Source organism: Lithobates pipiens, unplaced genomic scaffold (genome assembly GCF_037356315.1).
Source record: "Lithobates pipiens isolate NorthernLeopardFrog02 unplaced genomic scaffold, aLitPip1_a1.2 Scaffold_25, whole genome shotgun sequence".
Taxonomy (NCBI): Eukaryota; Metazoa; Chordata; class Amphibia; order Anura; family Ranidae; genus Lithobates; species Lithobates pipiens.
In genome coordinates this window covers 110,467,828-110,587,632 of record NW_027507787.1, presented here as the reverse complement: position 1 = coordinate 110,587,632, position 119,805 = coordinate 110,467,828, and the positions used below count along the sequence as shown (strand labels likewise).

The following is a 119,805-nucleotide window of genomic DNA, read 5'->3' as shown; positions in this document are numbered from 1 at the left end:
TCACCCAGCGGCCCGGGCGGAGCGTTGATTCTCCCGCACGGAGGCCGAATTTAGGCAAGTCCCTGGCTTCGGCCTATGCAAGGAGGTCTGCGGCCATCTTGGGACACCCTGCCTCCAATTCATTGCTGGGCCCGGTGCCTGATACATTCCTCTAATCCTGCCTGACCCCCAGTCGCCCAGCAGCCTATGTGAAGTCGTGGGCCTCCCACATGGCAGCCGCACTCAGACAGGTCCGTGGATTCGGCCTGCACGCGGAGGTCTGCGGCCATTTTGGTACACCCGTTTCTCAAACCAGCACTGGGCCCTGGACCTGTCATCCTTTTCCAGTTTTGTCTAGCCTATTCTGACTGTCTCAGCTTGCTATCTTTATGTCCAATATTATGTCCCCTCCAAAGAGCCAAAAATCCGCCGCGGCAAAGCTCTCACAGTACCGCCGGAATGAGGGAGAGGAGGCTGAGGGGGATGGCGGCACTGAGAAGATGGGGGGAGAGCGCGGGCAGGGAGACACGGCTAAACTTCTAGAAGCGATCACACTTTGCAGGACATCCCTCACTGCCCAGATTGAGGAGGTCAAGATGGACATATCTTTGATTAGGCAGGATTTCCAGAAAATCCGCGAACGGCTCACAGAGACAGAAACCCGCATCAGCACGGTGAAGGACATCCTGCCGCCACTACAAGCTAGATCTGAACACATGCAGAGGCAGATTAACCAGTTGCTCGCCAAGCAAGACGACATGGAAAATCGCCTGAGAAGGTGCAACCTCCGCTTCATCGGTCTCCCGGAGGGAGCGGAAGGTAAAGACCTGACAGCATTCCTGGAACAACTACTGATAACCACATACGGTCGGGAGTCCTTCTCCCCCATGCTGGTGGTGGAGAGGGCTCATAGGATGCCGGCTAAACCTCCTCCACAGGGGGCTCCCCCCCGTACCTTTATTGCAAAACTTTTAAACTATAAAGATCGGGATGCTGCACTGAGGCTGGCAAGAGAGAAGGGTAACATCCCAGTAGGAAACATCAAAGTGGCAATATTTCCTGACTTCTCGGCCGAGATACAGAAACGCCGGCAGAGCTTCATGGAGGCCAAACGCAGACTGCGCGACTGTCATCTGAAGTACTGAATGCTTTTCCCTGCACGCCTGAGGGTGGAACATGATGGCCGCGTCTCATTCTTTGAGGATCCCGGAGAGGTCATCTCCTGGCTGGATCGCAGATCTGCACATGGCAGGAGAGACTGACTTCGCACCAGGTGAGCCATGCGGCGTGATGTTCTTGTCTCATGTCTTCACCACTACTTGATCTATCTTAGCTACCCTTGCTGGGTTACCACCCGGACCCACACCACATAGACTATCAGTCCCATGTGGATATTCCGGGCCGGGGAGGCAGTTGGAACTCTATACTTCCGCGGACCCTTACCATCACATCTGCTGTTATACAATCCTATCTGCAACATCAAGGGTACTGGATTAAAAATCACCCCCCTTATTTTATTATGTCCCCCCTCCTTTTTTTTTTTTTCCTAACTTTTTCATCCTGGATATTTGGAGTGGACTCACTACATCTCATTGCCCCTCTCATGGGGGTCTTTTTCATACCCCTGCACTTATCTGCCACACGGAGCTGCGGAGGTGTGCTGGTCCTACAGGTCGCCTGCATAGTGCAGCGAATTTACGCCCCGCTATCCAGTGGGAATCATGACTATGCAGATGAACGGAGGAACTGGGTCTTACTGCCTTTTTTTTACACTAACCTACGGGGGCGCATAACTAGGCCCCATCCCTTTCCTTCTCGGTGGTGGCTGGCTCGGAGCCACTACTTGACCCAGTGGCTGAAATTGTTCCTCATTTTCTCCTTACATGTGAAGTTACTGTTTGTCCCAGATGGTAGTTCAGAATTGTTCAGGGATCATGCCTACACAAGTTGGGGTGGGTGTAAGGCGGGGAGGGGGGAGGGGATTGTTAAGCTGTTATATTTACAATTTTCAAGTGTGCATACAAGCTATCAGAAACCGATTATGGGAACATGTATATATGCTGCAAGGGGGCCTTATACGGTGTTTAGAGTACCTCAGTTTTATTACAAACTATATTCTTCGCTAGACCTCAGGATGTATGTTTCACTGAGGCGAGGTGGTGTCCCCTGTACAGCACCATGGCAACTATAAAATTTCTAACTTGGAATGTGAGGGGCCTGCGTGAGAAAATTAAGCGCTCGGCCGCCCTTACATTCCTCAAAAAGCAACGTGCAGACGTTGTGGCGCTGGTCGAGACACATGTCGAGGGCAGACTCCAAATGGCCCTTCGCCGCCCTTGGGTTGGATGGGCATACCACTCCACCCACACGACTCACGCTCGGGGTGTCTCAGTATTGATCGCCAAATCTGTACATTTTGAACTCTGTGAGCTTGTAACTGACCCCAGCGGCCAGTATGTATTTCTCCATGCCAAGCTATACGGTGAATCGTTTCTCCTTATGGCTTTCTACATACCTCCTCCCTTTAGTGTAACAGTGATCCTGGAAGACTTTACTTTTATGTCCCGTAACCCCACAGTACCGGTGATATGGTTAGGTGACTTTAACACTACACTATGTCTGGCCCTTGATAAACTCCAGACGACACAGGCGACAGGCGCTAGGGCCAACACAACTAAATTCTCTAAACTCATCTCCACCTTTCATCTTATAGACACATGGAGGCACAACTTCCCGCACACTCGTGCCTACTCCTGTTTCTCCTCTACCCATAACTCTATGTCCTGCATAGATTTTATACTTGTGTCCCACACCCTGGCACCGCGGATTCTCGAAACTGCATTCTGCCCCAGATTACTGTCGGACCACAGCCCATATTGGATCACCCTCAGTATCCCTTTTGATAAACCACGAGACCATGGCGTCTAAACCCGTTCTGGCTCTCACTGCTCCCGGGGGATGATGAACTCATCGCCCAATGGAAGCAGTACTTCTTGGAAAATGATCACACTGCATCTGTTGCCGCAATATGGGAATCATTTAAAATATACGCACGTACAACCCTGATCACACACATAAATAAAATCAAAACAGACTCCGCTGGGGCGTTTGACAGGGCAGTGACGGAGCTAGTCTCCACTGAACGTGAATATGCTGCTAATCCCACCATAGCAACGGCGACTCAGCTTAAAATGCAGAGTAGAGTGGTTAATCAACTCCAGTATACGAAGGCTCGTCAAAAGCTTTTCTTTACTAAACAGAAACTCTTTGAGTATGGGGAAAAGGCAGGCAGGCTCCTCGCATACCTAGTGCATAGCGAAGACAGGCCCCCAGTTGTCATCACCCTTCATGGCCCAGGGGGTGGATGGATTACAGACCCCCGCAGTGTCACCTCCAAATTCAGGGAATTTTTTGCAGATCTATACAAAACAACAGTGACAGACCCGACGGACATGCAGACCAATTTCCTTCACAGCATCACCCTCCCTCAGTTGACGAAGGATCAAGTAGATTTTGAAAGAAAATGATATTTTCTACTTTTTGTTATTAGAAAAATCCAATAAACTCAATTTTAGTCATACATTTAGGCCAAAATGTATTCAGCCACATGTCTTTGGTAAAAAAAAAGTCAATGATTGTATATTTATTGGTTTGCGCAAAAGTTGTCACATCTACAAACTAAGGTACGTTTTCTGGAATTTACGCAGCTTTTAGTTTACGACTGCCTATCTCATTTCTTAAGGTGCTAAAATGGCAGGGCAGTACAAAACCCCCCCAAATGACCCCATTTTGGAAAATAGACCCCCTAAGGAAATTGATAAGTGGCATGTTGAGCCCATTGAATATTTTATTTTTTTGCCTCAAGCGATTGAATAATGACAAAAAAAAATTTTTTTTTTTTACACAAAGTTGTCACTAAATGATATATTGCTCACGCATGCCATGGGCATATGTGAAATGACACCCCAAAATAAATTCTGCTGCTTCTCCTGAGTACGGGGATACCACATGTGTGGGATTTTTTGGGAGCCTAGCCGCGTACGGGGCCCCCGAAAACCAAGAACCGCCTTCAGGTTTTCTAAGGGCGTAAATATTTGACTTCACTCCTCACAACCTATTACAGTTTTGAAGGCCATAAAATGCCAAGATGGCACAAAACCCCCACAAATGACCCCATTTTAGAAAGTAGACACCCCAAGCTATGTGCTGAGAGGCATGTTGAGTCCATGGAATATTTTATATTTTGCCACAAGTTGCGGGAACATTACAAACTTTTTTTTTTTTTTCACAAAGTTGTCACTAAATGATATATTGCTCACGCATGCCATGGGCATATGTGAAATGACACCCCAAAATAAATTCTGCTGCTTCTCCTGAGTACGGGGATACCACATATGTGGGACTTTTTGGGAGCCTAGCCGCGTACGGGGCCCCGAAAACCAAGCACCGCCTTCAGGCTTTCTAAGGGCGTTACAGTTTTGAAGGTCATAAAATGCCAAGATGGCACAAACCCCCCCCAAATGACCCCATTTTGGAAAGTAGACACCCCTAAATTTAGGGGTACACTAGTGAGACTAGGTAATAAATGGCGGGTGCCCTGAAACTATAAAAAAATAACTAACCAACCAGCGTCACCTGTAACAGTTATATGGTGATCACTGGTGAAAGGGTTAACTAGGGGGCAATCAGGGGGCTTTATGCGGTAGTATATGTGGGTCTCTGGCGCTATAAAAAGCTGCGGCGAACCTAAATACCTACCTGCCTAACTAGCGTCACCTGTGACACTAATACAGCGATCAGAAAAATGATCGCTTATTAGGCTGGGTTCACACTGGAGCGATGTGGGAACGCCACGAATGCGCGGCGGGTTCCCGCATCGCATGCCTCCCGGCGGCAGTTCACACTGCCCTATGCGAACTGCTGGGAGGGTCAGTGAAATGTTAATGACACCCCCAGATCAGTTCGCATATCGCAGTGCGATCTGCAAACTCGGATCGCATGGTGTGAACACCCATGCGATCCGATTCTGCTGCGGACCAAAAAAAGTGTCCCGTGCGAGTTTGCGGCGGGTGCGGCGGGTGCGACACGAATTCAGCCATACTATCTGTATGGCTGAACTCGAATCGCACAGAGATCGGATGTGATTTGCACTTCAGTGCGGTGCGAATCACATCCGTTCTCATAAACCGCTGCAATGTGAACCCAGCCTTAGTGACACTGGCGACGGGGGGTGATCACGGGGTTAAACCTTTATTGGGGGGGTTAGGGGGGTACCTTAGAACTAAAGGGGGCTAACTAAAGGGGGCTAACCGCTGGGTGATCAGGGGGTTAAACCTTTATTAGGTAATAAATGGCGGGTGCCCTGAAACTATAAAAAAATAACTAACCAACCAGCGTCACCTGTAACAGTTATATGGTGATCAATGGTGAAAGGGTTAACTAAGGGGCAATCAGGGGGCTTTATGCGGTAGTATATGGGGGTCCCTGGTGCTATAAAAAGCTGCGGCGAACCTAAATACCTACCTGCCTAACTAGCGTCACCTGTGACACTAATACAGCGATCAGAAAAACGATCGCTTATTAGGCTGGGTTCACACTGGAGTGATGCGGGAACGCCACGAATCCGCGGCGGGTTCCCGCATTGCATGCCTCCCGGCGGCAGTTCACACTGCCCTATGCGAACTGCTGGGAGTGTCAGTGAAATGTTAATGACACCCCCAGATCAGTTCGCATATTGCAGTGCGATCTGCAAACTCGGATCGCATGGTGTGAACACCCATGCGATCCGATTCTGCTGCGGACCAAAAAAAGGGTCCCGTGCGAATTTGCAGCGGGTGCGGCGAATGGCTGAACTCGAATCGCACAGAGATCGGATGTGATTTGCACTGCAGTGCGGTGCGAATCACATTCGTTCTCATAAACCGCTGCAATGTGAACCCAGCCTTAGTGACACTGGCGACGGGGGGTGATCACGGGGTTAAACCTTTATTGGGGGGGTTAGGGGGGTACATTAGAACTAAAGGGGGCTAACCCTAACTGCCCTAACAGTTATTACAGTCACAAATGACACCAATGCAAAAAAAAAAAAAAAAATGACATTGGTGTCACTGTGACTGGGGGGCAGGGGTACTTGGGGGGGTGATCGGGGGGGTGTGAGTGTGCCTGGCATGTTCTACTGTGTAGTGTCGTGTTGGTGCAACTCACCGATCCTCTCTCCTCGGTGTCGGAACGAAAAATACCGACACGGAGGAGAGATTACATCACTTCCTCTCCTGTGTTTACATTACAGGAGAGGAAGTGATGTCACGGAGCATTTTCATTAGTCGGGAGCGATCGCGAGGGGGTGGCCATGAATGAATGGCCGTCCCCTCGTCCGGGATCGCTCCCGAACGAATACCGACCGCCGCGGGCACCGGGCGGGGGCCCGATCGGGCCCCCGACCCGCGGGAAGGCAGGGACGTACATGTACGCCAATATGCCTGCCCGTCGGCAAGTGGTTAATCTACGCAAACTTTACATTAACCTACAGGCTACACACGCAGAAGTTGGGTCACGGGTGGTGGTGACATTAGATACAGCAAAGGCGTTCGATTCAGGGGAGTGGGGCTATCTCTGGAGCTGCTTGGAGGGATATGGATTTGGACCACGGTTCATTAAATGGGTGCAACTGTTGTACCAGGCGCCCACGGCCAAGGTGGTGGCTAATGGCTGGCCATCTCGAATGTTCGACCTCAGTAGAGGCACGAGACAAGGCTGCCCTCTATCTCCACTATTATATGCCTTGGCCGCGGAACCCTTGGCCGTGTCCATCCGAGCTGACCCAGAGATTAGGGGATTGAGCCATGGCGCCCTAACTGAAAAGATCAGCATGTATGCTGATGACACACTGTTATACCTGGCAGACTCGGGCCCCTCTCTACATGCGGCTCTCCAAACAATTGAACGGTTCGGGACTTTCTCCGGGCTAAAGATCAACTGGGGGAAATCCCAAATTCTTCCACTTGACAGCTTCCCACCGACCGAATTTCAGGGCAGTTTGCCATTACAACGAGTCAGCATTATCAAGTACCTAGGGATATACGTATCCAGATCACCAACGGATTATATACATTTAAATTTAAGCCCTCTAATTTCCCACGTTAAATCAAAACTACGGGCCTGGGCCCGTCTACCACTGGGGGTTTGGGGCCGGGTAAACCTCATAAAAATGGTTCTGCTACCCAAGATCCTCTATGTTCTCTGGCACTCCCCGACTTACTTACCCTTGAAGCATTTTAAATCCCTTGAGGCCCTTCTTAAACCCTTTGTATGGGGTAACAACAGACATAAATTAGCTTGGCAGGTGCTTAAAAACCCCACGGACCTGGGGGGCATGGCCCTTCCCGATTTTAATCTTTATTACATTGCGGCACAATTATCCCAACTGTACCATATAGACAAAACGGACAGAGGGCGGTTTCTCCAACTGCTATGCCCGGGGTGGGCTCGACGCACCGAAGATTCAATTTACCCGCTGGCGATGGGCCTTGGTGGGGCGGGCCTGGGGGACAACAGACAGACTTTGTTATACCATTACAGACGCATATGGGACTTGGCTTCTGTCAAGCTGGGGATACCACTCTATAATGATTACACTCCATTATGGCATAATAAAACTCTGTCAGAATTCTTACAACTTCCCGATGCAGACCTTTGGTCTACTCATGGTATTCTCTATATGCATCAATTGTTTGTTGACGGAACCCTTAAAACCTTTTGCCACGCTCAGAGAAGAATTCTCACTCCCCAGCTACATGCTCTTCCGATTTTCACAGGTGAGACATGCGGCCCGGGCTCAGTTTTCAGAATCCATCCCGCAGTCAGCCACCAATGCACTAATGGCCATAATCAAGAGTACTGACCCCCGCAAATTAACTTCGTCCTTCTATGACATGCTCACTACCCCTGCTTCCACCAAACTGGCACATACTCTCAGGCCCCGGTGGGAGAGAGAGATGGGCCCTTTGGAGGATGGGGAATGGGAGGAGGCTTTGGAATCCTGCAAGGCTGTCTCACCCAAACTTGCTGACAGACTGACCCAAATTTATATTATCCACCGGGCGTATCTCACCCCCCTTCGGGTTGCCAGATACAGAAGCACTCAATCTACCCTTTGTCAGATGTGTGGGAGTGAGGTGGGTACGTTCTTTCACTTAATCTGGTCATGTCCTAAAATACAAGGCCTGTGGGCGCAAGTTATAACATTCCTGCACGATCACATGGGCTCTCCGGTCACTTTGGACCCGAAACAATGCCTACTCGGGGTACTTCCAGATACTATAGACAAATACGCTAAGACGTTCCTGCATGAGACCTTGTTTTCGGTGCGGAAGGTCATTGCCCGGAGGTGGATGCGGCCCGCACCCCCCGGGCTGGCGGAGTGGAAGGCGGAGGTCAATAATAATTTACCATATAAAAAGGTTGTGTATATTAACAGGGGATGCCCGGCCAAATATGAAAAATATGGGATCGTTGGTTACAAGACTCCGATACTTGTACGTAAGGCACTTTGAATCTATGTTGCCAGTTAGATGGTTTGCCCCTAACTGTGTGTTCTGGTTTGGGTCTGGCTGACCCACATGGTCGGGACCAGCTACCACTCTCTCCCTGGTTTTTGTTCCCTCTTACAAATGTTTGTTATTCATGACACCGGTTTTGAACCGGCTGTACTCTACTTACTGTACACCCTTCTGATACCAGTGACACCTTGGCTGTATGTAATAATTTGTATGCACTTTTTCTTGTTTTAATAAACTTGGTTATGCAAAAAATAGGTATGATGGTTTTAAAAATGTGAGCCACCATCACCATGTGCATTGCTGCTGGAAATGACAAAGGGCCATGTAACTTTGTTTAAAAAAAAAATAGCCCACTTTCACATTGAGTCGATTTGACTATTGTCGGCAATGGCACCGTCCAAATTGGTGAAACGCTGACTTTGTGGCAATGCACTGATTACCAAAAGTAATGCCTGTACTACTTTTGGCGACTTCAAGGGTGATTTCAAGGGATTTATTTGTATGAACCCACATAAATGTCTGTAAAATCAGCCCAAAGTCTGACTGCATGCAGTTCCGTGCGCTTTTTTATGCATTATATGCATACACAGTGTTTTCCATGTATTCCAATGGCTCTAGTTCACACCAGTGCAGTCAGTTCCAGTCAGTTTACCATGCAGAAACTGACTGCATTGGTGTGAACTAGAGCCATTGGAATACAAGGAAAATGTATTAGATAAATATGCTTTTTTAGCGCAGAGAAAATCACACGAAACGGCATCTGGAGTGAACTGGCCCTAAGCCTAGGTTCACACTGCTGCAATGTAGGAACAAGTGCAATTCCACATCGCTCCTCTCCCACAGGCAGTTCACACTGGCTTCTGCAAACCCCCGGCAGATGTCATTACATTGTTATTGACACCACCAGATTGGTTCACAGATCGCAGTGTGAACTGTGAACTTGCATAGGTAAGAACACCTATGCCATCCGATTTTCAGTGTGAGAGGGGGTCCCATTACTTTTGTTTTTCCCTGTGAATTTAATGTGAGTTCAGACATACAACTGTGTGCCTGTACTGGCATTACATAGAAATCGCATGTGATCGACACCTGCAGTGCTGGTGCGAATCACATGGTATGTCTGAGATCGCAGCAGTGTGAAACTGGGCTAAAACTTAAAATTACAGGTACTAAGGCAGAAAACTAAAACGACATCTATTAAAATGAGTTCTATGATTTGCATATTTGGGGAGAATTGTTTTTGCGCGTAAAGAGATTAGACTTTTATAACGTGACAATTATGAAGCAATTTGAGACTCAGATGTCTGTTTCAGTAGAACGTATACATCAACATTGAAGAGCAATACTGAACAGGTGTGATATTATTATTTATTTTTTTAATGCTAATGAGGCTTGTCTCAGACAAAGGTGTAGACGAGAAATCAAAAAAAGATAGACTCAGACCTTAAGGCTCCTCATTTTTAGACATCAGTGTAAAAAGGGCTTAGTCAATCATTGGTAGTATATAAAAAAAGAAAAAGTCCTATTAGTTGTCCACAATTCCAAACCTCTATAAATTCTACAGACACAGCCATTTCAAGCAGAACTCCTGATCCTGAGATCGCTTGCGATATTGGATTGCCATTTTGCAGATTGCCTCTTTTGAAAATCTTTGATTTTTATCCTTTTAATATTCATATTTGCATAGATTTATCTTGTCTTTGTCTATCCCTTTTTATAGTTATAGATATTGTGTAGTTTATTATTACTGTTTATTATTGCCAGTTACTGTGTACTGCATTAATACTGGTTAATATTTTTTATTTCCGTTTGAACTTCTGTTTGTACTATAGCCTGTTTTTGTATTTTAGGATTTCTAAAAAATCTACCATGGCATCAGAAGGGTAAGTGCATTTGATTTTATACTGTTCTTTGAATCTTCATTTAAGCCATTTATCTTCTATGCTAGCCATCATTGTTTTGTCCATGACATTTGATTGAGGAACATTCTCTGCACTATTGAGCTGCAGCCACACATACATGGACATGATTTGTGGGTCCCATAATTTAATTTTTTTTTATATATATATCTTGTTTCATGTGTATTTTATATTGGGTTAGATACACTTATGTTAGATACACTTATGCGGTGGTGGGTATTTGTATGTTATATTTGGTATATTTTTAATTGGGCCATATTTACATATTGAGCAACTTGTGGATTATGTGTTTTTTTTTTCCCTTTCCTTGTTCCCCCATAGACATATCTGTATTGATGGGGAATTCCACCCACATCGCTATTGCGGTCTGCCGGCTGCCAACAGAGCACAATTGGGTTGATTTATTAAAACTGGAGAGTGCAAAATACAGTAGACAATCTGCTTTATAACTTTTGCTTGTTCAATCAAACTGACAAACCTAGAAGCAGATTGATTTCTGTACAGAGCTCCACCAGTTTTTGTGCTCTCCAGTTTCAGTAAATAAACCCCAATGATTACTGCTAGCTGCTATAGTCGCAGTAGAAATTGCATGTAAAAACTCTGAAAGGCTAATTGCCCCAAGTTGATCAATGGATAGGCTTGGGTACAACCAGCCTGCCCATAGATGAATTGAATTTCAACTGGTCTCTGCTGAACCGTTAACTTATGTGCTATGGATGGATTTTGATTTGAGTGTTTGTTTTTTTTTTTTGTTTTTTTATTCTCATTGATGGGTTGAAAGGAGGAAAGTGGACGGTTCAGCAGGGACCAGCTGAGATTTTAATGAATTCAACGCACTCTGGCTGCACTATTGTATTCTGAAAGTGGGGGGTTCCCTGTCACTAATATAATCACTGCAGTGACCATAAATGCTGTCTGTACCAAAGTTGATTGACAACTGGTTGTACTGAAATCAATCGCTTTCATTACAAATGGCTGAGTTGCAATAGTCTGTGGATAGCTTTAACATATTGATCCCCAGCTGCTCAAATGTTCCACTGGGATAAATTATACCCCACCTTACCAGCCCCTTAACTCTAGGAATTGCAAACGATTTTACTCAATCTGATTCAAGGGTGGATTTGATTTGAAGAGCAACTGTCTTCTCTATCCTACAGCAGCTCCTCCTCTGATCCGCTGTTGAATCACCGACAGTCCCATTCACTTCAATGGGATGGCTGGTGATGCAGCAGACACGGGACACGGTGGCAGGATCTAAATGACAGGTTCTCTTTAAATGTCTTGTTCTTGCTGGTAGTTAAAATCTTTAATATCTGCAAAAAAATTTAAAGGTGTTGTAAACCCTTGTGTGTTTGTTATTTAAAAAAACAAAAAAATCATGCTTGCCTCCACTGTGCAGTTTGTTTTGCACAGTGTGGCCCCAATCCTCATCTTCTGGGGTCCCCGGCAGTACTCACGGCTGCTTTTTCGCATCGGTAAATCTCCTGGGAGAAGCACTCTCCCTGGGGGTTACCTTGCGGGCATGCTCCCAAGTGCAGCATTTGCGTGCATAGACAAAATTCCAGACTCGGCACCAGCGCCTGCATCATTGGATTTGATTGACAGCAAAGGGAGATGATGGCTACGCTGCTATCAATCTATCCAATCAAGAGCCAAGAACCCCAGGCAGAGAGGTACAGCGCATCTCCACCGAGGGTATGAATGGGCTTAGGTGAGTAAAACAGGAGTCTAGGGGGCCGGTCAGTGTCCCTTTTTTTATTTTTTATTTTTTTTGGCTGCATTAAGGTGAAAAAACAGGAGGGGTTACACCCCCTTTAAGGTTTCTAATCAGGTCCGCCTGTCAGTTTTTCAGATGGACCTCATTGGAGCCTCCATTCACTACTATGGAGCAACAGATTTCAGTGGTGCTTAAACATATTGTAGAAAATATCTCATATCAATATCATTAATACTCCATCAATCCCTTATATACATAAAATGAAAAATGGCACTTCCTCGTAAACTATGTGCTATGATTCAAACTTGTGTCAGTGTTTAGGGCCCTTCACTTTTAAAAACAATGTGCTTCACTGCGAAAAGCTTCCAAATAGTATTAAATTAGTATAACGCCTATTTGGAAGCTTTTCGCAGTGAAGCGCATAGTTTTTAAGGGTGAAGGTACCTAAACACTGACCCTTGTTTAAACCTGTAGAACATTTAAGAGGGAGTGCTACTTTCAATCTATTGATGATTTTCGTGTTTTGGAAGCACCTGTGTGGTGGTGGAACACATCGTTTGTAAGGGTGAAGAGCCCTCAATACTTGCACCTTCCTTTTTTTTTCTTTTTTTTTTTTCAACTTGCTGTCATGTTTTTTGGATTTTTTTTTATGTCATCAAGTGTAGGGCTTGATGTCCCATGAATATGATTTTGATATAAAAGATTTTCTGTAATATGTTTAAGCACCAATGATTATACCAGAGGTTGGTCATACAATTAGGCAATCTGTTTTAGGCTGGGTTCACACTGGAGCGGCTACGAGAACCGTATGTGATTCGCACCGCACTGCAGTGCAAATCACATCCCATCTCTGTGCAATGCGAGTTCAGTCATACTGATAGTATGGCTGAATTCGCATCGCACCTGCCGCAAACTCGCACAGGACCCTTTTTTTGGTCCGCAGCAGAATTGGATCGCATGGGTGTTCACACCATGCGATCCGATTCCTGTCCGAGTTTGCAGATCGCACTGCGATATGCGAACTGATCTGGGGGTGTCATTAAGGTTTCACTGACCGGCGGGAGGCATGCGATGCGGGAAAACGCCGCGGATTTGCGGCGTTCCTGCATCGCTTCAGTGTGAACCCAGCCTAAAGCAGCGCAAAATACACTTTTTTTTTTTTTTTTTCAATCAGCACTTACCATTGTGGGAACGGAACAAAATTTGTATTTGTAGCAGCTTAGAGGTCAATTTTAAATAAGGTTACTGCATTTTATGTATCGTTTTGGCAGCATGCAGCTCCAATTTTCTTTTATGTGACATGTCCGCTAACACCCGCTGCTGTCCAATCCTGTCCATGAAATCCAGAGGGATCGTGACCTATTTTCGATCCATCCATCTGGCGGATCAGCTGAAAACAGACGGGTGATCCATTTTCATATGATCTCCCCATAGAGTAGAGCAGGGCTCTGACAGGTCCATCTCTGTACAGTGAGCCGAGATGGACCTTTTCATCCACCTGCTCAGCGGAGCGATTCTCCCGCTAAGCAAAGTGGAGTCTGCCGGGTGGAGTGGCTGTCTGAAAGGGCCCTTTTTAGAATGAGTTGTCAGGTTAGTAAAACCACAATATTGGAACCAATTCAACCATACAGTTTGTAGTGCACATAGACTTGCAGAACAATAGGATAAAGGAATGTTCCCGAGGTTTTATCTCATGGTTGCTTTTAAATTGTGTGAGTGCATGTCATCTCAGCTTGCATAGCTTTTATTTATTGAATGATTTTACCAAAAATGTAAATATTGAAGAATATACAGCCTCATGCTACATAACTAAGCTTCATTACATGCTGAATAAACTCAATTATTAATGTATCTAAAATAATCTTTACATAGCTTTTTTTTTTCTTCAAAAATATTCAACTTTTATGAAAATAAAAGCTACTTTTTTAAATTAAAACTTTTTTAATATTGTGTATATATATATATATATATATATATATATATATATATATATATATATATATATATATATATATATATATATATATATACATACAGTGGTGTGAAAAAGTGTTTGCCCCCTTCCTCATTTCCTGTTCCTTTGCATGTTTGTCACACTTAAGTGTTTCGGAACATCAAACCAATTTAAACAATAGTCAAGGACAACACAAGTAAACACAAAATGCAATTTGTAAATGAAGGTGTTTATTATTAAAGGTGAAAAAAAATCCAAACCATCATGGCCCTGTGTGAAAAAGTGATTGCCCCCTAAACCTAATAACTGGTTGGGCCACCCTTAGCAGCAACAACTGCAACCAAGCGTTTGCGATAACGTGCAATGAGGCTTTTACAGCGTCCTGGAGGAATTTTGGCCCACTCATCTTTTCAGAATTGTCCTAATTCAGTTACATTAGAGGGTTTTCGAGCATGAACGGCCTTTTTAAGGTCATACCACAACATCTCAATAGGATTCAGGTCAGGACTTTGGCTAGGCCACTCCAAAGTCTTCATTTTGTTTTTCTTCAGCCATTCGGTGGTGGACTTGCTGGTGTGTTTAGGATCATTGTCCTGCTGCAGAACCCAAGTTCGTTTCAGCTTGAGTACACGAACAGATGGTCGGACATTCTCCTTCAGGATCTCTTGGTAGACAGCAGAATTCATAGTTCCTTTTATCACGGCAAGTCTTCCAGGTCCTGAAGCAGCAAAACAGCCCCAGACCATCACACTACCACCACCATATTTTACTGTTGGTATAATGTTCTTTTTATGAAATGCAGTGTTCCTTCTACGCCAGATATACTTGGACACACACCTTCCAAAGAGTTCCACTTTTGTCTCATCGGGCCACAGAATGTTGTCCCAAAAGTCTTGGGGATCATCAAGATGTGTTGTGGAGAAATTGAGACGAGCTTTGATGTTCTTTTTGCTCAGCAGTGGTTTTCTCCTTGGAACTCTGCCATGCAGGCCATTTTTTCCCAGTCTTTTCCTGATGGTGGAGGCATGAACGCTGACCTTAACTGAGGCAAGTGAGGCCTGCAGTTCCTTGGACGTTGTTGTGGGGTCTTTTGTGACCTCTTGGATGAGTCGTCGCTGCGCTCTTGGGGTAATTTTGGGCGGCCGGCCACTCCTGGGAAGGTTCACCACTGTTCCATGTCTTCGCCATTTGTGGATAATGGCTCTCACTGTGGTTCGCTGGATTCCCAAAGCTTTGGAAATGGCTTTATAACCCTTTCCAGACTGATAGATCTCAATTACTTTCTTTCTCAATTGTTCCTGAATTTCTTTGGGTCTCGGCATGATGTGTAGCTTTTAAGGATCTTCTGGTGGACCTTACTGTGTCAAGCAGCTCCTATTTAAGTGATGCCTTGATTGTGAACAGGTGTGGCAATAATCAGGCCTGGGTGTGGCTAGAGAAATTGAACTCAGGTGTGGTAAACCACAGTTATAGTATGTTTTAACAAGGGGGGCAATCACTTTTTCACACAGGGCCATGATGGTTTGGATTTTTTTTCACCTTTAATAATAAAAACCTTCATTTACAAATTGCATTTTGTGTTTACTTGTGTTGTCCTTGACTATTGTTTAACCACTTGGGTACCGCGCTATTGCAAAATGACGGCAATAGCGCGGACCCACATAGTCCCGGTTACGAGCGGCCTGCGCGCCCCCTGAGGGGCGCGCGCGGCGCGCTCTGTGATCGGCGAGTCCGTGAGACTCGCCTGATCACCGATCCGTGTAAGGGGTTGATCCCGACCCCTTATCACGTGATCAGCTGTCAGCCAATGACAGCTGATCATGTGATAAAACGGAGCCGGTAATCGGCTAGTATTCCTCCTCGCGCTGACAGCGCGAGGAGAAAAAAAAAAAGCCGATCGCCGGCGGCCGTGTTCGGGACATCAGTCCCGATCACGGCCAGCAATTTAAACGGACACCTGCCCCCTGCCAGTGCCCACCTGCCACCCGCAGTGCCATCCTGAAATAAAGTAAGTGCCCCCCTGTCAGTGCCACCCAGCAGTGCCCATAGTGCCCACAGTGCCACCCAGCAGTGCCCACAGTGCCACCCAGCAGTGCCCACAGTGCCACCCACAGTGCCACCCAGCAGTGCCACCCACAGTGCCACCCAAAATCTGCCTCAAAGGTGCTGCACCCCAGTGCCGCCCATCAGTGCCCAGCAGTGCCGCCCATCAGTGCCCAGCAGTGCCGCCCATCAGTGCCCAGCAGTGCCACCTATCAGAGCCACCTATCAGTGCCACCTATCAGTGCCCATCAGTCCCATCTATCTGTGGTACCTATCAGTGCCCATCCGTGCCACCCATCCGTGCCACTTATCCGTGCCACCCATCCGTGCCATCTTATCTGTGCCCATCTTTGCCCATCAGTGCCGCCTTATCTGTGCCCATCGGTGCCGCCTTATCTGTGCCTATTAGTGCCGCCTTAACTATGCCTATCAGTGCCCACCAGTGCAGCCTATCAGTGCCCACCAATGCAGCCCATCAGTGCCCACCAATGCAGCCCATCAGTGCCCACCAATGCAGCCTATCAGTGCCGCCTAATCAGCGCACTTCAATGAAGGAGAAAAATGACCCGTTTGCAAAATTTTATAACAAACTATTAAAACATGATTTTTTATTTTTATTTTTTTGCATCTTTTTTTGTTTGTTTAGCAAAAAATAAAACTCCGAGCTGTAACTAAATACCACCAAAAGAAAGCTCTATTTGTGGGAAAAAAATGATAAAAATTTCATTTGGGTACAGTGTTGTATGCCCGCGCAATTGTCATTCAAAGTGCATCAGCGCTGAAAGCTGAAAATTGGTCTGGGACTGAGGGGGGTTTAAGTGCCCAGTAAGCAAGTGGTTAAATTGGTTTGATGTTCCGAAACACTTAAGTGTGACAAACATGCAAAGGAACAGGAAATGAGGAAGGGGGCAAACACTTTTTCACACCACTGTATATATGTGTGTGTGTGTGTGTGTATATATATATATATATATATGTGTATATATATTATATAAAAATTTATTCATTCATGTAATTTCTCCCCCCCCCCCCCCAGGAGTACCAGAATTCCATTGGTCTGCAAGTTTTGCTCAAAACTGCAGGATGTGCTCTCGGTGCATCTTCGGCAAGTGTGTAGGAAAAATGATAGTGAGGACGAGATCAAGAGGCTTGTGGAGGAGGCGTGGTCCAACATGCGGCACCTGGTTGGGAACCTCGGTGTTGTCCAGTGTGCTGTTCTCGACCATGTTAGCAGTTCTAGCACACCGCAGGATTTTTTGGCACACTTTCTTGAGTCCAAGGGAAGTGTCGTTATACGTCAACCTGCAGGAAGACAGCGGTAAGTGGTCAACATTTTAAATGGTTATAACGTTATTTTAACCTGTGACCCTATAATGGCATTAAAAAGTAAACCTCAAGCCTCTGTTTTTGACACCAATATCTTCAACTTTGGTGAAAAGTGCCCCGATCTGGAGCTATGCTAAAGCTATACATGAAGTTATAATTATTCCGTTCAGACCCAAATGGGCTATAGCCTACCTCAACTGTAATTACTGTTAGAATTGTTTTTACATTACAGCTATATTTATCAGACATTTTCTAACCTTTTGCGAGTTCATGGCTCTTTCTGTACTGATACAATTTTTATCACAAGAAATTTGTAAAACTTTGCAATAAAAAAAGTTTGCAAACAAGTTAAACCTCTCCTAAACTATATTCTAGATCTCAAGTTCCAGTGGAGGAAGTCCAGGACGATCCCATCGGAGGGGATGAAGCTCTGGAAGGAAGAAGACATCCAGGGTAAACTTGCTGTGGTTTAACCACCTCGCGCCCGCCCTATAGCCGAATGACGGCCGTAGAGCAGGCGCGTTCGTCCGGGAGGCCGTCTCTGGATGTCCTAATGTTTACTTCCGCAATGCGCGACGCCGCGGGCGCGCATCGTTGAAGTTCTGTGTTCGCCGTGTCCCCCGGGGACAGGCAAACACAGATCGCTGTAAACGGCCAATCACAGCAGCCGTTTACAGCGCGATCGGCGTGTCCAATGGGAGATGATCTCATATGTAAACATATGAGATCATCTCTCAGCGCCGCTCTCCCTCCTCACACAGACAGAGTGTGAGAGGGGAAGAGATGAACGGCTGCAGCGGCAGCCGTTCTGCTTTGCTTTGTTTTGAAAAACAAAAAAAAGTAAAAAAAAAGTGCCATCCTCCCCCAGCAGTGCCATCCATCCTCCCCCAGCAGTGCCATCCTCCCCCAGCAGTGCCATCCGCCCCAGTGCCATCCGCCCCAGTGCCATCCACCCCAGTGCTACCTGCCCCCAGTGCCACCTGTCCCCAGTGCCACCTGTTGTCAGTGCCATTTGTCCCCAGTGCCATCTGTCATCAGTGCCACGTATAAGTGCCATCTGTCATCAGTGCCACATAGTGCCATCTATCATCAGTGCCACGTATTAGTGCCATCTGTCATCAGTGCCACGTATCAGTGCCATTTGTCATCAGTGCCACCTGTCAGTGTCACGTGCCATCTGTTGTCAGTGTCACGTGTCATCAATGCCACTTATCAGTGCCACCTGTCATCAGTGTCACGCGTCATCGGTGCCATGTATTAGTGCCATCTGTCATCGGTGGCACGTATTAGTGCCACGTATTAGTGCCATCTTTCATCAGTGCCACGTATTAGTGCCACGTGTCTTCAGTGCTATGTATAAGTGCCACGTGTCATCAGTGCCACATATTAGTGCCATCTGTCATCAGTGCCACATATTAGTGCCATCTGTCATCAGTGCCACGTGTCATCAGTGCCACGTATAAGTGCCATCTGTCATCATTGCCACGTATCAGTGCCATCTGTCATCAGTGTCACGTGTCATTGTCCTGGTGCTTCAAAAGTGTAATAAATAGTCAACAAGTTAGATGTATAATTTATGTTCCTAGAACACATGATGGCACTACCTGCATGTTGGGCCTCTCTATGTGGCCAGGCTGTGAAAAAGTCCCACACATGTGGTATTGTAATACTCAGGAGGAGTAGCAGAATTTTTTGGGGGGTGTCATTTGTGCTATACACATGCCATGTGAGAGAAATAACCTATTACAATGACAATTTTGTGGAGAAAAAAAATGAAAAATCTTAATTTTCCAAAGAATTGTGGGAAAAAAATGACAACATCAAAAAGCTCACTATGCCTCTTACTAAATACCTTGGAATGTCTACTTTCCAAAAAGGGGTCATTTGGGGGGTATTTGTACTTTCCTGACTTGTTCGGGTCACAAGAAGCGAGATAGTCCACCAGTACATCAGATGTGATCAATTTTGTGCGATTCGCACCACAGCTTGTAGACTCTCTAACTTTCACAAAGACCAAATAATATCCACTAATTTGGGTTATTTTTTATCAAAGATATGTAGCAGTATAAATTGTGGCCAAAATTTATGAAGAAAAATTTATAATTTGCATAATTCTGTCACAGAAACAAAGAAATATGCTTTTTTTTCAAAATTTTCGGTCTTTTTTCATTTATAGCGCAAAAAATAAAAACCCCAGAGGTGATCAAATACCACCAAAAGAAAGCTCTATTTGTGGGAAAAAAAGGACAAAAAATTCATTTGGGTGCAGTGTTGCATGACTGAGTAATTGTCATTCAAAGTGTGAGAGCACCGAAAGTTGAAAATTGGTCTGGGCAGGAAGGGTGTTTAAGTGGCCAGTAAGCAAGTGGTTAAATAGGAAGTTCTAGTTGTGCAAATAAAAAATAAAATTCAGAAGCTACAAATGTAGCTGCTGACTTTTGATAGCACACTTGCTTGTTCAGGGATCCAGCATCATCCTCACCCTGGCTAGTTCTTCACTAGCCTACAGGTTCCTGGCACCCTAACTGTGGGCAGGCACTTATGCAGCTTTTGGCTTCAAAGCTAACTGTACACTGCACTCTGTGAATGGTCCTGCAGTCTTCGGTAATGTGTCCCAGAAGTCTGCAGGGCGGGTGGAGAGGAAGGAGCACTTCTTCATTGTCAATACTGGGTACCTGTAATTCCCCCCCCCCCCCCCCAAAAAAATAAGATGCCAAATATGGGAGAGGAGGGCTCCAAAGCAAAATTTCCCCTTGGGTGCCATTTCCACTTTAAGGAATGATGAATATAAACTAGCTTGTTTTTGATTGGATTACAGAGCTCAAGGTCTGGCAGATGTAGTCAATTTTTTTTCCTATATTTTGTAGCCTGCCCATTTGGGTGGCATCCCGTTTGCTGGGACCTCAGTAAATTTCAATCTGTCTACGAGTCCGGATATTATAAAATCAAAAGATGGCAAAAATGTCAATATCCAAAAAGGAGGACTCCACTCAAATCCAATTGAGGTTTTGTCCAAAAAATACAGCACTGGACTCCATGGAGTAAGGGATTTCTTAAATGTCAGTAGCTACTGTACATGTAGCCAATTTGATTTTAATTTTCAAACCTTGGGTGAAGGTATATTTATAGGGCTGGCCATACATTATAATTTTTTTTTTTCTGTCAATCAAACCGGAATCTACCTAATTGCTAAAATGTTTTCTCCCCAGAAAAACAAGGATCCCCTTGGTTTGCAAGGTGTGCTTGAAGATTCAAACCACGCTTTCAACACACCTGAGAAGAGTTTGCGTGAAGAATGCGGATGAGGCTGAGATCAAGCAACTTGTCGAGGGGGCCCGGTCGAAGATGCGACACGTGACCAGAGTATGGTCACATACGAAGACCTGGAGCATCCAAGTGTGGTCAGGCCTTGCGGGTTTTGCGTAGGTTTTCTCAAGGCCAGGGGAAGCATCGTCCTTACGGAGTCAGGAAGACAGTGGTACATATTAAACCAAGCTTTATTTAAAGAACATTTTATAATGCCATAAAACTACATAGACTCATACATGGCTCTATTAGCAGACCTGAAGAAGCACAGGAAATGGAGATAGAAGAGGAGCAGCCAAGGTAAAAAAAAAATATATATATATACAGTAATGCATCTTCTCATTTCATATGCCTGATGTACAAACCTTTATTGTACGTCCTCTTTCCCATCCCCTAGCACATCCACTCGTTGGAGCTTAGAAGAGGCAGGACTCTACAAGCAACATTCGGTGGATTCTCCCTTGATCCGAGGATTTCCGAAGTATTTGGAGACATCAGGATCAAAGGAATTCATCAGACGGCAGGTAAAAATGTCAAACGTTACACACTGCAAGGTTAGTTAAAGCGGAGCTCCACCCTAAAGTGGAGCTTCTGCTCATTGGAACCCTCCCCCCCTTCAGCGCCACAATTGGCACCTTTCAGGGGGGAGGTAGGTGCAGGTACCTGTACAGTACAGGTATCTGCACCCACTTCCGGCATAGATATCTGCAGAATCGACGGATATTTATGCCCCTTTCCACAGGTCCCCCGCTGTCTGCTGGGAAACACACGGATCCCAGAGACAGCGGGGACCATCCTTATTGCGCTGCGCGACTCGCGCATGCGCAGTAAGGAACCGGGAAATGAAGCCGCAAGGCTCCACTTCCTGATTCCCATACCCAAGATGGCGGCGGCAGCACCCGAGAGACGATCGAGAGATCGGCTTCGGGTGCCGACATCGTGGGCGCTCTGGGCGGGTAAGTGTCCTTATTTTAAAAGTCAGCAGCTGCAGTATTTGTAGCTGCTGGCTTTTAAAAAAAAAAAACAGCGGAACTCCCGCCTTAATCTAGATACTTTATTAAGACTGACAATTTTAAGTTTCTGATCTTAATCAATTTTAACCCCCATTTGTAATAACAAACATGTCATACTTGCCTGCTCTGTGCAATGGTTTTGCACAGAGCAGTCTTGATGCACTTCTCAGGTTCCCCTGACGCTTGTGGCTCCCTCCTTCACCGACTGCCCATCATGGCAAGCTGCTTGCTGTGGGGACGCTCCTGCAGACTCTATTCCAAGCCAGCTCTGTGTGTCTATAGCTACAGCACATGGCTGGGCACCATCCCACTCCTCAGTGGCTTTGATTGACTGTAGCCTTAGCCAAAAGGTTCTCACTTCTGTCACTGAGCCTAAAAGAAGGAAGAGAGCCAATGTGCACAGCACTGGATCTAGATGGGGCTCATGTAATTTTAGGAGTGGCTGGGGAGAGCTACACTTGTTGTTTACTTCAATGCAGAGAAAGCCTTATGATAAAAACAAAATTCAGCCTTTGGAAGCACTTTAAGATGTTTTTATTATCCATTTTTAGGTGAACTTTGTGACCAGGTACCTGTACTTCGTGGACAGCCAGGAGGTTTCGTTGAAGTGTCTTGACCAGCCAGAAAGGACCGTTGATTTCTTCAATCAACTGGAAGCCTCCGGAGTCAGCCAATCCACTGCGATCAACCATCTGGATAGCAACCAGAAGTTTGCAAGGTATATCTCCATGGAACCAAGATGCCTGGACGATCCTTCTGCCAATCAAGCCGTATCAAGATTTGTAGAACTTCTGAACGACATCCGTAAGAAGATCAACAAGAAAGCTGCCAAGGGCAGAAAGGAAATGGGGTAGGCAATATTGATGGCAGTAAATATTGTATTGCCTTTTATCCATTTTATTTATTTTTTAATGCATTTGATTTTGCTAAATATGCATGCAATCATTTTTTTTCTCTTCCCCACAGTTGTGATTAGCAGACTGTACCTCACTCAACCCTATGTACTGTAGTGCACTATACCTTACCAGTCCTTAGAAGGACCTTTGTGGAACTAGTAGGTGGTGATTAGCAGACTGTACCTCACTCAACCCTATATATCATACTACGCTATACCTTACCAGTCCTTAGAAGGACCTTTGTGGAACTAGTAGGTTGTGATTAGCAGACTGTACCTCAGTCCCTATACTGATAAAGGACTACTGCAGCAGAAGGGCAGCAGTCAGCAGTAGTGCACCTCAACCCTATATACTGTGGACCTATACCAGTCCTTAAGGATTAGCAGATTGTACCTTACTCAACCCTATATACTCTAGTACGCTATACCTTACCAGTCCTTAGAAGGACCTTTGTGGATCTAGTTGGTTGTGATTAGCAGACTGTACCTCAGTCCCTATACTGATAAAGGACTGCTGCAGAATAGGGCATCAGTCAGCAGTAGTGCACCTCAACCCTATATATTGTGGACCTATACCAGTCCTTAAGGATTAGCAGACTGTACCTCGCTCAACCCTATATACTGTAGTATGCTATACCTTACCAGTCCTTATAAGGACCTTTGTGGAACTAGTAGGTTGTGATTAGCAGACTACCTCACTCAACCCTATATACTGTAGTACGCTATACCTTACCAGTCCTTATAAGGACCTTTGTGGAACTAGTAGGTTGTGATTAGCAGACTGTACCTCAGTCCCTATACTGATAAAGGACTACTGCAGCAGAAGGGCAGCTGTCAAGTATAATATTCTTTCTATATTTGGAAGAAAGAATATTATACGTGTACAACCCTATTACCATACCAGTCCTGAAAGGGACCTTTGTGGACCTAATAGTAACAGCTAATGATTAAACTGACTGTCCCTCACTGCTACACACAGCGTCCTGTCTGTCCCTATTTACACTGACAAAACACAGGCTGCTGCAACAATAACTTGAATAGCACTGCACTCAAAACTTTATACTGTACCATTACACCATACCAGTCCTGAAAAGGACTTTTGTGGACCTAATAGTAACAGCTAATGATTAAACTGACTGTCCCTCTCTGCTACACACAGCGTCCTGTCTGTCCCTCTCTGCAGTCTGCACTGACAAAAGACAATCTGCTGCAACAATGACTTGAATAGCAGTGCCTCAAACCTATATCCTGAACTACACCTATACCATACCAGTCCTTAAAAGGACTTTTGTGGTCCTAATAGCTAGCGATTTGGGTCACTGCAGTCTCTGCCTGCTCCACACAGCAACCTCTCCCTATAGTGACAGTAGAAAGAATGTAAAATGGCCGCCGGATCGGGTCTATTTATAAGTTAGGGGGAATGTCCAATTGTCCATGTGCTGTAATGTCTCAATTGGCTGTCCTGTACCCCATGATGGATGTGTCATCATAGGTCAAAGTTCTTTTACACAGTAAACACATAAGTCCGCCGGGCGAACAGCGGCAATAGTCCGCCGATCGGACGAATTGCGAACAGCCGAAATTCGCCGCGAACCGACTGCCGGGCGAACCATTCGAGCATCCCTATTGATAGATGCTGGTAAGGCTGCTTTTGATGGACGCTCGTGATGTAGTGTTTATGGGTACTGGTAAGGCTGCATTTGATGGGCACGGGTGAGGCTGGATTCGATTGGCGCTTCATTAAAAAGGTGGGGTTTACGTGGGCAGGGGAAAGGGGGTGGAGCCAGGGGGTGGCAAAAGGACTTTTTGCCTAGGATGTCAAAAGTCCTTGCACCAGCCCTGCCACCACCAAATCTGCTGTGGAAGGGTCAGTTACTTCAAGAGTTCTTTTTACAATGAGAATGACCTCCTCAGAGCAGTCTTTTGGGTGGGTGAATAACCCTTTGCTATTGCTGTTCTTTAGGTTCTGGGGTTACAGGCACACTGGTCTCTTCTTCTTCCTGCATATCAGCTTCAGTTTCCTCAATGAAGGATGGAAAGTCTTAGGGGTCTGTTGTCAGCAGGTAAGATTGAGGGTCTTCCAACTCTTCAAAAGGTGGACTTTAAGGTCCAAACTCAGGATCCTCTGGCCTGAGAGTCACTTCAGTCACCTTGGGAGGAGCAGAAAAGGGGAGGTGGCAGGCCCTGACATTTGAGATGGCCATAGACAATCTTTCTCTTTATCCTCACTTTTTTCATCTTCAGAAACGGGTAGAGAGTGAGATCTAGTCACTGGCTGGGATCTTTGTGAGTCCATGGGTGTGGACTGTAAATCTGGCTCTGGTGGCACGTTGTGGAAAATGTTAGATGTATTTTTATATGTATTATCATAAGAGTCCCCCTGTGTTCATTCTCCCCTAGCCCGCTCTAAAGAGCTGACTGGGGCAGACTGACGCTGGTTGAGATCCATTAGGTAACGTTAACACCGCTTGATCTTACCGGATTTAACAAATATCTATTAGCCTGAATGATTTTTGGCCAGAAAATTTGATAAGGGGGGCTAACCCTTCCTTATGTACCACCTAATATCTCTATTTTGATGTGGAATATCTCTGAAATTATGTGAGATCAAACATTAAAACCACTTGCTCTTCCCGGATCTAATGAATATCTATTTGTCAGTGCTGGTTTAGCCCTTACTTCTCTGGGTTAGCTGCTCAGCTGTCGGCTAATTGCCAGCTCTCATCTCTCTCCACAGTTACCAGCTGTTCCTGATCATGCTCGTCTGACCTGCCTACTTAAAGCTGTCCAGCTGACTTCATCTCTACCTTCACCTTGGTCAAATCACAAGAAACCATCTCCTGCGGTTCTGTTTAAGGACTGGCTTGCTGACATCCCTTCTGGCTCCTTTTCCTGCTTGCTGCTGTTTCACTTGGATCCCTGACTTCTGGCCTGGCTGATTACCCGATCTGGTTATTGAACTCTGGCCTGGCTGACTACTTGATCCGTTTGCTGGAGTCTGGCTATGCTTTGACTACGCTTTCTCTACTTACCTTTTTATTTTTATTTAATAAACAAGTGTGATTTAATTGTACTTCTGTCTCGGTCTGATTCATGGTTTCTGACACTATTAGCCTGAATGATTTTTGGGCAGAAAATTGCATGTGGGGGGGACTAGCCCGTCCATATGTACCTCCTAATATCTGTATTTTGATGTGTAATATCTCTGAAATGATGGGAGAGCTAACATTAAAACTACTTGATCTTACCGGATCTAACAAATATTTATCAGCCTGAATGATTTTTGAGCAGAAAATTTGATACGGAGAGGCAAACATGTCCTTATGTACCACCTAATATCTCTATTTTGATGTGGAATATCTCTGAAATTATGTGAGATCAAATGTCAAAACCACTTGATCTTACCAGATCTAATGAATATCTATTAGCCTGAATGATTTTTGACCAGAAAATTGAATATGGGGGGGGGGGGGGGGGGCTAACTCGTCCATATGTACCACCTAATATCTTTTTTTTTATGTGTAATATCTCTGAAATTATGTGAGATCTAACGTTAAAACCACTTGATCTTACCGAATCTAAGGAATATTTATTAGCCTGAATGGTTTCTGGCCATAAAATATGATAAGAGGGGGCTAACCCGTCCATATGTACCACCTAATATCTCTATTTTGATGTGTAACATGTCTGAAATGATGTCGGATCTAACGATAACACCACTTGATGTTACCGGATCTAATGAATATCTATAAGCCTGAATGGTTTTTGGCCAGAAAATTTAAAAAGGAGGGGCAACCCCCCTTATTAGTCACTTAATAAGTCTCTAATTATGTGAGATCTAATGTCAAAACCACTTGATCTTTCTGGATCTAACGAATATTTATCAGCCTGAATGATTTTTGGCCAGAAAATTTGATGGGGGGGGGACTAGCCCGTCCTTATGTACCACCTAAAATATCTATTTTGATGTGGAATATCTCTGAAATGATGTGAGATCTAAAGTTAAAACCACGTGATCTTACCCGATCTAACGATTATCTATAAGCCTGAATGATTTTTGGGCAGAAAATTGCATGTGGATGGACTAACCCTTCCATATGTACCACCTAATATCTCTATTTTGATGTGGAATATCTCTAAAATAATGTGAGGTCTAACGTTAAAACCACTTGATCTTACCAGATTGAAGGGATATTTATGAGCCTGAATGGTTTTTGGCCAGAAAATTTAATAAGGGGGTGCAACGCCCCTCATTAGTCACTTAATAAGTCTCTATTTATGTGAGGTCTAACATCAAAACCACTTGATCTTATCGGATCTAAGGAATATCTATTAGCCTGTATGGTTTTTGGCAGAAAATTTGATAAATGGGGGCTAACCTGTCCTTATGTACCACCTAATATCGCTATTTTGATGTGGAATATCTCTGAAATTATGTGAGATCAAACGTTAAAACCACTTGATCTTACCGGATCTAAGGAATATTTATTAGCCTGAATGATTTTTGGCCAGAAAAATTGCATGTGGGGGGGCTAACCCATCCATATGTACAACCTAATATCTCTATTTCGATGTGTAATATCTCTGAAATTATGTGAGATCTAACGTTAAAACCACTTGATCTTACCGGATCTAAGGAATATTTTTTAGCCTGAATGGTTTTTGGCCAGAAATTTTGATAAGGGGGGGCTAACCTGTCCATATGTATCACCTAATATCTCTATTTTGATGTGTAATATCTCTGAAATGATGTGGGATCACCCTGCATGGGTTTCCTCCAGGTACTCCTGTTTCCTCCCACACTCCAAAGAGATGCAGGTAGGTTAATTGGCTTCTGTCCAAAACTGACCCTAGTATATGAATGGGGACCTTGGATTGTGGGCTCCTTGAGGGTAAGGACCGAAGTGAGTGTGCGATGTACAGGGATAGGGACAATTGTAGACACTAACTCAGGATGGACTGGTGTCTTTATTCAACCACTTGATGTTACCGGATCTATCGGCTATCTATAAGCCTGAATGATTTTTGGCCAGAAAATTGCATGTGGAGGGGCTAACTCATCCATAAGTACCACCTAATATGTCTATTTTGATGGAATATCTCTGAAATTATGTATTATCTAATATTAAACCCACTTGATCTTACCGGATCTAAGGAATATCTATTAGCCTGAATGGTTTTTGGCCAGAAAATTAAATAAGGGGGGGGCAACCCCCCTCATTATTCACTTAATAAATCTCTAATTATGTGAGATCCAATGTCAAAACCACTTGATCTGTCCGGATCTAACGAATATTTTTTTCTGGCCAAAATTGCATGTGGCGGGCTAACCACCTAATATCTCTATTTTGATGGGTGAGGAGATAAGGGGAGGGGGCAGCCCCCCTCATTAATCTCTTAATAAGTCTCTAATTATGTGAGATCTAACATTAAAACCACTTGATCTTACCGGATCTAACAAATATTTATCAGCCTGAATGATTTTTGGCCAGAAAATTTGATAAGGTGAGCTGATGACGGGTTAGCCCCCCTGCAAATAACTGTTAATATTGCTTCTTCTGTGTGAGATCTAACGCAAACATCGGTTGATCTAACCTGATCTAACTAACAAACTGAATAAGATTTTTTTTAAATATTGATATGGGGGGCTAACCCGGCAGAGGTACTTTTACCTACTGTACATTGTAATAAATCACAGCAGAAGGAGGCTAGAGGTTACAGAAAGGTCACTGTGCAATACAAACAACCAAACATTGAATACCAAAAATGGTCCTCAGTGACCAAAAAAAGCCCAGCCCTTCTAGGCTAAATATTATCCTTGGTGACCAAAAACAGCGCTCCTGGTCCTTGGAGGCCAAAAATGGGTCCCAATGAAAAAAAAAACAGCACACCCAGTTGTTTTTGGTCACCGACAGGGACAGACTGACCAGTCGGTCACTCGGGCGCCACCCGAGGTCATTAGGGGCCCGGCCCGGTCTCGGCCACATGAGAGGCCACTTGAAGCGGCTGTGCCCGTATCACATGCCGCGATCATGCCGATTACAATACTGCTAACGGTACTGCTAACGGCGCGCTGCTCCCCGCCTGCCCCCCTCCTTCCCTTCCGTCCGTCCCAGGTGATGTCACAATGCATACAGTACAAGCACCTGGGACAGACGGGAGGGAAGGAGGGGCCGGCGGGGAGCAGCGCGCCGTTAGCAGTATTGTAATTGGCATGATCGTGGCATGTGATATGGGCACAGCAGAAGAGTGGAGGGGCCGGCTGGGAGCTGTGCCGTTATTATCGGCATCCGGTAAGTGAAGCCTGGGCTTGCCACAAGTGATGGGGAGCGGCGGTACAGAATGCATGGGGCCTCGGATCCCCCCAACCCACAGTGTCCCCCTGTGTGAGTGCCCCCCATGTGTGAGTGTCCCCCTGTGTGTTTGTCCCCCTGTGCCCCCCGTGTGTGAGTGCCCCCCATGTGAGTGTTTCCCCCTGTGTGTGTGTGTGTGTGTGTGTGTCCCCCTGTGTTTGTGTCCCCATGTGTGTGTGTGTGTGTGTGTGTGTCCCTGTGTGAGTGTCCCCCTGTGTGAGTCTCCCCATGTGTGTGAGTCTCCTCGTGTGTGTGTGTGTCTCCCCAGGTGTGAGTGTCTCCCTGTGTGTGTGTCCCTTGTGTGGTGTGAGTGTGTGTGTCCCCCTGTGTGCGCGCGTGTGTGTGTGAGTGTGTATCCCCCTGTGTGTGTGTGTGTGTGAGTGTGAGAGTGTATCCCCCTGTGTGTGTTCAGTGTATGTATGTTGGGTAGGTCAGTGTGTGTCGGGTAGGTCAGTGTATGTATGTCAGGTAGGTCAGTGTATGTATGTCGGGTAGGTCAGTGTGGGTCACGTAGGTCATCCTTTTTTTCCCACAAATAGAGCTTTATTTTGAAGGTATTTGATTGCCTCTGAAATTTTTTATTTTTTTTGCGATATAAATGGAAAAATCTAAAATATTGAAAGAAAATAATATTTTCTGCTTTTTGTTATAAGAAAAATCCAATAGACTCAATTTTATTCATACTTTTAGGTCAAAATTTATTCAGCCACATGTCTTTGGTAATGTTAATTACCAATACCATTACCAATATTTATTGGTTTGCGCAAATGTTATAGCGTCTGAAAACGATGGTACAGTTTCTGGAATTTACGCATCTTTTAGTTTATGACTGCCTATCTCATTTCTTGAGGTGCTAATATGGCAGAGTTGACTTCTTTTTTTCCCTTGTTTCCCAAGGTGAGGGTTGAGGGTGTCAAAAGTGAGTGCCTATGGCAACACCACCCTGAAAGCATCTGATCTTGGAGGCTAAGCAGGGACGGGCCTGGTTCATCTTGGGAAACCAGAAATAAAAAAACAGGTCAACTCCAGCCTACAGCACCTGGTATTCCCAAACGGTCTCCCATGCAGGTACTAACCAGGCCCGACTCTGCTTAGCCTCCAAGACCAGGTGCTTTCAGGGTGATGTGGCTGTAGGCAATCTCTTTGGGCACCCTCAACCCTCTTGACAAACGCCAAGATGGTCACCTTGAGAAACAAGGGAAAAAAACAAGTCAACGGCCAAAAAAAAAAAATTACGGCACCTTGTATTCCCAGGCGGTCTCCCACTCAGGTACTAACCAGGCCCGACCCTGCTTAGCCTCTGAGATCAAACGAGATCGGTTGCTTTCAGGGTGTCATGGCCATAAGCAATACCTTTGGGCACCCTCAACCCTCTTGACAAGCGCCAAGATGGTCACCTAGGGAAAGTAGGGAAAAAAAACAAGTCAAAGCCCAAAAAAAAGAAGCCCATGGGACTGGTTATTGCCAGGAGGTCTCACATTTGTTACTAACCAGGGCAGACGCTCTCAGCCTCCAAGATCAGGCACTTTCAGGGTGATGTGGCCGTATTAAATCTCTTTCGACACCCTCAACCCTCTTGAGAAACGCCAAGATGGTCACCTCTACAAACAAGCAGAAAAATAAAACAGGTCGTCGACGCCAACAAGATATAAAAAAAAAGCCTACGGCACCTGGTATTCCCAGGGGGTCTCCCATCCAGGTTCTAACCAGGCCCGACCCTGCTAAGCATCCGAGATCAGATGAGATTGGTTGCTTTTAGGGAGATGTGGCCGTATTCAATCGCTTTGAGCACTCTCAACCCTCTTGAAAAACGCCAAGATGGTCACCTTGGTAAACAAGGGAAAATAACAAGTCAATACCCAAAAAGAAAGAAACCTATGCCACCTGGTATTCCCAGGCAGTCTCCCATCCAGGTACTATCCAGGCCTGACCCTGCTTATCCTCCGAGATTAGACGAGATTGGTCGTTTCAAGGTGATGTGGCCATAGGAAATTTCTTTGGGCGCCCTCAACCGTCTTGACAAACGCCAAGATAATCACTTTGGGAAACAAGGGAAAAAACAAGTCAACGCCAAAAAAAAAAGAAAAAAAGAAGCCCGTGGCACTGGGTGTTGAGAAACACCAAGATGGTCACCTTGGGAAACAAGTGAAAAAAACAAGTCGACGCCAAAAAAAAAGAAACCTACGGCACTTGATATTCCCAGGGGGTCTCCCATGCAGGTTCTAACCAAGCCCGACCCTGCTAAGCCTCCGAGATCAGGCGCTTTCAGGGTCATGTGCCCATAGGCAATCTCTTTCGGCACACTCAACCCTCTTGACAAACGCCAAGATAGTCACCTTGGGAAACGAGGGAAAAAAAAGTCAACACCAAAAAAAAAAATTTACGGCACCTGGTATTCCCAGGCGGTCTCCCATCTACCGGTAGGTACGAATCAGGCCCGATGCTGCTTAGCCTCCGAGATAAGACAAGATTTGTCGCTGTCAGGGTGATGTGGCCTTAGGCAACCACTTTGCGCATGCTCAACCCTCTTGACAAAATGCCAAGATGGTCACCTTGGGAAACAAGGGAAATAACAACAAGTCAGCGCCCCCCAAAAAAAAGGAAACCTTGCAGGGTCGGGGCTTAGGGTCTGTTCTAGTTTGCGCCACGGAATGTCCGCTCCACATAGGAACCATGTTCTAAGTTGAGTGAGCAGAGATGCACGGTAGTAGTCCAGCAGGACTGGGAACCCCATACCCTCTGCCCCTCTTTGTTTAGCTAATATGACTCTGGTACATCTCATTTTTCTTGAGTTCCAGATATATTTTGTCAGTATGGAATCTAGTGCTTTTAAATGGGTGGTCTTGAGGGGTATTGGGAGGGTGCAGAAGATATATAAGATTTGGGGAAGAAGTAACATCTTAAAAGACGCTAGGCGTCCAGACCATGTTAATTCGGATTTGGCAAGTCGAGCGGTTTGTAAGGTTAATTTCTGTATAAGGGCATGATGGTTAGTATCTGCTAATTTAGAGGGGTCTTTGGTAATTTGGAGGCCAAGATAAGTTATTTGTTCTGCGGTCCATGAGTAGGGGAATTGGAGTTGTAGTCGATTTTGAAGAGCAGGTGGGACATGTATAGGGAGAATTTGTGATTTGGTGAAATTTAACTTTACAATAGGAGATTTTACTAAATTCTTTAAGGACTGTGTGGGCATTGATTAAGGAATGTGACGGGAAGGTTAGGAATTAAATAACATCGTTGGCAAATACGTTTATTTTATGAGTATGATTGGGGAAAGAGAAACCTGTGATATTTGAGTGGGATCTAATTTTTTCCGCTAGGGGCTCCATAAGAAGATTGAAAATAAAAGGGGAGAGGGGGCACCCCTGTCTAGTCCCGTTGGAGATTGTAAAGGATCGCGATAGTGTATTGGATGTGTATACTTGTGCGGAAGGTGAGGAGTATAAGGCTAATATGGCTGACAATATAGGTCCCCCAAGGCCAAACTTTTTAAGGGTATGGCCCATGTATTTCCAGTGTATCCTGTCAAACGCCTTCTCCGCATCCAAAGAGGAGCAGAGAAGGCGTCTGACAGGAATTTGCACAGTGGAGGATATCCACCACCCTGCGAGTTGCGTCCGATGGCTGCCTACCAGGTGTGAAACCCGATTGGTCAGGATTAATAAAAAGAGGAATAAACTGGGCTAGTCTCTGGGCAATTATTTTAGCGTATAATTTAACATCTGTATATAAAAGAGAAATCAGACGGAAATTGGCGGGTTCATCAGGGCTTTTCTCCGGTTGAGAGTGGATTGCTTTCTGTATTTCTAGTGGTGAGATTGGTGCATTTAAAGATTGTAGTTGTTCCCGGGAAAGGGCCGGGAGAGCTATCTCCTCCAAAAAACCTTGTATGTCTGATTCTGAGGGTTGCAGTGGTGTAACTAGAACCTTCAGGGCCCCGATGCAGGAAACCTAGGAGGGCCCCCCCCCCCGACCTCCGGACAGGGCTCTTTTCTCCGAGCCCGATGGTGGAACACCAGGGCCCAGTCCCAAGTGGGTGGCCGCATATAAAGGAACCAATTTTAAAAACATCAATTAAAGCCACTGTGCCCATCAAACGCCACTACTGTACCATCAAGCGCCACCACTGTACCATCAAATGTCACCGCTGTGCCCATCAAACTCTGCCGCTGTGCCCATCAAACTCTGTCGCTGTGCCCATCGTCAAATGCCACCGCTGTGCCCATCAAATGCTGCCAGTGTACCCAACAAATGCTGCCACTGTGCCCATCAAATGCTGTTGGTGTGCCCATCAAATGCTGCCACTGTGAATCCCCACCACCCGCTCACTGTCTGCCTGCCACTTACCCTGTCTGGGTGGGGCAGCGGGTAACGGCCATGAGCGGGGTCCTCCATGCATCTCCTGCCATCCTCATCTCCTGTCCTCTCCTCCTGATAGACGTCCAGTAGCTGCGCCTATCGTTTCAGCCAATCAGGTGATGGGTAACAGACCCGCACACCTGATTGGTGGAGAGGTGGTTCAGTGTTAGGAAAGTGAATATTAATTCACTTTTCTAACACACCTGGGTAGACTGTGAGCGTCAAGCATGGCGCTCGCAGTTCACCTATTTTGAAGCCTATTAGAGCCCATGGCTCTAATCAGGTGCTGCAAAAACACCCCCCGCCGCTGTAATTCAGGCGCCCGACACCCCAAAAGGGACCAGACACCTAAATATAGGGGTGCCAGCGGTGGCTATGGATAGATTCATGCTATGCTATGCATGAATCTATCCATTGGTCATAGAGGGTGTGGCTGGAGAGAGGGGGTGGCACCTGTGCACCCTTTTGGATGCACCGCCACCGATAAACACATGCACATTCACATACATACATATGCATACATGTACACTCACATACATGCGCACACACACATGCATACATACACATGCATACATACACATACATATATGAACACACACACACACACACACACACACACACACATACACATACATGCTCACACACATACATGCTTACACACACACACACACACATACATGCATGCTCCCACACATGCATGCTCACACACACATACATGCATGCTCACACACGCATGCTCTCACACACACACACACACACACATACAAGCATGCTCACACACACACACACACATACAAGCATGCTCACACACACACACACACACATACAAGCATGCTCACACACACACACACACACACACACACACATACAAGCATGCTCACACACACACACACACACACACACACATACAAGCTCACACACGCACATACAAGCATGCTCACACACACACATACACACATACAAGCATGCTCACACACGCACATACATGCATGCTCACACACGCACATACAAGCATGCTCACACACTCGCATACAAGCATGCTCACACGCACATACAAGCATGCTTGCTCACACGCACATACATACAAGCATGCTCACACACACACACGCACATACATACAAGCATGCTCACACACACACGCACATACAAGCATGCTCACACACGCACATACATGCATGCTCACACACGCACATACATGCATGCTCACACACACATACATACAAGCATGCTCACACACGCACATACAAGCATGCTCACACACACATACATACAAGCATGCTCACACACGCACATACAAGCATGCTCACACACACATACATACGAACATGGTCACACACACACATACAAGCATGCTCACACACACATACAAGCATGCTCACACACACACATATAAACACAAATGCAGTAGCTAGTCTTATAAAAAAAAAATGGCAGGCATTTACAGTACCTTGGCTCTTCCTGCCGGCTACTGCACTGTAGGGGGAGACAAAGAGCACACACTTTACCCTAATGTAAGGAGCTTCCGCACAGAGCCGATTTCAGTTTGGCTGATGATAGAGGAGCTCCTCTCAGCCTCCCCTCCTACGGAAGAGTACAGGGGGCCTGAGGGCCCCCTGCAGCAAGGGGCCCGGTCGCCATGGCGATCTTGGCGACCCCTATAATTCCGCCACTGGAGGGTTGATAGGTGTTTCCATCCTGCTGGAGGTTGTACAGGGTAGAATAATGATTAGCAAAAGCATCAGCAATACCCTTAGGATCAATGATCTTGCCGTTGCCCACAGAGCATTTAATATAAGGGATTCTGGTACGGGCTCTGTGTTCTTTTAATCTATAGGCCAGTAATTTACTTGCTCTATTGCCCAGAGCATAATGATTAACCTTAATAGCTGTGATATATTTATCATAGCGTTCTAAAAGCATACGTCTAAGATCACAACGGAGTTTGGTCAATTTATCTGCCAGAGCAACCATGGGTGCAACCTTATTCTGGATTTCAAGTGATTTAATCTCTTGTAATAGGACATCTAGTTGTTTAGTTTTTTGTTTATTAATTCTTGAATTTAGTTGTATCATTATGCCCCTTATGTATGCATTATGGGCACACTACAGAACTGACGGGTCAGAGACTGAGGATGAATTAATTTCAAAATATTCCTTTAATTTGTTTGATATGAAGGTCGCATGTTCGGGTACTCTGAGCAGATTAGAATTGGCCCTCCACACAAAATCTCCCAAATAAGCGTTCCCCTCCACCACCACGACTGACACTGGAGCGTGGTATCTACTAAAATCATGTCAATACGAGAGTAGGAATTATATCTGGCAGAGTGGAATGAAAAGTCCCTTTCTCCTGGGTGCTGACACCTCCAGGCGTCGTAGAGCTCTTCCGAATGAAAGAGCGTTTGTAGGGAAGACAAAGGGCGTCTGGACTTAGTGGTAGTGTCGATTGCATAGTCGGCGGTAAGATTGAAATCTCCACAAACCACCAAGGCCCCTTTCTTAACAGTGGATATCCTCTATAGCCGTTTTTGGAAACACATCTGGTGGGAGTTTGGAGCATAGAGACAAACGATCGTGTAGGTTTTGTTGTTTATATGTCCTATTAACCACTTTCAGACCGGACCAATTTGCTGGTCAAAGACCAGACCACTTTTTGCGATTCGGCACTGCGTTGCTTTAACTGACAATTGCGCTTTCTTTTGGTGGTATTTGATCACCCCTGCGGTTTTTATTTTTTGCGCAATAAACAAAAATAGAGCGACAATTTTGAAAATAACGCATTATTTTTTACTTTTTGTTATAATAAATATCCCCCAAAAAGATATAAAAAAACATTTTTTTCCCTCAGTTTAGGCCGATACGTATTCTCCTACATATTTTTGGTAAAAAAATCGCAATAAGCGATTATTGATTGGTTTGCGCAAAAGTTATAGCGTTTACAAAATAGGGATAGTTTTATAGCATTTTCATTAATAATTTTTTATTATTTTTTTTTTAACTAGTAATGGCGGCGATCAGCGATTTTTATTGTGACTGCGACATTGTGGGGGACCCATCGGACATTTTTGACACATTTTTGGGACCATTGTCATTTATACAGTAATCACTGCTATATAAATGCAGTGATTCCTGTGTAAATGACACTGGCAGTGAAGGGGTTAACCAGTGGGTGGCAGTGTAGGGGTTAAGTTTTCCTAGGGGTGTGTTACTAACTGTGGGGGGGTTGGGCTTTCATTTAGTGAACACTGATCTCTGCTCCAATCACATGGAGCAGAGATCAGCGTCACTAGTTGCTAGGCAGAATGGAGAAATGCTGTTTACAACGGCATTTCTTCATTTGGCCGCTCCGTGAGACGATCGCGGGTATGCCCGCCGCGATCGAGTCCGCGGGTCCCGCGAACGGACTCACGGGGGTCCCGACCAGCACGGGAGCGCACCGCCAGCGGCGCGCTCCCAAAGGCAGGGCGGCAAATTTAAAGGGACGTACATGTACGCCCATTTGCCTGCCCATGCCATTCTGTCGACGTACATCGGCGTGCGCTGGTCGGCAAGTGGTTAAGATCAAATACCTCCCTTCCTTATCCAGGATTGTCTCCAGTACTTTAAAAGAAACAGTATCTCTAAGGGTTATGGCAACTCCTCTGGTTTTTTGTACAGCAGAAGCAAAAAAGATTTGGAGATATCTGGGATGTTTTAATCGAAACTGATCAGATGGTATCAGATGGGACTCCTGGATGCATAAAATATCAGCCTGCAGTTTCAGAGCTTCCTTCCATAGAGCAGTTCTTTTCACAGGGTGATTTAAGCCGTGAGTGTTAAAAGAGATTATGTTCAACATTTTACCTTACTATCGGATGATAGGTAGTTGCGTTCGTATTGGACGTGATTACATCTATAAAAGATCCACGAGTCCATATTTGAGGGTTCAGTTCCGCAGAGTGACAAGAAGTAAACATGCTTGGTACTGAGGTCCATCCTGGAGAGAGTAGAGGAGTAAAAACAAAAAAGCAAACCAAAACTAGCAAAAATAAACATAGTAGAAACAGGTAAAGGTCTGTATCCTAAACAGTAGGAGTAAAAAGAGGGATTACGAATTGAATCCTGAGGCAGTAGGACTGCCCAACAATATTTGGGGTGAAGTATAATGTCTTAGCCATCTAAGTGGCCATGGGAACTAAAACGTTGCATTAAAATGGTAGCGTAGGGTGTTCAACCAGTGTATTTTCATTTCTTAGCTTTGTGCTTGTGGGAAACCGTTTGCCAGGAGTTATCGGTGTAGCAGTGGAAGCTGGGGTAACTGTTGAAGATTCTGGAATGATGTCCCATGTCCCTAATAGAGCCAGCCCTTCTTCTAATGTAGTCACTACTTCAGTGTGATCATCTCTTGAAATAGTTAGCTTTGAAGGGTATCCCCATATACAATGGCATGATTACGTAATGCCTTAGTGATGGGAAGGAGAGTTTTGCGCCTTTGCATAGTATGCTGTGATAAGTCAGCAAAGAGTTGTATAGACATGTATTTTTCAGGTGGTTATCTGTTTTTCCTGAATGCTGACGTAAAGCGTTCTTTTACATGATAGAAATGTATTCTCATAAGCACATGTTTTCAAGCAAGTGAGAGGGCTTGGGGAGCCTATGTATTCTGTCTATCACCACATCAGACTCTTCCAGTTCTGGTAAATAGGCCATCATCAGTTCTTGTGCATACTGAAGCAGCTGCCCGGGTAGGACTGATTCAGGGACCCCTCTAATTTTTAAGTTGTTTCTTCTAGGCCTATCCTCAAGGTCTGCGACCTTAGCCTTAAGCCAGGTCACCTCCTCGGATTGTTCGTTGTGTGCGTCAACTAGGGAGTTATATGAGGAAGCAAATTCCCCCATCTTTTGCTCCACGTGTTCCACCCTCTCCCCCAGTTCACCCATGTCTGCTTTAAAGACTCTCATACAGTCCATGATGTCTGCATGCAGTGAGCTGCGGAGCGATACAAGCATGTCCCGTAATGTGGTGTCTGATACTGGCTGGTCAGTTGTGGGGAACGTTGTTAGAGACTCCACCAGCTCCCTTGTGTCGTCTAGGCCTTCCCGGTCATCGCTCACCTGCTCACCGTCGTTGTGGATGGACAATCACGGCTTTGACTTCACTGGGCTCCCAGATAGCGGCGTGGAAATACCATCCTTCTGCCGGTCCAGCGCTCTGCGGGCTAGGTGTCGTGGCGTTGGCCGCTGGGTGAGGTTGGCGAGGCCTCGCCATCACCATCTTTGCTCTGGCCGCGTTCCTTCCGCGAGAAGAATTGAGGGAGCTTTTGGAGCTGCGAAGCTCCTTTCCTCTTCCTGGCCATGCCGGAGCGTTGAGGGGTCTTGTATCCGTGTGGCAGGGTGAGATCGGTTCGGTTGAACACCTCCGTTGTGGCTTGTTCCCTGATCTGGCGCGGAGCTATCTGACTATGCGACCATGCAGTAGCTCGGTAGCCATGCCCCCACCTTCAACCCTCTTGACAATGCCAAGATGGTCTCCATGGGTAAAAAGAGAAAAGAACAAGTCAACGCCCAAAAAAAAAAGAACCGTACAGCACCTGGTATTCCTAGGCGGTCTCCAATCTACGTACTAACCAGGCCCGCCCCTACTTAGCCTCAGAGATGCGACGAGATGGGGCACTTTCAGGGTGATGTGGCCGTAGGCAATTGCTTTGGGCACCCTCAACTCTCTTGACAAACACCAAGATCGTCACCTTGGGAAACAAGGGGAAAAAAAAGTCAACGCCCAAAAAAAAATATTTATGGCACCTGATAATCCCAGGCGGTCTCCCATCCAGGTACGAATCAGGCCAGACGCTGCTTAGCCTCCGAGATAAGATGAGATTTGTTGCTTTCAGGGTGATGTAGCTGTAGACAATCTCTTTGCGCACGCTCAACCCTCTTGACAATTGCCAAGATGGTCACCTTGGGAAACAAGGGAAAGTCAACGCCAAAAAAAAGAAGCCTGTAGCACTGGGTATTTCCAGGCGGTCTCCCATTCAGGTAGTAAACAGACCCAACCCTGCTTAGCCTCCGAGATTAGACGCTTTCAGGGTGATGTGGAAATAGGCAATCACTTTGGCAACCCTCTTGACAAACGCCAAGATGGTCACCTTGGGAAAAAAGGGGAAAAAAATAGGTCAATGCCCAAAAAAAAGGAGCCTATGATGTCCCATCCAGGTACTAACCAGGCCCGACCCTGCTTAGGCTTGGAGATCAGACAAGATTGGTTGTTTTCAGGGTGATGTGGCCATAGGCAATCTCTTTGGGCACCCTCAACCCTCTTGACAAAAGCCAAGATGGTCACCTTGGGAAACAAGAGAAAAAAAAAACAAGTCAATGGCAAAAAAAAAAAAAGAAGCCTGTGGCACTGGGTATTCCCAGGCGGTCTCCCACCCAGGTACTAACCAGGCCCGACCCTGCCTAGTCTTTGAGATGAGGCGCTTTCAGGGTTATGTGCTCATAGGCAATCTTTTTGGGCAGCCTCAGCCCTCTTGACAAACGCCAAGATAGTCACCTTTGGAAACAAGGGAAACCGTGGCACCCCAGATTTTTGGAACTACATTTCCCATGATGCTGAACTACACTGCAGAGTGCATGAGCATCATAAGAAATGTAATTCCAAAACATCTGGGGTGCCAATGTTCACCATCACTGTCCTAGGGCAAGGATAGATGAAGACTTCGCACTATGCGGTCTTCCAGAGAGGCCTGCGGCTCTCACCTTGTCCATCCCTGCACCACGCTGATCTACTCACTGTCTCTCCTTGCTCCTTCCCTTTGCCTGTCCGGCATGGATGGTTTCACTGCCTTCTGAGTCAGAATCCTTCCAAGCCAGCTTTCCTGAGCCCCTGGCCTGAGCTGCCACCCCTTCCCGGCAGGGGTTTCCTCAAGGGCCACCAACAGCCTCTCCTCAGAACTGCCTCTCCATCTTCCACTCAACTCCCCTGCTGGTATGGCCCATGTCTATTTATGGGGTTGTCTCAGTCTTTTGCCAACCCACTTCTGGGGACCCCATAAACATTCATGTCAGCCCTTCCTAACCCCTACCCTCTAGTTCTAGTAGATTCTTCAACCTTCTAGACACCATGGGGAGGCACCAGAGAGCTGCCAAGAGGAGTCATCCAGCCCTGGCCTCTAGTAACCCAGACCCAATTTTATGATTCAGGTTATTCCTGGCCAGAAATATGCTTTTTTTCTACTCTCACACTAGAGGGTGCTATACTCTCCTCCCTCTTAAAAGCAGCCGTGTCCCCATCGTCTAGAAAAACAAAAATTGGTCCTGCACCCAGAAACAAGGGCATCCCATAAGCAAAAATGGGAAGGGGAAAAAGGGAATACAGCTGGAAAGGGGCTTTGTACAAATAAATATGTGGTATCAAAAAAAATTGGATTTTTATATACAGCTTACCTGTAAAATCCTTTTCTTGAGAGTACATCACGGGACACAGGAGCTTCATTACATAGTGGGTTGGTTATATAGGCACCTCTGGCGATTGGACACTGGTTAACCCCCAATTAAGGAGAATTCCTCCCCTATATAACCCCTCCCATATGGGAGGAACCTCAGTTTTGTAGCAAGCAATAGGAAACCACGTAAAACCCAAGAGGGGTGGGAGCCCTGTGTCCCGTGGTGTACTCTCAAGAAAAGGATTTTACAGGTAAGCTGTATATAAAAATCCTATTTTCTTGATCATACATCACGGGACACAGGAGCTTCATTACATAGTGGGATGTCCCATAGCAATGCTCAGATTGAGGGGAGGGAGACACAGATCATAATAATAGACCGCCATGGACCGGAGGACCTAAACTGCAGCCTGCAGTACACTGCGCCCAAAGGCGATATCCTCTTGCCCTCTGACATCCACCTGATAGAATCTGGTGAATGTGTGGACTGATGACCAAGTTGCAGCCTTACAGATCTGAGCCAGGGAGGCCTGGTGATGAACTGCCCAAGAAGCACTTACAGCCCTAGTTGAGTGCGCTTTCACTTGAAAAGGAGGAATCTTCCCTTTAACACTATAGGCTTGAGAAATAATCTGTCTAATCTACCTTGAGAGAGTGGATTTTGATGCCGCCCTGCCCTTCCTAGGGCCTTCCGGCAAAATAAATAAGCAATCAGTTTTCCTTATCTGAGCAGTTGCCAAAAGATGGATACTGATTGCCCTTACCACATCCAAAGTGTGCAAAGACTCCTCTTCTGCGGACTGTGGGTCTGGAAAAAAGGATGGTAGGATTACATCTTGATTCAAATGGAATCCCGAAACCACCTTAGGCAGAAAGGACCTGTTGGAACGCATTACCACCCGGTCCTTATGAATAATTAGATACGGTTCCTTGCTGGAGAGAGTTGCTAGCTCTGACACTCTCCTAGCCGAGGAAATGGCTACCAAGAAAACCAATTTTTTTGTCAAAAAGAACTAATGAAGCCAGATGCAAAGGTTCAAATAGTTGCCCCTGCAAAGCTGAGAGAACCAAATTCAGATCCCATGGGCATACCGGAGGTTTGACTGGCGGTCTTATCCGCATGGCCCCCTGGATGAAAGCCCGCACCAAGGAATGTGATGCAAGTGGCTTCTGAAAAAACACTGACAAGGCCGAAAACTGCACCTTTATAGTGCTTACAGCCAAATTCATTTCTAGGCCTGACTGGAGAAAGGCCAAGATCCTGCTAATGACATACTTTCTAGGATGCCATTCCCTGAGTTCACACCAGGAAACATATGCCTTCCAGATCTTGTAGTAAATAAGCCTGGAGGCCGGCTTTCTGGCATTGACCAGAGTAGAAAGGATTGGCCCCAAAAGCCCACGATCCCTCAGAATGTGGGTCTCAGCAGCCAAACCGTCAAATTCAGACTGCGTAAAGCAGGATGGTAAATTGGACCCTGTGAGAGCAGATCTGGCCAGAGAGGAAGGATCCATGGCCTGCCTACTGCCAACTTAATGATCTCTGCGTACCAAGGTCGCCTGGGCCAAGCCGGGGCTACCAAAAGCACCGACTTTGTTTCTCTCTTGATTCTTCCCAGGAACCGTGACAGAAGCGGGCACGGGGGAAGGCATAAATTAGATTGTACTGATCCCAGGGAACTGTCAGAGCATCCGACCACTGAGCAAGAACATCTCTTGTCCTTGACACGAATTTGTCCAGCTTTCTGTTGAATCTGGACGCAAACAGATCTACGTCTGGAGTACCCCACCTGGGACATATGTTCTGAAAACACGTCGGGGTGCAGAGCCCATTCTCCTGGGCACAACTGCTGGCGGCTCAGAAAATCTGCCTGCCAATTTTCCACTCCTGGAATGAGGACTGCAGAAAGGGATGGAACATGCCTTTCTGCCCAGGCAAGTATGCGATTCACCTCTTTTTGTGCAACCAGCCTCCTGGTACCACCCTGGTGATTGATATAGGCCACTGCTGTGGCATTGTCGGACTGAACCCGAACAGGGAGACCCCGTAGTCTGTAAGACCACTTTATGAGAGCCATATAAACTGCCCGGATTTCCAAGACATTTATGGGCAATAGCTTCTCGATCGCAGACCATTTCCCCTGCGAGCACGTCTCCTCCAACACTGCTCCCCAGCCCGTCAGGCTGGCATCTGTTGTAATAATCTTCCTTGGAAGAGGAAGAAAAGTTTTGCCTTTCAGCAAATTCTTGGTTTGTAACCACCAAACGAGACTCTTGCGTGTCACTGGGGACAGACACATAGGAAGATCCAAGGCCTGGGGCTTCCTGTTCCACGCCACAAGGATGCATCTTTGCAGAGGCCTTGAGTGGAACTGAGCAAATGGAATGGCCTCGAAGGAGGCGACCATTTTCCCTAATAGTCTCATGCACAACCAAATGGGGAAGATCTTCTGCCCAGAATTAGGCGCACCAGACCCCCAATGGCCAAGGCCTTTGGCCTTGGTAAAAACACCCCGCCTTGAGCGGTGTCGATGACCATACCCAGGTACTCCAACCTGGTAGCATGCTGTAGGGACGATTTTTCTAGGTTTATAATCCAACCTAGGCGTTCCAGGAGGTCTAGTGTTCTGGTTACACTGTAGTTCAGGAGCGCTACTGTTTTCTCTATGAGAAGCAAATCGTCTAGATATGCCATGATGGCTAAACCCTGAACTCTTAGGTTTGCCAAGAGAGGGTCTAGAATTTTTGTGAAGACTCGAGGAGCCGTAGCGAGCCCAAATGGCAAAGCCACAAATTGAAAATGGCGCAGCTCTACCGCAAACCTTAGATACTTTTGGTGTACGGAAAATATTGGCACATGAAGATATGCATCCTTGATATCTATTGATGCCATAAACTCTCTCCCTTGCAGGGAGGAGACCAAAGCGCGTATTGACTGCATTCGGAAGGACCAAATGCGTAAAAACCGGTTCAGATCCTTCAGATCCAGGATAGGTCTGACACCTCCATTTGGCTTTAGAACGGTGAAGAGATTCGAGTAAAAGCCTGAACCCTGTTATTTTGGGTCTACTTCCACTATCACCCCCTGGGATAGTAAGTGATCTAAGGCCAGGAATAGCGGTCTTTGCTTTACTTGATCCCTGGGGATCCTTGAACTTAGAAAGCGAGAAGGTGGAATCTCCTGAAACTCTAGCTTGTAGCCCAGAGATACAGAGGAGATCACCCACTTGTCCCAGATCTCTTCCCGCCAGGCTTCTGCAAACTGCAGGAGCCTTCCCCCCACTCGGCCGAGCGGGGGCACCCCTTCACAAGGAAGCTTTTGGGCTCTGCTTGGCAGGCTTTCGCCCCCAAGTCTTTTCCTGCCCCTGGGCCCAGCCTTGAGCCTTTCCTGTAGGGGGAGGTTGGGAAGGCCGTCGCCACTGCTTAGAGCTTGATGCTCCGGGAGAGAGATAACGCCTAAATTGATGGACCTTTGCTCCTTTTGATTGGAAGGAGAGTAGATTTACCCCCTGAAATTCTTTGGACGAACTTGTCTAATTCTTCTCCAAATAAAGGTTCCCCCATAAACGGGAACCCAATCAAATGCTTCTTGCATGATAGCTCAGCTACCCAATTTTTTAGCCATAGGGCCCTTCGCATGTGTACCAAAAGGAGAGACAAACGAGATGCTTGTTGGACAGAATCCAAAATCGCATCAATCATGAAACACAGAATTTGAGGTATTTCTGCATAATTCTCCACTTCCTCATTGGGAAGGAGGCCAAGCATCCGCTTAACTTATTCCTTGAGGAACTGACACAACCCCACGGCTGCGACTGTAGGTTGCACTACAGCGCCAGTCACGGAAAAGGAGGCTTATAATGTTTCCAACCTCTTATCAGTTGGATCATTAAACACCTGAGCATTATCCAATGGACAGGTCAGGTTTTATTCACACAAGAAACAGCCGCATCGACAGATGGGACCCCCCATTTCTTGGTGAAACTTTCCTCCAGAGGATAAAGCATAGAAAACCTTTTAACAGTTTATCGGGATGTCCCCAATCCTCATACATCAATTTATCCATTAAGGGATGAATTGGGAAGGAAAAAGCAGTCTGTGGGATTTTCCTGACTCCTAGGGAGGAAACAGAGGACATAGCGACTTCAGCAGCAGGCATTCTGAATGTGGTACGCACCAATTCAGTATAATACTGCACCTGTTTTCTGAGCGCCTGGGAGGAGGGGACTCTCTCCTCTTCCTCTGATTCCTCCGACTGCTCAAGATCTCTGTCCCAAGATAGGGATCTCTCCTCATTGTCAGAAGCATCATCTGAGAGAGGAATCTCAGCAGAGGGAGGGGATCTACCCCTTTTCCTGCTATTTTTCAGGGAAGCAGACATACAATCCATGATTCTCCTTTCAAAACCCTCCAATGTAGCCCTAAGGGAGTCCTCAGTGACATATACTGGGGCTGGGACATTAGGAGAGGCTGCAAAACCTGACAGAGGCACTGACTCATCCTGTGAGGCTGGCTCCAGTCTTGCAGGGGGGGGGGGTGGTAACTTACAGGCATTTTTAGAACCCCTGGACCTAGGCGGTGATTTACCAGTGCCTTTGTTACCTCCCCCTGAGACCCTCTTACGAGGAGACATAGTCCTAAGCTACAAAGCAGAGGTACTAGTACAAAGTGCAATCACTGTTGTGCTAAAAGTCTCACAATAACATATATATGCTTAATACTGCACAACCTGATGCTGAGTAGGTGTCTTAGGTTTGCCTGGATCCAATCCCCTGGGATGCTTATTGCCCACAGCTCCTGTGTCTCTCACTTATAGTCCCCTGACACTCTGGGCTTTTAAAACTGCCGCCTAGCGCCTGCGCAGTACAGCGCCAAGCACACCAACGTGCGCGGCTCACAACCAAACCCCCCCCATTAGCCCGGGAGCGCGTGCACGAGGACCGCCAGAATCCAGGGGGGGAAAAGGAGTCTCATCAGAGCTGCGTGGGACCCCCAGACTATGAGGGGGACCCCTGTATTACCTTGTTGTGGCAGGGACTGCAGTGGAGACGTGAGACCTCTGGAGAACCAGGCTTCACTGAGCATGTGTACTGAAAGGCATGTAAGTATGCATCAGGCTGCTCTTACTCCCTCTAGTGGTGGAAACCAGGTAAGACATACAACTACTCACAATGAAGAAATCCATCATATAATTATATATATAGGATTAACTTCCCTTACCTGTCCTCGCTGCAGAAATTGCTGAAAAAGACCAATTCCAGCCTTCACCCATCACGGCGAGCAGTATTAGCCAACCTTCAGGTTTATCTGGGGCTCTTTCTCAGAGGAGCCTCCTACCTGGACCTTGTAAAAGACTCTGCCAGAAACTTTCGTGCGCTCTGTGTAAACAGTACACCAAGTCTGGTTTTCCCAGAGCCCAGTCTTCCAACAGGAGAGGACTTACAGGCCAAACCTCATTTCTTCGGCTGACGAGGCCCGGGTACCATACCATCTTGGGAGTCAAATATCGGCCCGAGATATGGATCCGGTTTGTTGCAGCCCTTAGGCCTCCGCAGGGACCTGCACAGAGCACATGTTTTACGTGACCAACCACCATAGACATTGGCGAAAAAACTGAGGTGCCTCCCATATGGGAGGGGTTATATAGGGGAGGAATTCTCCTTAATTGGGGGTTAACCAGTGTTCAATCACCAAAGGTGACTATATAACCCACTATGGGCAGCACAGTGGTGTAGTGGTTGGCACTCTCACCTAGCAGTAAGAAGGGTCGCTGGTTCAAATCCCAACCACGACACTACCTGCCTGGAGTTTGCTTGTTCTCCCTGTGCCTGCGTGGGTTTCCTCCGGGTGCTCCGGTTTCCTCCCACAATCCAAAGACATGCAGGTAGGTTAATTGGCTTCTGTCCAAAATTGGCCCTAGTATAGGAATTGGGACCTAGGATAGTAGGCTCCTTGAGGGTAGAGACCGATGTGAGTGTGCAATGTACAGGGATAGGGACAATTGTAGACACTCACTCAGGTTGAACCGGATGGACTGGTGTCTTTATTCAGCCTTACTAACTATGAAACTATGTAATGAGCTCCTGTGTCCCGTGATGTATGATCAAGAAAAAGAGGTTACTTTAGGCAGCAAAAAATTCTTTACCTCCAAAGATTTTTTAATAATGGTATTTGAAATTTAAAATAAATTATATATTTTCAATTAACCTTATCTTTGGAGGTAAAGACTTTTTTGCTGCCTAAAGTAACCTCTTTTTTGCAGTCCGTGCTAATCGAACTGCGTTTTTTGTTTGTATATGCTATTGGGTTCTGGCACTAATACCTTAATAAGGACTCAATAAGGGCAGTATTGACTTAACCCTTTATTAGTGGACATATCTGCTTTTCCTTACTTTTTTCTTTTTCTCCTCTTTTTTCCTCCTTTCTTCTTCAATTAAAACTGATTAAAAGTGGAGGGACTTAAAGGGGCATGATTAAATAAAACAAAAGCATTTAGTGTACCCATAAAATATGATTAGATTAATAAAAGAAATGTCAGTGAAAATAGCCTACCTTAAAAGTGGACACTGTCAGCCAGTAGAGCAGTGGACGGTGTCAGGGCAGTAAATCGTGTCAGTAGGGCAGTGTACAGTGTCAGTAGAGCAGTAAATGGTGTCAGTAGGGCAGTGGACAGTGTCAGTAGAACAGTAAATGGTGTCAGTAGGGCAGTAAATGGTGTCAGTAGAGCAGTGGACAGTGTCAGTAAGGCAGTAAATGGTGTCAGTAGGGCAGAAAATGGTGTCAGTAGAGCAGTGGACAGTGTCAGTAGAGCAGTAAATTGTGTCAGTAGAGCAGTAAATTGTGTCAGTAGGGCAGTGGACAGTGTCAGTAGGGCAGTGGACAGTGTCAGTAGGGCAGTAAATGGTGTCAGTAGGGCAGTGGACAGTGTCAGTAGGGCAGTGGACAGTGTCAGTAGGGCAGTAAGTAGTGTCAGTATAGCAGTAAATAGTGTCAGTAGGGCAGGCAGTAGACAGTGTCAGTAGAGCAGTGGTTGGTGTCAGTAGAGCAGTGGACGGTGTCAGTAGAGCAATGGACGGTGTCAATAGAGCAGTAAATGGTGTCAGTAGAGCAGTGGACGATGTCAGTAGAGCAGCGGACAGTGTCAGTAGAGCAGGCAGTAGACAGTGTCAGTAGGGCAGTAAATGGTGCCAGTAGAGCAGAGGACGGTGCCAGTAGAGCAGCGGAAGGTGCCAGTAGAGCAGCGGACGGTGCCAGTAGAGCAGCGGACGGTGTCAGTAGAGCAGCGGACAGTGTCAGTAGGGCGGGCAATAGACAGTGTCAGTAGGGCAGTAAATGGTGTCAGTAGAGCAGTGGACGGTGTTAGTAGAGCAGTGGAAGGTGTCAATAGAGCAGTGGACGTGTCAGTAGAGCAGCAGACAGTGTCAGTAGGGCAGCGGACAGTGTCAGTAGGGCAGCGGACAGTGTCAGTAGGGCAGTACATGGTGTCAGTAGGGCAGTAAATGGTGTCAGTAGAGCAGTGGATGGTGTCAGTAGAGCAGTAAATGGTGTCAGTAGAGCAGTGGACGGTGTCAGTAGAGCAGTAAATGGTGTCAGTAGAGCAGTAAACGGTGTCAGTAGGGCAGTAAATGGTGTCAGTAGAGCAGTGTACGGTGTCAGTAGAGCAGGAAACGATGTCAGTAGACCAGAGGACGGTGTCAGTAGAGCAGCGGACGGTGTCAGTAGAGCAGCGGAGGGTGTCAGTAGAGCAGTGGACAGTGTCAGTAGAGCAGCGGACAGTGTCAGTAGAGCAGCGGACAGTGTCAGTAGGGCAGGCAGTAGACAGTGTCAGTAGGGCAGTACATGGTGTCAGTAGGGCAGTACATGGTGTCAGTAGAGCAGTAAATGGTGTCAGTAGAGCAGTAAATGGTGTCAGTAGAGCAGTGGATGGTGTCAATAGAGCAGTGGAGCAGTAAATGGTGTAAGTATAGCAGAGGACGGTGTCAGTAGAGCAGTGGACGGTGACAGTAGAGCAGTGGACGGTGTCAGTAGAGAAGTAAATGGTGTCAGTAGAGCAGTAAACGGTGTCAGTAGAGCAGTAAACGGTGTCAGTAGGGCAGTAAATGGTGTCAGTAGACCAGAGGACGGTGTCAGTAGAGCAGCGGACGGTGTCAGTAGAGCAGCGGACGGTGTCAGTAGAGCAGTAAATGGTGTCAGTAAAGCAGTAAACGGTGTCAGTAGACCAGAGGACGGTGTCAGTAGAGCAGCGGACAGTGTCAGTAGAGCAGCGGACAGTGTAAGTAGAGCAGCGGACAGTGTCAGTAGGGCAGGCAATAGACAGTGTCAGTAGGGCAGTAAATGGTGTCAGTAGAGCAGTGGACGGTGTCAGTAGAGCAGTAAATGGTGTCAATAGAGCAGTGGACGGTGTCAGTAGAGCAGCGGACACTGTCAGTAGGGCAGGCAGTATACAGTGTCAGTAGGGCAGTAAATGGTGTCAGTAGAGCAGTGGACGGTGTCAGTAGAGCAGTGGACGGTGTCAGTAGAGCAGCGGACAGTGTCAGTAGGGAAAGCAGTAGACAGTGTCAGTAGGGCAGTAAATGGTGTCAGTAGAGCAGTGGACGGTGTCAAAAGAGCAGTAAATGGTGTCAGTAGGGCAGTGGACAGTGTCAGTAGGGCAGGCAGTAGACAATGTCAGTAGGGCAGTAAATGGTGTCAGTAGAGCAGTGGACAGTGTCAGTAGAGCAGTGGAGCAGTAAATGGTGTCAGTGGAGCAGTAAATGGTGCCAGTAGAGCAGTGGACAGTGTCAGTAGAGCAGTGGAGCAGTAAATGGTGTCAGTAGAGCAGTGGACGGTGTCAGTAGAGCAGTGGACGGTGTCAGTAGAGCAGTAAATGGTGTCAGTAGGGCAGTAAATGGTGTCAGTAGGGCAGAGGTCGGTGTCAGTAGGGAAGAGGACAGTGTCACCCGGAGAGAACTGTATATATGGATGCTGTCTGGGGAGTGGAGAACAGTATATATGGGGGGACTGTATATATGGATAGTGTATGGAGGGGGGTGTATGTATAGTGTATGGTGGGGGGAGGGGGGTGTATGGTGGGGGAGGAGTGTGTGTAAATGGTGTCAGTAGAGCAGTGGACAGTGTCAGTAGAGCAGTAAACGGTGTCAGTAGGGCAGTAAACTGTGTCAGTAGGGCAGTAAATGGTGTCAGTAAAGCAGTAAATGGTGTCAGTAGGACAGTGGATGGTGTCAGTAGAGCAGAGGACGGTGTCAGTAGAGCAGAGGACGGTGTCAGTAGGGCAGAGGACGGTGTCAGTAGGGCAGAGGACGGTGTCAGTAGAGCAGTGGAGCAGTAAATGGTGTCAGTAGAGCAGAGGACGGTGTCAGTAGAGCAGAGGACGGTGTCAGTAGAGAAGTAAATGGTATCAGTAGACCAGAGGATGGTGTCAGTAGAGCAGTAAATGGTGTCAGTAGAGCAGTGGAAGGTGTCAGTAGAGCAGTGGACGGTGTCAGTAGAGCAGTAAATGGTGTCAGTAGGGCAGAGGACGGTGTCAGTAGAGCAGTAAATGGTGTCAGTAGGGCAGAGGTCGGTGTCAGTAGGGCAGAGGACGGTGTCAGTAGGGCAGAGGACGGTGTCAGTAGGGCAGTAAATGGTGTCAGTAGAGCAGTAAATGGTGTCAGTAGGACAGTGGACGGTGTCAGTAGGGCAGTGGACGGTGTCAGTAGGGCAGTGGACGGTGTCAGTAGGGCAGAGGACGGTGTCAGTAGGGCAGAGGGCGGTGTCAGTAGAGCAGTGGACGGTGTCAGTAGGGCAGAGGACGGTGTCAATAGGGCAGAGGACGGTGTCAGTAGGGCAGTGGACGGTGTCAGTAGGGCAGTGGACGGTGTCAGTAGGGCAGTGGACGGTGTCAGTAGGGCAGTGGACGGTGTCAGTAGGGCAGAGGGGTGTATGTATAGAGTATGGTGGGGGGAGGGGGGCGTATGTATAATATATGGTGGGGGAGGGAGGTGTATATTGGGGGAGGGGGGTGTATGTATAATGTATGGTGGGGGAGGGGTGTATGTATAGTGTATGGTGGGGGGAGGGGGGTTATGGTGGGGGGAAGAGAGGTGAGAGTACTTTGAAAACCTGACAATAAAAAATCTTACCTTACAAGCTTGGCTGCAGTCCCAGCGCGATCTCTGCACACATTCCAGAGCAGCAGGGAATGGGGAGGCTCCGCCCACCTCCTTGTTCCTTCTACAGCCAGCCAGGGGATTGGAGGAGAGCACCATGGAGGCTCCGCCTCTGCCTCTGTGTCCCGACTCCCGTCCTGTACTCAGAGTCTCACACAGCTAAACAGGAGCATAAATGAATAAGCGCTACGCCGCTGCGGACCCCGAAATGGAGGAGACGCGGCCGCGCAGGAAGGGAGTCACTGACGGGTCTGAAATGAATAATGTGCCCGGGTCTCAGGTGGTCAGAGACCCGGGCCCATGTTTCAAAACCCGTACTGTCCAGGTGAATCCCGGACAGGTGGCAACCCTAGGCCTCACCCAAGGATCTTCTTCAGGACAACATCACTGGAAGCAGATTAGGGAATTAGTCCACAAGAAAGGAATTTAAGGGGTAGCAGACCCTTGTTTGCAGCTAGAGTTTGGTGAACAGTTGAGTCAAGCAAAAGTTCGGCCCGAACATCAACTGTTTGGCGAACACCTGAATTTGTGGGGCTCTCTGTGGGATGTTCGCCCGCCAAGCACCCTACAATGCACAGTGCATAGTAGGGCCCTGATTGGCTGAAGCAATGCATCTGACCACTGGTCAGGTGCAAAGCTTCACCTAAGCAGTGCACAGAACACTGTCAGAGCCATGATTGGACAAAGTCATGAAGACTTTGCTCAATGATTTCTCAGTGATCATAGTCCCAACCCACACTATAAAAGGTTCCTTCCCACAGGAAGCTTTTGCAGTGTATTGTTGAAGTGGCGATAGATAGAGCAGGGCTCAGTTTGCTACTAGAGAGTTAGTGTGTTATTGTGGCTCAGGGGAAAGTGTTAGTATAGTGTGAGTATAATTTGAGTACAGTATGTCAATATTGTGTAGTTTCAGTGTAGGGTTTCAGTATGGTGGGAGTATAGTGTACTGTGTCAGTATAGTGGGATTATAGTGTAGTGTGTCCTTCCTAAGTCCACAAACACAAGACCAATATTTTGGTTATAGTGCGGTCAGCATGTGGTTAACCCCTTCCCACCCGCCATATAACAAAATTACATCTGAGAAGTGGTTTCATTATCCTGACTGGGCAACATATGGCGTCCAACAGGATAAGACGCTATTGTGTGCCCGTGAGGCCATGCATCGCAGTGATTGGTGGTGTGGTGTGTCACTTTGACATACCGCATCTTCGATCAAGCTAAAGAGCCTCTGACATAGGTTCTTTACCACGTGATCAGCTGTGTCCAATCACAACAAATGTTATATGACATGCTAGTAAATTTTTGGCAGACAACGGTCTGTTGTCAGATTTTTGCATCGTATGTACACAAGCTCGTCGCACAAAAGTCCAAAGTACAAACACGCATGAGCGGAATCAATGCTCACCAAACACGACATTAGCAGAAGGTGCCCAAAGGGTGGCGCTCAAGAGCTGAAATTCCATGTAGTACATCACTGCATTCGTGTTTGTTGGCCGACAATTGTGTACAATCTTGTATGCAGGACAAGTTCACGGGACACTCCTGTCGGACAAAAGTCTGACGTTTTGTTGGCCAACAATTCGATCATGTGTATGAGGCTTAAGGCTTGGTAGACAGATGTGGCTCGCAGCAGGGGTCCAGTTATAGTCCATTCACACAGGGGCAACATGACTTCGAGCAAGACTTTGGGAGGCAACTTGGACACGACTTGAGTATGAATCACAGCACGACTTGAGGCAACTTGAAGTTGCTTCCAGGACAGGGGACTTTACCAGTGGTCAATCACATACTAATCAGCTCTGTGGGAGGGAGGGGTTTGCCTATTTTTACTTCCTGGAAAGTTGCTTCAGTTAAGACAGGGGATCAGACTTGGAGGCAAATTCTATTGAAATCAATGGGTACAAGTAGCCTAGAAGTCGGATTGATGTAGTACAGGAACCTATTCTGAAGTCGGAGCGACTTCAGTAGTGTACATTAAGACAGCTCTCATTCACTTACATTGATTTTATCATGTTGCGCGACTTGAGGCAACTTGGGGCGACTTCAAGTCGGATCCAAAGTTGCTCCTTTATGAATGGACTGTTAGCCCTTGTACACACGATCGGAGATTCCGATGGAATGTGTCCGATCGTAGCATTTTGTAGGATATTCCGACTGTGTGTGGTCTGTATCGGACTGTTTCCGTTGGAATATCCGTTGGACCAAATTTTCCAACTTGCCGGAAATATTTTCCGACAAAATGCTCCGATCGGACATATTCCGATCATGTGTAGAGAATTCCGATCGGAGACAAAGTGCCACGCATGCTCAGATCAAATTCCTACATCAAAGCTATTGGCTACTAGCCTGAACGTAGTCCCGTCGTAACGAAATAACGTCATCACGTTCTGAACGATCGGATTTTCCGACAACTTAGTCTGACCGTGTGTGTGTGTACAACAGTTTCGGACAAAATCCGACGGACAAATTCCGACGGATTTGGTTGTCGGAATGTCCGACCGTGTGTACAAGGGCTTAGAGTTGCCCTCTCATCCCTTTAAAGCCAAACACATGTGAATTTCACGGGTTCTGTGGCTGATTCAGGTGGTAATTAAACTCACTTGGTGCCTTATCTGCATTAAATTGGTTTCAGAACCTGTGTAATTCATATGTGTTTGGGTTTAAAGGGATGAGGTGGCAACTCTAGGTCCAGTGAGGCCAAATTTTTACCTGAATTCTTCCCTGAAATGGAGCCAAAGACGCACAGGACCCCTGTGCAAGCCGCTCCACAGCCACCGGAGATACGTGAACAGGCTCCATAGTAGAGTTGCCACCTCATCCCTTTAAACCTGAACACATATGAATTACATAGGTTCTGAGGCTAATTTCATGCAGATAAGGCACCAAGTGAGTTTAATTATCACCTTAATCAGCCACAGAAACTGTGCAATTAATATGTATTCGGTTTTAAAGGCATGAGGTGGCAACCCTATTCCATAGAGAGCCAGTCACAATCTCCTGATATGCAAATTGGCAGTGGGGAAACCCGTTTCCAGTTCACACTAGTGTGAACCAAGTTTTATAGCTGTAAAGGGTGGGCCAACTCAATACTGAACCCTACAGACTAAGAATGGAATGCCATTAAAGTTCATGTGCATGTAAAGGCAGGTGTCCCAATACTTTTGTCAAAATAGTATTTATATTATAAGACCTAGAAACAAATCTGGCAGAACATTGTGCTGGGTTATAGGGTTAACCTTAGCAACAGCAACACCAGTAATGAATCAGATACTCACTCACTGATTCAGGGATGTGTTGGAGAAGGTGGATCCTCACATTCAGTTTGTCTAAGGGTACAATGGCTACCTGACATCAAGAAGGTAAGACAATGTTAGATTTGGATCACAAACTGTATTTCCATGTACTATGGCTCACGCCTTTCAATAAAGTCTGCTTACCCTCCATCCAGCCACCACCATGGAACCAAACCAAGCTTTGTATATTATATCAAGTTATACCACTGCAGCATATAGTAAAAGTTCAAAGCTTTGGCTTGCAACCTTGTCCCTGTATCACCCTCTCCACTAGGGATGAGCTCAGGCGCGTTCGCATGGTCCAGCTGCAGAGCCCGCCAGGAACAGGTCGTCGACGCCACCAACTTATTGAAAAAAAGCCTACGGCACCTGGTATCCTCATGCAATCTCCCATCCAGGTACTAACCAGGCCCGACCCTGCTTAGCATCCGAGATCAGACGAGATCGGGCGAATTCAGGGTGATGTGACCGTAGGTGATCTTGCTGGCCACTCTCTACCCTCTTGACAAATGCCAAGATGGTCACCTCAGCAAACAAGCAGAAAAATAAAACAGGTCTTTGACGCCTACAACATATTGAAAAAAAACGCACGCCACCTGGTATTCCCAGGCGGTCTCCCATCCAGGTTCTAACCAACCCCGACCCTTCTAAGCATCCGAGATCACTAAAGATCGGGAACATTCAGGGTGATGTGGCCGTAGGCGATCTTGGTGGCAACTCTCAACCCACTTGACAAACGCCAAATGGACACCTGGGCAAACAAGCAGAAAAATAAAATAGGTCGTTGACGCTAACAACATATTAAAAAAAAGCCAATGGCACCTGGTATTCCCAGGGGGTCTCCCATCCAGGTACTAACCAGGAAGGACCCTGCTTAGCATCCGCGATCAGACTAGATCAGGAACATTCAGGGTGATCTGGCCATAGGGGACCTTGTTGGCCACTCTCAATCCTCTTGACAAACGCCAAGATGGTCACCTCGGCAAACAAGCAGAAAAATAAAATAGGTCGTCGACGTCAACAACATATTTAAAAAAAGCCTGCGGCACCTGATATTCCCAGGTTGTCTCCCATCCAGGTACTAACCAGGCCCGACCCTGCTTAGTATCCGAGATCAACCGAGATAGGGCGCATTCAGGGTGAAATGGCCTTAGGCAATCTTGCTGGCCACTCTCAATCCTCTTGAAAAACGCCAAGATGGTCACCCTGGCAAACAAGCAGAAAAATAAAACAGGTTGTTGACGCCAACAACATATAAAAAAAAAAGCCTACTGCACCTGGTATCCCCAGGCGGTCTCCCATCCAGGTACTAACCAGGCCCGACCCTGCTTAGCATCCAAGATCAGACGAGATTGGGCGCATTCAGGGCTATGTAGCCATAGGCGATCTTGCTGGCCACTCTCAACCCTCTTGACAAACGGCAAGATAGTCACCTTAGCAAACAAGCGGAAAAATAAATCAGGTCGTTGACGCCAACAACATATAAAAAAAAAAAAAAGCATACGGCACCTGGTATTTCCAGGTGGTCTACCATCCAGGTACTAACCAAGCCCGACCCTGCTTAGCATCAAAGATTGGAAGCATTCAGGGGGATGTGGCCGTAGGCAATCTTGCTGGCCACTCTCAACCCTCTTGACAAATGCCAAGATGGTCACCTCGGCAAATAAGCAGAAAAATAAAACAGGTCGTCGACGTCAACAACATATTAAAAAAAGCCTACGGCACCTGGTATTCCCAGGCGGTCTCCTATCCAGGCACTAACCATGCCCGACCCTACTTAGCATCCGAGATCAGATGAGATCGGGCGCATTCTAGGTGATGTGGCTGTAGGCAATCTTGCTGGCCACTCTTGCTTGTTTGCCCAGGTGTCCATTTGGCGTTTGTCAAGTGGGTTGAGAGTAGACCGCAAGATCCCCTTCGGCCACATCACCCTGAATGTTCCTGATCTCGTCTGATCTCGGATGCTAAGCAGGGTCAGGCCTGGTTAGTTCCTAGATGGGAGACCGTCTAGGATAACCAGGTGCCGTTTTTTTTTTTAAATATGTTGTTGGCGTCGACGACCTGTTTTATTTTTCTGCTTGATTGCCGATGTGACCGTCTTGGCGTTTGTCAAGAGGGTTGAGAGTGGCCAGCAAGATGGCCTTACGGCCACATCACCCTGAATGCGCCCGATCTCCGATGCTAAGCAGGGTCAGGCCTGGTTAGTACCTGGATGGGACACGGCCTGGGAATACTAGGTGCCGTAGGCTTTTTTTAATATATTGTTGGCGTCGACGACCTGTTTTATTTTTCTGCTTGATTGCTGAGGTGACCATCTTAGCGTTTGTCAAGAGGGTTGAGAGTGGCCAGCAAGAACCCCTATGGCCACATCACCCTGAATGTTCCCGATCTCATCTGATCTCAGATGCTAAGCAGCGTCGGGCCTGCTTAGTACCTGAATGGAAGACCACCTGGGAATACCAGGTGCCGTAGGCTTTTTTTAATATGTTGTTGACGTCGACGACCTATTTTATTTTTCTGCTTGTTTTGCCGAGGTGACCATCTTGGCGTTTGTCAAGATGGTTGAGAGTGGCCAGCAAGTTCCCCTACTGCCACATCACCCTGAATGTTCTCGATCTCATCTGATTTTGGATGCTAAGCAGGGTTGGGCCTGGTTAGTACCTGGATGAGAGACCGCCTGGGAATACCAGGGGCCGTAATCTTTTTTTTAATATGTTGTTGGTGTCAACGAACTGTTTTATTTTTCTGCTTGTTTGCTGAGGTAACCATCTTGGCGTTTGTCAAGAGGGTTGAGAGTGGCCATAAAAATGGCCTACAGCTACATCACCCTGAATGTTCCCAATCTCGTCTGATCTTGCATGCTAAGCAGGGTCGGGCTTGGTTAGTACCTGGATGGGAGACCGCCTGGGGATACCAGGTGCCATAGGCTTTTTTTTTATAAGTTGGTGGCGTCGACGACCTGTTTTATTTTTTTGCTTGTTTGCCGAGGTGACCATCTTGGCGTTTGTCAAGAGGGTTGAGAGTGGCCAACAAGATCGCCTATGGCCACATCACCCTGAATGTTCCTGATCTCGGATACTAAGCAGGGTCGGGCCTGGTTAGTACCTGGATAGGAGACCGCCTAAGAATACTAGGTGCAGTAGGCTTTTTTTTTAATATGTTGTTAGCGTCAACGACCTATTTTATTTTTCTGCTTGTTTGCCCAGGTGTCCATTTGGCGTTTGTCAAGTGGGTTGAGAGTAGCCAGCAAGATCCCCTTTGGCCACATCACCCTGAATGTTCCTGATCTCTTCTGATCTCTGATGCCAAGCAGGGTTGGGCCTGGTTAGTTCCTAGATGGGAGACCATCTAGGAATACCAGGTGCCGTTTCTTTTTAATATGTTGGTGTTGACGACCTGTTTTATTTTTCTGCTTGTTTGCCGAGGTGACCATCTTGGCGTTTGTCAAGACGGTTGAGAGTGGCCAGCAAGATGGCCTTACGGCCACATCACCCTGAATGCGCCCGATCTCCTCTGATCTCGGATGCTAATCAGGGTCGGGCCTGGTTAGTCCCTGGATGGGAGACCGCCTGGGAAAAACAGGCGATGTAGGTTTTTTTTAATATGTTGTTGGTATCGATGACCTGTTTTATTTTTCTGCTTGTTTGCCGAGGTGACCATTTTGGCGTTTGTCAAGAGGGTTGAGAGTGGCCAGCAAGATCGCCTACACCCACATCACCCTGAATGTGCCAGATCTCGTCTGATCTTGGATGCTAAGCAGGGTCGGGCCTGGTTAGTACCGGGATGGGAGACCGCCTGCGATTACCAGGTGCCGTAGGGTTTTTTAATATGTTGTTGGCGTCAACGACCTGTTTTATTTTTCTGCTTGTTTGCCGAGGTGACCATCTTGGCGTTTGTCAAGAGGGTTGAGAGTGGGCAACAAGATCGCCTGTGGCCACATCACTCTGAATGCACCCGATGTCGCCTGATCTCAGATGCTGGTTAGTGCCAGGAAGGGAGACAGCCTTGGAGTACCAGGTGCCGTAGGCTTTTTTAATATGTTGTTGGCGTCGGTGACCTGTTTTATTTTTCTGCTTGTTGCCGAGGTGACCATCTTAGCGTTTGTCAAGAGGGTTGAGAGTGGTCAGCAAGATTGCCTATGGCCACATCACCCTGAATGCGCTCGATCTCACCCGATCTCATCTCATCTTGGATGCTAATCAGGGTCGGGCGTGCTTAATACCTGGATGGGAGACCACCTGGGAATATCGGGTGCCATAGGCTTTTTTTTAATATGCTGTTGCCGTGGACGACCTGTTTTATTTCTCTGCTTGTTTGCCAAGGTGACCATCTTGGCGTTTGTCAAGAGGGTTGAGAGTGGCTAATAAGATCGCCTACGGCCACATCACCCTGAATGTGCCCGATCTTGTCTGATCTTAGATACCAAGCAGAGTCGTGCCTGGTTAGTACCTGGATGGGAGACCGCCTGGGAATACCAGGTTCCGTAGGCTTTTTTTTTTAATATGTTGTTGGCGTCGACGACCTGTTTTATTTTTCGACTTGTTTGCGAGGTGACCATCTTGGCGTTTGTTAAGAGGGTTGAGAGTGGCCAAGAAGATTGCCTATGGCCACATCCCCCTGAATGCGCCTGATCTTGTCTGATCTCAGATGCTAAGCAAGGTCGGGCCTGGTTAGTACCTGGATGGGAGACGGCCTGGGAATACTAGGTACCTTAGGCTTTTTTTTAATATGTTGGCGTCGACGACCTGTTTTATTTTTCTGCTTGTTTGCAAGGTGACCATCTTGGCGTTTGTCAAGAGGGTTTAGAGTGGCTAGCAAGATCGGCTATGCCCACATCACCCTGTATGCACTCGATCTCGTCTGATCTTGGATGCTAAGCAGGGTCGGGCTTGGTTAGTACCTGGATGGGAGACAGCCTGGGAATATCGTGTGGCGTAGACTTTTTTTAATATGTTGTTGGCCTCGACGACCTGTTTTATTATTCTGCTTGTTTGCAGAGGTTACCATCTTGGCGTTTGTCAAGAGGTTTGAAAGTGGCCAGCAAGATCACCTGTGGCCAATTCACCCTGAATGCACCGATCTCGTCTGATGTCCAATGCTAAGCAGGGTCGGGCCTGATTAGTGCCTGGATGGGAGACCGCCTGGAAATACCAGGTGCTGTAGGCTTTTTTTAATATGTTGGCATCGATGACCTGTTTTATTATTCTGCTTGTTTGCAGAGGTTACCATCTTGGCGTTTGTCAAGAGGGTTGAGAGTGGCAAGCAAGATCCCCTACGGCCACATCACCCTGAATGCAAGCGATCTCGTCTCATCTCGGATGCTAAGTAGGGTCAGGCCTGGTTAGTACCTGGATGGGAGACCGCTTGGGAATACCAGATGCTGCAGGCTTTTTTTTAATATGTTGTTGGCGTCGACGACCTGTTTTATTTTTCTGCTTATTTGCCGAGGTTATCATCTTGGCGTTTGTCAAGAGAGTTGAGATTGGCCAGCAAGAGCGCCTACGGCCACATCACCCTGAATAAGCCCGATCTCGTCTGATTTTGGATGCTAAGCAGGGACGGGCCTGGTTAGTACTTGGATGGGAGACCGCCTGCAAATGCCAGGTTCCATAGGCTTTTTTTAAAATTTATTGTTGGAGTCGACGACGTTTTATTTTCTGCTTCTTTGCCGAGGTGACCATCTTGGCGTCGGTTGAGAGGGGCCAGCAAGATCTCCTATGGCCACATCACCCTGAGTGTGCCTGATCTCATCTAATCTCAGATGCTAAGCAGGGTCAAGCCTGGATAGTACCTGGATGGGAGACCTCCTGGGAATACCATGTGCTGTTGGCTTTTTTTTAATATGTTGTTGGTGTTGACGACTTTTTTTTTTTTTCTGCTTGTTTGCCGAGGTGACCATCTTGGCGTTTGATCAGAGGGTTGAGAGTGGCCAGCAAGATCACCTACGGCCACATCACCCTGCATGTGCCCGATCTCGTTTGAGCTCGAATGCTAAGCATGGTCGGGCCTGGTTAGTACCTGGATGGGAGACGGCCTGGGAATAGCAGGTGCCGTAGGCTTTTTTTTAAATATGTTGTTGGCGTCGATGACCTGTTATATTTTCTGCTTGTTTGCCGTGGTGACCATCTTGGCGTTTGTCAAGAGGGTTGAGAGTGGCAAGTAAGAGTGCCTACAGCCACCTCACCCAGAATGCGCCCGATCTTGTCTGATCTGGGATGCTAAGCAGGGTCGGGCCTGGATAGTACTTGGATGGCAGACCGCCTGGGAATACCAGGTGCCGTAGGCTTTTTTTAAATATGTTGTTGGTGTCGACGACTTGTTTTATTTTTCTGCTGGCTTGCCGAGGTGACCATCTTGGCGTTTGTCAAGAAGGTTGAGAGTGGCAAGTAAGTTCGCCTACATCCACATCACCCTGAATGCGCCTGATCTTGTCTCATCTGGGATGCTAAGCAGGGTCGGGCCTGATTAGTGCCTGGATGGGAGACCGCCTGGGAATACCAGGTGACGCAGGCTTTCTTTTAATATGTTGTTGGCGTCGATGACCTGTTTTAATTTTCTGCCTGTTTGCCGAAATGACCATCTTAGTGTTTTGTCAAGAGGGTTGAAAGTGGCCAGCAAGATTGCCTACGGCCACATCACCCTGAATCAGCCCGATCTCGTTTGATCTCAGATGCTAAGCAGGGTCAGGCCTAGTAATTACTTGGATGGGAGACAGCCTGGGAATACCAGGTACCGTGGGCTTTTTTTTTTAAATAAGAGGGAGGCTAGAGGTTTCAGAAAGGTCACTGTGCAATACAAACAACCAATCATTGAATACCAAAAATGGTCTTCAGTGACCAAAAAAAGCCCGGCCCTCCTAAGCTAAATATTATCCTTGGTGACCAAAAACAGCGCTTCTGGTCCTTGGAGGCCAAAAATGGGCCCCAGTGAAAAAAAAACAGCACACCCAGCTGTTTTTGGTCACCGAGGACCTTTTTGGCATTCAAAGGTCAGGAGTGGGCCTTTTTTAGTCACCAAGGACCATTTTGGGCATTTAATTACTTCAGCGCCGGCCAAAGACCAGAACACTTTTTGCGATTCAGCACTGCGTCGCTTTAACCACTTGCCGACCATTGCACTCTGTTCTATGTCCCTACTTTGGGGGTGAACAGAGGCGTCTTTAGGGGTGGCCTGAGTCTGGGACCAATAGCCCAGAGTCTCTCGTCTCAGTCCATAATGCAGGGAACAGGGGCAGACTGAGCCATGGTCAGGCTGGCTCCGGCTCCAGCTCCAGCTTTAGCTCTGCACCGCTTCCACCTGACTTTACACTGGTTGCTATAGCTGCCTGGCGGCTAGCAACCATTAACGTCACTGCCCACTGTGTCCACACTGCCCAACATTCAAAGCAGAGGAGGATTGCACTTCCTCCTCCTCCGCGCTAGTGCTCGTGGGGCCTTGCCAACGACTTCTGGTCTGGATTGTCCCGCCGCTGTTATGGCAACGTGGAGTGTAGAGCCCAGGAGGGAGAGAAAGGGATGACGCCACCACCCTGAGCTGCATTCGCAGCGGCTCCCTTAGCCTACACTCCTCCAATCTTAGTCCTCTCCGAGCTCGCTGTTCTGGAGCAGGAAGACGGCAGAAATGACAATATGGTGGCCGCACCACATCAATACCCACTTGGGCGGGTGGCTCTCCTCTTCTCCTCTGGCTGCCTTGCACACCAGCACCACGGATGAGCTGCTGCTGCAGTACCTGCACACATGAAGTTTTTCTCCTCCTGGTCAGGTCAGTCAATCAGAGTTTATATGTCAGGTACCAGGTCAGTGTGTGTCAGGTAGGTCAGTGTGTGTCGTGTAGGTCAGTGTATGTCACGTACGTCAGTGTGGGTCACGTAGGACAGTGTATGTATGTCTGGTAGGTCAGTGTGGGTCACGTAGGTCATCGTTTTTTTCCCACAAATAGAGCTTTGTTTTGAAGGTATTTGATTGCCTCTGCAATTTATTTTTTATTTTTTTTGCGATATAAACGCAAAAATCTAAAATATTGAAAGAAAATGATATTTTCTGCTTTTTGTTATAAGAAAAATCCAATAAACTCAATTTTATTCATACTTTTAGGTCAAAATTTATTCAGCCACATGCCTTTGGTAATGTTAATAAGCGTATATTTATTGGTTTGCGCAAATGTTATAGCGTCTGAAAACGATGGTACATTTTCTGGAATTTACGCATCTTTTAGTTTATGACTGCCTATCTCATTTCTTGAGGTGCTAATATGGCAGAGTTGACTTCTTTTCTTCCCTTGTTTCCCAAGGTGACCATCTTGGTGTTTGTCAAGAGGGTTGAGGGTGCCAAAAGTGAGTGCCTATGGCAACATCGCCCTGAAAGCATCTGATCTTGGAGGCTAAGCAGGGACAGGCCTGGTTAGTACCTAGATGGGAGACCACCTGGGAATACCCTCTTGAGAAATGCCAAGATGGTCACCTTGGGGAACCACAAAAAAGGTGGTCTCCCATCCAGGTACTAAGCAGGGCCATCTCTGCTTAGCCTTCAAGACCAGATGAGATTGGGTGCTTTCAGAGTGGTGTGGCCATAGGCAATCTCTTCTGGCACCCAAAACCCTCTTGAGAAATGCCAAGAAGGTCATCTTGGGAAACCAGAGATAAAAAAAAGCCTACAGCACCTGGTATTCCCAGATGGTCTCCCATGCAGGTACTAACCAGGCCCAACCCTGCTTAGCCTCCAAGATCCAGTGCTTTCAGGGTTATGTGGCTGTAGGCAATCTCTTTGGGCACCATCAACCCTCTTGACAAACGCCAAGATGGTCACCTTGGGAAATAAGGGAAAAAAAACAAGTCAACGACAAAAACAAAAAAAGAAGCCTACGGCACCTGGAATTCCCAGGCAGTCTTCCATCCAGGTACTATCCAGGCCCGACCCTGCTTAGCCTCCAAGATCAGGTGCTTTCAGGGTGATGTGGCTGTAGGCAATCTTTTTGGGCAGCCTCCACCCGTTTGACAAACGCCAAGATGGTCACCTTGGGAAACAAGGGAAAAAAACAAGTCGACGCAAAAAAAAAAAAAGAATAAGACTGCAGCTCCTGGTAATCCCAGGCGGTCTACCCTCCAGATGCTAATCAGGCCCGACCCTGCTTAGCCTCCGAGATAACACGAGATTTGGAGCTTTCAGGGTGATGAGGCCATAGACAATCTCAGGCGGTCTCCCATCTATGTACTAACCAGGCCAGCCCCTGCTTAGCCTCAGAGATGCGATGAGATGGGGCGCTTTCAGGTTGATGTGGCCATAGGCAATTGCTTTGGGCACCCTCAACTCTCTTGACAAACACCAAGATCATCACCTTGGGAAACAAGGGGAAAAAAAAGTCAACGCCCAAAAAAAATATTTATGGCACCTGATAATCCCAGGCAGTCTCCCATCCAGGTACGAATCAGGCCCGACGCTGCTTAGCCTCCGAGATAAGACGAGATTTGTTGCTTTCAGGGTGATGTGGCTGTATGCAATCTCTTTATGCACCCTAAACGTCCTTCACAAATGCCAAGCTAGTCACCATGGAAAACAAGGGAAAATAAAACGCCAAAAAAACTAAAATAAAAAAAAAGAAGCCTATGCTACCTGGTATTCCCAGGCAGTCTCCCATCCATGTACTAACCAGGCCTGAGCCTGCTTAGCCTCCGAGATTAGACGAGATTGGTCGCTTTCAAGGTGATGTGGCCATAGGAAATCTCTTTGGGTGTCCTCAACCGTCTTGACAAATGCCAAGATAATCACCTTGGGAAACAGGGGAAAAAAAATAAGTCAATGCCCCCCCCCCCCCAAAAAAAGGAAGCCTACAGCACCTTGTATTCCCAGGCGGTCTCCCATCCATGTACTAACCAGGCCCGACCCTGCCCATAGGCAATCTTTTTGGGCACCCTCATCCCTCTTGACAAACCCTGCTTAGCCTCCGAGATCAGACGAGATTGGGCGCTTTCACGGTGATATGGCCGTAGGCAATCTCTTTGGGTATCCCCAACCCTCTTTGACAAAAGCCAAGATGGTCACCTTAAGAAACAAGGGAAAAAAACAAGTCAATGGCAAAAAAAAAAAAATTACGGCACCTTGTATTCCCAGGCGGTCTCCCACTCAGGTACTAACCAGGCCCGACCCTGCTTACCCTCTGAGATCAAACTAGATTGGTTGCTTTCAGGGTGTCGAGACCATAAGCAATACCTTTGGGCACCCTCAACTCTCTTGACAAGCGCCAAGATGGTCACCTAGGGAAAGTAGGGAAAAAAACAAGTCAACGCCAAAAAAAAAAAGAAGCTCGTGGCACTGGTTATTGCCAGGAGGTCTCACATTTGTTACTAACCAGGGCAGACGCTGCTCAGCCTCCGAGATCAGACAAGATCAGGCACTTTCAGGCTGATGTGGCCGTATTAAATCTCTTTCGGCACCCTCAACTCTCTTGAGAAATGCCAAGATGGTCACCTTGGGAAACAAGTGAAAAAAACAAGTCGACGCCAAAGAAAAAAAAAAAGAAACCTACGGCACTTGATATTCCCAGGGGGTTTCCCATCCAGGTTCTAACCAAGCCGACCCTGCTATGCCTCCGAGATCAGGCACTTTCGGGGTCATGTGCCCATAGGCAATCTCTTTCGGCACCCTAAACCCTCTTGGGAAACGCCAAGATGGTCAACTTGGGAAACAAGGGGAAAAAAACAAGTCAACACCAAAAAAAAAAGAAACCTACGGCACTTGGTATTCCCAGGGGGTCTCCCATCCAGGTTCTAACCAGGCCCAACTCTGCTAAGCCTCCGAGATCAGATGAGATTGGTTGCTTTCAGGGAGATGTGGTTGTAGGCAATCGCTTTGGGCACTCTCAACCCTCTTGAAAAACGCCAAGATTGTCACCTTGGTAAACAAGGGAAATTAACAAGTCAACGCCCAAAAAAAAAATAAAGAAGTCTATGCCACCTGGTATTCCCAGGCAGTCTCCCATCCAGGTACGAACCAGGCCACACCCTGCTTAGCATCCGAGATCAGACGAGATAAGGCACATTCAGGGTGATGTAGCCGTAGGCCATCTTGCTGGTCAGTCTAAACCCTCTTGACAAATGCCAAGATGGTCACGTCGGCAAACAAGCAGAAAAATAAAACAGGTCATCGACGCCAACAACATATTAAAAAAAAGCCTACTGCACCTGGTATTGCCAGGGGGTCTCCCATCCAGGTTCAAACCAGGCCCAACCTTGCTAAGCCTCAGAGATCAGATGAGATTGGTTGCTTTCAGGGAGATGTGTCCATATTCAATCACTTTGGGCACTCTCAACCGTCTTGAAAAACGCCAAGATGGTCACCTTGGGAAACAAGGGAAAAAAACAAGTCAACGCCAAAAAAAAAAAAAATAGAAGCCTACGGCACTTGGTATTCCTAGGCGTTCTCCCATCCAGGTACTAACGAGGCCCGACCCTACCTAGCCTCTGAGATCTGGCGCTTTCAGGGGGATGTGGCCATAGGTAATCTTTTTGGCCATCCTCAACCCTCTTGATAAACTCCAAGATAGTCACCTTGTGAAACCTACGGCACCTGGTATTCCCAGGCGGTCTCCCATTCAGGTAGTAAACAGACCCGACCCTGCTTAGCCTCCGAGATTAGACGCTTTCAGGGTGATGTGGAAATAGGCAATCACTTTGGCAACCCTCTTGACAAACGCCAAGATGGTCACCTTGGGAAAAAAGGGAAAAAAAACAGGTCAATGCCCCAAAAAAAAGAAGCCTATGGTGTCCCATCCAGGTACTAACCAGGCCCGACCCTGCTTAGGCTCGGAGATCAGACGAGATCGGTTGCTTTCAGGGTGATGTGGCCATAGGCAATCTCTTTGGGCACCCTCAACCCTCTTGACAGATGGTCACCTTGGGAAACAAGAGAAAAAAAAACAAGTCAACGCAAAAAAAAAAAAAAAGAAGAAGCCTGTGGCGGTCTCCCACCCAGGTACTAACCAGGCCCGACCCTGCCTAGCCTTTGAGATGAGACGCTTTCAGGGTTATGTGCCCATAGGCAATCTTTTTGGGCAGCCTCAGCCCTCTTGACAAACGCCAAGATGGTCACATTGGGAAACAAGGGAAACCTTCTCACCCCAGATTTTTGGAACTACATTTCCCATGATGCTCAACTACACTGCAGAGTGCATGAGCATCACGGGAAATGTAGTTCCAAAACATCTGGGGTGCCAATGTTCACCATCACTGTCCTAGAGCAAGGATAGATGAAGACTTCGCACTATGCGGTCTTCCAGAGAGGCCTGCTGCAGATGGCAGGCTCTCACCTTGTCCATCCCTGCACCGCACTGATCTACTCACTGTCTCTCCTTGCTCCTTCCCTCTGCCTCTCCGGCATGGATTCTTTCACTGCCTTCTGAGTCAGGATCCTTCTAAGCCAGCTTTCCTGAGCCCCTGGCCTGAGCTACCACCCCTTCCCGGTAGGGGTTTCATCAAGGGCCACCAACAGCCTCTCCTCAGCACTGCCTCTCCATCTTCCACCCAACTCCCTTGCTGGTATGGCCCATGTCTATTTATGGGGTTGTCTCAGTCCTTTGTCAACCCACTTCTGGGAACCCCATAAACATTCATGTCAGCCCTTCCTAACCCCTACCTTCTAGTTCTAGAAGATTCTTCAACCTTCTAGACACCATGGGGAGGCACCAGAGAGCTGCCAAGAGGAGTCATCCAGCCCTGGCCTCTAGTAGCCCAGACCCAATTTCATGATTCAGGTTATTCCTGGCCAGAAATATGCTTTTTTTCTACTCTCACACTAGAGGGTGCTATACTCACCTCCCTCTTAAAAGCAGCCGTGTCCCCATCGTCTAGAAAAACAAAAATTGGTCCTGCACCCAGGAGCAAGGGCATCCCATAAGCAAAAATGGGAAGGGGAAAAAGCAAATACAGCTGGAAAAGGGCTTTGTACAAATAAATATGTGGTATCAAAAAAAGATGATTTATATATTTTCTTTCACAAACAGAAACCATATACATAATGTGTACATCCTGACTACAGGTCCCTGTAGCTAGAAAGATCTGTCAATGTCAACATATGTACATTAGGGATGAGCTTGGTGTTCGAGTCGAACACATGTTGGACTTGAACACCGGCTGTTCGCCCGTTCGGCGAAGCCAGAACTCTGTGGGCCGTTCGTGCCAAATTTGTGTGGCGCTCACGGCCCACAATGCACTGCGTCATCGCAGTGCATTGCTGGCTCATGATTGGCCAAGCATGCATTGTGACCCCATATGCTTGGCCAATCACAGCGCCGGCAACGAGGAGAGCCATGAACCAATCATAGCTCAGGCTGTGTAGTACACTCCCCACACTATATAAGGCCGCCAGCGCGGCGGCCTTGTGTAGTGTGTTGGTGTCTGCAGGAGTTAGTGGGTGTTCTCTGTGTACCTTCAACGCAGTATACACCGTCCATTATCCACCTATTTAGCTTTATTGCTCTTCTGTAATTGAGCTATCAGCCATCTGCAGGAGTTTCTCTGTGTTGTCTGTGTGCCCTGAGCGCAGTATACACCTTTATCCACCTATTTTGCTCTTCTCTAATTGAGCCATCTGCCATCTGCAGGAGTTAGTTGGTGTTGTGTGCCTCCGGCACAGCACAGTATACACCGGTATCCATGGGCATCCGCAGCAGGGGGCAAGGGGGGTCAAGTGCCCCCCTGGAATCCTCAAGGTGTTGCAGCTGCATTTTAATTACTGAGTCCGCTCTCTCCTCTGGATCACAGCGCTGGCTGGCTCTGTGTTCGGCGGCCGCTCTGTAACACAGTCCCGCCCCCCAGACCTGCTCGTGTGATAGTAGAGAGAATCAACGTTACGCCTATCACATAAGCCGGTCTGGGGGGGCGGGCCAGCCAGCGCTGTGATCCAGAGGAGTAGATGTCCATCTGTACAGCCTGCCCTGTGTGCCACAGTGCCTGGATAGGAGGATCTGGGGGGGGTACAGTGCTCTCCTCCACCACCAGACTTTCCTGCCCCCCCAGTGCTCTCCTCCACCACCACACTCTCCTGCCCCCCAGTGCTCTCCTCCACCACCACACTCTCCTGCCCCCCCCCCAGTGCTCTCCTCCACCACCACACTCTCCTGCCCCCCCAGTGCTCTCCTCCACCACCACACTCTCCTGCCCCCAGTGCTCTCCTCCATCACCACACTCTCCTGCCCCCGACCCCCCAAGTGCTCTCCTCCACCACCACACTCTCCTGACCCCTCCAGTGCTCTCCTCCACCACCACACTCTCCTGCCCCCCCACCCCAGTGCTCTCCTCCACCACCACACTCTCCTGCCCCCCCACCCCAGTGCTCTCCTCCACCACCACACTCTCCTGCCCCCCCCAGTGCTCTCCTCCACCACCACACTCTCCTGCCCCCCCAGTGCTCTCCTCCACCACCACACTCTCCTGTCCCCCCCCCTTGTGCTCTCCTCCACCACCACACTCTCCTGCCCCCCCCCATGCTCTCCTCCACCACCACACTCTCCTGCCCCCCGTGCTCTCCTCCACCACCACACTCTCCTGCCCCCCCCCCACAGTTTTCTCCTCCCCTGTTCTTGCTGCCCCCCTGCTCTCCAGCTCTCCCCATCCTTCTCTAGCCACCATCCCAGTGCTCTCCCCCCCTGTTCCCCCCCAGTGCTCTCCACTCCCCCCAGTCCTCTCCCCCCAGTGCTCTCCCCCCTGTTCTTTCCCCCCTAGTGCTCTCCATTCCCTCCTGTGCTCTCCCCCCATTGCTCTCCCCCCTGTCCCCCCAGTTCCCTCCACTCCCCCCAGTGCTCTCCCCCTGTTCTTTCTCCCCCCCGTGCTCTCCCCTCCCCCCAGTGCTCTTCCCCCTGTTATTTCTCCCCCCAAGTGCTCTTCAGCTCTCCCCATCACTCTCCAGCCCCCACCCCAGTGCTCTCCAGCCCCCCATTCTCCCCACCCCTGTTCTTTCTACCCCCCTGGTGCTCTCCAGCCCCCCCCCCCAGTGCTCTCTACCCTCCGTGCTCTCCACCCTTGTTCTTTTTGGCTCCCCCCCGGAACTCTCCACTCCTCACCCCTGTGCTCTCCACTACCCCTGCATTTTGCCCCCACCCATGTGCTCTCCACCTCCCATAGTGCTCTCCAGTCCCCCGTGCTTTCCACCCCTGTTCTTTCTGGCCCCCACTGGTGCTCTCAAGCTCCCCCATTGCTCTCCACTCCCCCCTGCTCTTTGTACCCCCCCAGTATTCTGCAGCCCCTGTGCTCTCCACCCCTGTTTTTCTGCCCCCCAGTGCTCTTCACCACCCCACACTCTTAGCCCCCCTACCGTGCTCTCTACCCCTGTTCTTATTGCCCCCCCAGTGCTCTCAAGTTCTACCCCCAGCGCTCTCCGCTCCCCGCCCCTGTGATCTCCACTCTCTCTCGCTCTTTGCCCCCACCCATGTGTTCTCCAACCCCGCCAGCACTCTTTGCTCCCCCTTCTCTCCAACTCCCACCCAGTTCTCTCCACTTCCCCAGGACCAGAGGACAGGCTGACTGGGGCCGAAAAATGAGGACGGCTGAAGGTGCATTTGGCCAGGGACCACTCCATCTCACAGCAAACAGATCCTCTGGAAGGAGCACCGTCCCCATCCAAAAAGAGAACAGACCCTGCCTGCTGCTGGCCGTCATGGATATCCTGCTGGCATGCAAGGTACCGTACCAAGCATCAACAACACACCTTCCCACAGACAGGGACTGCAGACTGAGACATGGGGCACAGGAGAGGCTGCAATGGTGGACACAGTGAGACTGCATTCACGGCACAGTAAAGCTGCATTTGATGGGCACAGTGAGGCTGCATTTGGTGGGCACAGTGAGGCTGCATTTGGTGGGCACAGTGAGGCTGCATTTGGTGGGCACAGTGAGGCTGCATTTGGTGGGCACAGTGAGGCTGCATTGGTGGGCACAGTGAGGCTGCATTGGTGGGCACAGTGAGGCTGCATTTGATGGGCACTGGTGAGGTTGCATTGAGCTCTTGCATCAAGTCTGTAGTCTCTGACCATCTCCTGTAGCATGTCTGCAGTCTCTGAGGGAGTCTGGAGAGGAGTCAAGAGTGGGAGCACCACTGGGATGGGGGTCATGGGAGAAGTCAGACTTGTATGGACTGTGGACAGGAGACTATAGGATAAAACCAGAGCCACCAAGCTGGAGCCGACTGACTGAGCCCTGCACAGTGCACCTGAGAGGAGGTCAGTGAAAGCACCACTAGGTCATTCGGTGGGGGGGTCACTGATGTAAGGGGGGAGTGAATATGATAATGTAAGGGGCACTGATATAAAGGGTTTCCTCCTTATATTAGTAACCCACCCCCCTTACCTTAGAGTATTCTTTCTGCAGAAGGTGGTCCCTCCCCACGTTCTGAATTTCTGGGGTCCCCTTAATGATTGATCACTTACCACTATTAACTGGAATTTGAATATATATATATATATATATATATATATATATATATATATATATATATATTTATTTAAAGCCCTATGTGATTTCATATCTATATCTAATACTCTCTTCATCAAATGTGCTTTAAAATGTATGGTTTTCCCTTTCATGAACAAGAAAATAATGACGTTATGCTGTTGGGCTAGTATAATAATGCTGTGAGGCTGGTATGAAATTTTTTCCAGGGCTGGTTTTTGAAAGCATGGGCATCCGCAAGGTTACTCAGGTGGCTGCGTACCATGCCCATATAGCCTAGGGAATGTACATCTTTTTACATTGCAATACATCTGTTGTTGCCATATTTTTATCTTGATGAAAACCTATACAGTGACAGTATGAGATCAAAATATGGCCACAACAGATGTTTTGCAATGTAAAAAGATGTACATTCTCTAGGCTATATGGGCATGGAACACAGCTGCCAGAGTAACTTCCAATACAAAGTAAAGATGAATTATCTGTTATATAACACATATGTATTACCAGTGGAAAGATTTTCATGAGATTGTCGAAAGGGGCGGAGCATGAGTGGCCTTAAAATTATGCCCCCCCCTGCAAAAAGTTCTGCGGATGCCCATGCCGGTATCTACCCTTTAATTCCTGTTCTATAATAAAGGCATCTGCAGGAGTTAGTGGGTGTTGTGTGCCTCCAGCACAATATACACTACCCAATTGCTGGTTTTCCCATCTCCCTTCAGGCCATTACCATGTCTGGAAGGCCAACAAGGAGAGGCAGACAGGCACGAGCCGATAAAAGAGGGCAAGCAGGCTCTGTGTTTAGAGACAACAGTGCTGGCCGTAGATGCGGTGCATCGTCATCAGCATGTGGCCATATTTTCGGCAGCTGGATGTGTTGAGCCGCATCATGCCGAAGACTTGGTAGAGTGGATGACCAAGCCCTCTTCATCCTCTCTCACCCAGGCTCAGGGTACTAGCAAAGCAGCTGCCAACGCATCCTCTTCCCTCGTCTCAATGTCATCATCAGTGACTCCTTCCCTAGACCCACCACGTCCTCCTGAGGAGTCCCCTGAACTCTTTGAGCACAGTGTTGGGTACATGCTTCAGGAGGATGCCCAGTGTTTTGTAGGCTCTGATGATGATACTCAGCTAGAGGAAGGCAGTAGCATGAGCGCAGAGAGAGGGGATGCTCAAGAAGGACAGCAATCTAGCACTTATGTTCCACAAGCTGCAGCATACTGCCAGGTTTGATCCAGCGATGAAGAGGTAGGGGATGATGAGGGCACTGATTCCACATGGGTGCCTGGTAGGAGAGAGGAGGAGGAGGAAGAGGATGAGGAGGCACATCTCCAATGAGGCAGGATGCCCTCCGGGGCCAGCTTAGGGGCAGCACACCAACTGAATCACACCGCAGAGCTCCGCCTGTGCAGGGCGCTGCCTCTGCGCATTATTTTAAAGTTCTTTGGTGTGGGCCTTTTTTGAGACAAGTGCATCAGATCACACCGCTGCTATTTGCTACATATGTCTCAAGCGTATCTCACGTGGCCAAAACATCAGCCGCTTGGGCACCACATGCTTGACCAGACATATGTTGACCTGCCATGTAGCTCGTTGGCAAGCATACCTCAAAGACCCACGCCGAAGAACAAAGCAGACCTCTCCTTGCTCCTCATCAGCTGGGATCTCCAACCCCACTAGACCTTCAGTCCTCTCTGAAACCTGCGCTGAGAGGAATGAAGGTCTAGAATTAGTTGTGTCACAGCCAAGTGCTTGCAGGCACTCTGCTAACAGTACAGCCACGTCCGATTGTAGCAGGCAAATTTCCCTGCCCCAGCTGCTGGACCGTAGAAAGAAGTTCACTCCCAGCCATCCACATGTCCAGCGGTTGAATGCTCGCTTGGCTAAATTGCTAGCACTTCAACTGCTACCTTTTCAGTTGGTAGACTCGGCCCCCTTCCGTGAGTTTGTGCAATGTGCGGTTCCTCAGTGGCAGGTCCCCAAACGCCACTTTTTCTCACGGAAGGCGATTCCAGCTCTCTACCAGCATGTGGAAGGCAATGTCCTTGCCTCGCTGGACAGGGTGGTCAGTGGTAAGGTGCATATTTCCGCTGACTCATGGTCCAGCAGGCATGGACAGGGAAGTTACCTGTCTTTCACGGCCCATTGGGTCACTCTTCTGGCAGCTGGGAAGGATGCAGGACAAGGTGCAGTAGTGTTGGAGGTTGTTCCGCCACCACACCTCCAAAATGCTACTACTGGTTGTGACACACCTCTCTCCCCCACCCCCTCCTCTTCTTCTTCCTCCATGGCCTCTTCCAGTGCTCTGTCCTTGGAACCAGTGGTGCTCCGTAGGCGTTCAAGGGGCTATGCAAGTACGCAGGCAAAAGGATGCCATGCCGTGCTTGCGCTGGTTTGTTTGGGGGACAGGAGCCACACTGGGGCAGACATTTTGTCAGCTCTGCAGGGGCAGGCCGAGAGGTGGTTGATGCCATGCCAGCTTAAGCCAGGATTTGTGGTTTGCGACAATGGCACCAACCTCCTCTCCACCCTCCGACAGGAACAACTGACCCATGTGCCCTGTGTGGCTCACGTCCTTAATCTGGTGGTTCAGCGGTTCTTGGGCAGGTACCCGGGCTTACAGGATGTCCTGAAGCAGGCCAGGAAAGTCTGTGTGCATTTCCGCCGATCATTTAATGCCTGTGATCGGCTGGCTGAGCTCCAAAAGGAGTTGAATTTGCCCAAGAACCGCCTTATATGTGACATGCCCACAATGTCAAACTCAACGTTGGCCATGCTGCAGCGGCTGCACACATAGCAGAGGGCCATCAATGAGTGCCTGTGTGACTACGGCACCAGGACAGGGTCAGGGAAGCTCGGTTTTTTCTCACCACGGCCGTGGGGCATGATCAGGGATGCATGCACTGTCATGTCACAGTTTGAGGAGGCCACAAGGATGGTGAGCAGTGACAGTGCATGCATCAGTGACACTGTATCTCTCATCCACCTGTTGGAGCATACACTGCGTGGAATAATGGACAGGGCACTTGAGGCAGAACAGAGGCAGGAAGAGGAGGACTTCCTTGCCTCTCAAGGCCCCCTTTATCCAGACAGTGTTCCTGCTGTCCCAACCATCGCAGAGGAAGAAGACAAGGAGGAGGAGGAGGAGGAGGATGATTGTGTCAGCATGGAGGTGGAGACTGGCACTCAGCATCAGCAGCAGCAGTCTTGTAGGGATAATTTACAGTCCCAAGAAACCCGTGGACTTGTACATAGCTGGGAGGAGGTAGCTGCGGATCATATTGTCCCTAGTGACCCAGAGGACTCCGGACCGAATGCCTCAGCTAACCTACGCTGCATGGCCTCCCTGATCCTACAAAGCCTGTGGAAGGATCCTCATATTCTTCGGATCAAGGAGAGGGACCATTACTGGCTGGCCACTCTCCTTGATCCACGGTACAAGGGTAAGGTTGCAGAGCTTATCTTTCCGTCGCAGAGGGAGCAGAGGATGAGACATCTCCGGGAGGCCTTGCAGAAAGGTCTGTGCAACTCGTTCCCAGAGACTGGGAGGTTACAAACTCCTGGTCCTGGACAACTTGTTGCTGAGGCATCGGTCAGAAGGAGCGGTGGAGAAGGTGGCCGTCTGACCGATGCGTTCAGACAATATTTTAGTTCGCAGCCCCAAGGTATGATCGGTTCCAGCAACCATCGCCAGCGTCTGATTTACATGGTGCAGAAATACCTAGGGGCAAGGTCAGACTTGGACACCTTTCCCACCGAAAATCATCTGGCTTATTGGGTCTTGAGGATGGATCACTGGCCAGAGCTTGCACAGTATGCAGTCGAGCTACTGGCCTGTCCTGCATCCAGCGTTCTTTCGGAACGCACCTTCAGTGCTGCTGGTGCTTTGTTACCGATCACAGGGTGTGCCTGTCCACCGACTCGGTTGATCGACTGACCTTCATAAAGATGAATCAGTCTTGGATCACCCACAGCTACCAAGCACCTGAAGCTGATATAACCGAATAATTTTTTTTGAAATATCACATCCCTTCAAGACTACCTATGCTGATGCTGAGTGACTGTCCTGTTATGTTGACTGCCTATCCTCTTCCTCCTCCGCTGATATCTTGGAAGAACATTTTTGGTTCTGGGTGATGCCACAAGCCCAATATTTCAGCCCCTGTTTAACAGGGGCATGTAATTACAATTTTTGATGCAATGCTTTGCAGCAGGGCTCATTCCTGCACTACAACTAGAGTATATGAATGAATGAATGAATGAAATACTTGTATAGCGCACAATGCGAACTGAATCGCCTCTAGATATGGGAGAGGTTGCAGTGTCATGGCACCAGCACCAGTGCCTAAGGCCCAATTTTTCAGCCCCTGTTGAACAGGGGCATTTAATTACAATTTTTGATGCAATGCTTTGCAGCAGGGCTCATTCCTGCACTACAACTAGAGTATATGGGAGAGGTTGCAGTGCCTAAGGCCCAGAGAGGTTGCAGTGTCATGGCACCAGCACCAGTGCCTAAGGCCCAATTTTTCAGCCCCTGTTTAACAGGGGCATATAATTACAATTCTTGATATATTTCATAGCAGGGCCATTCCTGTGCCCACCGAGACTAACTGTGAGGACATATAGGGTTGTGGCACCAGCACCACCACAACCACCAAAGGCCCAATTTTTCTACCACTGTTCATCAATGGCATGTAATTACAATTCTTGATATAATCGTTCACAGCAGGGCGCTCCAGCACCCACCAAGAGTCACTTTGAGGGCTTACAATGTTGTGGCAACACCAACACCTTGTTCTGCCATTTCTGCAGAGCATATAGGGCAGGCTCCTACTTTCAAACATCCAACTTACAAATGTCTCCTACTTGCAAACGGAAGGAGACAACAGGAAGTGAGATGAAAAAAGACGTACGGAAAAAAAAATTATACAGGGGTGATAACCCTTCCCTATGTTTTCCAAAAAGCTTAAAAATAGATTTTTTGACTGGAGCTACAATTTAAAAATGTACCAGTTCAAAATTACAAACAGATTCTACTTAATACAACAAACCTACACAGTCCCTGTCTTGTTTGCCTGTATACTGCTGTTCTGAGTATATAGGGCCTGGGGGCCCCACATCTTTCCTTTTTTTAATATGGGTACGGGGTTCCCCTTAATATCCGTACAAGACCCAAAGGGGCTGGTAATGGGCAGGGGGGGCTACCCATGCTATTTTTCTCAATGATTTTAATCTATATTGTCAGAACCAGATATTACATTAAAACCGCAAGCAGTTTTAAATGACTTTTTTTCCAGGTAAATGTCATTTTGTGCAGGGACTGTTCTAAACACGGAAACACGTGGCACTTCACAGGCATACTATAGACACCCCCCAGGCACGATATTTAAATGAATATTTCACTTTTTTTTTCACTTTAATTGTCATTAAAATCAGTGCTCCTGAAAAAACTGCCGTTTTTAAAAACATTTTAGGCATTGACCCATGTCCCCTGCGGCAGGAGCCAGGTCCCCAAACCCTTTTTAGGACAATATCTTGCATATTAGCCATTAAAATTAGCACTTTTTATTTCGAATGTTCGAGTCCCATAGACTTCAATGGGGTTCTAAAGTGCGCACGAATTTGCAATCTGTTCGAAAGTTCTGGTTCGAACCGAACCGGGGGGTGTTCAGCTCATCCCTAATGTACATGTTTTCTGGAGCACCTCCCCAAAAGAGAAGCCCTCCCAGCATGACTGTAAGAATAGCAGGAACAGTCCTAAAAGTCCAGAACTAGAGGACAGCTGTTCATGATGGTACTGCAAGAAACAGAAGAAAGTACATCCTCAGACTAAACAAATTATCTGTACATTCTGCTAACAGGAGGTTATAATCCTGCTGGCAAAAAAAAAAACGTTGTACATAAAAGTTTGTGAAGGAGGAGCCCCTCTACAGTAGTGATGCCACATGACACTAGGCCTCACCCAAGGATCTTCTTCAGGAGAATATTACTGGAAGCAGATTAGGGAACTAGTCCACAAGAAAGGAATTTAAGACCCTTGTTTGCAGCTAGAGTTTGGTGAACAGTTTGAGCCAAGCAAAAGTTCGGCCCGAACATCGCCTGTTTGGCGAACACCTGAATTTGCGGGGCTCTCTCAGGGATTTTTCCCCCTGCCAAGAACCCTACAATGCACAGTGCATAGTAGGGCCCTGATTGGCTGAAGCAATGCATCTGACCGCTGGTCAGGTGCAAAGCTTCACCTAATTGGTGCACAGAACACTGTCAGAGCCATGATTGGACAAAGTCATGAAGACTTTGCTCAATGATTTCTCAGTGATCATAGTCCCACCCCACACTATAAAAGGTTCCTTCCCACAGGAAGCTTTTGCAGTGTGTTGTTGGAGTGGCGATAGATAGAGCAGGGCTCAGTTTGCTACTAGAGAGTTAGTGTGTTATTGTGGCTCAGGGGAAAGTGTTAGTATAGTGTGAGTATAATTTGAGTATAGTGTGTCAATATTGTGTAGTTTCACTATGGTGTGAGTATAGTGTACTGTGTCAGTATAGTGGGATTATAGTGTAGTGTGTCCTTCCTAAGTCCACAAACAAAAGACCAATATTTTGACTATAGCGCGGTCAGCTTGTGGTTAACCACTTCCCACCCACCATATAACAAAATTACATCTGAGAAGTGGTTTCATTATCCTGACTGGGCGACATATGACGTCCAACAGGATAAGAAGCGATCATGTGCCCGTGAGGGCATGCATCGCAGCGATCGGTGGTGTGGTGTGTCAGTTTGACATACCGCATCTTCGATCGAGCTAAAGAGCCTCTGACATATGTTCTTTACCACATGATCAGCTGTGTCCAATCACAACAAATGTTATATGACATGCTAGTAAATTTTTGGCAGACAACGGTCTGTTGTCAGATATTTGCATCGTATGTACACAAGCTCCTCGCACAAAAGTCCAAAGTACAAACAATCAATGCTCACCAAACATGACATTAGCAGAAGGTGCCCAAAGGGTGGCGCTCAAGAGCTGAAATTCCACGTAGTACATCACTGCATTCGTGTTTGTTGGCAGACAATTGTGTACAATCTTGTATGCAGGACAAGTTCACGGCACAAGCCTTTTTAGATAAAAGTCTGACGTTTTGTTGGCCAACAATCCGATCATGTGTACGAGGCTTAAGGCTTGGTAGACAGATGTGGCTCGCAGCAGGGGTCCAGTTATAGTCCATTCACACAGGAGCAACATGACTTTGAGCGAGACTTTGGGAGGCAACTTGGACACGACTTGAGTATGAATCACAGCACGACTTGAGGCAACTTATAAGGCAACTTGAAGTTGCTTCCAGGACTGGGAACTTTACCAGTGGTCAATCACATAATAATCAGCTCTGTCGGAGGGAGGGGTTTGCCTATTTTTACTTCCTGGAAAGTTGCTTCAGTTAAGACAGGGGATCAGACTTGGAGGCAACTTCTATTGAAATCAATGGGTACAAGTTGCCTAGAAGTCAGATTGAAGTAGTACAGGAACCTTTTCTGAAGTCGGAGCGACTTCAGTAGTGTACATTAAGGCTCGGTTCACACAGGGGGCGACACGGGGGGCGACACGACTTGCCGCGCCGCGACCTGACAAGTCGCCCCCGTTCTGTACTACAGAACTGTTCTAAGAGGAGCGACTCGAGTCGCTCCGACTTAGAAAAAAGGTTCCTGTACTACTTTTGGGCGACCTCGGGCGACTTGCATTGACTTCTATACAGAAGTCGTTTGCAAGTCGCCGCTGAGGTCGCGGCAGGTCACGGCACGGCAAGTCGTGTCACCCCCTGTGTGAACCGAGCCTAAGACAGCTCTCATTCACTTACATTGATTTTATCATGTTGTGCGACTTGAGGCAACTTGGGGCGACTTCAAGTCGGATCCAAAGTTGCTCCTGTGTGAATGGACTCTAAAGCCTCATACACACGATAGGTCTTTGTACAAACTTTCCCTTGGATTTTTGTACAAAGGGCGTCGGCCCTGAACTTGTTTTGCATACACACGGCAGGACTTTTTCAGCCAACTTTCACCAAATCATGTGGTTTTTCTGCTCTTTACCGCCACCTTTGGTCAACTTCTGTATTGTTGTCTGATCTTTTGCATTGGTTCTGAGCATGCCTGTTTGTACTTTGTACAAAAGTCCTATGGTTTTCTGTACACACGATCAGACTTTGCTCCATCGGACTTTTGTTGCCAGAAAGTTTGTCCGTTCGCACAGCCAACAAAAGTCCGATGAAAACCAAAAAAGTTTGTCCAATGGAGCGTACACACGGTCAGATGTTGCTCCAAAACAGCTAATTTGCATGTTTGTTGTCAAAAAGTCTGATCGTGTGTATGGGCCTTTAGAGTTGCCCTCTCATCCCTTTAAAACCAAACACATGTGAATTTTCACGGGTTCTGTGGCTGATTCAGGTGGTAATTAAACTCACTTGGTGCCTTATCTGCATTAAATTGGTTTCAGAACCTGTGTAATTCATATGTGTTTGGGTTTAAAGGGATGAGGTGGCAACTCTAGGTCCAGTGAGGACAAATTTTTACCTGAATTCTGCCCTGAAATGGAACCAAAGACGCACAGGACCCCTGTGCAAGTCGCTCCACAGCCACCGGAGATACGTGAACAGGCTCCATAGTAGAGTTGCCACCTCATCCCTTTAAACCTGAACACATATGAATTACACAGGTTCTGAGGCTAATTTCATGCCGATAAGGCACCAAGTGAGTTTAATTATCACCTTAATCAGCCACAGAAACTGTGCAATTAATATGTGTTCAAATTTACAGGGATGAGGTGGCAACCCTATTCCATAGAGAGTCGGTCACAATCTCCTGATATGCAAATTGGCAGTGGGGAAACCCGTTTCCAGTTCACACTAGTGTGAACCCAGTTTTATAGCTGTAAAGAGTGGGCCAACTCAATATTGAACGCTACAGACTAAGACTGGGATGCCATTAAAGTTCATGTGCGTGTAAAGGCAGGTGTCCCAATACTTTTGACAATATAGTATTTATATTATAAGACCTAGAAACAAATCTGGCAGAACATTGTGCTGGGTTATAGGGTTAACCTTAGCAACATCAATACCAGTAATGAATCAGATACTCACTCACTGAAGGTGGATTCTCACATTCAGTTTGTCTAAGGGTACAATGGCTACCTGACATCAAGAAGGTAAGACAATGTTAGATTTGGATCACAAACTGTATTTCCATGTACTATGGCTCATGCCTTTCAATAAAGTCTGCTTACCCTCCATCCAGCCACCACCATGGAACCAAACCAAGCTTTGTATATTATATCAAGTTATACCATTGCAGCATATAGTAAAAGTTCAAAGCTTTTGGCTTGCAACCTTGTCCCTGTATCAGCCTCTCCACTAGGGATGAGCTCAGGCGCGTTTGCATGGTCCACCTGCAGAGCCCGCCAGGAAGTCGGCGCAGCGCTTTGCTAATCACAGCCAGTGAGACATTGCCAGATCTCTGCCTCCGCACATTGGGTCAATGTCTCACTGCCTGTGATTAGTGCAGCGCTGCGCCGACTTCCTGGCAGGCTCTGCACGTGGACCGTGCGAACACGTCTGAGCTCATCCTTACTCTCCACATTGCCTACTCATTTGCAATTTATGGCCACAAAGTGGCATTCAGAGCTTCCGATCCCATTCAGATTTCAATAACTATCTCTGAAACAGTTGATTTTCCTCTACTAATTACTCATTGATGAAAACCTAAATAAAACAGCTTCAGCTCTGGACGATTTTACCCCCTTCCCGATCAGAGCAATAAAATCTGTGATTTTTATTGTGACTGTGACATTACGGCGGACACAATTTTGACACTACTTTGGGACCACTGGCATTTATACAGTGATCAGTACTATAAAAATGCACTGATTACTGTGTAAATGAGACTGGCAGGGAAGGGGTTAACCACTAGGCGGCAATGAATGGGTTAAGTGTGTCCTTGGGAGTGATTCTAAATGTGGGGGGGGGGGGCTACTACTCACATGACAGCGATCACTGCTCCCGATGACAAATTCCTTGTTTACATAGGCACTTCCCCATTCTGCCACTCCGTGACATGATCGCCAAGAGACCGGCGGACATCAAGTATGCCAGTTCCGTGGGCACGGTCATGCTGTGCGCGCTAGCCCAGCCCGTACAGTTAAAGGGGATGTGCAGGTACACCCATTTGCCCACTGCTGCCATTGTGCCGACGTATATCGGCTAGTAGTTAATGATGAAACTTCTACATTGCTACAGTCTAATGTACAATACTACGGTGCTGCTTGTAAATTTACTTTGGGGGAGAGTTTTGCCAAATGCTGTGTGTAACTAAATTATCTTCAGGCCTCCTTGACCCCTTTGTATCAGGATGTGTTATATATACACGTTAATGTATGTGATGTTTACCCCCCTTCATGACCAGGCCATTTTTTTGCGATATGGCACTGCGTTACTTTAACCCTTTCACCCCGAAGCCTATTTCTGACATTTGTTGCTTACATGTTAAAATCATTTTTTTTATGCTAGAAAATTACATGGTACCCCCAAACATCTATATATATATATATATATATATATATATATATATATATATATATATATATATATATATATATATACCATTTTTTAGTAGAGACCCTAGCGAATAAATTGGTTATTGTTGAAATTGTTTTGTTTTTGTCTCATGATGTGCGCCTTCAAACACAATTTTTTGGGGGGAAAAAATACACTTTTATGAAAAAAAAAACCCCATAAAGTTAGCCCAGTTTTTTTCTATAATGTGAAAGATGATGTTACGCCAAGTAAATAGATACCTAACATGTCATGCTTGTGAACATTACTGGAATGGCGACAAACTAAGGTACCTAATAAATCTGACGATTGTGGCAATACCTCATCTGTGATTTGAACACCATTTATATATGCGGCGGGACTTACGTATGCGTTTTCTTTGCTGCGCAAGCATGCAAAGACGGGAGGGGGTGCTTTAAAAAAAAAATCTAGGGATTTTACATCGGAGACCCCATCCAAACCAAATCTGGCTTTGTTCAGGTCTCAGCCTAGGCGGCGGACGTGCCGACTGGTGGCTCAAGTCTACCAGTGGGACAAGAAGAGCGGCGGGAGGAGGGTTGGATGTCCCCTCTCGAACGGCTTTTAGCCGCCTTTGGTTGTTATCACTAAAAAGCCAAATGCCCGTTCTAAAAAAAAAAAAGTAACCCCTTCAAGGCACGAACGCAAATTTGCATACAGTAAGAGCGACATCGTGCCCAAATATTGTCCTTTTCCTTTTTTCTTCCCACAAATAAAACTTTTTTGTGGTGGTATTTAATCACCTCTGTGTTTTTTGCTTTGTTATTTTTTTATTCATTTTTATTTTTTTTGCAATATAAACAAAAAAAAGACAATTTTGGGGGAAAAAAAATCGAATTTTCTGCTATAAAACATATCCAATAAAAAAAATGGAAAAAAATTAAAATTTTCTTCAGTAATTTAGGCCAATATGTATTCTGCTACATATTTTTGGTAAAAAAATAAATAAGTTAATGGTGGATAAATCGGACACTAAGTGCCACTTTTGACACTTTTTTTTTTTTAAGGACCAGTGGAATTAACCGTTTCCAGTCTACCTATGTAAACAAGGCAGATTGCCAATCTGTGAGGGAAAGATAGCGTTCTTGTGTTTCTGATCTCTTTCTTTGCCCAGTCACAGCAACCCCCCCAGTTGGAAAGCACCCCCTAGGGAACAAGTTTAACCCTTTTATCGCCCCTGATGTTAACCCCTTCCCCTCCACTGTCACTAGTACAGTGACAGTGCATATTTTTAGCACTGGTCTCCAAAAAATGTCAAAAGTGTCTGATCTGTCTGCCACAATGTCGCAGTCCCGCTAAAAATCACAGATCGCCACCATTACTAGTTAAAAAAAAATCAATAATAATTCCATAAAAATATCCCTTAGTTAGTTTGCTCAAACCAATCAATATACGTTTATTGGGATTTTTTTTACCAAAAATATGTAGAAGACATATTGGCCTAAACTGATGAAGAAATTAGATTTCTTACTTTTTTTTTTGGATATGTTTTATAGCAGAACGTAAAAAAAATAATATTGTCGTTTTTTTATTTTTTCAAAATTGTCGGTCTTTTTTTGTTTATAGCGCAAAAAATAAAAACCGCAGAGGTGATCAAATACCACCAAAAGAAAGTGAAAGTGAACCTTGCGGGGCTGAAGTGGTCAATGGTGATCAGTGCTAAAAATATGCCCTGTAACTGTACTAATGACACTGGCTGGGAAGGGGTTAACATCAAAGGGACGATCAAAGGGTTAAATGTGTTCCTAGGGCAGTGATGGCGAACCTTGGCACTCCAGATGTTTTGGAAGTACATTTCCCCATGATGCTCAACTACACTGTAGAGTGCATGAGCATCATGGGAAATTTAGTTCCAAAACATCTGGGGTGCCAAGGTTTGCCATCACTGGTCTAGGGAGTGCTTACTGTGTGGGGGAGGTGCTTGTACTGTGGGTCGCAGAGATCCATGTTCCTGTTTTGAGAAACACAGGATCACTGTCTTCCCTCCTCACAGAACGGCGCTCTGCCTGGTTTACATAGGTAGATCACCCTTCTGTCTCTCTTGGGAACAATCGTATCTCATCTGCTGGACCCACTGATTGCCTCCCTCTGTGTCCAATTACAGCGGAAATGGGGTTGTTGAGGGCACCTACAGGTACGTGATTCTGTGCAGAAGAGCCGCTTTGCCGCTGTATATATCGTACACAGTCATGATGGAACAGGAAGGTGCCATCCCCAAACTGTTCCTACAAAGTTGAGGGTATGAAATTGTCCAAAATGTCTTGGTATGCTGACACCTTAAGAGTTTCCTTCACTGGAACTAAGGGGCCAAGCCCAACCCCTGAAAAAGGACCCCAAACCATAACCCCCCCCCCTCCACCAAATGATTTGGACCAGTGCACAAAGCAGGGTCCATAACCACTTCAATACCGAGCACTTTCACCCCCTTCCTGCCCAGGCCATTTTTCAGCTTTCAGCGCTTAGCCATGTGAAATTGTTATAATTTTCTTTACACAGATAGAGCTTTCTCTTGGTGGCATTTAATCACTCCTGGTTTTTTTTTCCTAAAATAAATTTTAAAAAGGCAAAAAATGTTGAAAAAAAAAGTTTTTTTTTTAAGTTTCTGTCAGTAAATTTTGTAAATAAGTAATTTTTCTCCTTCACTGATGGGTGCTGATGAGGCTGCACTGATGAGGAGGCACGAATATGCCACACTTATGGACACTGATAGGTGGCATTGATATGTGGCAATGATGAGTACTGATGGGTGGCACTGGTGGGCACTGATTGTCGGCACTGATGGGCAGCAGTGATAGCCAGTATTGACTGGCATCACTATTGGCACTGGTGGGTATTAATGGGTGGCATTGATGGGCAGCACTGATAGCCAGCACTGACTGGCATCACTATTGGCCACTGATTGCTGGCACTGGTGGGCACTCAATTGGAATTGGGCACTGATTATCAGTGCCCTTATTACATACCTAGCAAGATCACCTACGGCCATATCACCCTGAATGCGCTCGATCTCGTCTGATCTCGGTTGCTAAGCAGGGTCGGGCCTGGTTAGTAAATGGATGGTAGGCCGCCTGGGAATACCAGGTGCCGTAGGCTTTTTTTAAATATGTTGTTGCCGTCGACGACCTGTTTTATTTTTCTGCTTGTTTGCCGAGGTGACCATCTTGGCGTTTGTCAAGAGGGTTGAGAGTGGCCAGCAAGATCGCCTACGGCCACATCATCCTGAATGCGCCCGATCTCGTCTGATCTTGGATGCTAAGCAGGGTCGGGCCTGGATAGTACCTGGATGGGAGACCGTCTGGGAATACCAAGTGCCGTAGGCTTTTTTTAAATATGTAGTTGCCGTCGACGACCTGTTTTATTTTTCTGCTTGTTTGCCGAGGTGACCTTCTTGGTGTTTTTCAAGAGGGTTGAGAGTGGCTAGCAGGATTGTTTATGGCCACATGACCCTGAATGCGCCTGATCTTGTCTAATCTTAGATGCTATGCAGGGTCGGGCCTGGTTAATACCTGGATGGGAGACCGCCTGCGAATACCCAGTGCCGTAGGCTTTTTTTTAATATGGTGTTGGCGTCGACGACCTGTTTTATTTTTCTGCTTGTTTGCCGAGGTGACCATCTTGGCGTTTGTCAAGAAAGAGAGACCTGGGAACCAGAGGAGCGAAGCGGAGATAGGGAAAGGGCCTACATGACAGTGTGGTAAGGGTACAGAAAGGGTTAATAAGTAAGGAGTTAGAAGGTGGGGGTGGCTAGAAAAGAACTGGAGGGGAGGAGATTGCAGTTAAGGAAAGGAAGGGGGAGGAGATAGAGCCTTCACTCCTGAGGTGAAGGAGAGGAAATTCCCGCCCACCCTCCCTGAATCTTGTAGGAGTTGTGTCTTGTGTTAATTTTATTGCCTTTCAGGTGTTCTGGAGGATTCGTTATGGCAGCATTCTTTTTTGTTTTCAAAAAGGTTTATTAAAGCGATAAATAGAAAACAGCGTCAGTAAAAAGGATCAAATGACATAGACATCATATGCAGTTGGATGACAAGATTATAATAAAATGGCGAACAGACCATAGGATTCTACAGTGGCATAGATCTTACATCCAATGAAAAATCGTAATAGAGGGAAAGCAAAAATAGTCAATGTCCTGACCTTCATATTTGTAATGTATAAGAATAGACAACACAAAGAAAGAAATGAGAAGTCTAGAAAGAAAGAAAAGAGAGAGAAGAAAAAAAACAAAAATAATAAAAATAGAATTTCTTTTATTAATTTTTTATTCCTTAGTTCTTTTTTTTTTTTTTCAGATAGGCAAGAGATAAAAAAAAAAAAATCGCCGGTGTGATCATTTTTGTAATCTAAATAGGAACCATGGGTTCCACTTTAGGTCATGTATATGAGTCGTGTCCTGCAAAGTATGGAAAATCTTTTCAGTCAGCATTACTTGATCAATGCGTGAGAGAACCTGAGATAAAGGGATCGAAGAGGACTTCCAATGTAACGCTATAGTCCATAGCATAGAAACAGAGATGGAATGGACGAGCCTCACTAGAGGTTTAGGGGTGTCCTGTGGGGTTTGGAAGAGAAGACCGTGGTGGTAAGTAAGGGACATCGCTCGACCAGCGAGCTTGTCTATCAATCTCAAAATCTCCTGCCAAACTGGCCGAATCCGGTCACATTCCCCAAAAATGTGAACAAAGGTGCCTTGGTGATTGCAACCTCTAAAACAGTTGGGGGATGTATGAACATAAATCTTGTGCAAACGTACCGGAGTGTAGTACCATCTAGTAATTACTTTAATAGCTGTTTCCCTAATTGTTAAGGATCTGGTGCATTTACACATGTTGTCCCATCCCTCCTCCCAGTCCACAACACCGGCCCCTAGTGCAAGTTCCTGTTCCCATTGTGATCTATACTTCAGAGTCTGAACCATTGTAAGTCCCTCTAGAGCTTTATAGATCAGGGAAATCAGGCCTTTTTGGCGTGGGAAGTTAAAACATAAATCCTCAAAGATGGTGAGTTGGACCTGGGACCGGAGTCTGTAATGGGAGAGAAAGAAGTGACGGATTTGCAGGTATCTGAAAAGTTCCCCGTCGGGGAGTTGGTGCTGGGTCTGTAATACTGCGAAGGGAATGAAATCAGAACCCGTAACGAAGTCCCTTAACTGAGTAAGCTTGCATTGAACCCACAATCTGAAAGACTCAGGATGGAGATAGGCTGGGGGGAACCTAGGATCGCCCAGGTAAGAGGCGCCCACAGAGCTCTCCGAAGTGAGGTTGTATTTGTGCTTGTAGCAATGCCACAGTTGCAGGCTGTCTGCTACCATAGTGTTAAGCGTGCATAAGGTTGAGTGAGGTCGATGGGTTGACCACATAAGGCCCTGGAGATAAAAGGGTGCTATCGAATCACTCTCAAAACGCACCCAAGGAACTCTGGAATTAGGGATCGACCATTGTGCTTGTTGCGTAAATCTGCAGGTAAGATAATACAACCAGATTTGAGGAACCCCTAGGCCTCCACTTCTCATAGAGCTGTATAGGACACCCTTGGCAAACCTGGGCGACCTATTATTCCAAATGAAACTGTTAAAATGGGACTGAAGGTTGAGGAGAAAAGATTTAGAAAGCCTAACCGGTAGGGAGCGAAACAGATATAGCTGCCTGGGAAGGATGACCATTTTTAGCGCAGTGATTCTCCCTATAAAGGGGATATGTAAAGAGAGCCAGCTTTTAATAGTATTTTTAAGCTTTCTAATCAATGGGGGATAATTAACCCCAAAGGTCACGAAAATTTCCGGGCAGCCCCACTCCCAGGTAGGGTATGTGGGAGGTGGCCCATGTAAAGGAGTAGTTTTGTTTAATAAGGGCTAAATCAGTGGGATCAAAACCTATGGGAAGGGCTACCGATTTGGAATGGCACCATTCTTTGCGGCGGTGGGGTGGTCTTGTATGGTGGTAACTGACCCAGGAGATAGAAGTGTGGGAGACTCATTAGGGGCATGGGCTCCCTTTGGTTACAGTTAACAAGGGTTAGCGGAGGATGGAAGGTGGACACTGCAGGTAGCGAGTTGTCTCCGGGCCGAAGTTATCACAGCCAGAGGCCTAGTACGTTAGCCAGGCCGCAGTGTAAAAGTGGTAAAATTTATGTGGGGAAGTGCTGTACAAGACCACCTGGTAAACTGATATTTTCTGAAGTTTGTTATTTATGGTTTGAAGTTTGATACATGTTTTATATATTTTATATATTTTAAATAAAAGGCTGCTATGGCCGGTTATACCCCAAAAAGAAAGTGTGGTCTCGTTTTTATAGTTACGTTGATAGGGGTATTGGGTGGGGTGTAACGAAGGTACAGCAGGTTGGTCAACAAGGAGGTACGTCTTATCTACACGGGTCATGTTGAGATTGGTCAGCAAGATCACCTACGGACACATCACCCTGAATGTGCCTGATATCGTCTGATCTCGGTTGCTAAGCAGGGTCGGGCCTGGTTAGTACATGGATGGTAGGCTGCCTGGGAATACCAGGTGCCGTAGGCTTTTTTTTTATATGTTGTTGGCATCGATGACCTGTTTTATTTTTCTGCTTGTTTGCCGAGGTGACCATCTTGGCGTTTGTCAAGAGGGTTGAGAGTGGCCAGCAAGATTGCCTACAGCCAAATCACCCTGAATGCGCCCAATCTCGTCTGATCTCGGATGCTAAGCAGGGTCGGGCCTGGGATCCAAGGAGAGCAACTGAAAGCAGGATAAGAAGCCAGGAGGGATGTCAGCAAGCCAGTCTTGAAACAAGCAGCAGGAGATGGTTCCTTGTGATGTGACCAACGCAAAGGCAAATAAAAAAGTGAGCAGGAAGACTTTAAATAGGCAGGTCAGACGAGCATCATCAGGAACAGCTGGTAACTGTGGAAAGAGAAGAGAACTGGCTATTAGCCGACAGCTGAGCGGCCAGCCCAGAGGAAGAAGGGCTAAGCCAACCTTGACATATATATGTATATATGTGTGTGTGTGTGTGTGTGTATATATATATATATATATATATATATATATATATATATATATATATATATATATATATATATATATATATATATATATTTATTTTTTGTTAAAATTTCAACAAGGTCTCAGTTCACCGCTCTTCTTTTTCACAAAGAAGAAACCAGCACCAGCAGGAGACGAGGACTTGCAGATGAAACCTCGAGAAAGTGCGTCAGCAACATACTCCTCCATGGCCTTATCCTCCAAGACCGACAAAGGGTAAACCCGGCCACGAGGAGGTATTGCATCAGGTTGAAGGTCAATTGCGCAATCATAAGGCCGGTGTGGAGGCAAACTACCAGCTTGACCTTTATCAAAGACATCGCCAAAATCACGGTACTCCTCTGGCAAGGAGGGGAGTGAAGCGGTGCACAGGACCTTGGATACCTTCAGGAAGCATGTCTCACTGCATTGTGGTGACCAGGAGAGAACCTCAGCACGGAGCCAATCAAAAGAGGGGTTGTGCCTCTGTAACCAGGGTTAACCACTAATCAGCGGAAATCTGGGTGAGGACTTGGAATTGGATTATCTCATGGTGAAGAGCCCCTACGGCCATAGACAACGGAATGGTCTCATGAGTCACATGGGCAGGCTGCAAAGGTCTCCCGTCAAGAGCCACAATGGCAAGTGGAGTCTCACGCAGCTGCAGCGAAATCGAGTGCTGCGAAACAAATGCAGCAGCATTAAACAGGCCTGCAGCCCCAGAGTCGATTAGAGCCTGTATCTCGATGGACGACTCAGCCCAAGAAAGGGTGACCAAGGTCTGTCCATGACAGGACCTCAAGGTTCGGGCGTTTCCTGGACGGGTAGGACGAGACCTCAAAAAGTTACCTGCCTGGCCACAATAAAGGCACAATCTCTCCCTCCTCCTAAAGGCTCTCTCATCCGCAGAGAGACGCGTAAAGCCCAGGTGCATGGGTTCATCTTCACTGACCAACTTGGTACCAGGAGGCATGGGAGGTGAGGGAGGCATGGGTGGGACTACAAAGCTCAGAGGCAAACGTACAGGAGGCTTCCGCAAGCGCTCCTTAAGAGAAAGTCTTTCTCTGAGTCTGGAGTTAATGAGAATGGCAAACGAGATCAAGCTCTCCAGCTCAGTGGGTATATCTCGGGCTTTTAAAGGAGGCCACAAACTGAGGGTAACTCAGGAAACAGGTTTTTGCGTCTCCCATAGAGGGTTAGCCCAGGCCAAAGGCTCTCTCAGAAAGAAAAGATATCACGAAACCTACTTTGCTTCTGTCCGTGGGAAAAGCCTGGGGCAGCATTTCAAAGTATATCTCAACCTGATTGAGAAACCCTCTGCATTGAACTGGATCGCCCCCAAATCACTTGGGAAGTGGAGCAGAACCAGACATACCTCTTAGAGGTAATACTCGAGGCGGGTGCCTGCACAGAGACTGGCGCAGCAGCAGGGACAGAGCAGCCACCGTGGGGGATTCCAGGTGAGCCGTGCGATTCAGGAGCGTTTTTAACGCCAAGGCAAACTGGTCCATGCGGTGATCTTGCTTATCTAATCTGGAAAAAATATTACCAACAAGCGGATTGACTGTATCTTCTGAATTCATGGCTTTTGTGTACTGTCAGAAACCATGACACAGACTTAGAGTAGTACAATCAAATCACACTTGTTTATTAATAAAAATAAAAAGGTAAATAGAAAAAAGCGTAGTCAAGCATAGCCAGAGTCCTGTAGCCAGATCAGGTAGTCGGCCAGTCCACAGTTCATTAACCAGATCGGGTAATCAGCCCTGACACTATCTCTATCTCAGTTCTTCTCCTTCTCTATCTCAGTTCTTCTCCTTCTCCCTTTCCTTCTCTATCTCAGTTCTTCTCCTTCTCCTTCTCCTCCTTCTCCTTATCCTTCTGTATTAGGGATGAGCCGAACACCAGAAACTTTGAACGGACCAAAAATTTGTACGAACTTTAGAACCCTATTAAAGTCTATCGGACTCGAACGTTCGAAATCAAAAGTGCTAATTTTAAAGGCTAATATGCAAGATAAGCAACAGACAACACCAGCAATAAGGGGTATCTTCAGGTGTATACTGTGCTGGAGGCATACAACACCAACTTTAACTCCTGCAGATACCTGTATTAGAGAACACCAGCAATAAAAGGTAGATACAGGTGTATACTGTGCTGCATCTCCTCTCACAAATGAATTGAAGCAAGCAAACATTCATTGATGGGTGTTGGTAGGCTGCATTTATGGGCTCTGGTGAGGCTGTATTTGATGGGCTCTGGTGAGGCTGTATTTGATGGGCGCTGGTGAGGCTGCATAGATGGATGCTGGTAAGGCTGCTTTTGATGGACGCTGGTGATGTAGCATTTATGGGCACTGGTAAGGCTGCATTTGATGGGCGCTGGTGAGGCTGGATTCGATGGGCACTTCATTAAAAAGGTGAGGTTTACATGGGCAGGGGAAAGGGGGTGGAGTCAGGGGTGGAGACAGGGGTGGCAAAAGGTCTTTTTTGCCTCGGATGTCAAAAGTCCTTGCACCAGCCCTGCCACCACCAAATCTGCGGTGGAAGGGTCAGTTACTTCAAGAGTCCTTTTTACAATGAGAACGACCTCCTCAGAGCAGTCTTTTGGGTGGGTGAATAACCCTTTGCTCTTGCTGTTTTTTAGGTACTGGGGTTACAGGCACACTGGTCTCTTCTTCCTGCATATCAGCTTCAGTTTCCTCAATGAAGGATGGAAAGTCTTAGGGGTCTGTTGTCAGCAGGTAAGATTGAGGGTCTTGCAACTCTTCAAAAGGTGGACTTTAAGGTCCAAACTCAGGATCCTCTGGCCTGAGAGTCACCTCAGTCACCTTGGAAGGAGGAGAAAAGGGGAGTTGGCAGGCCCTGACATTTGAGATGGCCACAGACAATCTTTCTCTTTATCCTCACTGTTTTCATCTTCAGCAAGGGGTAGAGAGTGAGATCTAGTCACTGGCTGGGATCTTTGTGAGTCCATGGGTGTGGACTGTAAATCTGGCTCTGGTGGCACGTTGTGGAAAATGTTAGATGTATTTTTATATGTATTGTCATAAGAGTCCCCCTGTGTTCATTCTCCCCTAGCCCGCTCTAAAGAGCTGACTGGGGCAGACTGACGCTGGTTGAGATCCGTTAGGTAACGTTAACACCACTTGATCTTACCGGATTTCACGAATATCTATTAGCCTGAATGATTTTTGGCCAGAAAATTTGATAAGGGGGGCTAACTCTTCCTTATGTACCACCTATTATCTCTATTATGATGTGGAATATCTCTGTAATTATGTGAGATCAAACGTTAAAACCACTTGCTCTTGTCGGCTAATTGCCAGCTCTCATCTCTCTCCACAGTTACCAGCTGTTCCTGATCATGCTCGTCTGACCTGCCTACTTAAAGCTGTCCAGCTGACTTCATCTCTGCCTTTGCCTTGGTCACATCACAAGAAACCATCTCCTGCGGTTCTGTTTAAAGACTGGCTTGCTGTCATCCCTTCTGGCTCCTTTTCCTGCTTGCTGCTGTTTTACTTGGATCCCTGACTTCTGGCCTGGCTGATTACCCGATCTGTTTATTGAACTCTGGCCTGGCTGACTACTCGATCCGGTTGCTGGAGTCTGGCTATGCTTTGACTACGCTTTCTCTACTTACCTTTTTATTTTTATTTAATAAACAAGTGTGATTTAATTGTACTTCTGTCTCGGTCTGATTCATGGTTTCTGACACTATTAGCCTGAATGATTTTTGGGCAGAAAATTGCATGTGGGGGGGCTAACCCGTCCATATGTACCACATAATATTTGTATTTTGATGTGTAATATCTCTGAAATGATGGGAGATCTAACATTAACCCTTTCATGACTAAGCCTATTTTTGGAATTTGGTGTTTACAAGTTAAAATCCATATTTTTTGCTAGAAAATTACTTGGAACCCCCAAACATTATATATATTTTTTTAGCAGAGGCTCTAGAGAATAAAACAGCGATTGTTGCAATATTTTATGTCACACGGTATTTGCGCAGTGGTGTTTTAAACGCAACTTTTTGGGAAAAGGGACACTTTCATGAATAAAAAAAAAACAAAACAGTAAAATTAGCCCAATTTGTTTGCGTAATGTGAAAGATAATGTTACGCCAAGTAAATAGATACCAAACATGTCACACTTTATAATTGCGCGCATTTGTAGATTGACGACAAAGTACGGTACCTAAAAATCTCAATAGGCGACGCTTTAAAAAATTTTTACGGTTACCAGGTTAGCGTTACAGAGGAGGTCTACTGCTAGAATTATTGCTCTCGCTCTGACGATCGCGGCGATACCTCACATGTGTGATTTAAACACCGTTTACATACGCGGGCGCGACTTCCGTATGCGTTTTCTTTGCTTCGCGAGCTCGCGGGGACGGCGGGCGCTTTGAAAATTTTTTTTTTTTTTATTTATTTTAAAATTACCAGATTGTTTTTTTAAAAAAATAAAAAATTTGATCACTTTTATTGCTGTCACAAGGAATGTAAACATCCCTTGTGACAGTAATAGGTGGTGACAGGTACTCTTTATGGAGGGATCGGGGGTCTAAAAGACCCCCCACCCCTCCTTTACACTTCAATGTATTCAGATCGCCGAAAACGGCGATTCTGAATACCAGATATTTTTTTAAAACCGGCGCCATTGGCAGCCGAGTAAACGGGAAGTGACGTCATGACGTCGCTTCCGTGTTTACGATGAGGAGACTGGAACGAAGCTGATTACGGCTTCGTTCCAGTTCCTCCCCAGCAGCCAGAGCCGACGGATCGCTAATCGGTGCTGCTGATCGAGCGGGAGCACCGGTAACAGCGGCGAGAGGCGGCGAGAGGGGGGGACGTCCCCTCCCGCTCCTCCGGCATAACAGCCGAGCGGCTTTTAGCCGCATCGGTTGTTATGGCTGGAAAGCCAATCGCCCGCTGTAAAAAACGGTACCGGGATGATGCCTGCAGGTGCGGGCATCATCCCAGTATACCCCCCGGAAGCCGAGTACGCAGATCTGCGTACGCTCGGCGGGAAGGGGTTAAAACCACTTGATCTTACCGGATTTAAGGAATATCTATTAGCCTGAATGGTTTTTGGCCAGAAAATTTGAGAAGGAGAGGCGAACCCGTCCTTATGTACCACCTAATATCTCCATTTTAAAGTGGAATATCTCTGAAATTATGTGAAATCTAACGTTAAAACCACGAGATCTTACCGGATCTAACGATTATCTATAAGCCGGAATGATTTTTGGCCAGAAAATTGCATGTGGATGGACTAACCCTTCCATATGTACCACCTAATATCTCTATTTTGATGTGGAATATCTCTGAAATAATGTGAGGTCTAACGTTAAAACCACTTGATCTTACCAGATCGAAGGGATATCTATGAGCCTGAATGGTTTTTGGCCAGAAAATTTATTAAGGGGGTGCAACCCCCCTCATTAGTCACTTAATAAGTCTCTAATTATGTGAGATCCAACGTCAAAACCACTTGATCTTACCGGTTTGAATGAATATTTTTTTCTGGCCAGAATTGCATGTGGGGGACTAACCCGTCCATATGTACCACCTAATAACTCTATTTTGATGGGAAAGGAGATAAGGGGAGGGAGCAGCCCCCCTCCTTAATCTTTTAATAAGTCTCTAATTATGTGAGATCTAACATTAAAACCACTTGATCTTACCGGATCTAACAAATATTTATCAGCCTGAATGATTTTTGGCCATAAAATTTGATAAAGCGGGCTGATGACGGGTTAGCCCCCACTGCAAATACTGTAGCTGTTAATATTGCTTCTTCTGTGTGAGATCTAACGCAAACAACAGTTGATCTAACCTGATCAAAAAAAGATCTAACAAACTGAATAATATTTTTTTTAAATATTGATATGGGGGGGCTAACCCGGCAGAGGTACTTTTACCTACTGTACATTGAAATAAATCACAGCAGATGGAGGCTAGAGGTTACAGAAAGGTCACTGTGCAATACAAACAACCAAACATTGAATACCAAAAATGGTGACCAAAAAAAGCCCGGCCCTTGTAGGCTAAATATTATCTTTGGTGACCAAAAACAGCACTCCTGGTCCTTGGAGGCCAAAAATGGGCCCCAGTGAAAAAAAACAGCACACCCAGCTGTTTTTGGTCACCGAGGACCTTTTTGGCATTCAAAGGTCAGTAGTGTGCCTTTTTTAGTCACCAAGGACCATTTTGGGCATTTAATCACTTCAGCGCTGGACCATTTGGCTGGCCAAAGACCAGAGCACTTTTTGCGATTCGGCACTGCGTTGCTTTAACCACTTGCCGACCATTGCACTCTGATGTACTTCCCCACTTTGGGGATGAACAGAGGCATCTTTAGGGGGTGGCCCGAGTCTGGGACCAATAGCCCAGAGTCTCTCGTCTCGGTCCAGAATGCAGGGAACAGGGGCAGACTGAGCCATGGTCGGGCTGGCTCCGGCTCCAGCTCCAGCTTTAGCTCTGCCATGTTTCCACCTGACTTTACTCTTGGTCACTGGGTGCTATAGCCGCCTGGTGGCTAGCAACCATTAACGTCACTGCCCACTGTGCCCACACGGCCCAACATTCAAAGCAGAGGAGGATTGCACTTCCTCCTCCTCCACGCTAGTGCTCGTGGGGCCTGGCCTACAACTTCTGGTCTGAATTGTCCCGCCGCTGTTGTGGCAGCATGGAGTGTAGAGCCCAGGAGGGAGAGAAAGGGGTGACGCCGCCACCCTGAGCAGCATTCGCAGCGGTTCCCTTAGCCTACACTCCTCCAATCTTAGTCCTCTCCCAGCTTGCTGTGCTGGAGCAGGAAGAAGGCAGAAATGACAATGCGGCGGCCGCACCACATCAATACCCACTTAGGCGGGCGGCTCTCCTCTTCTCCTCTGGCTGCCTTGCACACCAGCACCACGGATGAGCTGCTGCTGCAGTACCTGAACACATGAAGTCTATCTCCTCCTGGTCAGGTAGGTACATCAGAGTTTGTATATCAAGTACCAGGTCAGTGTGTGTCAGGTAGGTCAGTGTATGTCAGTGTGTGTCGTGTAGGTCAGTGTATGCATGTCAGGTAGGTCAGTGTAGGTCATAGTGTGTCGTGTACGTCAGTGTGGGTCACGTAGGTCAGTGTATGTATGTCGGGTAGGTCAGTGTATGTATGTCGGGTAGGTCATTGTGGGTTACGTAGGTCATCCTTTTTTCCCACAAATAGAGCTTTATTTTGAAGGTATTTCATTGCCCCTGCAATTACTTTTTTTTTGCGACATAAACGGAAAAATCTAAAATATTGAAAGAAAATAATATTTTCTGCTTTTTGTTATGGGAAAAAAAATCCAATAAACTCAATTTTAGTCATGCTGGCTAACATACTAGGCCTCCGGCCGTGATAACTTCAGCCCAGAGACAACTCGCTACCTGCAGTGTCCACCTTCCATCCTCCGCTAGCCCGTGTTAGCTGTAACCAAAGGGAGCCCATGTCCCTATTGAGTCTCCCACACTTCCATCTCCTGGGTCAGTTACCACCATACAAGACCACCCCACCGCCGCAAAGAACGCTGCCATGACGAATCCTCCAGAACACCTGAAAGGCAATAAAATGAACACAAGACACAACACCTACAACATTCAGGGAGGGTGGGCGGGAATTTCCTCTCCTTCACCTCCCAAGTGAAGGCTCTAACTCCTCCCCCTTCCTTTCCTTACCTGCAATCTCCTCCCCTCCAGTTCTTTTCTAGCCACCCCCACCTTCTAGCTCCTTACTTACTTAACCCTTTCTGTACCCTTACCACACTGTCAGGTAGGCCCTTTCCCTATCTCCGATTCGCTCCTCTCGTTCCCGGGCCTCTCGTTCTTGACAAACACCAAGATGGTCAACTCGGAAAACGAGCAGAAAAATAAAACAGGTCTTTGACTCCAACAACATATTGAAAAAAAGCCTACGGCACCTGGTATTCCCAGGCGGTCTCCCATCCAGGTACTAACCAGGACTGACCCTGCTTAGCATCTGAGATCATACGAGATCGGGCGCATTCAGGGTGTTGTGGCTATAGGTGCTCTTGCTGGCCACTCTCAACCCTCTTCACAAACGCCAAGATGGTCACCTCGGCAAACAAGCAGAAAAATAAAACGGGTCGTCGACTCCAACAACATATTAAATAAAAGCCTACAGCACTTGGTATTCCCAGGCGATCTCCCATCCAGGTACTATCCAGGCCCGACCCTGCTTAACATCCAAGATCAGCCGAAATCGGGCGCATTCAGGATGATGTGGCCGTAGGCGATCTTGCTGGCCACTCTCAACCTTCTTGACAAACGCCAAGATGGTCACCTCGGCAAACAAACAGAAAAATAAAACAGGTCGTTGACACCAACAACATATTAAAAAAAAAGCCTACGCCACCTGGTATTCCCAGGCGGCATACCATCCATGTACTAACCAGGCCCGACCCTGCTTAGCAACCAAGATCAGACGAGATCGAGGGCGCATTCAGGGTGATATGGCCGTAGGCGATCTTGCTAGGTATGTAATCAGGGCACTGATAATCAGTGCCCAATTACAATTGAGTGCCCACCAGTGCCAGCAATCAGTGGCCAATAGTGATGCCAGTCAGTGTTGGCTATCAGTGCTGCCCATCAATGCACATCACTGCTGCCCATCAATGCCGACAATTAATGCCCACCAGTGCCAAAAGTGATGCCAGTCGGTGCTGGCTATCAGTGCTGCCCATAAATGCCCATCACTGCTGCCCATCAGTGCCGACAATCAGTGCCCACCAGTGCCACCCATCAGTAATCATCAGTGCCACATATCAATGCCACCTATCAGTGTCCATAAGTGTGGCATATTCGTGCCTCCTCATCAGTGCAGCCTCATCAGCACCCATCAGTGGAGAAAAATTACTTATTTACAAAATTTACTGACAGAAACTCCTCTGCACAGAATCACATACCTGTAGGTGCCCTCAACATCCCCATTTCCGCTGTAATTGGACACAGAGGGAGGCAATCAGTGGGTCCAGCAGACGACATCCGATCATTCGCAAGAGACAGAAAGGGGATCTACCTATGTAAACCAGGCAGAGCGCCGTTCTGTGAGGAGGGGAGACAGTGATCCTGTGTTTCTCAAAACAGGAACATGGATCTCTGCCTTCCCACAGTACAAGCACCTCCCCCACACAGTAAGCACTCCCTAGACCAGTGATGGCAAAACTTGGCACCCCAGAAGTTTTGGAACTACATTTCCCATGATGCTCATGCACTCTACAGTGTAGTTGAGCATCATGGGGAAATGTACTTCTAAAACATCTGGAGTGCCAAGGTTCGCCATCACTGCCCTAGGAACACATTTAACCCTTTGATCGCCCTTTGATGTTAACCCTTTCCCAGCCAGTGTCATTAGTACAGTTACAGTGCATATTTTTAGCACTGATCACCATTGACCACTTCAGCCCCGCAAGGTTCACTTTCACTTTCTTTTGGTGGTATTTGATCACCTCTGCGGTTTTTATTTTTTGCGCTATAAACAAAAAAAGACTGACAATTTTGAAAAAAAAAAAAAAACATTTTTCTTTTTACTTTCTGCTATAAAACATATCCAAAAAAATGTAAGAAATCTAATTTCTTCATCAGTTTAGGCCAATATGTCTTCTTCTACATATTTTTGGTAAAAAAAATCCCAATAAACGTATATTGATTGGTTTGAGCAAAAGTTAGGGATCAGGGGTCTAAAAGACCCTCCTTTTGAACTTACAAGTATTCAGAAAGCCAAAATCAGCGATTCTGAATACTGTTATTTTTTTTTTATAAATCGGTGCCGTTGGGATTTCAAATCGGAGACCCGAACCAAACCAAATCTGGCTTTGTTCAGGTCTCAACCTAGGCGGCGGACATGCCGACTGGTGGCTCAGGTCTACCAGTGGGACAGGAAGAGCGGCGGGAGGGGGGTTGGATGTCCCCTCTCGAACGGCTTTTAGCCGCCTTTGGTTGTTATCACTAAAAAGCCAAACGCCCGTTCTAAAAAAAAAAGTAACCCCTTCAAGCCACGAACGCAAATTTGCATACAGTAAGAGCGACGTCGTGCCCAAATATTGTCCTTTTCCTTTTTTTTTTTCCCACAAATAAAACGTTCTCGTGGTGGTATTTAATCACCTCTGCGTTTTTTTTTTCGTTATTTTTTTCTTTTCTTTCAAAAGAAGACTTGAAATTTTGGGGGAAAAAATAGAATTTTCTGCTTTAAAACATATTCAATAAAAAAAAATGGAAGAAAAAAATTCTTCAGTAATTTAGGCCAATATGTATCCTGCTACATATTTTTGTTAAAAAAATAAATAAGTAAATGGTGGATAAATCGGACACTAAGTACCACTTTTGACACTTTTTTTGGGGACCAGTGGAATTAACCGCTTCCAGTCTACCTATGTAAACAAGGCAGATTGCCAATCTGTGAGGGAAAGATAGCGTTCTTGTGTTTCTGATCACTTTTTTACCCCAGTCCCAGCAACCCCCCCCAGTTGGAAAGCACCCCTTAGGGAACAAGTTTAACCCTTTTATCCCCCCTGATGTTAACCCCTTCCCCTCCACTGTCACTAGTCTCTTTATATTAGGTCTTTATATTTGGTGACTTTAACTTGGCCCCTAGGGATGACCTTGATAGGCTGCACCCTGGATATAGGTCCTCCTCAGACTTACGGCAGTGGGCCACTACGTTTACATTAACAGACATGTGGCGGCATTACCACCCTCATGATCGGGAATACACCTGTCACTCGGCTTCCCATAGAGCCCTCTCCAGAATTGATTTAGTCTATGCTTCTTCTGGGGCGCTTGTATGGGCACAGGAAGTCCGGCACCTACCCAGGGGTATCTCTGATCACTCCCCACTATGCCTAACTATATCTCCGGACAGACCTTCCGGACTGAGACTCTGGCGCTTGTCGGGTTTCTGGGCGACGGATGACAGGTTGAAAGAACCAATGACTGAGGCGCTCTGTCAGTATTGGACTGGCAACGGGGATTCGACATCTGTGCCGAATGCATGGGATCCCTTTAAGGCCTGGGTGAGGGGGGCTTTCATCTCTCATATTTCTCATATACAGAGGGAGGCTGAGCGATACCTACGGGAGCGGGAGGAGGAGGCTGGGAAACGGGAGGCGGCCTATATTCTGGACCCCAGTGACTCCACTTACCTGACGTGGCAGAGTACGTTGTGGGGGCTCTCGTTGTATAGGGTGGAGCAGACTAAAAAATCTATGTTACACGCTAGGCAGCGGATGTTTGAATTTGGAGATAGAAATGGGAGGTTGCTTGCCTGGTTGGATTGGATCCACGCATATTGCTCAGATTCGGGGCGCTACTGGGGAACTACTGTCTTCCCCTACAGACATTAATTGCCGGTTTCTCAAATTTTTTCAGGGGGTCTATGCCTCTCGCGCCAGCTCCACTCCGGCGGAGTTGAGGAATTATTTACAGCAGGTCCCCTTCCCTATGTTATCTGAGACGGACAGGGATATGTTGGATGGTGACATCAAGTTGGAGTAGGTGCAGGTGGCGATTGGGGCCCTTCAGTCAGGCAAGACTCCGGGAATGGATGGGCTGCCCTCTGAATTTGATGTACAAAATATGGAGCTCCTTGCCCCAAAACTCACTGCCTTGTTCTTGGGCCTTGGGATGGCAGAGGCCCTCCCTGAGTCCATGGAAGAGGCGGTTGTCGTCCTTATCTCCAAACCAGGTAAGGACCCGCAGGAGTGTTCCTCATACAGACCCATTTCTCTACTGAACGTAGATGCCAAAATATTAGCAAAAATTCTAGCTACTCGACTCAGGTCGATCATCTCAAAGCTGATCCATGCCGATCAGACTGGTTTTATGCCAGGTAAAGGTACAGACATCAATATACGTTGCCTTTTTCTTAACCTGTCAACCACGCATGATAATAGTGGCTCCCGGGTGGTGGCGTCACTTGACGCAGAAAAAGCATTCGACTCTGTGGAGTAGGGACACCTCTTCGTTGTTTTGGGTTTGGCCCAGGGTTTCTGCGTTGGTTACAATTGCTCTATCTGGCGCCCAGGGCTAGGGTGCACACTAACGACAGGCTTTTGGATCTATTCCCACTCCACAGGGGCACACGCCTGGGATGTCTCCTGTCCCCGGGGCTTTTTGCTTTTGCTATAGAGCCTCTGGCAATTTTTATCAGGATGTCCCCGGGCGTCCGGGGGTTGGTGGTGGGCGGAGTGGAAGAAAAGATATCGCTGTATGAGGACAACGCTCTACTATACCTGAGGGATGCTGGTCCCTCCTTAGCAGCTGCCCTGAGAATATTCTATCAATTTGGAGTTCATTCCGGTATCCGTATTAACTGGTCTAAGTCCAGTCTACTTCCCTTGGATGGAGGGGACTGTCATGGATCAATCTCCGGTCCACTGGAGTGGGTATCCTCCTTTAAATATCTGGGGGTGTTGGTATCCAGAGACCCCGCCCAATACTACCGACTCAATATATCCCCCCTGCTTCGCTTTGTTAAGGACTGGTTTCAGTCTTGGGCTGGGTTACCTCTAAACCTTTTGGGTTGTGTCAGCATTTTTAAGATGATGGTGCTGCCCAAACTTATCTATATGTTTATAAACAGTCCGGTGTGGGTTCAGGCCTCTTTTTTCCGTGAACTGGATGGGTACCTTACCTCCTTTTTGTGGAATGGTGCGTCTCCACGCCTGGCTAGGGCCACATTGCGCCTTCCCACTCATTTGGGGGGGCTTTCCCTCCCAGATGTGCGGATCTATTATTGGGCAGCAATGCTAGTTACAGCTTATTGGTGGTTGGAGGGGAGCCAGTCTAATGCCGCGGTGAATGTGGAGGCAGCACGGGTGGGCACGAGACGGGATCTTCAAGATCTGGTATATAGGGGGGTTAGGGCTTACTCTGATCTCCCAATTCCGACGAAGGCTACACTGAAGGCATGGGTTATGGCTAGGCGTCGTTTTTCGAGTGCCGACCGGTCTCCTGCTCAGCCGCATTGGGGCAACCCCGCCTTGCACCACTTCCGTATGGTTCCGGACCATCGGGTGTGGGCTAGGTACGGGATAGCGACTCTTCGGGATATCATGCTTACCGGCGCCCTACTGACATATACACACTTATCTGGGAAATATGACCTTCCGGGTTGGATGTGCTTTCGTTACATTCAATTGCGTCATGCTGCCAGGGCCCAGTTCCCGACTCCCCCCCCTGCTCCAATTGGACCCAGTGGAGGACCTCCTGTCTGATAGTGACCTGCGAAAGCCCCTCTCAGCATTGTACAACACCCTATTGCCAAAGGACATTCCCAGACTGGCCCGGGTGTGGGAGGAGTGGCGAAGTGACATCCCGACACTCACTAGGGAGGATTGGGAAGACTGTCTAACTTATGGTCCCAGGGTGATGATAGCAGCGGGTGACAAATTGATCCAGCTTAAATTTCTTCACAGAGTGTATTTTACTCCAGTCAGATTGTCGAGAATGTATACTGACAAGGACCCGCATTGCCCCCGCTGTAGAGCGTATCTTGGCACGTTTATCCATATGTTCTGGGAGTGCCCGAATCTGGCGACTTTCTGGGAAGGGGTGTTTGAACATATGAATGTTCGTATGGAGTTGTCAGTCCCCAGGTCACCGGAGCTTGCTCTCTTGGGGGTACAGGAAGATGCTCAGAGGCCACATCACAGTAGGATATTTATCTCTATACTCTGTTTTTATGCTAAGAGGGAGATTCTGGTGCGATGGACATCCCTAGCTCCACCTAGGGTGTCTGCATGGGAGAATAAAATAAATGCTGTGCTACCCATGTACAAATTGACATATATGAGCAGGGGCTGTCCTTGGAAGTTCGACAAGGTATGGTCCCCATGGATTGGGCCTACCCTTGGATAGTAGACTAGGAATGACAAGATCCCTCCCTTCACACTTTCTTATTCCCTCTGATGTTTTTTTGCGCTTTTCCCCTGTTTTCCTCCTCCTCCCTTCCCCCCCTCCTTGTTCCCCATCATCCTCCCCCTTCCCTTGTTTTCCTCTGTCCCCCCCATCCTCTTCTCTCCCCACCGGGCTATATCACAGCAATGGGTATCCTTATGTTCACACAGTCTTATTGTTCATTATGATTGCTATGATGACCTTTGTACACTGTTACCTGTATACCTTGTTTGCGGATTCTGTATTATGATGAAGTTCAATAAAGCACTCCTGATTGTTAAAAAAAAGAGAATGACATTTTGCGACCCGACTTTGGGGGCCCATATCTTGGGGCCAATTATTGCCAGGAACCCCAAATTCGGTATGCAGACACAGTGGTACTAGCACTACAACATATTTGGGGTTCCTATCTCCAAGTGACCCCGAGATAGGGGGCCCCAAAGTCGGGTCGCAAAATGTCATGCACTTTTCTGCTTCAGAGATGCATGGCCTCAAAGTCAACTGTGACCATCTGCGACAATGTAATTTGGTCATTAGGGTTGGGTGTTATGGTAAGTGGTTATCCATTAGGGTTAGGGTTATTGTTTAGGATTAAGGGTTGGATTAGGGTTAGGGTTGTTTAGGGTTAGGTTAGTGTAAGGGATAGGGTTAGCTGTTAGGGGTAGGGTTAGTGTTAGGGGTTAGGGTTAGTGGTTAGTGTTAGGGTTAGGATGAATGGTTTGGGTTAGGATTCTGGATATTTTAATAAGGCATTAAAAATATTATATTACCATATACAGCAGCAAAGAATTAAAATATATTAATCAGTACATATTTCACGATAAAAATATATTAAAAAATTGGCCAAATAAATTTAAAACAATTATAAAAAATCTAATTAACATAGATTTGCTTTTAAATAAAACAATTTGAAACTAGAAAAAATGAATAAAAACATATATTAAGATTAAAAAATAAATAATTAACAATTTTGATATTGTTTTATATTAGAAATAATGAAAACATGTTAAAAATTGCCACAAGAAAATTTTAGATATTTTAAAAAATTGGATAATTTGCTATAAATAGACATTATTTTTTTTTAAATAAAGGACAGAGAAAAAAATTAATCTGTACATCTATAGATAAATATATTTTATAAATATATACACATACCTGATCGTTAGCAACAGACGTTCCTCTGGTGACACACTGTTTCTCATATTGGTGTCCACGAATGTCAGACCAGGTCGTACTTTTTCTAAGAGCAGATCAAATGTGACAATGGACATCCGGCTAAAATTAAAAAACTTGTCGGGGTAGGTACGCAGCTGCACATACATGTTTGTGAAATATCCAACGGACATTCGCTGTCCCATCAACTGATGGGTCCAATATCGTCGAGCTCTGACTCTGGACCTCTCACGAAATTTGCAACGACGTTGCTGTCTCATCAAGAGCAACATCATTTCCTGACATATATTCAATATGGGATCCATTTCAAAATATATACCACAGAAAGAGAGGCAAATGCAAGTGTACAACTGCTCTCTATGCTGCTCACTCTGATCAAAATAGCAGAAATAGTTAAAAAAAACTTGCTTTGAGAGCTTGGGGAGGGTCTACATGATGTTATCTTTATAAACACTTAAAAAACGCAAACGCGGCTAAACGCGTCTAAACGCAGCATGCAAACGCGGCAAAACGCTCGTTTCTAAACACGCGTTTCAGCTTTTTTTGAGCAGAGTTTTCACCTGCGTCTCGTGTGCATGAGGCCTTAGGCTGGATTCACGCCTGTGCATTTTGGAGATTTGTACTACAGAACATGTTCCATATGAAAACATGTTAAGTGGGCTGTGGTGAAAATCTGCAGAATGCAAAAAGCACAAAAAATGCATAGGTGTGAATCAAGCCTTATAGCTTATGAAGGAAAAACTATCCAAGGGAAAACCCTTACCTTTTTTTTTATGTATAGCTTTTGCTTGCAAAAGCTTTCTTCTGTCTCCCAGGATGCCAGTTTTTCAGACAAGAGATTGGCAGCATGTTTTTAAAATTTGGAGCACTGGCCTTTGCTTGTGACCAGACAGTGAACCTTAACTTGTTACAATCTTGTATCCTCCTATCAGGACACGTTTTGGACTTTTAAACCCAGGTGACTCTGTGCTGTTTCTTATTTTCCATTTTGGATTTTATCTAGAGTGGATTGAATTTATCAGAGTCTGTGACCAGATCACCCAGTACGTTGGAAGAAGTGAATATCAAGTCACATTCAGGTATGTACACCACTTTCATGTTGTGAAGTTTGTCAGTCACTAGAGAGGTGACATGTGGGCTTATTTTTGAAGTGCAGTTTGCCGCTTTTGTAAACTTGCGTGATGCTGGCTATTGGTGAATGAGGGATTTATCTGGAAAGTTGGTTTGCAGGGTTTCTTCTTCCTTGTTTATTTTTCAATGTTTTATACTTAGAATGCAAGGGTAGAGCATACTGCTGTATACTCTATATTGTGTAGTATGTGATCTTTAATGCAAACATCTTGCATTCTGTAGTTTTTCTGTATTGTTAGCACATTTAAGCTTGCCATACACTGTACAATGTGATTTTACAACCTTCTTTAGAACTACCAGAAACTATACGGTGCAAGTGACTGTCCATTTGTGTTTTTTCGCATTGTTTTATTCAAGCCATACACGTGGTGTTTTTTTTTTGTTTTTTTTGTTTTTTGCTTTTTTTTTTACTTTAATATGCAGGTTGAAGGAGGGAAAAGCGCCCCCCCCCCCCCATTCACACATTTCTCTTTGGATGGGGTAATCTTTCCGACTGTGGCATTGCAGTATGACGGTGGGCTGTTTTCAAATTACTAGTGTTGTCAGCTATAGGGACATACTAAAAGGAATGACAGAATGGAATGCCCATAGACTTTAACAGGGAGATGGAATGCCCATAGAGAATAATGGAACAAAGTGGAATGCCCATAGAGAATAATGGGAAAAAAATTCAGTTTGTGACAGACTCTTTTGACATATAAATGTTTTTTTTTTTTTAAAGACCTACTTTTAAATATCAGTGGCCATGTTTAATATTGAGATTAGATGGGATTAATGTTGTTTTTTATGGCATAACAAAGGTAAATGACAGAGTGGAATGCCCATAGAGTATAATGGGAAGTAAAATATAAACTCATTTGCAAGCAAATCTGAGTGACATAGCAATTTATCCTTTACCACAGCTGTTCCTCAAGTAGAGTAGAAGATTGTAAGATTGGGATTATTTGGGATTACGGCTGTTTTATATTGAATTACAAACATATGACAGAGTGGAATGCCCATAGAGTAAAATGGGAAGCAAGGTGTGTCCTGGAGTCAAAACCATTGGTCATATCAGATCATTCTTTAGCAGACATACTCTCTATGTCCAGTTGTGATGCCCAAAATTCAGATTAAGTGGGATTATTATTGGTTTCTATGGAATGACAAACATATGACAGAGTGGAATGCCCATAGAGTATAATGGGAAGCAAGATGTGACCTGGAGTCAGAACCATTGGTCATATCAGATCAATCTTTAGCAGACATACTCTCTATGTTCAGCAGTGATGTCCAAATTTCAAATTAAACGGGATTATTATTGTTTTATATGGAATGACAAGACATATGACAGAGTGGAATGCCCATAGAGTATAATGGGAAATAAAATCTAAACTCATTTTCAGGCAAATCTGAGTGACATAGCAATTTATCCTTTACCACAGCTGTTCCTCAAGTAGAGTAGCAGATTGTAAGGTTGAGATTATTTGGGATTACAGCTGTTTTCTATGGAATGACAGATAAATAATAGAAAGGAATGCCCATAGAGTATAATGGGAAGCAAGATGTGACCTGGAGTCAAAACCATTGGTCATATCAGATCAGTCTTTAGCAGACATACTCTCTATGTCCAGTGGTGATGTCCAAAATTCAGATTAAGTGGGATTATTATTGGTTTCTATGGAATGACATACATATGACAGAGTGGAATGCCCATAGAGAATAATGGGAAGCAAGATGTGACCTGGAGTCAGAACCATTGGTCATATCAGATCAATCTTTAGCAGACATACTCTCTATGTTCAGCAGTGATGTCCAAATTTCAAATTAAACGGGATTATTATTGTTTTATATGGAATGACAAGACATATGACAGAGTGGAATGCCCATAGAGTATAATGGGAAATAAAATCTAAACTCATTTTCAGGCAAATCTGAGTGACATAGCAATTTATCCTTTACCACAGCTGTTCCTCAAGTAGAGTAGCAGATTGTAAGGTTGAGATTATTTGGGATTACAGCTGTTTTCTATGGAATGACAGATAAATAATAGAAAGGAATGCCCATAGAGTATAATGGGAAGCAAGATGTGACCTGGAGTCAAAACCATTGGTCATATCAGATCAGTCTTTAGCAGACATACTCTCTATGTCCAGTGGTGATGTCCAAAATTCAGATTAAGTGGGATTATTATTGGTTTCTATGGAATGACATACATATGACAGAGTGGAATGCCCATAGAGAATAATGGGAAGCAAGATGTGACCTGGAGTCAGAACCATTGGTCATATCAGATCAATCTTTAGCAGACATATTCTCTATGTCCAGTTGTGATGCCCAAAATTCAGATTAAGTGGGATTATTATTGGTTTCTATGGAATGACATACATATGACAGAGTGGAATGCCCATAGAGAATAATGGGAAGCAAGATGTGACCTGGAGTCAGAACCATTGGTCATATCAGATCAATCTTTAGCAGACATACTCTCTATGTCCAGTGGTGATGTCCAAAATTCACATTAAGTGGGATTATTATTGGTTTCTATGGAATGACAGATAAATAATAGAAAGGAATGCCCATAGAGTATAATGGGAAGCAAGATGTGTCCTGGAGTCAAAACGATTGGTCCTATCAGATCAATCTTTAGCAGACATATTCTCTATGTCCAGTTGTGATGCCCAAAATTCAGATTAAGTGGGATTATTATTGGTTTCTATGGAATGACATACATATGACAGAGTGGAATGCCCATAGAGAATAATGGGAAGCAAGATGTGACCTGGAGTCAGAACCATTGGTCATATCACATCAATTTTTAGCAGACATACCCTCTATGTCCAGTGGTGATGCCCAAAATTCACATTAAGTGGGATTATTATTGGTTTCTATGGAATTACATACATATGACAGAGTGGAATGCCCATAGAGTATAATGGGAAGCAAGATGTGACCTGGAGTCAGAACCATTGGTCATATGAGATCAATCTTTAGCAGACATACCCTCTATGTTCAGCAGTGATGTCCAAATTTCAAATTATTATTATTGTATTATTATTGTTTTATATGGAATGACAAGACATATGACAGAGTGGAATGCCTATAGAGTATAATGGGAAATAAAATCTAAACTCATTTTCAGGCAAATCTGATTGACATAGCAATTTATCCTTTACCACAGCTGTTCCTCAAGTAGAGTAGCAGATTGTAAGGTTGAGATTATTTCAGATTACAGCTGTTTTCTATGGAATGACAGATAAATAATAGAAAGGAATGCCCATAGAGTATAATGGGAAGCAAGATGTGACCTGGAGTCAAAACCATTGGTCATATCAGATCATTCTTTAGCAGACATACCCTCTATGTCCAGTGGTGTTGTCCAAAATTCACATTAAGTGGGATTATTATCGGTTTCTATGGAATGACAGATAAATAATAGAAAGGAATGCCCATAGAGTATAATGGGAAGCAAGGTGTGGCCTGGAGTCAGAACCATTGGTCATATCACATCAATCTTTAGCAGACATACCCTTCTATGTCCAGTGGTGATGTCCAAAATTCACATTAAGTGGGATTATTATTGGTTTCTATGGAATGACAGATAAATAATAGAAAGGAATGCCCATAGAGTATAATGGGAAGCAAGATGTGACCTGGAGTCAAAACCATTGGTCATATCAGATCAATCTTTAGCAGACATACTCTCTATGTCCAGTTGTGATGTCCAAATTTCAAATTAAACGGGATTATTATTGTTTTATATGGAATGACAAGACATATGACAGAGTGGAATGTAGCAATTTATCCTTTACCACAGCTGTTCCTCAAGTAGAGTAGCAGATTGTAAGGTTGAGATTATTTGGGATTACAGCTGTTTTCTATGGAATGACAGATAAATAATAGAAAGGAATGGCCATAGAGTATAACAGGGCTCGACAAACCCCGGTCGCCAGGTCGCATTTGCGCCTAGATTTCGTGTCCTGGCGACTGGGGCAATGCTGCTGGGGTATCCTGTCTCCATTTGGACCCCGAACTCCGCCGCGCAATTCCATCGGGCCGCGCCGGCCAGTAATTGAGGCCGCGGCTTTGCGGCCTTCTAAAATCTTTCGGTAGTCTGGCGCCATCTTGTGGTGGATGTAGAAATTACACCCTATTCCAATAATGCTAATTCCTAATGGAGTGAAGCTCCCCTGCCTGTTTTTTGCCCAACGGTGAGTGTGGTGGCTGGTAAATGGCTTCTCATTATATTATATATATATTATTAAATGTATTAATTTATTTATTAATTTAATTTTATATATATATATATATATATATATATATATATATATATATTTTTTTTTTTTTGTAATTTATTTTTTTTTTTTTTTGTAAAAGTAAAAAAAAAAATAATTTTAATTAAGGAAAAAAAAAATATTATTTGTAATCCTCCCTGCTTGACCCCTTTCACAAGGGCTGTCTGATCAGGTTCACCTGTCAGTTTTTCAGCCGGACCTGATCGAACCCTTAGCAGGGAAATGGCAGTAAATGAGCGGGAATATGTCGGAAATAATAGTCACATTCTTTTGTTAACCACTTCATGCCCGCGCTATAGACGAAAGATGTCTACAGCGCGGACACCAATTGCCGGGAGGGCATCCCTAGACATCCTCCTGTTTACTTCCCCTCTGCAAGCTGCCGTAGGCGAGCATCGGGGAAGTTCTGTGTTGGCCGTGTCCCTTGGATACAGCCAATCACAGATCATGCTAAATGACCAATCACAGCGGCCATTTAGCACTCGAGCGGTGTGTCCAATGAGAGGTGATCTCATATGTGGGGGGCTGGGGGCTATCTTCCCCTCACTCGTCTCCATGTCAGGCCAGGGACAGGTCCAGATCGCCGTCACGGACCTGGCTCCTAACTTTTTTAGCTGGCTCCTAGATTCCAAGCAAATTTGTCAACTCCTGGAGTATAATGGGAAGCAAGATGTGACCTGGAGTCAAAACCATTGGTCATATCAGATCAGTCTTTAGCAGACATACTCTCTATGTCCAGTGGTGATGTCCAAAATTCAGATTAAGTGGGATTATTATTGGTTTCTATGGAATGACATACATATGACAGAGTGGAATGCCCATAGAGAATAATGGGAAGCAAGATGTGACCTGGAGTCAGAACCATTGGTCATATCACATCAATCTTTAGCAGACATACTCTCTATGTTTGTTAGTGATGTCCAAATTAGACATTACGTGGGATTATTATTTTTTTCTATAGAATGACAGATAAATAATAAAAAGGAATGCCCATAGAGTATCATGGAGAGCAAGATGTGTCCTGGAGTCAAAACCATTGGTCATATCTGATCAATCTTTAGCAGACATGCTCCCTATGTCCAGTGGTGATGTCCAAAATTCACATTAAGTGGGATTATTATTGGTTTCTATGGAATGACATACATATGACAGAGTGGAATGCCCATAGAGTATAATGGGAAGCAAGGTGTGACCTGGAGTCAGAACCATTGGTCATATCCCATCAATTTTTAGCAGACATACCCTCCATGTCCAGTGGTGATGTCCAAAATTCGGATTAAGTGGGATTATTATTGGTTTCTATGGAATGACAGATAAATAATAGAAAGGAATGCCCATAGAGTATAATGGGAAGCAAGATGTGACCTGGAGTCAGAACCATTGGTCATATCAGATCAGTCTTTAGCAGACATACTCTCTATGTTCAGCAGTGATGTCCAAATTTCAAATTAAACGGGATTATTATTGTTTTATATGGAATGACAAGACATATGACAGAGTGGAATGCCCATAGAATATAATGAGAAGTAAAATATAATCTCATTTGCAGGCAAATCTGAGAGACATAGCATTTTCACCTTTCCCACAGCTGTTCCTCAAGTAGAGTAGCAGTTTGTAAGGTTGAGATTATTTGGGATTACAGCTGTTTTCTATGGAATGACAGATAAATGATGGAAAGGAATGCCCATAGAGTAGAATGGGAACCAAGATGTGACCTGGAGTCAAAATCTTTCAGCATACCAAATAAATCCTTAGCAAATATAGTATCCAAGTTTAGTGGCACGATTTTAAATCGAGTGTGTATGGATTTTAATTGTTTTATAAGGAATGAAAGAAGAAAATGCCCACAGAGCAGCCCTCAAAAATTACACTCGCCTGCTCACATTTTGCGAGTTGATTTTGAGGGATGGCAGATGTGGGCTGCCTGGGGGGGCCAGCACCACCAGTGGCGGCCCGCCCATAGGGGGCGCCCGGGCGCCGCCCCCCCTTCCCCCTAGGTGTAAAAAAAAAAAAGTAAAAAATAAATAAAATAAAAAAAACGGGCCCTTTAAGACATTTAAAAAAAAAAATATGTCATTTAACAATTTAACATAGTGTACTGTGGCGCCGGTCACAGTGCACTATGAGAAGCGCCACGTCGATGCAATCACAAGATTGCATCCATGGCGCTTCATTTGCGGGTTAAAAACCCGCCTTGCGGCGCTCTGCAGAACGCCGACTAGCTTCCGCCCGTAAAATCATTGTGATTCTACGGGCGGGAGCATTGTCAATCTTAGACAGGCAGGTCACTTCCGGCTTTCGGCTGCTTCACGAAACCCGGAAGTGACGTCGGCAGCTCCGTTCCTCAGCCCGGGCGGAGCTGCAAGACAGTGAGGCAGGAGGTGAGTCACCGCAAAAAGGCTTTCTAGTTTCTACTTTGTTGAGAATGTTCATGCATTTAGCTGAATGAATGGAAAAAAAGCTTTCACAGCCAGAAAGCTTTCCCCAGGCCAGGCGACTTTTGCCGTGGCCAATCAGAGAATGAGCTCTGAAGGGGGAACTCCACGCCAAATTTCTGAAAAAAAAATTGACGTGGGTTCCCCCTCCGAGAGCATACCAGGCCCTTAGGTCTGGTATGGATTCCAAGGGGAACCCCCTACGCCGAAAAAGCGGCGTGGGGGTCCCCCCCAGATCCACACCAGACCCTTATCCGAGCACGCTACCCGACAAGACCCCCGAAGTCGGAAGAAGAGGCCGGCGGCGAGGAAGAAAGCCGGGCTCCTCCGCTAGCAAAAGAGCTACAAGAAGATAGCGGAGGAGTCCGGCGAGAAGACCCCCGAAGACGGAAGACCCCCGGAGCTGTGCAATAAAATATTTTAACCCTTTTTTTTCAGAAATTTGGCGTGGAGTTCCCCCTTCAGAGCTCATTCTCTGATTGGCCACGGCAAAAGTCGCCTGGCCTGGGGAAAGCTTTCTGGCTGTGAAAGCTTTTTTTCCATTCATTCAGCTAAATGCATGAACATTCTCAACAAAGTAGAAACTAGAAAGCCTTTATGCGGTGACTCACCTCCTGCCTCACTGTCTTGCAGCTCCGCTCGGGCTGAGGAACGGAGCTGCCAACGTCACTTCCGGGTTTCGTGAAGCAGCCGAAAGCCGGAAGTGACCTGCCTGTCTAAGATTGACAATGCTCCCGCCCGTAGAATCACAATGATTTTACGGGCGGAAGCTAGTCGGCGTTCTGCTGTGCGCCGCAAGGCGGGTTTTTAACCCGCAAATGAAGCGCCACGTCGATGCAATCACAAGATTGCATCCATGGCGCTTCATGACCGGCGCCACAGTACACTATGTTAAATTGTTAAATGACATTTTTTTTTTTAAATGTCTTAAAGGGCCCGTTTTTTTTTTTTTTGACTTTTTTTTTAACTTTTTTTTTTTTTTTGACTTTATTTCTTTTTTACACCTAGGGGGAGGGGGGCGGCGCCCAGGCGCCCCCTATGGGTGGGCCGCCACTGGTGGTGCTGGCCCCCCAGGCAGCCCACATCTGCCAGCCCTCAAAATCCACTCGCAAAATGTGAGCAGGCGAGTGTAATTTTTGAGGGCTGCTCTGTGGGCATTTTCTTCTTTCATTCCTTATAAAACAATTAAAATCCATACACACTTGATTTAAAATCGTGCCACTAAACTTGGATACTATATTTGCTAAGGATTTATTTGGTATGCTGAAAGATTTTGACTCCAGGTCACATCTTGGTTCCCATTCTACTCTATGGGCATTCCTTTCCATCATTTATCTGTCATTCCATAGAAAACAGCTGTAATCCCAAATAATCTCAACCTTACAAACTGCTACTCTACTTGAGGAACAGCTGTGGGAAAGGTGAAAATGCTATGTCTCTCAGATTTGCCTGCAAATGAGATTATATTTTACTTCCCATTATATTCTATGGGCATTCCACTCTGTCAAATGTCTTGTCATTCCATATAAAACAATAATAATCTCGTTTAATGTCAAATTTGGACATCACTGCTGAACGTAGAGAGTATGTCTGCTAAAGATTGATCTGATATGACCAATGGTTCTGACTCCAGGTCACACCTTGCTTCCCATTATATTCTATGGGCATTCCACTCTGTCATATGTTTGTCATTCCATAGAAACCAATAATAATCCCACTTAATGTGAATTTTGGACATCACCACTGGACATAGAGACTATGTCTGCTAAAGAATGATCTGATATGACCAATGGTGTTGACTCCAGGTCACATCTTGCTTCCCATTATACTCTATGGGCATTCCACTCTGTCATATGTATGTCATTCCATAGAAACCAATAATAATCCCACTTAATGTGAATTTTGGACATCACCACTGGACATAGAGGGCATGTCTGCTAAAGATTGATGTGATATGACCAATGGTTCTGACTCCAGGTCACACCTTGCTTCCCATTATACTCTATGGGCATTCCTTTCTATTATTTATCTGTCATTCCATAGAAACCGATAATAATCCCACTTAATGTGAATTTTGGACAACACCACTGGACATAGAGGGTATGTCTGCTAAAGAATGATCTGATATGACCAATGGTTTTGACTCCAGATCTTGCTTCCCATTATACTCTATGGGCATTCCTTTCTATTATTTATCTGTCATTCCATAGAAAACAGCTGCAATCTGAAATAATCTCAACCTTACAATCTGCTACTCTACTTGAGGAACAGCTGTGGTATAGGATAAATTGCTATGTAACTCAGATTTGCCTGAAAATGAGTTTAGATTTTATTTCCCATTATACTCTATGGGCATTCCACTCTGTCATATGTCTTGTCATTCCATATAAAACAATAATAATACCGTTTAATTTGAAATTTGGACATCACTGCTGAACATAGAGAGTATGTCTGCTAAAGATTGATCTGATATGACCAATGGTTCCGACTCCAGGTCACATCTTGCTTCCCATTATTCTCTATGGGCCTTCCACTCTGTCATATGTATGTCATTCCATAGAAACCAATAATAATCCCACTTAATCTGAATTTTGGGCATCACCACTGGACATAGAGGGTATGTCTGCTAAAGATTGATCTGATATGAGCAATGGTTTTTGACTCCAGGACACATCTTGCTTCCCATTATACTCTATGGGCATTCCACTCTGTCATATGTATGTCATTCCATAGAAACCAATAATAATCCCACTTAATGTGAATTTTGGGCATCACCACTGGACATAGAGAATATGTCTGCTAAAGATTGATCTGATGGGACCAATCGTTTTGACTCCAGGACACATCTTGCTTCCCATTATACTCTATGGGCATTCCTTTCTATTATTTATCTGTCATTCCATAGAAACCAATAATAATCCCACTTAATGTGAATTTTGGACATCACCACTGGACATAGAGGGTATGTCTGCTAAAAATTTATGTGATATGACCAATAGTTTTGACTCCAGGTCACATCTTGCTCCCCATGATACTCTATGGGCATTCCTTTTTATTATTTATCTGTCATTCTATAGAAAAAAATAATAATCCCACTTAATGTCTAATTTGGACATCACTAACAAACATAGAGAGTATGTCTGCTAAAGATTGATCTGATATGACCAATGGTTCTGACTCCAGGTCACACCTTCCTTCCCATTATTCTCTATGGGCATTCCACTCTGTCATATGTATGTCATTCCATAGAAACCAATAATAATCCCACTTAATCTGAATTTTGGACATCACCACTGAGAGAGTATGTCTGCTAAAGACTGATCTGATATGACCAATGGTTTTGACTCCAGGTCACATCTTGCTTCCCATTATACTCTATGGGGATTCCTTTCTATTATTTATCTGCCATTTCATAGAAAACAGCTGTAATCCCAAATAATCTCAACCTTACAATCTGCTACTCTACTTGAGGAACAGCTGTGGTAAAGGATAAATTGCTATGTCACTTAGATTTGCCTGCAAATGAGATTATATTTTAATTCCCATTATACTCTATGGGCATTCCACTCTGTCATATGTATGTAATTCCATAGAAACCAATAATAATCCCACTTAATGTGAATTTTGGGCATCACCACTGGACATAGAGTGTATGTCTGCTAAAGATTGATCTGATATGAGCAATGGTTTTTGACTCCAGGACACATCTTGCTTCCCATTATACTCTATGGGCATTCCACTCTGTCATATGTATGTCATTCCATAGAAACCAATAATAATCCCACTTAATGTGAATTTTGGGCATCACCACTGGACATAGAGAATATGTCTGCTAAAGATTGATCTGATGGGACCAATCGTTTTGACTCCAGGACACATCTTGCTTCCCATTATACTCTATGGGCATTCCTTTCTATTATTTATCTGTCATTCCATAGAAACCAATAATAATCCCACTTAATGTGAATTTTGGACATCACCACTGGACATAGAGGGTATGTCTGCTAAAAATTTATGTGATATGACCAATGGTTTTGACTCCAGGTCACATCTTGCTCCCCATGATACTCTATGGGCATTCCGTTTTATTATTTATCTGTCATTCTATAGAAAAAAATAATAATCCCACTTAATGTCTAATTTGGACATCACTAACAAACATAGAGAGTATGTCTGCTAAAGATTGATCTGATATGACCAATGGTTCTGACTCCAGGTCACACCTTCCTTCCCATTATTCTCTATGGGCATTCCACTCTGTCATATGTATGTCATTCCATAGAAACCAATAATAATCCCACTTAATCTGAATTTTGGACATCACCACTGGACATAGAGAGTATGTCTGCTAAAGACTGATCTGATATGACCAATGGTTTTGACTCCAGGTCACATCTTGCTTCCCATTATACTCTATGGGGATTCCTTTCTATTATTTATCTGCCATTCCATAGAAAACAGCTGTAATCCCAAATAATCTCAACCTTACAATCTGCTACGCTACTTGAGGAACAGCTGTGGTAAAGGATAAATTGCTATGTCACTTAGATTTGCCTGCAAATGAGATTATATTTTAATTCCCATTATACTCTATGGGCATTCCACTCTGTCATATGTATGTAATTCCATAGAAACCAATAATAATCCCACTTAATGTGAATTTTGGGCATCACCACTGGACATAGAGAATATGTCTGCTAAAGATTGATCTGATAGGACCAATCGTTTTGACTCCAGGACACATCTTGCTTCCCATTATACTCTATGGGCATTCCTTTCTATTATTTATCTGTCATTCCATAGAAACCAATAATAATCCCACTTAATGTGAATTTTGGACATCACCACTGGACATAGAGAGTATGTCTGCTAAAGATTGATCTGACATGACCAATGGTTTTGACTCCAGGTCACATCTTGCTCCCCATGATACTCTATGGGCATTCCTTTTTATTATTTATCTGCCATTCCATAGAAAAAAATAATAATCCCACTTAATGTCTAATTTGGACATCACTTACAAACATAGAGAGTATGTCTGCTAAAGATTGATCTGATATGTCCAATGGTTCTGACTTCAGGACACATCTTGCTTCCCATTATACTCTATGGGCATTCCACTCTGTCATATGTATGTCATTCCATAGAAACCAATAATAATCCCACTTAATGTGAATTTTGGGCATCACCACTGGACATAGAGAGTATGTCTGCTAAAGACTAATCTGATATGACCAATGGTTTTGACTCCAGGTCCCATCTTGCTCCCCATTATACTCTATGGGCATTCCTTTCTATTATTTATCTGTCATTCCATAGAAAACAGCTGCAATCTGAAATAATCTCAACCTTACAATCTGCTACTCTACTTGAGGAACAGCTGTGGTATAGGATAAATTGCTATGTCACTCAGATTTGCCTGAAAATGAGTTTAGATTTTATTTCCCATTATACTCTATGGGCATTCCACTCTGTCATATGTCTTGTCATTCCATATAAAACAATAATAATACCGTTTAATTTGAAATTTGGACATCACTGCTGAACATAGAGAGTATGTCTGCTAAAGATTGATCTGATATGACCAATGGTTCCGACTCCAGGTCACATCTTGCTTCCCATTATTCTCTATGGGCCTTCCACTCTGTCATATGTATGTCATTCCATAGAAACCAATAATAATCCCACTTAATCTGAATTTTGGACATCACCACTGGACATAGAGAGTATGTCTGCTAAAGACTGATCTGATATGACCAATGGTTTTGACTCCAGGTCACATCTTGCTTCCCATTATACTCTATGGGGATTCCTTTCTATTATTTATCTGCCATTCCATAGAAAACAGCTGTAATCCCAAATAATCTCAACCTTACAATCTGCTACTCTACTTGAGGAACAGCTGTGGTAAAGGATAAATTGCTATGTCACTTAGATTTGCCTGCAAATGAGATTATATTTTAATTCCCATTATACTCTATGGGCATTCCACTCTGTCATATGTATGTAATTCCATAGAAACCAATAATAATCCCACTTAATGTGAATTTTGGGCATCACCACTGGACATAGAGTGTATGTCTGCTAAAGATTGATCTGATATGAGCAATGGTTTTTGACTCCAGGACACATCTTGCTTCCCATTATACTCTATGGGCATTCCACTCTGTCATATGTATGTCATTCCATAGAAACCAATAATAATCCCACTTAATGTGAATTTTGGGCATCACCACTGGACATAGAGAATATGTCTGCTAAAGATTGATCTGATGGGATCAATCGTTTTGACTTCAGGACACATCTTGCTTCCCATTATACTCTATGGGCATTCCTTTCTATTATTTATCTGTCATTCCATAGAAACCAATAATAATCCCACTTAATGTGAATTTTGGACATCACCACTGGACATAGAGGGTATGTCTGCTAAAAATTTATGTGATATGACCAATGGTTTTGACTCCAGGTCACATCTTGCTCCCCATGATACTCTATGGGCATTCCTTTTTATTATTTATCTGTCATTCTATAGAAAAAAATAATAATCCCACTTAATGTCTAATTTGGACATCACTAACAAACATAGAGAGTATGTCTGCTAAAGATTGATCTGATATGACCAATGGTTCTGACTCCAGGTCACACCTTCCTTCCCATTATTCTCTATGGGCATTCCACTCTGTCATATGTATGTCATTCCATAGAAACCAATAATAATCCCACTTAATCTGAATTTTGGACATCACCACTGGACATAGAGAGTATGTCTGCTAAAGACTGATCTGATATGACCAATGGTTTTGACTCCAGGTCACATCTTGCTTCCCATTATACTCTGGGGATTCCTTTCTATTATTTATCTGCCATTCCATAGAAAACAGCTGTAATCCCAAATAATCTCAACCTTACAATCTGCTACGCTACTTGAGGAACAGCTGTGGTAAAGGATAAATTGCTATGTCACTTAGATTTGCCTGCAAATGAGATTATATTTTAATTCCCATTATACTCTATGGGCATTCCACTCTGTCATATGTATGTAATTCCATAGAAACCAATAATAATCCCACTTAATGTGAATTTTGGGCATCACCACTGGACATAGAGAATATGTCTGCTAAAGATTGATCTGATAGGACCAATCGTTTTGACTCCAGGACACATCTTGCTTCCCATTATACTCTATGGGCATTCCTTTCTATTATTTATCTGTCATTCCATAGAAACCAATAATAATCCCACTTAATGTGAATTTTGGACATCACCACTGGACATAGAGAGTATGTCTGCTAAAGATTGATCTGACATGACCAATGGTTTTGACTCCAGGTCACATCTTGCTCCCCATGATACTCTATGGGCATTCCTTTTTATTATTTATCTGCCATTCCATAGAAAAAAATAATAATCCCACTTAATGTCTAATTTGGACATCACTTACAAACATAGAGAGTATGTCTGCTAAAGATTGATCTGATATGACCAATGGTTCTGACTTCAGGACACATCTTGCTTCCCATTATACTCTATGGGCATTCCACTCTGTCATATGTATGTCATTCCATAGAAACCAATAATAATCCCACTTAATGTGAATTTTGGGCATCACCACTGGACATAGAGAGTATGTCTGCTAAAGACTAATCTGATATGACCAATGGTTTTGACTCCAGGTCACATCTTGCTCCCCATTATACTCTATGGGCATTCCTTTCTATTATTTATCTGTCATTCCATAGAAAACAGCTGCAATCTGAAATAATCTCAACCTTACAATCTGCTACTCTACTTGAGGAACAGCTGTGGTATAGGATAAATTGCTATGTCACTCAGATTTGCCTGAAAATGAGTTTAGATTTTATTTCCCATTATACTCTATGGGCATTCCACTCTGTCATATGTCTTGTCATTCCATATAAAACAATAATAATACCGTTTAATTTGAAATTTGGACATCACTGCTGAACATAGAGAGTATGTCTGCTAAAGATTGATCTGATATGACCAATGGTTCCGACTCCAGGTCACATCTTGCTTCCCATTATTCTCTATGGGCCTTCCACTCTGTCATATGTATGTCATTCCATAGAAACCAATAATAATCCCACTTAATCTGAATTTTGGGCATCACCACTGGACATAGAGGGTATGTCTGCTAAAGATTGATCTGATATGAGCAATGGTTTTTGACTCCAGGACACATCTTGCTTCCCATTATACTCTATGGGCATTCCACTCTGTCATATGTATGTCATTCCATAGAAACCAATAATAATCCCACTTAATGTGAATTTTGGGCATCACCACTGGACATAGAGAATATGTCTGCTAAAGATTGATCTGATGGGACCAATCGTTTTGACTCCAGGACACATCTTGCTTCCCATTATACTCTATGGGCATTCCTTTCTATTATTTATCTGTCATTCCATAGAAACCAATAATAATCCCACTTAATGTGAATTTTGGACATCACCACTGGACATAGAGGGTATGTCTGCTAAAAATGT

At 45.9% G+C, this 119,805-nt stretch overlaps 1 protein-coding gene and 28 pseudogenes across 1 annotated transcript; 16 read left to right on the top strand and 13 right to left on the bottom strand.

The window, feature by feature from the left end:
- The first annotated feature begins 20,532 nt into the window (after positions 1-20,532).
- LOC143929775 (uncharacterized) lies at positions 20,533-25,783 on the top strand. Its single transcript, XM_077453753.1, has 4 exons — positions 20,533-20,537; positions 21,200-21,326; positions 22,367-22,665; positions 25,448-25,783. Exons 1-4 carry the CDS (start codon positions 20,533-20,535, stop codon positions 25,476-25,478), a joined length of 462 nt encoding a protein of 153 aa, XP_077309879.1. The 3' UTR covers positions 25,479-25,783.
- Positions 25,784-30,090: 4,307 nt separating this feature from the next.
- Positions 30,091-30,199, bottom strand: LOC143931874 (5S ribosomal RNA; annotated as a pseudogene).
- A 93-nt stretch (positions 30,200-30,292) lies between these two features.
- Positions 30,293-30,411, bottom strand: LOC143932620 (5S ribosomal RNA; annotated as a pseudogene).
- A 310-nt stretch (positions 30,412-30,721) lies between these two features.
- On the bottom strand, positions 30,722-30,840 carry LOC143931491 (5S ribosomal RNA; annotated as a pseudogene).
- Positions 30,841-54,641: 23,801 nt separating this feature from the next.
- On the bottom strand, positions 54,642-54,760 carry LOC143932353 (5S ribosomal RNA; annotated as a pseudogene).
- A 561-nt stretch (positions 54,761-55,321) lies between these two features.
- On the bottom strand, positions 55,322-55,440 carry LOC143932135 (5S ribosomal RNA; annotated as a pseudogene).
- A 109-nt stretch (positions 55,441-55,549) lies between these two features.
- Positions 55,550-55,668, bottom strand: LOC143932349 (5S ribosomal RNA; annotated as a pseudogene).
- Positions 55,669-55,997: 329 nt separating this feature from the next.
- On the bottom strand, positions 55,998-56,116 carry LOC143931031 (5S ribosomal RNA; annotated as a pseudogene).
- Positions 56,117-56,640: 524 nt separating this feature from the next.
- LOC143932619 (5S ribosomal RNA) lies at positions 56,641-56,759 on the top strand (annotated as a pseudogene).
- Positions 56,760-56,867: 108 nt separating this feature from the next.
- LOC143931948 (5S ribosomal RNA) lies at positions 56,868-56,986 on the top strand (annotated as a pseudogene).
- A 108-nt stretch (positions 56,987-57,094) lies between these two features.
- LOC143931231 (5S ribosomal RNA) lies at positions 57,095-57,213 on the top strand (annotated as a pseudogene).
- A 546-nt stretch (positions 57,214-57,759) lies between these two features.
- On the top strand, positions 57,760-57,878 carry LOC143931148 (5S ribosomal RNA; annotated as a pseudogene).
- A 107-nt stretch (positions 57,879-57,985) lies between these two features.
- On the top strand, positions 57,986-58,104 carry LOC143931972 (5S ribosomal RNA; annotated as a pseudogene).
- A 551-nt stretch (positions 58,105-58,655) lies between these two features.
- LOC143931204 (5S ribosomal RNA) lies at positions 58,656-58,774 on the top strand (annotated as a pseudogene).
- A 109-nt stretch (positions 58,775-58,883) lies between these two features.
- Positions 58,884-59,002, top strand: LOC143931192 (5S ribosomal RNA; annotated as a pseudogene).
- A 104-nt stretch (positions 59,003-59,106) lies between these two features.
- Positions 59,107-59,225, top strand: LOC143932668 (5S ribosomal RNA; annotated as a pseudogene).
- A 556-nt stretch (positions 59,226-59,781) lies between these two features.
- On the top strand, positions 59,782-59,900 carry LOC143931667 (5S ribosomal RNA; annotated as a pseudogene).
- Positions 59,901-59,997: 97 nt separating this feature from the next.
- LOC143932642 (5S ribosomal RNA) lies at positions 59,998-60,116 on the top strand (annotated as a pseudogene).
- A 108-nt stretch (positions 60,117-60,224) lies between these two features.
- Positions 60,225-60,343, top strand: LOC143931137 (5S ribosomal RNA; annotated as a pseudogene).
- A 108-nt stretch (positions 60,344-60,451) lies between these two features.
- On the top strand, positions 60,452-60,570 carry LOC143931217 (5S ribosomal RNA; annotated as a pseudogene).
- A 2,363-nt stretch (positions 60,571-62,933) lies between these two features.
- LOC143932034 (5S ribosomal RNA) lies at positions 62,934-63,042 on the bottom strand (annotated as a pseudogene).
- Positions 63,043-63,141: 99 nt separating this feature from the next.
- LOC143931743 (5S ribosomal RNA) lies at positions 63,142-63,250 on the bottom strand (annotated as a pseudogene).
- An 857-nt stretch (positions 63,251-64,107) lies between these two features.
- Positions 64,108-64,274, bottom strand: LOC143932111 (5S ribosomal RNA; annotated as a pseudogene).
- A 20,036-nt stretch (positions 64,275-84,310) lies between these two features.
- LOC143932196 (5S ribosomal RNA) lies at positions 84,311-84,429 on the top strand (annotated as a pseudogene).
- A 108-nt stretch (positions 84,430-84,537) lies between these two features.
- Positions 84,538-84,656, top strand: LOC143931657 (5S ribosomal RNA; annotated as a pseudogene).
- Positions 84,657-87,735: 3,079 nt separating this feature from the next.
- On the top strand, positions 87,736-87,854 carry LOC143931942 (5S ribosomal RNA; annotated as a pseudogene).
- An 8,418-nt stretch (positions 87,855-96,272) lies between these two features.
- LOC143931194 (5S ribosomal RNA) lies at positions 96,273-96,391 on the bottom strand (annotated as a pseudogene).
- A 108-nt stretch (positions 96,392-96,499) lies between these two features.
- On the bottom strand, positions 96,500-96,618 carry LOC143932337 (5S ribosomal RNA; annotated as a pseudogene).
- A 109-nt stretch (positions 96,619-96,727) lies between these two features.
- On the bottom strand, positions 96,728-96,848 carry LOC143931153 (5S ribosomal RNA; annotated as a pseudogene).
- Between the last annotated feature and the right edge of the window lie 22,957 nt (positions 96,849-119,805).

What these genes read in the sequence shown, in the direction of transcription:
- LOC143929775 (XM_077453753.1), top strand. An exon ending in AGGAATTCATCAGACGGCAG is followed by an intron (nt 21,327 to 22,366) that starts GTAAAAATGTCA and finishes ATCCATTTTTAG; the next exon opens with GTGAACTTTGTGACCAGGTA. An exon ending in AAGGGCAGAAAGGAAATGGG is followed by an intron (nt 22,666 to 25,447) that starts GTAGGCAATATT and finishes CTCTCTCCACAG; the next exon opens with TTACCAGCTGTTCCTGATCA.